This window comes from Amaranthus tricolor, chromosome 5 (genome assembly GCF_026212465.1).
Source record: "Amaranthus tricolor cultivar Red isolate AtriRed21 chromosome 5, ASM2621246v1, whole genome shotgun sequence".
In the NCBI taxonomy this organism is placed as follows: domain Eukaryota; kingdom Viridiplantae; phylum Streptophyta; class Magnoliopsida; order Caryophyllales; family Amaranthaceae; genus Amaranthus; species Amaranthus tricolor.
In genome coordinates, this window is record NC_080051.1 from 21,184,327 (window position 1) to 21,328,505 (window position 144,179).

General features: G+C 30.6%; 10 protein-coding genes and 1 long non-coding RNA gene across 14 annotated transcripts; 6 read left to right on the plus strand and 5 right to left on the minus strand.

Moving 5' to 3' along the window:
* The first annotated feature begins 4,992 nt into the window (after positions 1-4,992).
* On the plus strand, positions 4,993-12,942 carry LOC130813160 (protein HOTHEAD-like). Its single transcript, XM_057678918.1, has 5 exons — positions 4,993-5,182; positions 6,390-6,789; positions 8,843-9,153; positions 9,997-10,382; positions 12,168-12,942. Exons 1-5 carry the CDS (start codon positions 5,059-5,061, stop codon positions 12,789-12,791), a joined length of 1,845 nt encoding a protein of 614 aa, XP_057534901.1. The 5' UTR covers positions 4,993-5,058; the 3' UTR covers positions 12,792-12,942.
* Positions 12,943-15,869: 2,927 nt separating this feature from the next.
* Positions 15,870-19,878, plus strand: LOC130813870 (DNA repair protein RAD51 homolog). The gene is made up of 9 exons (XM_057679770.1): positions 15,870-16,180; positions 17,201-17,345; positions 17,462-17,572; positions 17,665-17,756; positions 17,838-17,932; positions 18,011-18,124; positions 18,774-18,903; positions 19,236-19,357; positions 19,448-19,878. Exons 1-9 carry the CDS (start codon positions 16,085-16,087, stop codon positions 19,569-19,571), a joined length of 1,029 nt encoding a protein of 342 aa, XP_057535753.1. The 5' UTR covers positions 15,870-16,084; the 3' UTR covers positions 19,572-19,878.
* A 1,864-nt stretch (positions 19,879-21,742) lies between these two features.
* On the plus strand, positions 21,743-27,609 carry LOC130813328 (mediator of RNA polymerase II transcription subunit 9). Of its 2 annotated transcripts, none has more exons than XM_057679139.1 (7): positions 21,743-21,919; positions 24,845-25,746; positions 25,825-25,887; positions 26,018-26,098; positions 26,249-26,307; positions 26,384-26,477; positions 27,201-27,609. In XM_057679139.1, exons 2-6 carry the CDS (start codon positions 24,859-24,861, stop codon positions 26,439-26,441), a joined length of 1,149 nt encoding a protein of 382 aa, XP_057535122.1. In that variant the 5' UTR covers positions 21,743-21,919; positions 24,845-24,858; the 3' UTR covers positions 26,442-26,477; positions 27,201-27,609. The 2 variants fall into 2 exon arrangements, with proteins under 2 accessions (XP_057535122.1, XP_057535124.1); XM_057679141.1 differs by having other exon boundaries at positions 27,207-27,609.
* Positions 27,610-28,906: 1,297 nt separating this feature from the next.
* LOC130813691 (vacuolar protein sorting-associated protein 24 homolog 1) lies at positions 28,907-32,888 on the minus strand. Its single transcript, XM_057679535.1, has 7 exons — positions 32,664-32,888; positions 32,258-32,395; positions 31,775-31,851; positions 30,870-30,972; positions 29,769-29,890; positions 29,411-29,599; positions 28,907-29,315 (listed from the first exon to the last, which is right to left on the minus strand). The coding sequence occupies exons 2-7, from the start codon at positions 32,367-32,369 to the stop codon at positions 29,232-29,234; spliced, it is 687 nt and encodes a 228-aa protein (XP_057535518.1). The 5' UTR covers positions 32,370-32,395; positions 32,664-32,888; the 3' UTR covers positions 28,907-29,231.
* An 11,801-nt stretch (positions 32,889-44,689) lies between these two features.
* On the minus strand, positions 44,690-47,741 carry LOC130813562 (protein MAIN-LIKE 1-like). Its single transcript, XM_057679396.1, has 5 exons — positions 47,324-47,741; positions 45,679-46,798; positions 45,425-45,561; positions 44,918-45,337; positions 44,690-44,841 (listed from the first exon to the last, which is right to left on the minus strand). The coding sequence occupies exons 2-5, from the start codon at positions 46,793-46,795 to the stop codon at positions 44,818-44,820; spliced, it is 1,698 nt and encodes a 565-aa protein (XP_057535379.1). The 5' UTR covers positions 46,796-46,798; positions 47,324-47,741; the 3' UTR covers positions 44,690-44,817.
* A 6,389-nt stretch (positions 47,742-54,130) lies between these two features.
* LOC130813563 (LOB domain-containing protein 22) lies at positions 54,131-55,339 on the plus strand. Its single transcript, XM_057679397.1, has 2 exons — positions 54,131-55,077; positions 55,216-55,339. Exons 1-2 carry the CDS (start codon positions 54,131-54,133, stop codon positions 55,337-55,339), a joined length of 1,071 nt encoding a protein of 356 aa, XP_057535380.1.
* A 1,485-nt stretch (positions 55,340-56,824) lies between these two features.
* On the minus strand, positions 56,825-62,675 carry LOC130813681 (chaperonin CPN60-like 2, mitochondrial). Its single transcript, XM_057679522.1, has 18 exons — positions 62,541-62,675; positions 62,420-62,441; positions 61,878-62,009; positions 61,291-61,450; positions 60,589-60,764; positions 60,295-60,390; positions 60,105-60,209; positions 59,895-59,981; positions 59,692-59,781; positions 59,009-59,089; positions 58,859-58,927; positions 58,714-58,791; positions 58,054-58,149; positions 57,866-57,965; positions 57,648-57,751; positions 57,460-57,565; positions 57,211-57,289; positions 56,825-57,119 (listed from the first exon to the last, which is right to left on the minus strand). The coding sequence occupies exons 1-18, from the start codon at positions 62,567-62,569 to the stop codon at positions 57,017-57,019; spliced, it is 1,713 nt and encodes a 570-aa protein (XP_057535505.1). The 5' UTR covers positions 62,570-62,675; the 3' UTR covers positions 56,825-57,016.
* A 1,471-nt stretch (positions 62,676-64,146) lies between these two features.
* LOC130813701 (uncharacterized) lies at positions 64,147-68,834 on the plus strand. The gene is made up of 2 exons (XM_057679547.1): positions 64,147-64,330; positions 68,235-68,834. The coding sequence occupies exon 2, from the start codon at positions 68,272-68,274 to the stop codon at positions 68,470-68,472; it is 201 nt and encodes a 66-aa protein (XP_057535530.1). The 5' UTR covers positions 64,147-64,330; positions 68,235-68,271; the 3' UTR covers positions 68,473-68,834.
* Positions 68,835-71,141: 2,307 nt separating this feature from the next.
* LOC130814345 (beta-galactosidase 17) lies at positions 71,142-86,444 on the minus strand. 3 transcript variants are annotated; one of them, XM_057680469.1, is made up of 19 exons: positions 86,102-86,444; positions 85,016-85,120; positions 84,465-84,660; positions 83,620-83,708; positions 81,408-81,488; positions 81,015-81,109; positions 80,009-80,079; positions 79,040-79,130; positions 78,838-78,955; positions 78,666-78,761; positions 78,543-78,591; positions 76,920-77,107; positions 76,279-76,350; positions 73,580-73,729; positions 73,290-73,340; positions 72,255-72,420; positions 71,929-72,074; positions 71,777-71,842; positions 71,142-71,621 (listed from the first exon to the last, which is right to left on the minus strand). In XM_057680469.1, exons 1-19 carry the CDS (start codon positions 86,294-86,296, stop codon positions 71,517-71,519), a joined length of 2,130 nt encoding a protein of 709 aa, XP_057536452.1. In that variant the 5' UTR covers positions 86,297-86,444; the 3' UTR covers positions 71,142-71,516. The 3 variants fall into 3 exon arrangements, with proteins under 3 accessions (XP_057536452.1, XP_057536453.1, XP_057536454.1); XM_057680470.1 differs by having other exon boundaries at positions 85,016-85,109; positions 86,102-86,429; XM_057680471.1 differs by lacking the exon at positions 86,102-86,444 and having other exon boundaries at positions 84,465-84,921.
* A 15,966-nt stretch (positions 86,445-102,410) lies between these two features.
* Positions 102,411-106,139, minus strand: LOC130812890 (protein indeterminate-domain 7). Its single transcript, XM_057678526.1, has 3 exons — positions 105,342-106,139; positions 104,483-104,879; positions 102,411-103,676 (listed from the first exon to the last, which is right to left on the minus strand). The coding sequence occupies exons 1-3, from the start codon at positions 105,547-105,549 to the stop codon at positions 102,656-102,658; spliced, it is 1,626 nt and encodes a 541-aa protein (XP_057534509.1). The 5' UTR covers positions 105,550-106,139; the 3' UTR covers positions 102,411-102,655.
* A 29,375-nt stretch (positions 106,140-135,514) lies between these two features.
* LOC130812961 (uncharacterized) lies at positions 135,515-136,432 on the plus strand. The gene is made up of 2 exons (XR_009042146.1): positions 135,515-135,870; positions 136,302-136,432. It is a non-coding gene; the product is annotated as an uncharacterized LOC130812961 (long non-coding RNA).
* Positions 136,433-144,179: the final 7,747 nt, after the last annotated feature.

The window sequence follows — 144,179 nt, forward strand, 5'->3', positions numbered from 1 at the left end:
TGTTGGACTAATATGGATAAAGTAGGATTATGTAAAGGTGTGAAAAAATTAACATTAGTAAGGGTAAATTAGTAATTTTAACATACCCAAAATAAAAATGAGATATTTAAAGTGACTTGACTAAATAAGAAAGTGAAACATCTAAAATTATTAAGAAAACTAGTTGACTAACAATTAGTATAAATTTTAGGGTAATTTACTTATAAAAAATTAAATACACTCCTTTTAGAAAAAAATTTCATTTTAATTATTTTAAAAAAATCCGACATTTACCCTTAATTTTCCCTTAATTTTTTTAGAGGACTCATGTCTCCTTTACCCACTAAAGCCGGGTTTTCCATTAAAAAAAATTGACTTTATGACGCCATTTAGAATTCGGTAAGAAATTAAGAACGTTCTTGACTTTTCTTCATTTGTAAATTTCTAAACATAACTAGTGTCTTTAGCAAAATATAAGAACTTAATAGCACCGATAATATAATTTATTTTTACTGGGGTATATTTAACTAACATTTAATTTAAATATCACTACTTTAAATTTCTAATAGTGTATATATTGGATTTAGAGACATTTATTAGATCTTTTAACAGTATAATAAAAAATCATACGAAAGCTTTTTGCGACATAAGATCTAGTGACATTTCTTATATATGTTACTATAAACTATAGTAATAATTATATATATCACTAAAAGCCAAATAAAGTGTCACTAAATCACTTAAATCACTTTATAGTGAAACTTAAAATAAAAACCAATAATTATTACACTAAAAATATAAATCAGTGACATTTTTTAATGCCAGTAAATTCAATGTCGTGAAAAGTTAAATTTGTTGTAATGCAAAGCTCAAGATCAGTTTGAGAATATTTATAAATAAAAGTTTAATCTTAAAATATTCTCAGAAACTAAGATGAGGATCTTCATATTAATCATGAATAGAGGTGTTTAATGGGTCGGGCACACATTTTGAGCCCTTATCCAGCCTAATTTTAAAAAGGGTTTGTAAGGGTCTAGCTAAAAATGGATCGGGCCGAAAAACGGGCTCTATTATAATTTAAATGAAATAGACTATAATTTTTTGAAGAAAATGAGATTGTTGAAGGAAAACAAAGATGGTCATTTTATTATCAAGAGATATTTCTATCAAAATTACTTTAACTTTCCATTAACATTTCCACCATCTTAAAATTAACTATCAAACGGACCATAAAAATATGAAAACCTAATATTATTTTAGTCCACACGTTCAATTTTCATGACTAAACGAAAAATATACCAATAATTGACCGAGAGAGTCAAGACTAGATAATATCCTTTGATAAAATTTAAGAAATATTAGAAAATATTTAATTAAATAGTATCATATAGTCCACATTTTATAGTTGATTAGTTAAGAATAATGGGAATAAAGCACAACATAACTAAGAAAACTTGAAACATGAGTAATATGGCTTTGACTTAACAATAATGCAAAGTATTCCAACCCAAAAAGACTGAAAATATTGCGGAGTATGATTGTGCCCGACTCTCACTCTTTCTAAGTGGGTTAGTTGATCCATAAGAATTAAATTAGTTGGTGTCTTCTATTCTTGCATTTATTCTCTTAGTCATAACGTTAGTTCATCATTCCTTTAAATGCCCATTTAATTATACATTAATTCTTAGATGAGACAAAATTATAGTAAAATCTAACTCATATATATTTAGTGTGTTAAACTAATATTTACAATTTAAAATGATCAATTAGAAAAATAAATAAATTATATGTTTGAGCTTATTTTATGATGAGACGATAGTCTCCGTTCGTTATATATGTTTTATAAGAGAATTTACATTTATCTTTTACTTATTGTTTAATACTAGTTGATTTGTCATTACCAAATTGGTTGATATATGCTTATTATTCTTACCACCCAAGTTAGTAGGTTATATATTAGATGATGTCTTTGTGATATCATGTGATATATGCCATTTATTCATATTTTTAGTGTAATAGTTATTGGTTTTATTTTAAATTATACTATAAAGTAATTTAGTAACACTTTATTTGGCCTTTAGTAGTATATGTAATTGTTACTATAATATATAGTGACATTTATGAGAAATGTCGCTACATCCTATGTCGCGGAAAGTTTTAGTATGATTTTTTATTATGCTGCTAAAGACTCTAATAAATGTCATTAAAATTACTATATATAATATTAAAAAATTGAATAATGATATTTAAATTAAACATTGCTAAATATATTCTATTAAAAGCAAACTAAATTATATTGTAGTAATTTGTTCTCCCTTATGTTTTGCTTTCTTTTGCAAGTTTGTTTATTATTTAGTAATGTGATTGGATTTTGAAAAGACATTCGAGTCTCCTCATCATTCAGATTTCGTGATGGCAACACATTTTAAACTGGCTTTTTTTTTTTTTTAATTCTTCCAAATTAGTTGCAACATTATGAAAAATAGCATTATTCATTTATCATTTTTAATTTGTGATTAATTTCTAATCTATAGATTAAAACATAGTAAAGTGAGATTTTGTTTGATTCGTCTAATTGCAAAGATTATTAATATCAAATTTTTATAATTTTTTATTATACATATTAAATTAGTGCATTAAACTGCGTGAAAAAACAAAGATTGTAAGTAAATTGGAACAGAGAAAGTATATCCTTCTATTTTTTTTCTTTCTGATTTCATCAATTGTTGTTTGAAAATTCACAAACATATCTAGATTATGGATCCAAACTCAGTTTCTTTTTTCCTTTCTTATCAAATATAATCACTCATTGTTAAAACATTACTCTTATTTCCTACACCATGTAATGTTCATATTAATGTTGTAATTTGAAATATAATGACTAGTGAATGACGATCTACTTGTTTCTAAGCTATCATTTGTTTGTTGCTTGACCTTACATCGAGGTCCATGTTAAAAACTCCAACGCAACAATTGAGAAATTTATGCTTTGAAACTAAATTGATATTATTATGATTAAATTAAAAATTAAATTTTAAATAATGAAAATATAATAAAGTTCGCTAAAGGAATTATATATAATTAGTAAAAAGGATAAAAAAAAAAAACTAAATTTAAATATATGAAGATAAATTGAAGAATGCCTCCTTTTTTTTTTTGGGAAAAACAACACATGTATTAATAAGTAGTTAAGGAATATCAAAAGTAGATTATTATATTAAAGGTAGAGATAAAAGTCTCATCAACCTTCAAACTAAGGGGAGGACGAGGAGGAGAAGAGTTAACAGAAGAAAAAAGTAATTTAAGTTTGAATTATTAGAAGCTGATATATTTCGAAAATTAAACATTACAAAATATGATAAAAGTTTGTGTTCGTGTGACAAAGGTTTTGTAAGTATGGGAATATGAAATTGTAAGAAATTGAAAATTCCTATAAAGAATAAAAATTTAATAATTATGTACCTTAGTAGTTATAATTTTCCGTATTAATAATAAAATAACATAGATGGTCTAATTAGAGGGGGATCTTTGAAGAGGCTCAAAGAGAAATGTAATAATGTTTTTAAGTAAAATATGAATATATTTGATAATAAATAAAGATACTAAAATTATGTTGATAAAATTAAAAGAATTAAATATGTGAATTACATTGACTGGTATGACCAGTTGATTTTATTGACTGCTTTGACCAACTGATTTTGAACTTGCTGTTATGAGCAACTTGGTCTAAAACAAAATAGTAACTAATCCATCCGTTTTTATAAATCTTCATGTTTAGAATATTTCACTTTGATCAATGAACAGTGAACAAGGATCAATGATCAATGAACAATGAACGATAAACAATGAGCAAGGATCAATGATCAATGAACAATGAACAATGAATAATGAACAATGAACAATGAACATGAAACAATGAACAATGAATGATGAACAATGAACAATGATTATGATCATTGAAGAATGAACGATGAAGAAAGAACGATGAAGAATGAACAAGGATCGATCATATATTTATGTGAGATCTCTTTAAGTTCGTTTTAATGTATATTTTTTATTATATATTTTTTTATAATTTTTATAATACGTATTAAAAATATTAAGGCTTACAATTGCTTTGAAAAATATCAAAAAATTAAACGAAAATACAAAAAAACAAAGAAAATAAAATGAAATATATTTTAAAAATGAAAAAAAATCCAACACTATCAATATTCTTATAGGATCACGTAGTAGTACGTGCCAATGACGTTAACAGATCCTCTTCAAAAGTCTAAACAGTAAAGTGCAAACTGTTGCACCAAATTAAGACATTACAAACAATGTTGTATACATATCCAATATTCTATTTTGTTCTTTTTTAATTAGAAATAAAAAAAAGTATTTTTAAAGAAAAACATGAAAATATGAAGTGCTTTCTTCGTTTTAATTACCTGTAATATTAAATATATTTGTGATTAGTTTTTAATCTATAATTAAGTTAAAATGTATTTAAGTAAGATTTTGTTTGATTGTTTTTAATCTATAATTAAGTTACAGTTTAGAAATATTAAGAATTAAGTTAGTATATTTCACTGCGTGAAAAAATAAATGTTGCAACTATTTTAAAACGGAAAAAATACAGATTAATGAATAAAGAAATAATAATTATGTGGATAAAATCAAAAAATATGTGATCAAAAATAATGGTGTCTCATTGTCCAGAAATAATTATGTAGAAAAATTAGAAAGATATAACAAAATAGCAAATGATGATAATTAAGTAGAACGTAAGGAGTATAATATTTAGTTTAGGGTTGGTAAGGGAACAAAAGAGAAAACTTTTCCAACAAGTTCCATTACTTTCAACAGATAACGGTGGTTGGTACTAATTGTAAGTAGTAATCTTGTTCACACTATAATAATTCTAAATATCGTAAGATTATTATCTTAATTCAAAATAATACATCAAAGATAAGAAGCATATAAATTGAGAATCTGACAAATAAGAAAGAGCCACATTTCCCAAGCTAACTAGCTCATTAATTCAGATATCATAATCATTGTTCAGGGTTTTGGCTCATCTTTTTGCTTTAAGTTATGGCTTTATTATTACTTCCTCATCATCTTGCTGCTGCTGCTGTCTTCAATATTTTCTTTCTTTCATGTCTTCTCTTATCATTCAACTTATCCTTTGCTTATGCTTCTTCTTCTTTCTATCAAGGTTTTCACTTCTTTCTCTCCCACTTTTACTATATTTGGATAACAACTTTTTAAAGGAAAGAAAGAAACGAAGAGAAGGGGAAGGCCGGAGGCCGAGGGGAAATTATAAGGAAATGGGAATGGAAGGGACTAGCTGTTGTTTGTTTAGAAGAGAAGGGAAATGAAATAAAAGGAGATGAAATTTTTTGTTAACCAAAAACTTAAGTTGATGGTTGAGGTAACAAGATATGTTATATACTCTAACATGCCCCTCACTCGAGAGCCCTTTGGGCTAGAAATATAGATGCAACACAAACCTTGCTCATAATACCTGACGCTTAGTATTCCACTTCAAATGAGGGGAGGTTGAGATTTGATCGAACCCGTAACCTCTTATCACACTAACTCCTGATATCATGTCAAGAAAACTAAGCTTTTGGTTGAGTTTTCAGGATATGATATACTATATACTCTAACAATTTTTCTCTACAAATTTTTTCAACTTTAAAAAGATTGAGATCTTTACAAAAAAATATCAGTGTAATCCCTCCTAGTCCCTCCCCTCCACGTCCCATCTCTCTCATTTTGTTATTCAAACAAGTTAGAGATCTTTTATCCCTACCAATCTGCCAATCTGGCCCCTTAATTACTTTCTCTCCATTTGTTTCCATTCAAACGCATCCTTATGCTACAAATACTACACATATAATTAGCTCCCTCCATATCTCAAAATTATAAAGATAATCATATATCATGTGGTTAGCAATTGCCTCGTTCAGCTAGCTAATACATAAATCGTCTTTTCCTTTTGATTAAAAAGATTCAACTAGTTAAAAAGTCTTTCATGAAACAATAATAATTTTGGTTATGTAATCGACCAACAAAATTAAAGTAAAAAAAAAGATTATTATTATGCAAAACTTGTCCGGGACGTATTTAACCTATAGCTTCTTTTTCTGTTTTGATATTTGGTTAATGTAAATTGTTTCTACATCTATTGGGCATTAGATTTTATTTATGTGTTTTTTTCAATATTGTTCACTAAGTTGATTTTTGAATTATAAAAGTATACATACATTATATGTATTTTCAAAAAAAAATACATTCTCGTTGCATTCCATATTGATAGAAGATAAATATAACATATCAAGAAGTATATAACATATATTATATCGCTAAGTGAAATACATATTAACATACTAATAATTATATTACGAAAATAATGACAGAAAACCCATACATATACCCCTTCATCAAAGAAGCTAGCGAGTTCGAATCATCAACAACAACAATATCAACACCGTTATTTGGAGAAGATTCATCATCATCATCAAACGGTGGAAAACAATCGTATGATTATATAATAGTAGGGGGTGGAACAGCAGGTTGTCCATTGGCAGCCACACTTTCGCAACACTTTAAAGTATTACTGTTAGAAAGAGGAGGAGTTCCCTTTGATAACTTTAATGTGAGCTTCATGGAGAATTTTCATATATCTTTGGCTGATGCATCTCCAAGCTCGGCTTCTCAACAATTTATTTCGACTGACCGTGTTATCAATGCACGGGCTAGAATCTTAGGTGGTGGCACTGCTATTAACGCTGGTTTCTACTCCAGGGCTAGTTCCAGGTATTTGTGTGCTAATTTTATAGTACTTGACTTTACACATTTACAACTTAGTCAAAACTCATGCTTCTCCGGTTTTATTGAGGTTCCAGAATATGTTATATACTCTAACACGCCCCCCTTTCATACATGGTGCTAAACATTTCACTTTAAATGAGGGGTGATTGAGATTTAAACCCGTGACTTCTTGTCACATTGGCTTTAATACCATGTCAAGGAACCAACTCAACCAAAAGCTTAAGCTGATGGTTGAGGCCCATGATATGTTATATATTCTAACAAGTTTTTATTCATGTTTCCATAAGAAATATTCGCGAGAGAATAATCAAGAAAAATTTAATATTTTGGATTGTTGATATACTATTTTATTTGACTAGTAAATGGGTCCCAGTCAAATGGGACTATTATGGTGAATAAAAGAGAGTACTAAAATTAGTTAGAACAAGGTTAATTATGTCCTAAATTTTAATATAAATATAATAATTCTTTAGTGAAATGAACAACAATATGAACCTAAATAACAGAATTAAAACATTATTAAAGAATAAAGGGTGTACAATCTTAAACGTTGTTTTAAGTTATGTTATTTTAGTAGTAACGCTTCATTATATTGTCAAATACCAATATATTCTTTGAAGACACTAAATATTTCAACATTTCATTTTAAGTTTTATTTATTTATTTATGTTCCCATTTATCACTCTATATAAATTGCATGAGAAAAATTAACTTGACCATAATGCAAATACTTCTATTATAATCAACAATACTCAAAAATTAGTGAATTACTTCCGCTAGCATAGATTTGGAGTGTATATATATCTAAGCTTGTTAGATGGGTGTTCAGTAGAATAGTGGATGGTCGGAAAACTATGCAATTCCAGCAAAATAACACAAAGAATTTCGAGTGGCATCAAAGGCGGTGCCTCCGAGTTCAAGTTAGTACCACATATCAGCTACTATGATGCAGTAGTAATATTTTAGAGATAGTCTAACTTGTCAAAAAGAATGCAAAAATGGCAAAAATCATATTCTCCCTATTAAATTATACCCCCAAGAGGGCATATTTATAGAGGTTATATACTTAACCTAGTAGGTCTTTTGTAGTGAATTTAGCCCTATAAAATATAGGCTCATATTTTATGTACAAACAGTACAACATTATCCTGATCAATACCAATAAACCTAGCTAATATATTAACACAAATTCTTATTTAAGACGGTCTTTATAAAAGACGCGTCTCAAATGGGCCGGTTCATTATTACTAAAAAAAACTACAGAAAAAACGTGCGTTGTGTAACCTATTTGGAATTGGTATTATAACCTATTGAAGTTGGTATTATAACCTAGGAGAGTTGATATTATAACTTATTAAAGTTGGCATTTGGAATTGACATTTTAACCTATTAAATTGTTGTTTTAACCTTAAGTTGTAACCTATTGGAGTTGGTGTTATAACCTATTGAAGTTGGTATTATAATCTATTTGAGTTGGTATTTTAACTTGTTAAAGTTGGTATTTGGAGTTGGCATTTTAACCTATTAAATTATTATTTTAACCTTAAGTTGTTAACCTATTGAAGTTGATATGATAACCTATTAAAGTTGGCATTTTAACCTAATAAATTTGGTGTTTTAACCTGTTGAAGTTAGTATGTTAACCTGTTGAAGTTGATTTTTAAAATTGGCATTTTCACCAACTACAACAGGTCAAAATGCCAACTTCAATAGATTAAAATACCAACTGTAATAGGTTATAATACCAACTTCAATAGGTTAAAAATTTAAGGTTAAAACAATTTAATAGGTAAAAACGCCAACTCCAAATACCAACTTCAACAGATTATAATACCAACTTTAATAGGTTATGACACCAACTTTAAATATGTTCTAATGCACATGACAGTTTTTAATTTTTTCTTTTTTTAATTGTTGGGTTGGGCATGAGAGAGTCATCTCTTATAAAGACGGTCTCTCAGGAGAATTGTTGATATATAAAATGTCGTCCGAATTAAAGGATACTGAATATATAATTTATGATGGTGAATATATGCAGCTCTGTGAAGAAGGCAGGCTGGGATCCAAATCTAGTTAAAGAGTCCTACATTTGGGTAGAAAACCAAATAGTGCATGCCCCAAAATATGCACCATGGCAAGCAGCCGTAAAGGATGCTCTCCTTGAAGTGGGAGTCTCACCTTTCAACGGTTTCACTTACGATCACAAATATGGAACCAAAATTAGTGGTTCCATTTTTGACCAATATGGCCGCCGTCATAGCGCTGCTGAGCTCCTGTCTTCCGCCGACCCTGACAACCTCGATATTGTCATCCATGCAACTGTTCACAAGATCAAATTTGACACTCAGGGTACGTATAACACTACAAAAGAATGATTAAATAGCGATAGGGCTTTTCCTTGCAAAAAATGTCGCGATGGATTTGCAACGAAAACAGTGCGTCACTAACGTGTCGTCGCAAAGGCCTATTTCGTCGCAAAACTTGTCACACTATTGGGCATGGAAAAGTTCGTCGCCAACATCAAAAAACCCTCACATTGTCTAAATTGATACTACTTATAATACATATTCTATTAGCCTCCTTATATGATGAGAGAATAATTTGTTGAAGTATATAGCATGTTTTTGGGCCTCAACCATTAGCTTAAACCTTAAGCTTTTTTTGAGTTGATTCATTGACATGGTACGAGAGGTCAACATGACAAAAAGGTCACGGTTCGAATCTCAACCACTCCTCAAATTCAAGTGGGGTATTTCGCATCAAGTATGAGGAAATTTATGTTGCATCAACACTTATAGCCCAACGATTTCATGTGAGGGGGCATGTTAATTAGAGTATATAACATATTCTGGAACTTCAACCATCAGCTTAAGCTTTTGGTTGAGTTGGTTCCTTTACATGGTATCAGAGCTCAACGTAACAAAAATATCACAAAATCAAATCTCAATCACTTCTCAAATTAAAATGGGATATTTTGCACCAGATATGAGGAGGACTGTGCTGCATCCAAATTCTAGCCCAAAAGATTCTCGTATATAATGTATTATGGGGCTTTATCCATCAGCTTAAACTTTTTGTTTTCAATTAGTTTTTTTTTTATGTATTTCTTTTATTTTGATAGATTTCTTTTTCTCCTATGAGTACTCATAGTTGTGATCATCTACTTTTGGTGTATTTAATTCTAAAATGCAGGACATAGAGCAAAGGCAGTAGGAGTAATGTTCAAGGATGAAAATGGGAAACAACATGAAGCAATCCTATCAAAAAGTGAAGGAAGTGAGATAATCTTATCAAGTGGGGCAATTGGGAGCCCACAATTGCTTCTTCTAAGTGGAATAGGACCAAAGGAAGATCTTATAAACAAGAATATTCCAGTAATTGTAGACAGCCAATATGTGGGAAAAGAAATGCAAGATAATCCTCTGAATACCATATTTGTTCCTTTCAAGAAACATCTCCCTCAATCTTTACTTCAAACCGTGGGAATTACTAAGTTTGATGTTTACATCGAAGCTAGCAATGGGTTTGGTCAGTCCACCAATAGCATCAAGCGACACCATTCTCTTCTCTCTGCCGAGGTTATTTGTCTAATACCCAATTTTATCATGTTTTTTTGCTCTTCAAGTGTAGCAATTAGCCAATTACAGGTGTTCAATGGCACGGATAAGAGTCAAGTCCAACTTAAGCAAATAAGGGTTAGATTGGATAAGGGCTTTTTATGGACTGGACTTTGAAAGTTCGGCCCGCTTTTATTACTTAAAATTATGAATCCCCATTGATTAATTTAGAATGATTAAATAATCATTTATAATAATCAAATGTTAATAATACAAAATTGCATATTATCATTTTCAATAATTAAATTATCCATTAATTATGCTATTTAAAAGGGTTTGATTACGACCCTTATTAAGCCCTTTTATAGCCCACTTCAATTTAATTATATTAGAGCCCGTTTTTAGGCCGACTTATTTTCAACCCGACACAGAACCCTTCTAAAACTTGCGGACAACATCCCTAGTCGCAACTAAGAAAATTCTAATAATAAATTATAATTGTCAAATACCCAATTTCATCATTTTTTTTTCACTCTTCAAGTATAGCAACTAAGAAAATAATAATAATAAATTATAGTTGTTTGATTAAACTGATTTTTACGTATTGAAACTGATTTTATTAATTGTAATATTATTTTTGTTGATTAAAACTGATTTTTACTTATTGCAATTGATTTTTACCAATTAAACTAATGTTTATTGAATTATTATTTACTTTTCTGATTAATTGTAACTTAATTTTATTAATTAAAATAATTTTTTATTGATTGTAATTAATTTTTACTAATTGTAATTGATTTGTATTGATTTTTACTAATTAAAATTGATTATTACAAATCAAAACTAATTTTTACTAATTAAAAATAATTGTAATTGATTTTTACCAATCAAAACTAATATTTATTGAATTATTATTTACTTTTCTGATTTTTGTTGACTATAACTTAATTTTATTAATTAAAAATAATTTTTACTGATTGTAATTGATTTTCACTAATTGTAATTGATTGTAATTGATTTTTACTAATTAAAATTGATTATTACAAATTAAAACCAATTTTACTAATTAAAACTGACTGTAATTGAATTTTTATTTATTTTTCTGATTTTCGTTAACTGTAACTTAATTTTATTAATTAAAACTAATTTTTACAGATTGTAATTGATTGTAATTGATTTTTACTAATTAAAATTGATTATAAAAAATCAAAATCGATTTTTACTAATTAAAACTGATTGTAATTGACTTTTACTAGTTAAAACTAATGTTTATTGTATTATTATTTACTGTTATGATTTTTGTTAACTGTAACTTAATTTTATTAATTAAAACTAATTTTTACTGATTATAATTGGTTTTTACTAATTGTAAATGATTGTAATTGATTTTTCCTAATTAAAATTAATTATTACAAATTAAAATCTATTTTTACTAATTAAAACTAATTTTAATTGATTTTTACTCATTAAAACTAATTTTTATTAAACTTCCTTTTACTTATCTGACTTTTATTAATTGTAACTTAATTTTATTAGTTAAAACTAATTATTACTTTGTAATAAGTTTTTTTTAACAAAATTGATTTTTTAATAATTAAAACTTAATTTTAGTGATTATTTATTTTTAAGACGAACTAAACAAAACATAAATGAGTAGCTTTTATATCAAATAAATTAGTGTTTTAATGTTTTTATTGAAAAAATATTAACATTAAATCTAGGTTTTTTTTTTCTCTTTTTCTCACTTCTCTCCTACATACTATCAACATATTAATACAAGTAGCAATTTTTTGTTTATCTCAACAGATTGGACAACTTTCAACAATCCCTCCAGGAGAAAGAACAGAAGAAGCAATCCAAGCATACAGAGAACTAAAACCAGATCTACCCTTTGAAGCTTTCAAAGGCGGATTCGTCCTAGGAAAGCTAGCAAAACCAATTTCCACAGGCCATCTAAAACTCAACACAACCAACATAAATGACAATCCAACAGTTACCTTCAATTACTTCCAACACCCACAAGATTTACAAAAATGTGTTCAATCCATACAACTCATAGAGAAGATAGTCAAGTCAAAACATCTTGCACAATACATTAATTCAGACAGTCTTACAATGGAGAAATTACTGAATATGAGTGTGCAAGCTAATGTTAATCTTATTCCTAAACACATTAATGATGTTACGTCCTTACAACAGTTTTGTAAAGACACTGTGATTACTATGTGGCATTACCATGGAGGTTGTCATGTTGGAAAGGTTGTGGGACCCGATTATCGAGTTCTTGGAGTTGATGGGGTTCGAGTTGTTGATGGGTCTACTTTTGATGAATCCCCTGGAACTAATCCTCAAGCTACTGTTATGATGATGGGAAGGTATATGGGAGTCAAGATTGTGATGGAAAGACTTGGTGAAGGGGCTAATGTATAATTATGGTTGGTTTAGAAAGACACTTCTATATAATTAGTGTTATACTGTAGAGTACATGTATTATTTTAGCTCTATATATACCTTGAGTGAAAGATCACTTTGTTGTTTTTTTTCAACATTTATCAAGTATAATAAAATCCTTTTACTTCTTTAGTCTGTTGATATTGCATCTCATAGAAGACATACGTACACTTGAAAATAGATAATGCTTATAGCAACAATCAAAACCTACAAAAGAAATAGATAATGTTATTAGGGCACAATTTCATCGGATGTATCTGTAGTAAAAGGCATGTTTGTAGGGCTGTAATTTCGGTTATTCGGTCGGGTTTTAAATCAAGTTTGTATCAGATTTGGGTTTTTTGAAGTAATATAACACTTTGAATTGGGTCGGTTCAGTCACGAGTCCAATTGACTACATGTCTGTATTGGTTTGATACCACACAAGGTCAGTTTTGGTTTCGGGTCAAGTCAATTTCAGTTCAGATTTATATCAAGTTAGGTTAAAATAGTTTGGATCCAAATTGGTTATATTGCAAGTCGAATCGAGTTCGATTAGACTATGGGTCGGGTCATTTTGCGTTTTAGGTTAAAGTCGACTCGGGTAATTTTGGGTTTAGGTTGACTTCGGATCGGTTATATCATTTTTAGAGTTGTGCATTCGGTAATTCTTTGGATTCTAGTCAATTAAAATCCAATTCATTTGAGTTTTATGTCAATTGAACTTATGTTTATTTTACAATTTATTCAAGTTGAAATCGTTTGTGATTGGATCATGGCGAGTTGTAGTCGATTACTAGTCAAATTTGGTTTGGTCAATGATAGAGTCGATAAGATTTGATTGCGGGTCTACATTTATAGCTTAATTTTACCTAAAATAAATTTGATTCAGTTGAATCAAACTTATTTTTAGCTAAAACTATACTTGATGCAGCTAATCAAGTTATTTTTTAGACGAACAAAACTTAGCTAAATCAAACTTAATTACAGCTGAACAAATATGATTCAACTGAATCAAACATTTATTTTTTTTAATCTTAACTTGATTCAGCTAAATAAATTCTTTTACTAAACTAAACATGACTTAGCTTAATCGAACATTTTTTGTTAAATTAAACTAGATTAATTTGTAGTTGTTGTTGGTTGTTTTTCATGTTGTTATACGGTTATCTCTATCTTGTATAACTAAGTAACTTTCCACTACTAGTAGTAACTACTAGTAACTACCTAATAATTTCTAGTAAAAACTTTTGGTAACTACCTATGTTGGAGTTTTGGTGTGACTTTGAGTCCACAAATGGTGTATGATGAGTTTGGTGTTGTGTGGATGTGTGTATGTGTGTGTATGATGATGTGGGAATCATTATGGGCCTTCTGATGAGCCGCTCGAGCCACATGTAGCATGCTCGACCGAGCCATTTGGCTCGACCAAGTCAGTAGGTATTCTGATTTGTTGCTCGACTGAAAAAGCAAGTCGCTCGGCCAAGGCCATTTCGCTCGACCGGTCGAGCGGGAGTTCAGAATGCACTCTGTTTTCTTGCGCGATAAGTTTTATGAGAATGTTTTAATGTGGCCTTTTCCTAATCATTGGTACACGACTACTAGTATAGAAAGGAGCCTCATACACTCACTTCAATGTAGATTCTTAACCCTAGCCAAACAAAAAACCTATCTTCTTTATCTTCTCCAAGTGTAATACTCCATTGTAAGAGTTCTTGAGAACTCCATTGTTTTTCACATAATTAAGCAAGCTAACCACCATCGAGGATGTAGCCCACATTGGGATGAACCTCGTAAATCTCGTGTCTTTGATTTTGCTTTCTTTCTTATTGTTTCTCATTGCTTATTATTGAAGATTGTTGTTTACTTGCATTGAACACCCTTGCCATTGGTCTTGGGTGTATTCTAGGAATAAAGTTTGAAACTTTAGACCCTAATGTGTTTGTTTTATCAACCTAAAATGATTTTTGTTGGCTTGTTGACTGTCGGACTTTATTGCATGATTTCAATTGTAGTGTTGTGAACCATTTCTATAAGCTTATTGTCTTTTTACACTTGGGATGTTGATGCTGATGAGTTGAGTGACGTGTTAACACCAAGTCAATTGCGAATTGGGTCAATTACGAGTTTCGAATTATTTCAGGTGGGGGTTATGTCGAGTACCTATCAAATTAAAGACGGGTTCGAGCTGTGACAGGTCAGATGCAAATCGAATTCGATTAACCACGTCATTGTCTAGGTAATATCAGGTGTGGATTATGGGTCATTTCGGATGGGATTATGTCAAGTACCCATCAAGTTAAAGATGGGCCGAGTTGTAACAGGTTAGGTGTAAATCAAGTTCGGTTAACTACATTGTCGGGTTCATCTCTGGTGTGGGTTGTTCTCAAGTCGGGTGCAAGTCAATTATGAGTCTAAAGGTACATGTCGGGTTAAAGGTCAACACCAATTGAGTTTCGTTCAATTACAGGTCACTGCACCTCAGGTCAACTAATGGGTTGAATACAAGTTGGTTACAAACGATATTACAGGTCCAAAACTCGATCGAGAACCGAATTTACAGCCTTAGGAGGCATCGACTTGTCTCCCTCAACAGTCCTACGTCAGTTCTTTGTTTTATTTTGTTGCTAGCCTTGAACTCATTAGTGTCCCAAGAGGCCTTCAACTTGTTTCAACTCTTCTTGTTCGATCCATTTTGGCTTGTAGGATCCTTTTAATGATTTTATGTAGATTTACATTTAAAATAAAAGTTAGTGGCAAAATATGGGAATATCAACTAATAAAAAAAATATTTTTATAAAGTTAGTAGAAAACATGTGAAGACCATAAGAAATATAAAAATGTTAAAATGAAGTTAATAGAAGATATCTAGGGACTATAAGCATTATAAAATATCAAAATAACAATAAATAAAGTTATTTTTGTCTAAAACTTATTATAAGAAAGAATTTTTTAATATTTATGATCCTCATTTTTACTCTATTAAATTTATTATTTAATAAAATAATATATATATTATATTTTTCTTAATTTCTATAAATATTATTTGTGGAAATTTTATTAAGCAACGTAGCGAATATCATTTAGCACCAACAATTGGGCATGCTTACCAGTTACCACAAAGCTTACCAAGCACGAATCAATCAACGAGAGTCGTTTAAAAGCACAACAAAAACGTAACATCCCACTTCAATTTGGCGCCTTGGTTTAACCTTTTGAATACAGTACCTTCTTTGTGTAAAATCTTCATCTTTCGGCATCTGGGTTTTTTGGGTTGAACTTAGATCGCCAGAATGGAGCAACAGCAACGAAACTCTAAAGTGATTGCTCAAGAATCAGAAGATGTCGAAGATATACAACATGGCCCTTTTCCTGTCGAACAACTTCAGGTACCATTTTCCCCCTTTTTTGAAATTTTTACATATGACTTCACCTCAAATTCTCCTCAATTTCAGCACTGCTTCCAATTTAGTTTGGGTTTTTGTCAACCATTGTTTTTTTCATATAGGTTTAATTAATTTCTTTATTGTTTGAATTGGGTTTTGTAAATTTCCATTCATCAAAATTAGGGATTTGTTGGTGGGTCTGAGAAATTTCTTTATTTTGTGAATTGGGACTTCTCCCCTTTTTCGAATCATCAAATTTTTCATCTGGGTTTTCTCTATTCCCCTCATATTTAGGGTTTTTAGCTAATTTTCTTATGGGTTTGAGAAAATTTTCACGTTGAGTTCTAGTTAAGATTGCATCCCTTTTGGCTAGTTAAAGCTGGACTTTGTTTGGCAATTTTTATCCCAATTATTTGGGTTTATGGCTTTGATATTAACTTTGGTTCTCGAGATCAGTTTTAACCAATTAAAATGTCTATCTTGTGACATTGCTTTCTATTGAGAGCTTAATTTAGGTTTGTTTTCTTTTTTTTTTTTTTTCTATTCGTGGACGACAAAACTTAGTTATGGTGTCATTTGTTAGGATCTTAATATATGTTAAGTAACTTTCCATCAGCTTGTATCCTCCAAAAAAATTAGGTCATCGTGAAGTGAGGAAAACACATGGCTGTTTTGATTATTATCTCTAGATTAGGCTTTGCTCATATATTTCTGTTGAATTGAGGATTAAAAAAGATGAGTTATTTGATAATTTGTTGTGAAATTCTATATATAGGAAATTTCTGCAACCACAGTAATGCTATTTCAGTGTTCCAATTCTAGTTGGAATTAGTATTATGCTCAATTTAAATGCTTTTGTTCGTAATTTATTGCCCCTTTAGTTAAGTACGTCTTAGTTTGGATGGTTTATATACCCTGATAGGGGTGTGTAATTCTTTTGTTTCTTGGTAAATGGTTCAAGGAGTAGTAGTCGATGTTTATGAGGCATAGCCTTGATTATTTACTGTGCTTTCTCATATTTAGGCATCTGGAATTGCAGCCATGGATGTTAAAAAGCTTAAAGATGCTGGTCTATGTACGGTGGAAGCTGTTGCCTATTCTCCACGCAAGGAGCTTCTTCAGATAAAAGGGATTAGTGATGCAAAAGTCGACAAAATCATTGAAGCTGGTGAGATGTAAATGCATTATATCATTATTGAATTGATTTTGTATTTGTGTACGCTTCAGCTATATCTATGATAAGTAATAATAATGTTTTCCCTGTGTCTGCCTATAATTTCGTAGCTTCCAAACTGGTTCCTTTGGGATTTACCAGTGCTACTCAGCTCCATGCACAGAGACTTGAGATCATTCAAATAACATCTGGCTCCAGGGAGCTTGATAAAGTCCTGGAAGGTTTGTAGTCAGCTACATTCCAACTAATGCATGTCAATAATATGTAATTATTGAGTTGCTAATGAAATTTTTGTTATTATATCATTTGGCAGGAGGAATTGAAACAGGATCAATCACCGAAATTTATGGCGAGTTTCGTTCTGGAAAGACTCAGCTATGTCATACACTTTGTGTCACATGCCAAGTATGATTTTTAGTTCTTTCACTTGATAAACTGTATCTACATACTATACATTGTAGCTAAACCCATCTGATGCTTTCCCAGCTTCCATTAGACCAAGGAGGGGGTGAAGGGAAAGCAATGTATATTGATGCTGAGGGCACATTCAGGCCACAGAGACTTCTACAGATTGCAGAGAGGTATGTCAGGCTTTTCTTATAGAAGACGTGGCTTACTATAAATTGGGATTTACTTGTAGTTATGGGCTTTACTTGCAGGTTTGGGTTGAATGGTGCTGATGTATTGGAAAATGTTGCTTACGCAAGAGCATATAATACTGATCATCAATCTAGACTTTTGCTTGAAGCAGCATCAATGATGGTGGAAACAAGGTTTTTCTTGTCCTAGAATTGGTTGTGTTGCTTCTTATTCATTTCCAACTTTGCAGCTTGATATACATCTTTATGATTTGTGATGTAATGACCTGTATTCAGTGGTTGTGTTCGTCAATATTTACTTTTTTTTTTGTGCGTATTTCGTGCATCATGCCAACCTATGTGGCATTTAGGTGCTATTTTGTTATTCCTAAATCTTACCTGTCATTAACCTTGTCTTCAAAGTTTCAATAATCTTTTGATATGGAAAATTTTAAAACTAGTCCTTGATTCTGTTATAAGTGTTTTTAAATTTAGATGTTTGCTATGTTACTTGGGCTCTTTATTTTGCTTCACGTACCCGAGTCCTATCCTTGATGCTCGAACATTGGTATGGCACTTAGACACTTCATTGTAGGCGTAAAATTGAATATGTAGACGTATTCGACACTTGGACACGTACCAATATCCGATATCAATACTGAGTCCAAGTAACATAGGATGTTTGACATGAATGACCTGCACCACCCTTGACTATCTCATGGTCACACCTTTGCTTAATTGTTTGCAAATTTGAAGAACTGATGATGTCATTTTTGCTGATTAAACTCTGCTTGATTATGGATGCAAATTTTGATGCTTATACTTATATGAATTTTACTTGCAGGTTTGCTCTTATGATAGTAGACAGTGCCACAGCGCTCTACAGGACAGACTTCTCAGGAAGAGGAGAGTTATCAGCCAGGCAAATGCACCTTGCTAAGTTCCTTAGGAGCCTTCAGAAGTTGGCAGATGAGGTACCAATCATGCAAATTTTGACATTTATCTCCTCAACCAAAACTGATTTTAGCACTGAGATGTCGTGAACTAGCATATGAGATAGCCAAGTTCTTGCGGAAAGGGCTTGGCTTTCTGAGTTATGACATTGAAGTCACAAGATCAGGTCCCACTAATGGCACATCGGGACCCCCTCATAAATGGCTTACATTCGAGGGATTCATAGCTGTCAGAACCTTTCTACACACATACCCTTAGAGTATACTCCTATGCATTTTGAAAAATGAGGATACAATTGTGCGTTGAATCGTTATTTATCAACGGAAATTTGTCTGTATGACTTGGTTTGCAGTTTGGTGTTGCTGTCGTGATCACGAATCAAGTGGTTGCTCAAGTGGATGGTTCAGCAGTGTTCGCTGGTCCTCAAATTAAACCCATCGGTGGGAATATAATGGCTCATGCTTCCACAACTAGGTCAGTGAATCTCGACTTCAATTATTTTTTGGCCATGAATGAGATATATTAATCACTTCGTGCTGAGCTCCTTGCACTCCATCTCTACAGACTAGCTCTTAGAAAGGGAAGAGGGGAAGAGCGCGTATGTAAAGTTATAAGTTCCCCTTGTCTTGCTGAAGCGGAAGCCAGGTTTCAGATTTCGGCAGAAGGTGTTACTGATGTTAAAGACTAATTGCTGCGCCTGTTTCTTCAAATGCTGCATTGAAGAGTTTGTACTAAATTTCTCTTCCACACTATTGCTTGGATGAGAGTGTACATTTTTTTTACATAGTTTACTTTTAGTAGCAATTGTAGATCCTTAGCTCGGATGCTTTCTTCACTCTTCAGATACTTGTATTCTCTTCAACATTTTTTGATATCGAAGAGTTGTGCAACATGTACTCGACTGGAAATTCAATCTACAACCTGATAGCTTGTAATTCGAAAATAAATTGAAACATAACTCAAGTTAAGTTAATGAAACGGCATGATGTTCATCTGAATCCAATGGTAGCCCAAACACAAATTATGCCCAAAATTAATGTAATCAAACTCGTGTTTGACTGACACTTGATTGACTTGACTCTTAATTGACATGCGTAACCCTAACCCATTGAACAACCAACTTGAATGGAACTTGAAACTGATAAATAATAAAGTTATGCAAAGAATCTATGAATTGAAATTTATATAGAGCTACTAATTCTTTCAACCAACTTAATTTTGGCTTAGACCTATGAATTAGTACTTCATATGTTTTGAACTTAATGTATCAATGTTATTAACAATACATTCCATAGTTGATTTGAAACAAAAAGTATCTAATGAGGGTTAAATCGCATTTAACCTGTGTTTAACCCGTTATTGAGTATTGATCAATTGGTGTGTTTAGCTATGCTAATGTTTTGAATTTCATTAGATTAGTTTAATATTTATAGTATAATTATATAAGGCAATTTTGGTTTCATATCACTCCAAATTCATACATTATATTTTGAGGGAACATATCAATGTTAAATGTCATCTCAAATTCGAATAAATACAATTGCATACTAATAATAAAATCAGTTCATTTCAACCGAATTTGATAAAACGCGACGGTTAGCCCAACTCAAACAATAAGTACCAAATTCAACTTCATCAAAACCAAATTTAACTCATAAACTACAAATTTCGACCCCCAATGCCTAAAATCATGGGCGGGTGTACTATGTAGCCATTGAGGCCAATTAATGTCACTAAATTCAAAATAAAATGAGATAAAACATGTAAATACACCCTAGATAAATTGATTAGTTTATTGCAGTCCAAATGAGTGACCAGGATTCGAAGCGCGTTTTATATAAAAAGAAAATAACCCTATCAATTCTCTGTTTAAGTCGATTATTCCAAATATTAATCTTACTCTAGGATTGTTAACAATTGGGCCAATTATATTTCGGTTTGGGGAACTTACATGCTAATTTAACTTTAATTTTTTTAAAATTTAATTTAGATTCAGAATTAATATTGGTTATCATCTCATAATATGACTTAAGTACCTTTTCAAGTAAAATTTTGGCTTTCAAACTAATGGAGCTTTGACATAAAATACATATTGCATACCTCTAATTTTACCTATAAAATTTTAATTTTGTTGGCTTTTAACACAAAAAAATAGTACATCACACGTGGACAATGTACATAAAAAATAAAAGAGTATTTAATCATATTTTGAGATTTAGAATAAAATAATTTTTTTTAATTCAAAAGTTATTTATTCAAACTAATTTATTTTTTATTATTAATCTATGATAAAAACATAATCAGAACATAATTAAAGGGGATTAATTCGCGTCGATATTGATTCTATTAATATTAATTTTTTCATAATTTTGATTTTAATTTTAATTTTAAGAAAAATTTACCCAGAATAATTCAACCTATTCACGATTTTCCTACAATAATCCCAACTATCGATTAACCATGAATAATCCCAACTATTGACTCACTTAACATGTGCTGTTGTTGCTCTTGTTTTTACCGGTGTAACAGGTAATTTTCTGGCATTTAGTCAATAGTTGGAATTATTGTAGGAAAATCGTAAATAGGTTGGATTATTCTGGGTAAATTTTCTATTTTTTAAAATATTTATCTTTTTTTTATATTCAAAATGACTTGCTACAATAGGTAGCAGGTCACCCGGGTGTACCCAAGGCAAAGACCCTCCTAAATTCGGATTATTCATGGTTAATCGATAGTTTGGGTTATTGTAGGAAAATCGTGAATAAGTTAGATTATTCTGGATAAATTTTCCTAATTTTAATTATACATAATTCGGATATTTAAAATTAAAAAGAAAACAAGTAGGGGCTAACCTAAGACAGTTTAATTTTTTCTAAGTACTTACTCTGTCATTCAGCGAACTGAAGAAAGGAAAATCGAAGTTAACGGCCGTGAAATTCTTCTGTTCCTGTCACTCTCTACCCTCAGTTTCTTCATCTCAAGCGCAATTTGAAGCTGTTATTTCTCATAATTTTGCACAAAATTTATACTTTGGAGGTATGAATTACATCTTTCCCTCTCTGAATTTGTACTTCTGATTAGTTCTTAACAAATTCATATGGGATTGGATTATGTATCCTTTTTTGGCGTTCATTAGTTCTTGTTGAAAGATCTAGATTGTATTTAATTTATGTCGATTTAATTGCAAGTATTGAAAGTATGTCGTGCCGAGAAAATATTAATAACTGAAGGTTACAAATTTTGATTTGATGATTGTAGTTCTGTCAATGCTGACCCCGCTACTTATACTTCTGCAAATAATTAGGTTTGAATTATTGCACTTGGACTATTAGATATCATTATATTGGAGCTTGAAGAATTAGATTAACTTAAAGTGGAATTAGTTGATCTTTTGAAATTAATCCATGTAGATTATATTTGTACAATTTTTACTTTTTTTCCGCTGTAACTTTGGAGTGGCGGTTGAAGAGGGTACACTATCATTGCTGTGAAACTTGAAGTATTTAGGAGAATATATGTCAAAATATTGCAATGTGTTGAATGGTAGGTTGTTATTTAGGGTTTTTCTGGCCTTGTTGATAATTGTATTATGTTTTTTGTTTAATCCAAATACTACTTCTGCCAAGATGATGAATTTCATTGTAAAATTCATTTTGTTGGCTATGATTTTCCACGGGCGATTCTTTCTTTTTCTTCTCTCAACTATTGAATTACTCCTATTCCCACTTTGTCCTTCATTGACTCAACACCACAACCTGCATTTCACCTTCATATACTCTCTGCCAACTGGAATTGAACTCATGGTTGATAAGGGTAGTCTCTAGTCTAGTGAAGCAGGCACTAGAACCAATAACCAATTGACAACAAGTTTGGCTCAATAAGACATTAAGGGATTAGAGTAAGCTTGGATGCAAAGCTACCTACGGATGGAAAATAGCAGTTGGTGCCACCATAGTACAAAATATATGATGCAAATATCAATTGCGGTGACGTATGCGGGTCGCAAAATCCCTTTCACATTTAATGAAGATGGTTTCATGGTTATCACGACGTAACTATAACTTGAAAAGTCTTTACAATACGGTAAAGCAACCGATGTTTGCACTATGATTGGCAGGTAGATTGGATGCCTTCTCAATGACAGATCATCGCATAGATTGGGCACAATGAGCACGCTGTGTAACAGTATAGGAAAGCTAGGAAGAAATGAGAATCAACCAACAACTCGACGCCAATGTCTGCCAACTCAATGCCAATGTCTGGAAAGCTAAACAAACAGCAGCTAGTGAAAGATCACAGCAACAAATCGTCATTATCTAAATGACGACTTGACTCCAGTGTGAAGAAGTAGTTTAATGCATATAAATTGCTTATCTGCACGCTTGTTAGTTTAGTGAAGATTTTATTTTCAAGCAATCTTAATCTAGGCAGGCTTGGTGACCAAGGGGAGGTATATGTTCTTCCAACGTTGTTTAGGATAATTACTTAAGTTATAGAGTTGTATTAGTACAGCTAAATAAGTTTAAGAATGAATTTTCTTCATCGAATAGAGTGTTCGTGAGTTAGGTTGTTTTGCTAGAGAGCAACATCTTTTCTTCGGTTCTATATTTATTGAAAAGGTGGTGAGCGAGAAGAGCTACCCAAACACCAGTAATCAGTTCATATTCAACCGAATCAATGGTTCTTAAACAATAATTTAGACTTTGATTTGCACAAACTTCTGTTCAAAGAACTCAATTTTACAACTCATTTCATAAAAATTAAGTATTTCAAATGCATAAATCGTTTCAAAATTGAATAGCAAAAGTTGTAATTTTTTCTCTGGAAAAAACTCTGCACCCAAATTTTGAACATTCATCCGACACCGTGGGGTTTCGATTGCTTAAAGAGTTAAGTGGGGTATTGACTAGTTATCTACTTTGCCCCTTTCAAGTAATTCAAAACATGGGATGGAAGGAATCAAGATTATATAACGAAGTAAGCCCATTCTTTTCAACCGTTGACAGAATGTATAAACGAGACAGTGGCGATTTGATGAAAGTTTAGACTTTTAAGGTGGTAATTTAATAGAAAGTGAGAAACTTTTTAAATGATAGCAGTTTAAGAGAAACTTTTGCAAATGTAACAATCTGAAAAATGTGCTTTTGTAAGGTAGTATTTGGGAAAACAATCTGTAGGTTATCTCGTAAATGGAGAAGAAGTGACAATATTTCTTACGCGTAAATGCAAACATTATCAATAGCTTTATCTTACTTGAGCTGATAAACAAATTGAGGCAAACTTGTGACATCAAAAGTGATAGGCATTGCTGATTAGAAATAAATTGAGCCAAACTTGTTAGAACTGAACCTTAAATAAGCTTGAGAGAACTTACCTTCACTCTTTTGTCTACCACTTTATGATGACCTGGACTATTTATTCTCTATATGTGATTTTGGTCTTGGATTTGCACCAATATTTGAAGTTTTGAACCCTTTATGGTTCTGATGAGTGATGACTTCATTGATTTCTAGCTGTATCAGAATTCATCACCAGTTTTATTAAAATAATGGTTTCACAGCAAAATGCTACTGAAAGCTAGAACTGCAAGTTTATAAAACTGGTGATGAATTCTGATACAGCTACTAATCATGATAATAATTTCAATTTTTTATACTGGACTGTGATTCAAAGGCATGATCAATGAAGGGTTAAAAGTGTGTTTACTGCAATTCGACACGCATACTACAATCAAAGAGTGGGGAAATTACTTGTAGCAAATTCTGAAGGGAGTGAGTGACGGTGTAGTTCTTCAAATATGTCGAGGGTACATTGAGTAGTGGTGCTATACTTTGTTTGATTTATACTTTGCCGTATTTCTTTGTTATACTTTGAATTTATGAATTACAACTCCCATCTTCCTATTAGTAGTTTTTTAATGTCAAAAGCTTACTGTCTCTCATATTGTGGTCTGATTTGTAGGAACTGGCAAAACCATGGATCCTCATCATCATCATCATCAATATGGAGGAGGAAGTTGGACTATGATCCCCAACATTTCCACCCATACTAATAACTTATCTACTCCCTCGACACAAGATTCTCTCTTTCTTTCGTCTCAAACCCAGCACCAGCAACAGTTTCATCTCCAGCAGCAACCACAACAGCAACAATATAGCCTTCTGCATCATCAACAACAGCAACAGCAGTTTCAGTCACCACAAAATCAACAATTCGTCCAACAATCTCCCCAGCAGCAGCAAACACAATTTGTTCAGCCTTCTCCCCAACAATTACAACAGCAATATGTTCATCCCTCACCGCAACAGCAGCAACAGCAATTTGTTCATCCCTCACCGCAACAGCAGCAACAGCAATTTGTTCATCCCTCACCACAACAGCAGCAACAATTTGTTCATCCCTCACCACAACAGCAGCAACAACAGTTTGTTCATCCTTCACCGCAACAACAGCAGCAAACTTTTGTTCACCCTTCGCCTCAACAACAGCAACAGCAGTTTGTGCAACAATCACCTCAGCAACAAACGCAGCAACAGTTTCAACCTCAAGCACAGAAGTTTCAGCAGCAATTTGTGCAGCAATCACCTCAACAACATCAACAATTTCAGCAACCTACTCAGTTTCAGCAGCAACCACAACAGCAACAATATGTGCAGCAGTCACCACAACAGTCACAACAACTGCAACTTCAATCACCACCTCAGCAGAAGCAGCTGCAATCACCACCACAGCAGCAGCTGCTGCAATCACCACCCCAGCAGCAGCAGCAATTGCAGTCACCACAACAACAGCAATTGCAGTCACCGCCACAACAACAGCAGCAGCAGCATCAGTCTCTTGCTTCTCACTTCGATCTCTCAAATGTAATTATTTTTCTCTCTTTAAATCCTAAACCTAATATTTTTGTTTCAGATTTGTGATTGTGTTAATTGATGATGCAGTTCGTGGAAAATCTAGCTGATGCAGTTGAGAATGGCTCTCGGGATCAGCATGCCGATTCTTTGGTTTTTCTCTCCCCTGCTTTGTTATTTTGTATTTTTGAACTTCTTATTGCACTATTAGTTGAATTTATTATTACTTTGGCAATTAGGGAGATTTGGCATAATGACGCAATATATTTTGTGTTGAGTGCAGATCAGTGAGCTGAACAGTCGATTTGATAAATGTCAACAGCTTTTGAATTCTATATCTGGGATAATCGGTACAAAATCTATGGTAATACTATTCATGTTTTGCAAATTTTCCTTCCGTTTTGTTGTTCTCTGTTCTATTATTGATTTAGTTTAATATTGGGCAAGGTCTTCTTGTTTTCTATCTAACTGAAATATGTTGGTGTTTTCTTGGTTACTATTGACTGACGTGCAGACTGTGGAAGGACAAAAGCATAAATTGGAAGAGAGCGAACGCTTGCTCAAACAGAGGAGGTATCAGCTAATCATTACCCTGCAACTAAATTTTTTGTATTTTTCTGCTCCTTAACACATCCTATATTAATGGCAGGGATTTGGTTTCCAATTATAAAAGTTCTGTTGAAGAGCTGATCAAGTCAGAGCCTTGATAAATTCTCCAATTCCAATTTTAATTAAATATGCAGGTCAGCAAATGTTACTATGAAAATACCTGAAGCCGAATCAAATGAAAAATAGATCCTGACATGAAATGTTTGATTGTATTGATTTGGTACAAAATTAGTAATTATAGTAGTAAGAAAAATTTTGGTAATTTCTATAAAGAGTAAGCCAGCAGAAACAATATGTTGTGTTCCCTTTTCTGGAGGTCATATGGTCCATTTCCTTTTTGTTGAACTGATACAGTAGGCATTAGTTGAAGCAGAATGAATTATTTTCACGCCAAGCTTTTAGTCGGAGATTATTACAGTTATGAAATTCTTGGAGTTTTTGTACTTTGTCTGTGAAACTTTTACGGCCTGTTTGGTTAATGGTATTAATTGGTGGTAATGGGAATGACTTTTAGTGTAAATTTTTATGATATGTATCATATCATTACCATGGTAATGAAAGTTTAATCATAAAAAAAATTTTTTGTTCACAAGTTTCCATTACCACCTAATACCACATGTTCAAGTGGTAATGCATTAGAATGAATTTTATGAAGAAAATGAGTTTGTTGAAGGAGAACAAGTATGATCATTAAATGTGTTTATGTAAGAATATACATTTGTCCAACTAATAATCTGCAGAATGTTTGATGGAATCAACAATGTAGCACTATATGCTTAGCTTTTACCATTTATTTGTAAGAATATTGTTTGCTTACTCCCAGTTTCTGCTTTCTAATAATGTTTGCTTACTCCCAGTTTCAGGCAATGAATTTCGGGAGTGCTTCACTTTGCAATAATCCTAGGCTTGTCACTAGGGTTTGGAACTGAAGATCAAATAAATCAAAGTCATACAATTTCTTATAAATCCAAGCCCCTCTTTTCTGTTCTGGTTATATGATTTATGCTGCATTAATAATTAATAATCTCAGTGAAGAGTCTATGTTAAAGTTTCAGCATTATTTTTAAGTGTATCAGAAAATTTTCTGCAGCCTGTTACTAAGTTATCTATGAAGAGGTCTCTGTGTATTGTATCATTTTCACAAACAATAAATGTCAATAAGTATTTGGTGATAGTTTGCATTTAAGTGCCAAGAAATGCAGTCAAAACTTTCATCGAGATGAAGTGAATTGGTTATTAGCACATGATGCAATTTCATGGCCTAAATGTTTATAACTTCTTTTTCATTTCCTTTGTTTTCTTTGAATCACCCAATTACAATTTCAAAAAAATTAAGGTTTTAGAGAACATGATTGAAAGTTTTAATATTGGCCTTGCTTATGACCAGGGGTGTTCTATAGGATTTAAATATGTTAATCCCTATTTATCAATATAATAATTAAATTGTCACTTATAATAATTAAATTGAAAATATATTAATAACTCCCATTGATATTGTCATTTATAATATTTAAATTATATATTAATTATGTTATTTATAAAGGCTCGTTTCTAATTCTTATTAACCTCTTTTATAGTCTGCTTTATTTTAATCATAGTAGAGTTTGTTTTTAACTCGGCCCTTACAAAGCCCATCAATAGGGGCTGAGCCCAATAAACACCCCTACTTAAAAGGGAAAATTTTGTGGCATTAAAACAGGTAGTGAAAGTTTACATGTGTAGAATAGCATTGGTTTACATGCGTAAAATAATACTCCGTCCTATTCAACTCATCTGTTCCTTCTGACTTTTCACACTTGTCGAGACAACATTTTAATCCTTAATATCTCATATTATTCTTAATTAAAAATTATAAAAAATTGATATTAATAATCCTTGTATTGAGACGAATCAAACAAGATGCCACATGACTATGTTTTAACTTATAGATTAAGAGTAAAATGCAATTAAGAGTGATAAGTAAATAGTGCCAAAAAAATTGGAACATAAAAATTACAAATGAAAGAAGAAATATGTGGATGGAGAGAAGTGAAAAAATACTGTTAAAGGTTGGTTTGAATTGGGTGTAAATATTTAAGGGATAAAAAAGTTAAATTAATTGAACAAAAGTAACTAGAGATGCAAAATAAGTAATTGAAATAATTGTGAAAGAGGTTGAATGATGAGGTTGAATGATAGTAAATTATAAAATGATTAATAAAAATGAAGATGTTTTTTTTCCCTCATTTGGAAGAAAATAATTTTCCCACTCTCTCCTAGGGTAAATTTAAATCCCAACATGAGGAAATTAATTGTTATTTTATCCATTTTTCATTACTTTCTAACCGATGCTCCCACCTCTCGAACAATCAAATTCCTTTAACTTGGAATATCTTCGTTCCCATTAACTTGGAATATCTTCCCATCCCATTTTAAGTGTTTTAAGGCAAGTAGCATTTGATACTTGGATTATTAGATAGATGGCATGTGAATTGAAAATCATTTTGGTTGAATAACTTGGGAGTGGTGGTAGTAAAGTGAATACGCCTTGCGAAAGCTGAAGGATGCAGTCGAAAGATCCGAGTTCATAATAGCTGAATAGACTGAGCTTTAGCACGAGAATGAATCAATTCAGCAAAAAATTGATTTTGTACTATTTATAACACATGATTACACAGGCGCTGTATAGTTCCGATATGGAGAGCCTATTAGCTTATATATTTCATAACGTTAGCACACACAAGAAAAAATCGAGTTACAGATCAAGTATCTGAAATAAGATTACACGTTTTGAAGCTCATAGGAGTACACTATACTTGCCCATCCTTGCAATCGTATCTTTACGTATTTTATACTGGACTACAAGCTGATCTGGAGACGAGTACAAGTTGATGACATGAATTGGCATCTTATGATCTAACTTTGGCTAACCGTGCTCGTATCTCCTCCATTTCTTCCTCATCATCTACACCTTCAGCTATTGATTCCTCATCCTACAAAGCCCAGCAACCAAATATTCAAAATGTGCGTATAAAAAAGTTTGAAAAGCTAAAATGAAGGGGGGGGGGGGGGGGGATTTCAGACTCACTTGTACACTCGTGCTTTGTGCGGGTACCTTGGCCTTTTCCTTCCTTGCTGCAATAGGAAGCTGTGCAGCAGTCTCGCTAGCCAACTCTGTTAAGACCTTGTCAACCTCTTCCTCCGTTTCCTCTTCTACGTCTTCGGAATCAAGTGCGTCATCAAGAGCCTCGTTAACAAACTCTTCAATTATCCCAGCCTTAAATCATGACAGACAAAGTCAATTACCAACCCATGAGCAGGTTATTACAAGTGGAAAGTAAGAATATGTCGAACAGAAAACGGAATAATAATGTTAAAAGCTGTAAAACAAAGAATTGTGGTTTTGAGCATGAATATTAGTTAATGGAAACTATAAGAAAAAATACCTTGGTCATCTCTTTGCTGAATTCCTGCATTGTAACAGCAATTTGTGGAGCTTTCATGAGGTTGTTTACAAGTTTCATCACCTCTGCACTCTTTTGCAAATGACCCACTGTGCGAGCAATAGCTGCAAAAGGTGGTAGAACTTACTACAAGCGCAAAGAGATGGATAAAACAAGTTGAGGGATAAGGTGACGCGGTATAACACATGGAGAAGTAAGTACGCATATAAGCAACACTGCAGTGAGGGAATACAGAAGCCAAACTGGCCAATGTAAATGACGTTCTATGTATCAAAGATGATATAACTTGAGTCGCTGCAGGAAGGAAGGGAACATTATTTAAAATTACTAGCCATATATGCTACAATGCATATGAGCAGCTAAATGAGTTTCCTTTTCCAGGTCAGTACATCGTGGAGTCAAACATAATGCCGAAAAAATAGCGAGAGAATGACATAAACATGTGGCAATAGCATTAACATTTGTGAATACTTCCTTGGATATCTAGTTCTTATCACCTACGTTACTTGGACCCGGTGTCTGATGCCGGATACTGATACGTGTTCAAGTGTTGAATACGTCTAAATATTCAATTTTACACCTAAAATAAAGTGTATAAGTCACATACTAATGTTCAAGTATCAAGGATCGGACACGGGTACGTGAAGCAAAATGAAGAGTCCGAGTAACATAGTTCATCACTTATACAAATTTAAGGAGATACAATAAGATGATATGAAAGAATGATACAACTTATATTCCATTTTACCAAGAAAGGATAGGCGGGGGAGAAGAAATCAGCATCGGTACTAGACAGCAGATTCAAGCACATGACAAATAACGAAGCATATTGAAATACAATTATCAGACTAGTACCCTCATCTTCGGAAAAAAGCAATGAAAATGAAACCAAGTTACAGGCGATTGAGAGGGAGCAATAAATCAAAGACAAAATCAATCTACTTCTCAGCTATTGATTGCCATGTCAAACATTTCAGACTACTATCTTTTAGAACATGAAAAGTGGGGGAAAAAAAGGAAATTGTCAAAGTTTAAGAAAATAAAACTAGTAATGAACATAAGCAGCATGGAGTATTATCATACCAACACTTTCTCCAAGGTGCATTGATATTGAATTTAGTTGAGCTTTATTCTCATAAAGACGATTGACAGTTTTCCTTGACATCACAATTTCCTTAGCAAGGGCCTGATAAATTCCACAGAAGATGTTAAAATTGAGTTACAATAAAGCATCCAAGAGAAAGAAAATCTAAAAACATGCAAACACATGAACAATAAACACTAATGACTTATTTGGTTGATGGTATTAAATGGCGAGAATCATGATGAAATACAACGTAATTTTACTGGAAAATTTACTTGACAAAAATCATGGTCATGTTTGTCCTACTCTAACCTATTTTTCTTCCCAATATTCATCATCTTCATCCTCTCGTGAGAAATTATTGTCTTCTCTCTATCTAAAATCATCATCTTCATCCTGTCTGAGCTTAATTTCTCGTCTCTTTCATCACGATCATCATGATCGCCATTAATTAGTGCCACCCACATCACCCCTATGACTCAAAATCTCATAAAAACCTTGTAAAATTAACTTTTCTTACCTTGTAAAGTTGCTAAACCTAACACGATTTTGCCTCACCGTAAAATTTTCTCCTTATATAATGTACTCCAGTATCCCCACCCCCCAAGAAAAAATTACCCCACAAGTATAAGATGACTGGTGAGCCCTAAAACTAAAAATCATTACTATTAGTATTACCATTGACCACCAATCAATATCATTAATCAAATAGGGTGTAACAAATTTAGCATTTTTCCCATCCATGTTCAATGTTATTGATTTGCAAATCAACATCTAAAATCATCGATTGGCATCTTACACCCAAATACAAAACTTAAGTTCCAAAAGAAAATAACAATTAAAGTGCAAATGAGCTCATAAATTTGATCGTTCAAAAACAAATACATAATGAGATTAATAATACCTTAGCTGAACCCATATCATTTCGTTTCGCAGCTTCTCTAATTGCCTTCTGTACATTCTTCTCTTCCCTTTGAATATCTAAACTTTTTCAACATGAAAAAACATATTTCTATAATTCTATTTTAGCTAATCCAAATACAAAAGATCAAAGCTAATCATAATATTGATTTGAAAATTAATAACACATGGATAGTCAAAAGGCAATAGTTGTTAGCAAGTTGGCAATATGATCGATTATTCTATTGGAAAATAACCCACATATGATCCCACGTCGAAAAATTAGAAAAATTAGACAGAAGTTGACTAGCACATATCCTTGATGGGCTACTCCTCCAAACACCGATTTGTCTGTAGTCAACTATCCTATGTACAAGCCCAAATTAATCATATTTGTGTATTTTGTTATCGATTTGCAAATCAATATACGATTATCAACCCTAAACTTCATGGAATGTAAATAATCAAGTCATAGAGATGAACATGCCTCGGATTTGGCGCTCGATATTACGACCTTCTTGACGAAGACGCCTTTGCCAATCCCTCAATAATTGTTGAGGGTTCGGCTTTTGCCCCAAGAAGCTCTTCACTTTATCCATTAATTCCACTCTTACTTCCTCTTGAACTATAAATTTCATCAAATACAATACCAATTATACCATGATCAAACCAAATAGCTACGAGTAATCATTAACTATACAGAAATCTTTAACAACTCAACTAAACCTAATTATGTCAATAAAAATATAATCAAGATTAAAAGTTCGATTTGTTTTGGGTTCCATTTCAATTCAATTGAGTCCAATTATGAAGATATAATGTGAATCAAAGAAAAATCCTAGAAATTTAAATGAAAAATCTAAAAATTACAGAAAACATAAACAAGAAATTACCAGATCAAAGATGAACAGCAGATATTCGACAATGGAAGAGAAAAAATGGTGATGAGGCGAGAAATTGATAGACTCAGAAAGGAAATTCCACTCCTTTGTCCTATTTGTTTAAAACTGGGAAAAAAGTAAACCTAAAACGAATCAGACACCAACTAATTCTTCCAATCTTGTTAATGTTTGAGTAGTTTTGCTGAGTTGATGAGAGGACAACGTCATGAATTGGGTTGCCTATGTTCTAAAATATTTAAAATATTTAAATTTTTACACGTTCTAATATATTAATTTAATTTTTAATATTTTTAATTATATATAATAAAAATTAAAAAATTTATAATTGATAATTTTATATTGAGATAAATCAAACAAAATCTCATATTATATTTTAATTTATAAATTAAAAAGTAATCATAAATTTATAAAATAAATAGTTTAATAATTCTAATGTTACAAGTAATTTAAAAGAAAAGAATTAAGCACAATTTTCTAGAGAAGAATGTGTTAGGACTTAGGAGATCATTATCTTTAGTTGTAAAAATTAATTGAGTTGATTACTCTGATTGACACATTTGTAGCAAATTATTCCTTTTTATTTTCAATATCGATATGTTAATTTTACTAATTTTATATTTATTTAAACCTTAACATTTTTAAAATACTTTACTTTTTTTAATTATGATTTAATTTGACCATCTAAATAATTATAAAAACTTAAATGAAACACATTTGATCAATAGAAGTGAGTAATAAATACAGAAGATGAATGTCTTAATAAATGTTTTGTTAATTAATAAAAGTGAGCAATATATACCAAGATAGAGTGCTAGTGGTCACTACATAAGTATAACCAATAAAGAATTGAATCTGGCCATTAGTCATTTTTTTTAAAAAGATTTTGTAAGGCTCGGGTTCAAAATGAGTTGGATCGAAAATAGGTTCTAGTACTACAATTAAAATGAAGAGGGTAATAAAAGGGCTTAATAAGAGTCAAAAACGAATCTTTGTAAATAGCGTAACTAATGGATACTTTAATTATTATAAATGAGAATGACATTGAGTATTATTAACATTTCTACAATTTAATTTATTTATTATTATTCATCAATAGGGATTATAATATTCTTTAGTAATTAAAACGGGTCGGGTTGTGCCGATCCGGGCTTTCAAAATCCGATGCATCTAAAGCTCATATTAAGTTGGCTTTATCCAATTTAACCCATATTTACTTAAGCCCAGTCAAACCCATTCAGCCCATATTTACTTAAGCCTAGTCAAACCCGTATTCAACCCATTGAACACTCCTGGACACAACCCTTATTATTATCACAAATTCTTACTTGAGACTGTCTTTATAAAAGATGCGTCTCAAATGGGTCGGTCCATTATTAATAAAAAAAAAACTACCAGAAAAACGCGTGATGAGTAATCCTATTTGAAGTTGGTGTTATAACCTATTGAAGTTGGTATTATAACCTATCAAGGTTGGTATTATAACCTATTAAATTTAAAGTTGGTATCTCCAAATAGGTTATAATACCAACTTTAATATAGGTTATAACATCAATTTCAAATACCAATTTTAATAGGTTATAATACCAACTTCAATAGGTTATAACATTAACTTTAATAGATTATAACACCAACTTTAAATAGGGTTAGATTTTTCTTTTTTGATTGTTGGGCATAGGCCTGGAGAGCCATCTCTTATAAAAAAGATCTCTCAGTAGAGTTGCTGTAATGTAATATTATTATTATGTTGAATTAAAGCAAAATCAAGACAAATAAATTCTAATTATGATAGTAACTTTTATCTTTAATGCTTTGTCGTTTTTAATAAAATTTTCTTTTATCTTAAAGTTATGAACGCAAAATTTTTAAAACAAGTTTGCTATTTCAATTTTTCATTTTCTTTCATATATAAATAAAAATTTATGACACATTTTTAGATATATGAATTGCATCTCACCATTAAATTATATATCTCTATGCAAAATAATCATATAACTAGATTAATTTAAATGTGTGGATTTATATTGGATATAAAAAGAGAAATCAAGTTTAAAAGTAGATATAAGTCATATCTTGTATTTAATAATTGTTAATTATTAATAATTACAAATTACAATAGAATTATACAAAGACTGTTTTTCAAAGTATATTTTTCATTTTGATATGCATGCCAAATTTCGTTCGGCCTCTTTCTTGAGAGACCGTCTTTTCTAAAGACGGTTCTCAAAAGCTCAACCCATTATGTTCATTTAAAAAAAACTGATGCGCGCGCGTAAATGTAATGTGAAAAATCACATAATATATTTGGAATTATAACAACATTTATTTAGGTTATAACATAATATATTTGGTGTTATACCAGCATATATTTAAGGATTATAACATAATTTATTTGGGGTTATAACATGATATATTTGAAACTATAACAATATATATATATATATATATATATATATATATATATATATATATATATATATATATATATATATATATATATATATATATATATATATATATATATATATATATATATATATATATATATATATATATATATGTTATAATCCAAAATAAATTATGTTATAAACCTCAAATATATGCTGGTATAACACCAAATATATTATCATATAACCTCAAAAAAAATTGTTATAACCCAAAATATTATATGACTTATCACATTACACTTATACGCGCGCGTTAATTTTTTTTTTAAATTAATATAATGAACTGGGCTTTTTAGAACCGTCTTTAGAAAAGACGATCTCAAGTAAGAATGGTTCATTTCGTTGAGAAATGCTACAATATATATGCTCGCTAAAAATTAGAATGTAAAAATCGCATATTTTATATTTTAAGTTGAGTTGTAACTTGTTCTTCTACAACTTAATAAAATTCAAGTTTATCGATAGTAATAACATGCAGTTCAATTGTACTAAATGACCGCACTTGCTCTTCAAATGGAGACTAGGCCACAGGCCCACAAGTTAAGTTTGAAATCAATACTAATACATCCACTAAATATCAAAACAATAGTTATTATCAAAACGATAATATATTAGTATCTCGTCGATTATTATTTATATCATTGTATACTCCTAAATGATAGTAGTTGTTAATAATTACGTGCTTATTTTAAAGATTTATGCTATTTTATCTATTTTAATTATTCATGTTGATTTTGAGCAGCTTTGATTGTTTAAAGCATAATTTTTATGGTTTTAATGATGATGGAGTTTACCGAGAAGATTTAGCTCGGTTGAAGATGGTTATAAAGAAGATGAGTAAAAGTGTTTATAAAGCAAAAGTTTTGAGGTGAAATTTGAGCATGTTCACTTTTTTGGTCATTACTTTTGATAGGAAGATCATACTAATGCAAGTATTACGGCATTGGAAAGTACACTTCAAGGGATTTCCAATTGTATATTATATGTCCAGTTCCGACTATCGAGCAAGAAATAACGGTTGTTTAAAGTTCATCAGTCAGTAGCAAAGCGACGAGTCGTCGCCTAAAAGCTACGACTTGTCATCATGTCACTGCAGCCAAAAGACGGGTTTTTCTCCATTACTTTAATATTATATTAATTTATTTATCTTTATTTAATTAAGTTTATTAGGTTACTTTAGTTATTTTTGGGAAATTGTTCCCCAATTAACCTAAGAATATAAATAGGCATTAATCATTTTAAGTTTATTTTGTGCTTTGAGTGCCCTAGATGCCCTAATGCTCTAGTTTTCTAGTTTTGATCAGTTCTTAATTTATTACACTTGATTTTTATTGTTTTTCTTTGCAACTTTTATTTTTTATGCAATTCATGGTTTTTTCGCAATTCAATTCGTAAGTATCTTGTGTGTTGTCCCTCTCGCAATTCAATTCATGGTTTATTCGCAATTTAATTCGTAAGGTCTGGGAAAGGGGACAATACTAGGGGTGTTCATAACCGGGTACCCGGCATATCGGGTACCCGTAAAGTCGAGTACCCGATTAATCGGGTATTTGTTTGGATGGCCCATGTCTCAACTCAATTTATCCGGGTACTCGGTTATCGGGTACCCGAATCGATGGGGTAGTAACACCGGATAACCGATTTCATGAAGGGTTTGTATTGCAGAATTCAATGGTGTACAAATCAGAATATCAAAATGCATATGCCATCAAATATTGAAAAAAACTTTGGTTGACTATATATATACCATTACTGCATTAGCAATTTCAACATAACCTTAACATATAATAATCCTATTTTAAGTTAATTAAAATTCAATTCTTATTTTTCGCCACCCGTTTCATTTTATCGCCACCCCTATTTTAAATTAATTTAATAAAATGACGAAATTATCCTTAGACTTAAAAAATTTAAAACTTCTATAAAACACTTCAAACTCACTCAATAATACTTTTATCACTTCAAAAAACTCAATATCTACACATAAAATTAATCGGAGCTAAAGTGCGATTGAACCTAGGAGAAGTCGTTAACAAAAACTCGAGGTAATTTCTATTTTAATGTAATTCAAATTTAAAAAAAAATTTTAAAAATTACGAGTCGCACAAAAAGTGCGACTGAACCTGGGAACAGTCGCTCCTTTTGTTTATTTAATATATTATTTAAGTTATTATTATTTAATAAATGTTGTAATAAATTATTTTATTTTAATATATTATTATATTATGATAATATTATTATAACAATTAGTTTTGAATTTAAATAATTTATTTAAATGTTCAATTATTTTTAATATAATAATAATATATAAATTAAAATTTAGTTGTTAATTATTTATTAATATAATAATTTTTAATAAAACTTTATTTTAATTGTTAATTAAATTTTAGTTGTTTAATTATTTATTAATATAATAATTGTTTATTTGTTTATATGTGTGAATTATTTCAGTTGTTAATAATTTATATGATTAAGTGTTTATTAAATTTAATTAAATATTTATTAAATTAATATTGTAAGTGTAATTAAAATGAATATAACTTAATGTATTTTTTTATGCTTTTAATTTTTTATTAATAGTTTATTAAAATATGAAAATTGTAGTAAATGGCTGGAAATCAGGGAAAACGAAAAGGCTTTTTTAGAGGGTTATTGAGTGGTAATAGTTCTAGGCCGAGTTTACTGAGAGGGGATCCCCATGAGAGGGGGGTTACGGGTTCTACAAGGCGAGCCAGGCAGGAACAGGCGGCCAGACATAGTCAGGCTCAACGTTCGAGTACCCTAGACCATGTGCGTAGTCGCTTTGAGCGCCAGACTAGCCTGCGTAGTAATACGGTCGGCTCAGGTGATGATGATACTTGGGGTGCAGTGACGCTGGCTAACATGTATCGCCAACTGGGTATGGCGACAAGGACTGAGTGCAAGCCTATTGCTGGTTGTCTGACACTGTTGCAGACATGGATTTACGAGTACTTCCCATCCTTTCGCCCCCATCCTCGTCAAGCTGATATGCCTAACAAGACTAGGGCGGAGATGTGGTCCCCGCAGAAGCTAATTTGTGAGCTGAGTAGACTGAGAGACTGTAGGAGTATACTGGACTCCATGACGAGACACAGGTTTTGTACATGACCTCACACATCGTTATACTAATTATTTTAATTTTATATTATGTTGTTTATGTTAAATTTCTTTGTAAGCAGGTGGAATGGACTCGGTACATGACTTCTCCTAGGGCTTTATTGAACGAGCACTCACGCACCGCCTATATCGGGGGTATCACCTGTTTTGATATCGTGGAGGTGTATTTGCCTGAGAGGACAGTCAGACAGCTTGGTTTTGTACAGGTTATTTTCCCCCCTCCGTTGAGACCTACCCATGCTCTGCGACCAGCACAGGGTTCCTATTCAGTGACATTCGCTTCTCCGTCTATGTACACAGAGATGTGGAGTAGGTTCCCCTATTGTGCCCGTGTTGGTGATCAGGCACTGCGTCGAGCATCTGTTCCAGCAGAGGCTGTCCCTGAGTATATCGACTGGTTTAGAGTGTCTTCCCACACTTTTCTCATCCCCGGTGAAGGACCTACTGCTGCGTTTGGTGCAGCGGATAACAGAGTTGAATATCTATTTCATTTTTATGTGTCATTACCGAAATTGTTGTCTAATTTTTTGGTAACACCATTGTTTTGTTTGTACAGTTTGTAGCTGAATTTTCAACTCGACTCGCGCCATTGCTCAGGATGCCAGCTATTGTTAATATGACGCCCCGGGAAAGACAGGCTGCTGATTTGTATTTGGATGAACTTAAAGATTTGTTTGCCGAATGACAAAAGTTTAGAGGGCACAGCCCTTCATAGACATTTATGTTTGTATTAATGAAGAATTTTTATTATTACGCGTTGTGTTTGATTCACTAACATATTTATTCACGAACTTAATTATGGAATGAATACTATAAATACAATTACTACAATGAATACAATTAATAAAATGAAAACACTAAGTACAATCAGTACAATAAATACAATCAACACAATAACTACACAACATTGTACTATGGAGTATCTAATTGACTGCATCTTCGGCGGTGCTGTTATGTTGTGGTCGTTGTACGCCACAAAATCTATTCCAAAGTGATATCTTGTTGATATCCTCTTCTTGATCCGTTACGATTACGTTAGGCGTCTGAACTCTGCCATAAATATCCTTTAACCTCTCTAACACCCAAGAATAAGACACAGCCGTCTGATCTCGCATCAAACAGAACGCAACCAAGAAGTTGTGATTGGTTGGCGTCATTCCAATTATTTCGCAAAGGGGCACTTTTGCTTATTAGTTTTGTAAGTTGTGTCTATCAACACAACATGGGGCCACGAACTTATCATCTGCATAGATGTAGGATTTGCAATCAATAATCTACTCAACTGCCCCTCACTATCCAAGTCTGTCCAAACTACATAATTATGCTTTGTGGCCATATAAAGACAATGTGGAAGAGGAGTCCTACCATCCATCTCTTCTCTCTTTATTGACTATCTTACATTATAAATTTGATTCATACTAGCAAAAAAACCAGGAAAATTCCTTCTAATTGAAGTCATTATAAACGCTGGTTGCATACCAGTTGTATTAAGATCTCGTATGTGCTGCCTAATATCGACAGTCATCCTATTTACTCTATTTGACCATCTCTGTACACCAAGAACGGGTGGTTATGTCTTCCTTTTTCACCAGGAAACACTCTTACCGTCCAAGGTCGTTCCCCTGGTTTACGACTACTTCCTAAAATCATAAATTTACACCCACAAGCCCTACTTTTAGAGCCATGTTGGGCAGCATTGTTTAAGTTATGCAAATCACCCCTTATATTACCATAGCGGTGGCATCTTAAGTACAAATTCACTCTAGAACGTCTTTCCTTTTGTTTATATGAAGCACGTGTAAATTGAAAATCAATTCTTAATGCTATCTCATCAGCCCAAGCATGTAAATCATCTACAAAATTAAATTCCCTATCGATAACAAATCTATTAGAGTAATGTACATTAGGCCCTAAGTTTTCAAAGTCCTGCAAATATAAATTTATTCATAATAATTAAAAGATTAAACTATTTAATACATTAACAATATCAATTAGTTTAATAATTCAAATTTCAATATATTAACAATATCAATACAAAAATATGAAATAAAAAATTTTACTAAATAAAATTCATATATAAAATAAAATAAATTAAAATAACGTAAATAAATAATTTAAGTAAACACAAAAATATATATAAATATATAATAAAATAAAATAATTTACTATAATATTTAATAAATAATAATAACTTAAAAATAATTATAATAAATAAAAAGAATTAATTTTTCAAAAAAAAATTAAAAAAAAATTTCCAAAACCCCCAGTCGCACAAAAAGTGCGACTTGACCTAGGAGGAGTCGCACTTTTTGTGCGACTCTCCGTAGGTCTGGTCGCACATTTTGTGCGACTGGGGGGTTCTGAAATTTTTTTTTTTGAAAAATTTCGAATCGATTAATTACTTATCGAATCGCTATCATGCTCGTTTTGGTTCACCATTGTTATTCGATGTACACTTTTAGCTTGTTTAAGTTAACATAGTGTTTTTAGAGAGTTTTAAACAGGTGTTACGGTTTTTGAGTTCGAAAATTATGCAGGGGCAATCTTAAAAATTCATTATATATAGAATAACGATAAAATAAAAAAGATGGCGATAAAATTCATTTTTTTTAGAAAGTCTGCTAAAAGTACGATAGGATAAACACAAAAATTATTAAAAAATTAAGCAAGTCCACTCAGTCTTCCACCTTACCTTACCAAATTAAAATTAAGAAAAAAAAATAATAAAAAATAAAATTAGCACCATCAAACAGAAATCTGAATGCTTGGCTACAAAAGAAAAGGATTTTTTTAGGGAATTATTATTTGTCGCCACCTTTTTCATTTTATCGCCACCCCCCTTCTAACAAAATTACTATATTACCCTTAGATTAAAAAAATTACAAAAATGCCACTTAACTTAGAAAATGTTTAAGAAATGTAAATGGCACTTAATAACATTGTTATCGCTTAATAACATTATTATCGGAATTATATATATATTGAATTTTCAGAGGCTTTATGGTAGTATATTCGAATTCAAACACGATATCTTCTCTCTAAAAACTCTCTAAAAACAATATGTAAGGTTAAACAAGCTAGAACTCTAGATCGAACATTAATGGCATACCAAGACGAGCATGATAACGATCCGGTAAGTAATTAATCGGTTAGATTTTTGCAAAAAAAAAAAAAAAAAAGGAACGAAGTCGCACAAACCAGTCGCACAAAACGTGCGACTGCAAGTCGCACGTTTTGTGCGATTGACTTGTGCGACTGCTTCAAATTTTTTTTTTTTTTAATTTTTTTTTTGTATTTGAATATAATAAAAAAAATTAATAGAAGTCGCACAAAACGTGCGACTGTGCGTCGCACGTTTTGTGCGACTTCTATTAATTTTTTTTTTTTAACTTCGAATTATAAAATTTATTTTGTTTAATTAAATTATTTTATTTTAATCTATTGTTGTGCTATAATAATGGTATTTTATTATAATTATTTTGTAGAAATAATTATTTTTTAAGTTATTATTATTTTGATATATTATGATAATGTTATTATAATTATTATTTGCAGGACTTTGAAAATTTAGGAGATAATATAGATTATTCTGATAGATTTGTTACCGATAGAGAATTTGATTCTGTAGATGATTTACATACTTGGGCTAATGAGATAGCACTAACAATTGGATTTCAATTTACACGTGCTTCATATAAAAAAAAAGAAGGGCGTTCTTGAGTGAGTCTGTACTTAAGATGTCACCGTTACGATAAAAGAAGTGTTGATTTGCATAACTTAGACAATGCTCCCCGACCAGGTTCCAAAAGTAGGGGTTGTGGGTGTAAATTTATGATTTTAGGAACTAGTCGTAACCCAGAGGAAAGACCTTGGACGGTTAGAGTGTTTCCTGGTGAAAAAGGAATACATAACCACCCGTTCTTCATGTACATAGATGGTCAAATAAGAGTAAATAGGATGACTGTGGATATCAGGCAGCACATACGAGATCTAAGTGCGACTGGCATGCAACCAGCATTTATAATGTCTTCAATTAGAAGAAATTTTCCTCGTTTTTATGCTAGTATGAATCAAATTTACAATGAGAGACAGTCAATCAGGAGAGAAGAGATGGATGGTAGGACTCCTCTTCAACACTGTCTGTATATGGCCACGGAGCATAATTATGTAGTTTGGAGGGACTTGGATAATGAGGATTAGTTGACTAGATTATTGATTGCGAATCCAACTTCTATCCAGATGCTACGTTCGTGGCCCCATGTTGTGTTGATAGACACAACGTACAAAACGAATAAGCAAAAGTGGCCCCTTTGCGAAATCATTGGAATGACGCCAACGAATCATAATTTCTTGGTTGCATTATGTTTGATGCGAGATGAGGCGGCTGTGTCTTATTCTTGGGTGTTGGAGAGGTTGAGGGATATTTACGGGACAGTCCAGACGCCGGATGTAATCGTAACGGATCGGGATGAGGGTTTGTCTGCAGCTATTCATGCTGTCTTTCCAGGTAAACATGTTTTAATTATTAATTATCGTCGATCTATGTATTATATATTTCTGAATTAATTTTAAATTTATGTTTAATGCAGATGTACGACATCTATTATGCGTATGGCATATTGGCAATGACGTGGAGAACATGGTCGATAAATTGTGTGGCGGCAAGAAACCGGAGATGGGAAGGGATTGTGTCCACTTGGTCGACTAGGAACCGGAGAGTCGTGCGATATTTGGCAGGAACATGGATTCCTCACAAAGAGAAATTTGTGCGTGCGTGGACGAATGATTGTTTGCACTTGGGTAACCAGACTACCAGTAGAGTTGAAAGTCAACACTCTTCCTTCAAGTACTACTTGGGTAGCGGTAATAGCTCATTCGATACGCTGTTTAAAACGGCGCACGCACAAATTACAAATCAACAATCAAAAATAAGACAAGCTCTTGAGGAATCTAAGAATTCCATTTCAAGGACGTCGCGACTAAATTTTCTACGACCGTTGTATCGTCATGTTTCTATATATGCCTTGGAACTATTGATGATGGAGCACAACCGGATATTAACCCTGGGCAGTTGTCTTTTAGAAAAATGCGGTTGTGTCATTCAAAAAACCCACGGATTACCATGCGCGTGTTACTGTTACTTGTCTATCAGGTCTAATGGTGCTTTGTACTTGGACGATATACATCCGTTTTGGAAAACGTTAAAGTATTTAGATGCAGAAGAAGACGCCAATGAAGAAGTACGGCACGCAAACGCCGATGATAAAGAGTACTTTCAATCGTTGGTGGATGAAGTTTTAAAATCCGACCCCTCAGTACTATGACGCGTCTCTCAGGTACTTGAACATGAGCTACACCCCGATGGTGACGACATACCTGAGCCCGAAGCAAGTCCACCGAGGAAAGGAAGACCAATGACAAGCAGAACCTTGAGGAGAAACAAAAGTGCGTTTGAGTACAATAGATCGTCCTCAAGGGGTCGCGGATCAAGATCATCATCACGCGGGAGATCCAGTGGTAGATCAAGCAGCCGGTCGCATCAATCGTCAGTTGGAATTAACTTCAGTTTCAACTTATCAGGTACCCTTATTTCTTTTCATTTAATCTTATATGTTTTATATCAATATTGGCGTAATGATATATTGTTATTTTTTCAGATGGTGCAGCAGGTCGTGATTTTTCACTTTTTCGTGGCCAGATTACATTCCATTTATTCTTCCGCCATATCTGTTTGATTGGATTGATGTTATAGGTGACGGTAATTGTGGATTTAGAGCTATTGCCGCCACAGAGTTAGGGGGTGAGGAAGCATGGCCTCTGTTACGACGTGCAATGAGTTTGGAAATGGAAACGCATAGAGAACAATATGCACGCTTATATTTATCAGCTGATTCGGTGGAGGAAGCTATATTCAGAGTTGGTGCCCACAATAAAGGACCTGCTCCGTACGCTCACTGGTTGGAAGTGACAACACTGTATTCTGCAGCAACATTTTTAAACATAGCAATTGCGTATTATGGCTCTGCGGATGGTCATCCAATGTACAATTGTTTAGTGCTTCCTTTAAGAAGAACAGGGGGAACGCATGGCGTAAATAAACTTATACATATTCTTTGGGTAAACGGGAATCATTATGTTCAGCTTTTAATGAACGATGATTCATCTCCACTGCCGCCAGTCCAACAAAATTGGAGAGCAGCTAACAATTCATGTGCAGATTTAGAAAGACAATATCGTAATAGGATATCACTTTGGAGTAGAATGTGCAACGTACAACGACAACAGCATAATAACACCGCCGGAGACGCGGTGAATTTAGATTCTCCATAGTGTTTATATATAATTCAATTGTTCAAACGATTAAAAAGTTGTTCATACATAAAGAGTAAATACAACAATTGTTCATGCATTACAAAACAGGTAAATGTCTATTAGGGGCTACGCCCTCTACACTCTTGCCATTCGGAAAACAACTCTCTAAGATCCTCTAAATACATATCAGCAGCATCTCTTTCCCGAGGCGTCATTTGAGCAATAGCTGGCATCCTGAGCAATAGTGCAAGTCAAGTTGGAAATTCAGCAGCAAACTGTAAAACCAGACAATTGCAAAGTCAATACATGTTATGAAACATAAAAATAAAATACATAATTAGGAACACTAACATATTCGACTCTGTTATCCGCAGCACCAAACGCAGCAGCAGGTCCTTCACCTGGGATGAGAAAACAGTGGGAAGACACTCTAAACCAGTCCACGTAATCCGGGGCAGCCTCTGATGGAACCGATGCGCGATGCAGTGCCTGCTCCACTACGCGGGCACAGTAAGGGAACCTACTCCACATCTCCGTAAACATACAAGAAGAAGCGAATGTAACTGAGTAGGAGCCCTGTGCTGGTCGCAAAGCTTGGGTAGGTCTCAGCGGAGCCGGGGGAATCTCCTGTGCAAAACCGAGCTGCCTCACTGTCCTCTCAGGCAAATAGACCTCCACGATATCGAAACAGGTGATACCACCGATATAGGAGGTACGTGGGTGCTCGTTCAATAAAGACCTATCATAAGTCAAGTACGGAGTCCACTCCACCTGCTCACAATGAATATAATACATAATCAACATAACATCTCTGCCCTTGACAAGTTAAACAATTAAGTTTGAAGTCATGTACAAAACCTGTGCCTCTGTCATGGCATCCAGTATGCTCCTACAGTCTATCAGTCTGCTCAGCTCGCGGATTGGCTTCGGCGGGGACCACATCTCTGCCATTGTCTTGTTCGGCATGTCAGCTTGACGCGGATGGGGGCGGAAGGCTGGGAAGTACTCGTAAATCCATGTCTGCAACAGTGTCAGGCAACCAGCAATAGTCTTGCACCCAGTCCTTGTCGCCATACCCAGTTGGCGATACATGTGAGCAAGCGTCACTGCACCCCAAGCAATGTCAGCCTGATCAGCGGTAACAGTAACAACAGGGTGAGGACGCATCCCGACTCTAGTCTTATCCACGAGCAACGTGGAACCTACTATAGCCATGTAGTAGGCGGTACGTTGAGTATCCATAGACTGAGAACGGTGGCATAGCTGCAACAGTGCACCAACATTAATGCTACCGCTTGTGAAGTGTCCCTTCGCACGCAGCTCCGACAATGGCATACCAAAAAGGCCGGCCAGGCCAAGCTGCCATTCATTATCAAACGGTTGCACGGGAAGTGAACCGTCAATGCCAATTCCCAAGATGCGTTGCACGTCGTGCAACATTATGGTCATCTCCCCCCACGGCATGTGGAAGGTGTTGGTGTCAGGCTGCCACCTTTCCACAAATGTCGTAATGAGAGCACTGTCGATGTGCTGGTGCATTATATACGGCAAACGACCAAGGGGAGTACCAGGTAACACCCTGTACAATTCATCAGACATGTCCTGAAGTCTAATGATTAAATCCAACGTTTTCTTCCGAGCACGACATTCCAAAATCGGAGGGGTGCGCTCCGATCCCTCAAATATAGCCTTTGCTACGTGCCCACCGTAGCTGGGTATTAAAGTAGTATCAACAGGGCCCCCGGGCTGGGCTGATGTGATTAACCAGTCCGTGTCCGCGGACTGCGATCGCCTCCTCCCCCGTGGAGCCGCATCCTCAGCCTGGCTTACTCCTGCCTGATCAGAAGTGCCACTCGAGCCCTGCCCTCTAATCTTGAACTTAACAGCATGGCCTCTTACGATCGTCCAATCAATAGGATGACATGCAGACTCATCCTGACCAAGAGACTCTTCCCGACTAAGAGACTCGTCGTAATCAGTATCATCGTCACCTGAGCCGACCGTATGACTATGTAGGCTACTTTGGCGCTCAAAGCGACTACGCACTTGCTCTAGGGTACTTGAACGTTGGGCCTGACTATGTATGGCCGCTTGTTCTTGCCTTGCTCGCCTTGCAGATCCCGTAACCCCCCTCTCATGGGGATCACCTCTCAGTAAAGTAGGCCTAGATCTATTGCCGCTTAATAAACCTCTAAAAAACCCTTTTCCTTTACCTTGATTTCCAGCCATTTACTAGAATTTTCATAATTTAAATTAAGACAACATTTTAAATTACTTAAAATCAAATAAATTAAAAACAAGCAACACGTAAAATATTTCACATTTACAAACAATTAAACAATTATTATATTCATAAATATTTAAACAACTCAAATTTAATAAATTAATTACACTAAACAAATTCATTACAATAAAAAAAAAAATTGAAAAACCGGTCGCACGAACCAGTCGCACATTTGTTGCACATTTTGTGCGACTGGTTCGTGCGACCGGTTTGTATTTTTTTTTTTTTCTTTTTCGAATACGTAAATCAATAACTACTTCTTATAATAACATTATCATAATACATATTATTACAACATTTACTAAATAACATTAACTAACAACAAACTCTTTCAAAAATTTAAAAAAAAAAAAAAAATGGATTCGGCACAGTCGCACAAAACGTGCGACTGTATAGTCGCACGTTTTGTGCGACTGTGCCGAATCCATTTCTTTATTTTTTTTTTCCTTCGATTGATTTAAAAAAAAACTTACCTCGAATTTTTGTTGACGATTTCGATTCCAAAGTTTTAGCTCCGCTTAATTTTATGTGAAGAATTTGATTTTATGGAAGTGATGAAAGTGTTATTGAGTGGATTTGAAGTGTTTTTATAGAAGTTATAAGCTTAGTGGCATTTTCGTAATTTTTTAAATTTCAGGGGTAAAGTCGTAATTTCATTCGAGGGGGGGGGGTGGCGATAAAATGAAAATGGTGGCGACAAATAAGAAATAGGTTTTTTTTATACATTTTATTTTCCTTGATATTAAGGGGTCAACGGGTATCCGTTTAATTTCATTAAGCGGCTCATGACCCGACCCGTAACATATAATTTTTTCAATAAAATAACCCGCCATTTAAATTGCGAGTCATCAAGTTACCGGGTCAGATATTTTTGAACACCCTTAGACAATACACAAATATCACGTAAATCAATAAACTAAATAATAAAAGGTTCCAAATAAAAACAATAATAAAAAGTTGAATTGCAAATAAACCATAAATTGCATAAATAATAAAAAGTTGCAAATAAAAACAATAATAAAAAGTTGAATTGCGAATAAACCATAAATTGCATAAATAATAAAAAGTTGCAAAGAAAAACAATAAAAATCGAGTGTAATAAATTAAGAACTGATCAAAACTAGAAAACTAGAGCATTAAGGCATCTAGGACACTCAAAGCACAAAATAAATGTAAAATAACTAATGCCTATTTATATTCTTAGGTTAATTGGAAACAATTTCTCCAAAAATAACTAAAGTAACCTAATAAACTTAATTAAATAAAGATAACTAAATTAATATAATATTAAAGTAATGGGGAAAAACCCGTCTTTTGGCTCCAGTGACTCGATGACAAGTCGTAGCTTTTAGGCGACGACTCGTTGCTTTGCTGCTGACTGATGAACTTTAAACAACCGTCATTTCTTGCTCGATTGTCGGAATTGGACATATAATATACCATTGGAAATCCCTTGAAGTGTACTTTCCAATGCCGCAAAACTTGCATTAGTATGATCTTCCTATCAAAAGTAATGACCAAAAAAGTAAACATGCTCAAATTTCACCTCAAAACTTTTACTTTATAAACACTTTTTTACTTTTTTGCTCATCTTCTTTATAACCATCTTCAGCTGAGCTAAAATCTTCTTAGTAAACTCTATCATCATAAAAATCATAAAAATTATACTTCAAACAATGAAAACCCGCTCAAAATCAACATGAATAACCAAAATAGGTAAAGTAGTATAAATCTTCAAAATAAACACGAAATTACCAATAACAACCATCATTTAGGAATATAAAATGACATAAATAAGTGCAAATAATTGCACTTATCAATAACTTCTAACAAATGCAAGATTAAATGTCTGAAGGCTAGATTAATAGTATTGATCACACTAGAGATTTGGTATTAGACTTTAATACGAAGTTGTCCATGGTTATTTAATGAATCACTACTTTCACTTAAATGGTAACTAGTTGACTTGCTTATTAACTATATAATATAAGTTAGATCATTACAAGGTTTACTTAATCTGTACTTAATCTGAAGGGATCATATATTGATCCATGACTAGGGTTGAAAGTTCGGTCACCGGTTTAGACTTTCATCAAAATCAAATCGAAATCGTATTTTATTCGGTTTTTATATTTTTAGACCAACACCAAACTAAATTAATTTCTAGAACGAACCGCACCGAACAGTATTTTATATTCACAGACCGAATCCAAACCGCAGACCGAATAATGTAGGCCGAATTTTTTTGTTTAGACCGAAGAACAAAATTTGATGTATCAGACACAAAGCATCAGATTTAGAAGCAAAAATATTTGCAGGAGAAAGATAACAAAAATAAACATATATTATACCATTAACATTGATACAAAAACAGTAAATATTGATAAAAAAAACAGTAACCATTGATTAAAAAACAAAAAGTAAACTTATAAACATACACAAAAGAAAAACTTATAAAAGCAGGGAAAAAAAAATTGAAAATCAACATTGATAAAAACGAAAATCAAACATTGAAGAAGAAAGATTGATAAAAACAAACGAAAATGGAATTGGATTAGGGAAGAAGAGAGAATGAAAAGAGAATAAGGGATTTGGGTTTTCCAGAAAGATAGAATATTAGAATGGAGATAAGGTCATAAGGGTTAGGGGAAGATGCTAGAAATTAAGTTTTGGGAAATAATTAGGGAATATAGGGTTAGAAATTAAGTTTTGGGTCTCGGCTAGTGGTAGTGGGGCTGTATTAGATTGTTAAATATTTCGGTGTTCGGTCTATTAATTTGTTTTTTGGTTTTTAAAAATTCCAAACCTAATCTAAATCTAATTATTTCGGTTTTTGAATTTTCAAACCTAATCCAAATCAAATTTAAAAAATCACCAAGTTATATTTGTTATTCGGTTTGGTTTGGTTCGATTTGCAGTTTTTATCCGAATAAGTTTCACCTCTACCCATGACTTCTGATATGTAGGGTCGGCCCTAAGCAAGGGCAAGAAGGGCTTGCGCCTAGGGCCCACGAAAAAAGTAGAAAAATTTTGCCTTCATATGCATCAAACTTGAGACCTTATATGATTAAATTATGCATTTAACCACCAAGTCAAAGTGTTATTAATAACAACTATTACCTTATTTATTAATTATTGAATTATAAATGCATGATTATCAAATAAAAAGCGGATAATATCAAACTCTATTATTGACGTGTAATATTTTTTTATATTATAAATTTGTAATTATAAATATATATTTTACAATTAGGGTCCATAATTTGTTTTTCGACCCGGGCCCCTAAAATCTCAGGGTAGGCCCCGTTGATAAAGAATCATAAGCTTTAAATTTAGGTATAATAACTAATTTCAATTCCAAACAGTTAAACTAAAGTTCAAAATAATCATACAAGTAACTATAAAAGTTCAAAGTAGTCAACTTAACCAAATCTACTACATACTTACTAAACCCCAATATCGACACTACAATTTCTATACATACTCAAATCCAAAATATCTTCTAGGTATACTCTAATCACCTTTGCTATTCCTTTGTTTTTGGCTGATACCGATCTATAAACAATCTAACAGACAGTCTTAACAGAGAGTCAGATTTAGCTAAATAAGAAGAAGCAATCCAAAACAAAATATAACATGATAAATCAAAAATAGAATACTTAAAAGCACCATTAGTTCTAGATATTTGTGGAGTCTAGTTAAGAGAAACACCCATAACTTTAAGACTATGTCACTCTCTGGTAAATCTAGTCAATATCTTAATGACAATTTACCTCAAAATAGGGAGTAGGGGACAATGTGCCTCTCCTAAATCAATGACCAGCTTGTGATCTCGATCCATTGACTCATATCACAATATCAACATAAGTAGTCACAACATATCTATCTCAATAATTTTCAATTTCAAAAGAGTTTTAATAAAATTATTTAAGAAATACAGTCTGATCAGACCCTTTTAAGGGACTGAAACTACACATCAAAATTAACACAACGCTTTAGGTAGCCAAAACCGGTTCACTGTAATCAACTAGAAAAATTCTTCGACGAAGTCATCTTCTGAAGCATAACAATAAACATAGCATGACTAACATACATTCAATGCTACTATAATAACATTTTATTACACCTCTTGAAACTGTAGCTTAACAAACACTTTCATTCTATAATCAATGATTTCCAAAAGAATCTCCTATATCATCTATTACTCACCGATAATCAACATATCCACCAATTACTTAATCTTCGTAACTTTCATACTAATCATTAAAATCCAACAAACTTACTCCAACATCCATCAATTTACGATTGAATCATTTATATAATTTACATTTAATTAATACAAATACTTCATAATTGTTCTAATTTAGAATTCACAAGTCCACAAGAAATCTAATACTTCATCTAGTAAAATATTAAATTATCCAACATTTAATTTTTCTTTTTACAAATACTCCCCAATAAAATTCATAATCCCAACGGCCAACATTCCTTTAATTCAATACCAATCATCATAAGCTTATCTAATCTAATTAAATAGAGACAAATAGATTCAACTAATCTTTAATTAATTAATAAATATTTGAGTATAAAAAATTCTTTGATAAGAAACTTGGTAGGATAATAATAATAAAATCATTAACAGATAAGGAGAATTATATATATATATATATATATATATATATATATATATATATATATATATATATATATATATATATATATATGGTCGCGTTCAGGTGCAAACCACGGTTCTATGCGAACCGTGAGAACCAAAAAATGTGTTACATTTTTACAGAAAACGTGCTACTTTTGCATAAAAGCTGTGTTACTTTTGTTTTTAAAAAATCTGGTACTTTTTACCAAAAAACAGTAACTGTCAGAAAAAAAAATACAAATCCAAAGTAATACGTTTTTTTGAAAAAAGTTAACACCTTTTTATATAAAAAGTAACACCTTTTTTTGGTTCTCACGGTTCTCATATAAGGATGGTTTTCGCTTAAACTTCTCCCTATATATATATATATATATATATATATATATATATATATATATATATATATATATATATATATATATATATATAGGGTCGCGTTCAGGTGCAAACCACGGTTCTATGCGAATTGTGAGAACCAAAAAATGTGTTACCTTTTTACAGAAAAGGTGCTACTTTTGCTCAAAAACTGGCTATTTTTGTTTTTAAAAAAATCTGGTACTTTTTACCAAAAAAAAACAGTAACTGTCAGAAAAAAATACAAATCCAAAGTAACACGTTTTTCTGGAATAAGTAACACTTTTTTATATAAAAAGTAACGCCTTTTTATGGTTCTCACGGTTCTCATATAAGGATGGTTTTTACTTGAACTTCTCCATATATATATATATACCGATAAAAAGAAAAAGAAAATAAAAAATTAAAAAATAAAACAATATCTTTCATGAGTTTTTCGGCAAACAAGAACCAAGAAAAGATATTGTTTGCTGTATTGAAAAACAAAGGGAGGAGGGAAGAGCTGGTTGCTGGCTTTGAAAAAAAATAAAGAAGATCTGCAGGAACAAGGCTCGGGTATTCACCAGAACATCAGGGGACGAAGAAAAAGTTAATTGACTGGTATTTATACCCAGAATCAAATGGCTAAAAGCATTGCAGGACTGAATCTTCCGTTTTTTCGAAGGACAATTTATCATTTGTATCTGACATTTACGGCCCGTTTGGTTGATAGTAATGAAGTAATGGGAATGAAATGTTGTAATGGCAATAGTAATGAAGGAATGGATATGAGAATTGGTAATGAAGATTCTTTTGTTTGGTGTGCATGACTAAAGAATGGTAATGGAAGATAATATTCCATTGATTGCATTTGGTTGTTAGTAATAAAAAATGGTAATGACTCTTAGTTTCATTATTGTATATTTGTATTTAAAAGCATTATTGTATCTAAATTATTCTATCTAATGATTCCTTTTTTAATAATAATATTTTTTTTGGATAATTACATACATTACCTTTTTTTTCTTCATTATTTTTTTTCTTCAGCTCGAAACAACATTATCTTATTTTATTACCACAGTAATACTTCATTACCATTACCGCCTAATACCATGTTGTTTGATGGTAATGAAAATGACCCTTTTTGGTAATTTCATTACCTTATTTTATTACCATCCATTACCATTGAAGGTATCCAAACAACCAAAATTTTCATTACTTAATTTTATTACCATTACCGCCCTCTAATACCATGTACCAAACGGGCCGTTAGAGGAATGAAAAGAGGAGGGAGTATGCGGGTAGATAGAATATAGGAAAAAAAGGAAGCAAAAACCTGATTTTCGGTTTTGATTAGGATTAAAATAAAAAAAAAACAAAAACCTAATTCTTTATTTTGGCCGTTATGAGACGACTTTAGTTGGGTCAACCCATATTATTTTTTTAAAAAAAATATTTTCTAATATTTTTTTCATTGTATAGGCTTCGTCTCATATTTTCTCGAACTTAATCTCTTATCTACATTTAAGTTAAAGTTAAGATTTTTTATAATTTAAATTTAAAGGTTGAAAATTGATCCAAAAGTCAAAGATTTAAAACCTTCAAACCATTTCTTACAAGTATAATTTTTTAATTTTTCATAAGCTTTATTCAGCATAATATTGAAAAATTAAAAATATTCAAATTATTTTGTTAGATTGTATTCCCTATTTTGTCTCTTGATTCCCTATTTTATCTCTTAATCTCCTATTTTTTTTCTCCCCAATCAAATAATTCCAAATAGTAAAAAGTGTAAGAACATCATTCATGATTTCATCTTAAAATTAGTAATTTTTATAAATCTATTATTGTTAAACAATTATATTAAACTATTTTCACTATTAATAGGAAAATGATTTGGAAAAAGTAAACAACTATAATTACAATTATAGTTTATTATACTAAAATTAATATAACTGTACAAATATATCGTAACAAATCATGTAGACTTGGTATTTGCTTTGCCATAAAATTGACAACTCATAACTCATAAATACAAATATAGAAAAATCAAAAAAACCTATAACAACTAACAAATTGTCAAAAATTCTAAATAAATTATAACCCTTCTTGTTTTATATCTATATAAAGTTATATTACGCATCCTTATTTCTCTCCCAATCATTCATTTTGTTCATCAATGAGAAATTGTGGGAGTTTAAAACAAAAAATGACAAGCAACCCAAAAAACTGAGGCTCGCACAAAAAACTCCAAAAGTCTTGGCAAAGAAATCTCAACACCAACACAAGACAAATGAGCAATAGTTTAATTCACCCTCATTCTTCTTCTTCTTCTTCCCAATTATCCCATCATAGCAGAGTTAGCAATGGCAGCCAAGCATGCGCTGCGTGTAAGTACCAACGAAGGAAATGTGCATCCGATTGTCCATTAGCTCCTTATTTTCCTCATGATCGGCAAAGAGAATTCCTCAATGCGCACAAATTGTTTGGTGTTAGCAATATTACTAAAATCATACGTGGTCTTACCACTGTCCAAAAAAATCACGCAATGGCAACTATTATTTTTCAGTCTAATATGCGTGCTAAAGATCCTGTAAACGGATGTTTAGGGCTGATTAGGCATTTAGAATATCAAATCGCATATTACAAATCTGAATTGCATGCCATTTGTCAACAGATTGAGTATTATAAGGTTCAATTTTATAATCAGCAACAGCAACAGCAACAACAACAACATGCAGTTCCATTGTATCAAATTGCATCCCTTGGTTCTGTACCTAATCCGCGGATTGAGATTGAATGCGAGCAGAATAATACTTCTGCCGAAGATCATAACAATAGTTATCATCAAATCAATAATGAATTCGTTTCTTATCAAAATAATATTGATAATTTCCAGCAATATCAAAATTTGATGCGGTTTTATCATAACGATGAAGCCAATCAAGGAAACAATCAACAAAATTTTATTCCGTATGTTTCTCCCGGAATCGCTAATCAAAACGAGCAGTATTCGTGGATTGCTAATCAACAGGAGGCTATGTTAGCCTCATCGAGTAGCAGTACGAATCATGGCCGCCAGGGTTTTGTAATGAAAAATGAATTTGGTGAGGAATCGGAGATGAAGCCGAAAATCCATATGATTGGAAATGGTAGCGGAGAATATGAAAGTAAATTTAATAATTGTTCTAACGTTGATATGTCGTATTCAGATCATAATCTTCAAAGTGACAGATTTAAGTATGATCCTCATCTTCATCCAATGAACAATTATTTACATTACAATTAACATACTACAATATTTTTAGGTTTCGATTTTAGATATAATTAAGTATACAAATAAGTGTTGTTTGTTTCTGGAATTTTGCAATTTTACAGTGAAGAGGTGGTTACATTGAAAGAAGAAAATGATATACTGGAAAACCAAGAAGATGAATCCTTACACCATATTTATGGACTTGATTTAAGGAATCCAGCGTCATTGTTTACGGTCACAAATTGAGAAGCAAATATAATGTCCCTTCATTGTTTAGGTATTATGGATCTAGTTTGATAGAGTGCAATTTAATTTTATATACTCTCTTAGTCTTAAATTTGTTTTAACTACTATACACCATTTTTCGGCGAGACGATCTTAAAATAAAGAGTCCATATATGAATAATTATATTAGTTAGGTTATTCTGTCCATATAAAACGTCTCACGATGAGACCATCTCACACAAGAGTGTGTGTTGTCATTTTGGGTTGTTCTATTTATTGGTCCCATACTGAATTTTTCAATTTATATCACAAATTTTGAACAAAATTAACTTTGCTTATTTTTATTTTTATATTTTAATTATACTTATAATTCTCACATGTCTTCCACTAACTTCATTTTAACATTCTGGCTTCCACTAACTTACTTTATAAAAACATATTTTAAAAAGATGCGGTCTCATATAAAATTTTTCGATTTATATCCCAAATTTTGATCATAATTAACTTTGTTCTTTTATGACCCCACATTTCTTCCACTAAATTTTATTTTTATATTTTTATATTAGTTCTGACTCCACCAACTTACTTTATAAATACATGTTTTTAAAAGATGTGGTACCATACGGAATTTTTCAAATTTTTTTTTATCACAAATTTTGGTTAAAATTAAAATTATTCATTTTTATTTTTATATTTTAATTATGCTTATGATCCACATATATTTTTTACTAATTTCATTTTAGTATTTTTATATTAGTTATGGTTCCCACTTCCCTCTAACTTTATTAAAACATATTTTTAAAAGATGTGGTCCTCATATTTTTTTACTAACTTTCTTTTAATATATATTTTTTAATGTTTACGGTCTTCACTTTTCTACTATCAAATTTATTATTTAATAAAATAATACATTTATTATTTAAAAGATTTTATTTTTCTTAATTCTCGTAAACATTTATGAGAACCACGGAGGGATTATTAGATAGAACTAGAAATATATAGGGCTTGTTGAATCTTTTCTTTCTTTAGATAGAAATTTTATCAATAATATTCGTCCATTTATCATGTAACTTTATTTTTCTTAAATTTTCAAAAAATTGAGAAAAATTTTCAACAATAAAAATTGAAAATAATTAATATTAATAATTTAATATTTTACACGTCCCCTATAAATAATCTCACTTTTAAATTATTTTTCAATATTCTAACATTTAACCTTAATTCGTTGTGAAGAATTCAACCTTTATCTTAATTTGCTGGCAGTATATCCTAGTATTACTATTATTAATAATATGGTATACTGTAGCAAATATATGACAAAGATTAGATTATTATAAAATAATACATAGATTAAATTTTTCACAACAGATAGGTGAAAAATTAAATTATTAATATCAATTTTACCAAAAAAATTAACAAGTATATCATTGTATACCTGGTAGTTGGCAGAATAAAATTCAAATCACCCAATTCTACTTGCTGCAAGCTGCAACAAAATGCAAGATGTTGGGTTTGATTTCATCTCATTCCACCGTTATAAAGAAGCTCTTGGTGCAGTGTTTTACACTTTCAATTTAACTCAAATAAATGGATGAGAAATTCCCGGAAAAAATGTTTCAGTGCTCGAAGTCTGAAGATCGAAATACAAAGAAGAGCAACGTTTCGACTAAATTACAAGAAAGTTTCTGAAGCAAATTATCACAAGTCCATTTGATCCATGTCGGGCACGCGTTGTGGGACTCTGCTCTGTTCGGGATGGTCGATGATAGTAGCTTCCGTTGTGGTCAGAAGAGAGGAAACACTGTAAACCAGAAAATAAAACGATTGTAATGCAACGCAAACGCCATAGAATAGTCGAGATTAAGATATTTATTGCTTGAATGAGCCTTTACCTTGCAGCATCGACCAATGCTGTTCTAATAACTTTAACAGGATCGATGATTCCTGCTTTTACCATGTTCACGTATTCGCCTGTTTACATAAAGTAAAAGTAATTTATAAGAAGTTTTCAAAATGATGCACTTGAGTCTAAAACAGTATTCTTTTAGATTCCCGATTGCAACTCATTTACGCTTCATTTAGTTAAACGGTTTCATTCGAACGTTTTGGAAAAAAAGAAGAAATGATCACGAGAAGCAAACCTTTAGAGGCATCAAAACCGACAGTTTCATCATTCTTTTCCAACAAATTGCCAATTATCAACGGAGCATCATGACCAGCATTCGACAAAATGGTAAATGTAGGTGCCTAAAGAATGATCAGATACCGTTACAAATAGCAAACATACCATCACTATGATATACATATTTATAGCATATCAAAAGTAAACCTTGAGAGCATTCTGAACTATTTGAACTCCTCTTTTCTGGTCATCATTTTTAGTCGGGATGTTCTCCAGAACTTTTGTAGCATAGAGGAGAGCAGCGCCGCCACCTAACATTAAGATTCAAACACCACAAGTGTAAAAAGAAGATAACGTAATAACTAAAACATCATTTAGCACTAGTTTTTGAAAATACCGGTCAATAAGTAAAGAAATATACTCACCGGGCACAATACCCTCCTCGACAGCAGCTTTTGTAGCATTCACAGCATCTATGACCCTATCCTTTCGCTCACCAACTTCAGCCTCGCTAACACCTCCAACCTGTTCCATACGTATACAAAATATTGGTTGAATTCTCGTTTAGTGGAATATATATAGATTAAAATATTATTTGTGAGATAAGGAGAACCTTGAAGACAGCAACACCACCAGAAAGCTTTGATAATCTTTCTTGTGCCTTCTCTTTGTCAAATGTTGAAGTACTATTCTCCATGGAAGTTCTAAGCTGCAGGTAACAATAAAAGTTGCACGTTCAAGTGACATCAATTATGGGTTCACTTCTTAATTAAAACCCCGAAGTGATAGCACAAGTACGATGTTAAATGAGCTAGGGCGTATGTTTTTACATGAAAACCAAGGGTGATAAATTAAGATTGGATCTTGGAACATTGATCGCTTGACTGGTAGATATTTAGAATTAGTGGACATCATGGAAATACAACAACAATAATGCCGGGGCTTTAATCCCAAAAGATTAGTGTTGGCTACATGAACCAATATATCAGTTCCACTAGTCGTTCACGTGGATGTTTCACTCAAGTGAGACACATAAGGAAACAAGTTTTTGTGAAGGTTTTTGGCATCAATAGCTCCTGTAATCCGCTTATTCCCATGTTACGAACCCCAAGTAGGTAAACTGAAACGGATTCTAAACTTCGGAAACTGCTGGTGAAAGTCACCTTCAATCATAATCTTCAAAGTTACTAGTATAATTCACTCAAAAAGTCAAAACTTAGAAATTCAACACGAGGGCCGAGTGAGACAAGACTTTTAGAAATCATCATTATACCTCTTCGCAGCGCTCTTCTATCAGCTTCTTGTCTCCCCCTCCATTTAAAACAATAGTGTCATCCATAGAAATGGTAACCTGTCCCAATCCAAAATCAGTCTTCAATTGAGTTTTCAAGTAGAATGTAACAGAAGGCAATACATACCTTCTTCGCACAACCAAGCATTTCCGGTCGAATCTTGTCGAGAGTCAAACCACACTCTTCTGAGATCACCTAACAAGAAAATTAATGGATGATATGACTGAAGACATACAAATCGAAGTACCACTAAAACAATTATGTAAAATGCCTTACCTCTCCTCCTGTAAATACAGCTAGATCATCAAGGCTAGCTTTCCGGCTTTCTCCAAATCCTGGAGCTTTAATGGCACAAACCTAGAAGGCAAGGAAAGGACATAAAAAAGCACCAGACCTTCAGTGACAAAAAAATTACAAAGGATAAATGATGCCAAGGATAGATATTATTCTTTTGGGACCTAACTTGTGCAAAATTAGGAGACTTTCACAACTTGGAAAAGGAAGACAAAAAGATACATTTAGCACTTAGATAATAGGAAGCACAATGCTTGTAAAGAGCGGGTGATAATGATAGTGCAATCATAAAGGCACGCTTGTGCAACTAGTATAAGTGGGTGAGCATTTTGGAGGTGATTGAGACGAGGAAATCTAGAGGAGAGAGGAAAGGGGGATGATTAATAGAGATTTGGCTTCCATAGATGAGTTCCTTAACGTAAGGAAAGGAGAGAAAAGGTGATATTATAAGGGGAGGGTACAAAAGTATTGCAATTGTATTTTCATAAACTTAACAAAATATTCTAAGTTTTGCCTCATTAATGCTATAGAATCATTTACTGTACAATTTCAATGATACCATGTGGAAAAAATAAAAAAAGCGCTACATCTCGTGCATAAGAATAGTCAGTGCTATCATATGAAATATCCCCAGAATAATTATTAGGTGTTTGACATATGCTCACCTTAAGTCCAGCTTGATGCTTGTTGAGAATTAACATGGTTAGGGCATCACCCTCAATATCCTCGGCAACTATTAGTAGAGGTCTATTCATCTTTCAAAAGCCCATATCAACAAAGAAAAATTATTCAAATCAACCAAATATTCAATGCCACTTAATAATAAATAACTCAAATTTGAAGGAGTTTTATCAAAACACTATTGAACCTGAAGAGCCAACTCCAATACTCTAACAAGGGACGCCATATCTGATATTTTCTTCTCATGGATTAGAACCAACGGATTCTCAAGTTCCTGATTAGAGAGACATTCAGCACATAAGAAAAATCAGACTCTTTCAAAACTTAAGCATACCTTAGAAAGATAGCATAATAGGAGTAGTTTTTAATCAAATGCATATCGTAGCATTATACTTACACATTTTTGGGTCTTCTGATGGGTAATAAAATAAGGAGAAATATAACCCCTGGCTAATTTCATGCCCTCCACCACCTCTAGTTCATTATCCAATGTGTTTCCATCCTAAAAATAAAATTTAACAACCAATATGATCTCTTTTCCCAAGTAAAAATTGACAATAGTATGGTTGAACATACTAGTTACTTACGGAAACAGTGATAACGCCTTCCTTTCCAACTTTCTCCATTGCCCTAGCAACGATTTCACCAATTTCACGCTCACCATTAGCAGATATAGTAGCCACCTGTCACGAGAAATATTACTTGTTTATGGAACAACACCAAATAGTTTCTCTACTTACCACACATTCTTCACAAAGAAATAATTTCTCAGGACTCCACATTTCCACCTAAGACTAATGGATCCCGATTTCATTTTTTCTTATAAAACCGATCAGTCATTCCTGCCTATTGAACATGCATATCAAACTGAAAAAAATTACCTGTGTGATTTCCTCTGGGGTACTTATCATCACCGCTTTACTTTTCAAGTTGGACACCACAGCATCAACTGCCATATTGATCCCAGTACGCAGATCCATTGCATTTACACCAGCAGCTATGGATTTGCATCCTTCCACTAAAATTGCCTGAGTCAAGACAGTAGCACACGTTGTTCCTAAACCAAAAAAACAAGGCATTAGGTTTTAAGTGCAGACATGTATTCTTAACTTGGGTAAAAACAATCAAACTTGGCAAGCAATTCATACATGAAGAGCCACCCGATTAATTACAGGTACGTGCAGAATCAACAAAAGTTGATTATGGAATGAACATTATGAGAGAAAGAGATGTAAATTTTTTAGTACATTACTAGTGTCAAACAACTTCTTGACCCCATTCACAAAGGAGAAAAACCAGAACAGTAAGAGTCGGATAATGCAGACAAACGGCACTATGAGCTACATTATCAAGATAAGTGGAAGAAAAAGTAACTAGAATTTCATTAAGATGATTAAATAATGAAGATTTCCTTTATCGAATTCAACACTTGAATAGATTGGTCAGATTACCAACTAATCTAAGCCAGTCAAGAAATAATTACAAATGAAAGAAGCCAAGTAAAGCTTTCTATATAATTACACTATGGAAATTTCAAATTCAGCCAGAGCACAACACAAAAGGGGATGAAGGCAGATAATTACCATCTCCAGCAGCAGTATTTGTAGCCTTCGCGACCTGTTTTACGAGTTCTGCACCAAGATTCTTAGCTCTATCGTGAAACTTAATGCTCTTGGCAACCGTAACACCATCTTTTGTGACTTTAGGGTCTTTATGGTTCCTTTCAATGATTACATTGCAACCCTATTTCAACATAATAGCAAATAATTCGTAAGACTTTCAACTACCTCATAATCTCATATTCTCCAGCACAAAGCAACATCAAATGTCTACTATCAAGACTCACTTATTCAATATAAACACATCATCAACATTTTTTTAACTCGATCAAACTACCGGTTTCAACGACTCTTGAAGAATCCTTATCAAATTGTGGACATAAAGTATTTACTAATACTCTTATTAGCCATTTACACCATAGTGCAAAAACAAGGCCGCATCACCATATCGAGACCATATTGTAAAGGTTTTTGAGTTTACCGTGACCGAAATATAGACCACATTGACCGCAAAATCATTTGTATTAACCGCAATATCTGTTTTGCAAACGTGACTGAAAACGTATTTTTGCAGTGTGATTTACACTAAAAAATGGAATCAAAGTTCATACCTTAGGTCCCATAGTGACTTTGACAGCTTCAGCAATCTCATTAACTCCTTGCAGCATTGCTGCTCGAGCTCCAACACCAAAATTAACATCTTTGGCAACATAATTCCTACTCGCAATTACCCTACTGTTTACCTACAAATTCAATTACCAAAAAAGCGATCTAAAAAACTCACCCATTTAAAATTAATAAATAAAAAATCCAATCTGCTCCATTTTTTATGCTTATAGTAAGACCCATTGTTCAAAAGCCTAAACAATCAAATGCAATAAAACTTTTAAACTTTTCAGTTTCACCCACGTCAATCCATCCGAAATAACAAGGCCCAGAAATCAAATTGAATTTTCTACTCTAATTCACAGTCTGTCACAATCAAATGCAATAAAAATATTAACTTTTTCTGTATGTAATATCCAAGTTAATCATTCTGGAACAACAACAAATTAAATTTAACAAAACCCATAAATCAAAACTCTACTTTCTACATTAATTCAGACTTAAAAAGGCTATTAAATAAAAGAACAAATAAATGAAAATAACATACCAGTCGTTTAGCAGCAGAAGACCTGCATACAAAAGAAAGCAGAAAAACAAGTATAAAGAAGTGTTGATAAACTTGTCAATTGGTATACTGTATGAGCAAATTGTATGATACAATTACAAACCTGATCAGTGAAGATGCTACACGATACATTGTGCTGGTCTGCTGGAGAAGAACAAAAAAAAGATAAAGTTGTAGGGTTTAAGTGCAAAGACACGCAAATGTTGGTAGAGGTTTAAGGGGTTTACAAGCTTCGAACCAGGAATCATAGGAGACTTCGTAGGGTTTTTTGTTTTTAAGACCATTTAATGATTTACACTAATAAAGTTTAATTTTATATTATTAAATTCATTTTTATTTATCGGTATTTTTTCGTGTTTCTACCCTTTTTTTTCTTTAAATTTCTCATTTTTCCCTCCTCATTGATGATTTTTTAAAATTCTTTAAATTCAACATTTATTCAACATAATGCAACACATGGATTTTTATAAGTATTCTAGACACAAATTTACCTTATCGATAACTTAATTTTTTATTAAACTTAAAAATAATTCATATTACATTTTCTTACATTATTAATTATTTTTAGGTACAAGAGATGAATTATAGAAATCGTAAAGAAATTTGTGATTGTGGTGTTTCTTTTATATTGACTACATTGAAAGACACACCCAAAAATATATCAAGGAAATGTAGATTTAATAATCTATGTATTGAATACAAAGGATAAGATGTGTTCACTTAGGTCATTGGGTTGATTTTGAGTCAAGTCTTTCGAGTCGATTCAAAATCAGCTCTTGTGTCCACATTACTTTTTACATAGTTTTAATGTTATTTTAAAATCAGATTAAAGTCGGATTTGGTTACAAGGTTGGTTAAATGTTAAGTTGTTGGCTCTTATACTTGTATTAAATTGCGTACAATAATCTACTTCCTCACGACCAAAGTCCACCAAGATATCCCGAATAAATTTATAAAATTTAATTAATTATTAAAAAGAAAAGTTGCTGAGCTGCACAAAATGCACAACTTGGTCTATTTTAACATCAAAATTTATGAATTTCATGTAATTTTTGAAAATATTTAGTCACCTCGAGATTTGTCGAAGTTGAATTCACCTTTTATATTGGTTTGACATTAAGATTAAGTTGAGAGAGTTTATTTTAGAGACAAGTTAAAAACATTATCATCAAGGATAAAAAAGCGACGACACAATAAAAAAATGACTACAATAGCATCCCTTAATAAGTTAAATATGCCCATAATGGGTATACTTGGTCACATTTAACAGATATTTTTCCTACATAGATAATAGGTAGATAGTGGGTATGAAAATTATAAACGGCCGACCTGATTTAAATTTCACAAACTCTAGAATTGGCTCAATTGCCTTAAGCCCTTATGAGTGCATTTATAACAAGTCTTATATGTGTTTGTCTCACCCTAAAATGGTTAATTATAATTAATTAATTTCTTAATGGTTTCTATTGATTAGTGTGTTAAAATAATTAATTACAATTTTAAAACGATCAATTATAAAATTAAATTAATTATACGAGTTCAATTCATAGTGAGATGGTCTTCTACAATATGAATTGTCTCCCTAATTTATCATCCAAAAATTATATTATAAATAAGATAAGTCATCACAATAAAAATCTACTTTATAAAGTAATACTATTATCATTTGACAATGTTTTTTTTTACCAACTATCCCATTTTAGAATTTGTGTTAAACGAAAAAAAAATTACTGAACCCAGTCGAATATCCCCAAATTTCATTTCCAATTCCTGGGAAAATAAGAAGTATTAATTGAATGTCCTCCGACTTCCTTCTTCTTGCTTTAATTCCTAATAGTATCAAAACATCAGGGTAAATTTAAATTGGGTTTTGGTCATCCGTTGGAGATTCAGGTTATATTTCTCTCTTTCCCGTTTTTCCTTCATCATTATGTTCTTGTTTGCTGTAAATCATGTGGGTACATAGAGCTAGTTGGATATTGATGATTTTAACAAATTTAATTTTGGTAAAAAAATGCTTGTAAAACGTCCAAATAAACAAAAGAAGAATCATAGATATGGTCTTTGTTATTGATTTTCTAATTTCTACTCGGTTTATATTTTTTTCGAGTTATAGAGTTTTTGCTCTGTGCAATTTTGTGGGGTTCTCTTTCTTGATATTTTTTTCTCAAACTAAGTGTGAGGTTGTTCTTGGCATTGCATTGATTCTTCAATGATTCAAACAAACATCTCAAGTTGTGGTATTGTGCCAATGGGAATGAGTTTTATATTGATTTTCATGAAATTTGCTATGTATTTCCATGGTAATGAAGTCCCCAAACAAGTATAAGACAGAAAATTATGGATGTGAAATAAGTATGATTATAAATCTTGTCAAAGTAATTTTCATTGCTAAATTGCATTATTTTCTTAACATTCTTACCGTTTAATACCAATGATCAAACGACTTATTTGTGGTTTTTGACCATAAATTGTTGATGAGCGGCGTTCATTTAGGTTATGTACTTATACTCTATTGGGAGTTTTATACCTACTTGAAATTAAAGACTAAGGACCTCTCTTTAGTGAAGAACCAAAAGAAATAAAACAAAGAAAAACATAGTATACACTAAACTCTAAAGAGCACACAAAACACACAAACAAGATCATTAATGAAGTATCTTAGATAACTCTCTCTCAAACAAGATTGTATTTCATTAAATCAACATTACATTAATGAAACAACCCTCCTAAGCCTTGAGAACAACCTCTCAAGTAGAAAGTTCCCTCCTTTTATAGAAACACACTAATAAAAAGAAGGAACTTGTTGTCAACCTTAGTTGCTTTCTATGTATTAGCCTTCTACACTCATTCTCATCAAATTTAGGGTCCGTATATAACCCCTAAACAAGATAATAACCCCAGCTTAAAGGCCCAAGACTTGCCCACCAAGTAAGCTTAAAACAGAAACCCGTATTTTGGCTAGCATTAGGGTGCTTGGATGGGCACCATATGTGCTCGAACGAGCACCATCTCGGACTTCTTTGTGTGCTTCGTTCAAGGCACCTTTCTTCCTTCCTCTTTCCTCATTCAAGGCATGAACCAAGACCCTTCTTGTGCACCTTCTTACCTTGTTCAAGACATCTCTTGCTTTGTTTTAGGCACCCTACATGCACCTCTCTAATCACCTCACGAAGTTATCCAAACGTCAACCCCTTATACTTTCTTACACACCCAACTTTATCTTCCAATTTTCAAGCAATAGAGTGGGCTATCAGATGATCAAAATCATCTCCCAATCTAGGAGAATTGGCACTTAACAATCTTCCCCTCAAGTCTAGCTATCCCACCATCATCAAATGTCAAATTCTTGGGTGACCCACCAACACTCTCATCAATCTTATGGCCTAGGCAACCACCACTAACTTGTAGCATGTACAAGTTCCCTCACTGCTTCTTCCTCTCATGAGCACCATGCCCTCTCTATGATTTTCAAGATCCCACCACTAACCTTGAAAGAGTACCCCTTAGTTTCTAATCTACCCAATGAGATGAGATACCTTTCAAACATAGGTTCATACCTTACCTCACTAAGTACTGTCTAACACCATCACGTGTCACAACAACAATTTCACCAATACCTTCCACCTTCACTCTCTCATTATTTGACAAAGTGATAAGGTTTCCTTCACAAACACTAAGCTCCGTAAATTTTTCTTTTTTACAAAAAATATGAAATGACCAACCGAAGTTAATCACCTATTCCTTCCCATAAGACACTCCCCATCAATAAGAACTGCTCCATAATCTTCTTTATCATCAACAAAACCTAGAGAGGAATCTCTGCTATTCTCAACATCCTTCTTACCACCATCCCTCAACCTCCTCATTCTCTTGAGGTCTTCCTTCATATCTTTACTTATCATTTGAATGTGCATCTTCTTCTTACAATAGTAACAATCCTAGTCTTTGTTACTATAGTCACTCCTCCCTTGAGACTTATCCCTTCCTTGGTAACCATTTTCCTTAGTTCTCCCTCTATTAGAACCCTCACAAAAAAGCCTTCTTCCCCACTCTTCTTCCCTTCCCCCTCACATCTCTCCAAGAACCTATTATTTTCTTGCAACGCGGCCAATGCTTGATCAAGTGTAATAGATTCCCCCTCTCTTCTCATCCACATTGAACACATAAGTTGCTTGAATGTGTTAATGTGATCTTGCATGGTTGTATCCTCCTCCTTCATGAGTTGATATACTCTCACCTCAAACAAAGTTTTTTGGTAAGAGACTTTGAAGCATACACTGCTTGAAGCTTCTCCAAAAAGGCAACAAGCCAACAACACACCGTAATTCGTCTCTTTTAAGTAGTTGTACTTGATTTCGGGTGCAATGACAAGCCTAATGGTGCTTACCGCTTTCTTCTTCATGGATACGTGATTTATTAGATAATTGAAAACACAATTTCAGGTACTATTCGAAATATAGAAGAACTAACGAAAATCCCATTGAACAACTTGAAAAAGCCGCTCGCTTAAAGAAGTTGAAATGAAGAAACGAGTCTCGAGGGAATGGATATTCTAAAATAGTTTGCGTGAAATTGTGTTATTGGAAGAATCCAGAGATGAGGTAAAAAAAACTAGAGATGTGGAAGCAGAAGTTAGATTCATAAGGATTTAGACAAAGTCAAAATAAGATAAAGTATATGGAGTGTCATTTTAGCACAAACGATCATAATAGATATGTAATACAATTAGATGTAAAGGAGCTATCCAAATGAGTGTTTCAAGTATCTTAGCTAATTTTTTCACGAGAGCGAAGATACGTATCTTCATGTTAAGACTTCGATTTTGTGCAAGTGGCTCAAATGGAGAGACATGATAAAAATTTTAGCAACAGAGGTGTGCCATTAAAGTTAAAAGAAAATACTATGAGCACTACTATATGAGTCAAAATGTTTAGCTATTGGAAGTGACCATTGTAGGAAGATGGAAGCATCTGAGATACACATGTTAAAATCATAGTGCAATTGTGCAAAAATACGGTTTTCGATCACGGTACAAAAGTGAATGTGAATGGTTTTGCAGTTGTCACGATTTATATTTTGGTCTCGATCTTAAAATCCTTTATTAATACAGTCACTATACAGTGATGTGGGCATTAAGTGCCCGCTTTATTCATATTCCCGGCACTTTTTTTACACACTAGGTACTCACTTTATACACCTTCACATGTACTTGTGTATGTACTTGGTCACGCACTTTGCTGAATACGATTGTGGATCATTCACCTTCACTTTGTTGTCCACAACCCTTCAAGAAATAGGTTTTTTTTTCTATTGCTAATAGAGTTGCCATGCGTGTAAGTAATTGCTTCGCCGTTTCTAGTTTAAATGACTGCATATTGATAGATATCCTATGTTACTCAGACTCGTTAGGAGAGTGTCGTTACTGGTGTTATTTTGTATACTGTTGACACCCAATATGGCAATATCTCGACATGTTGGGTGAGTGAAAAGTGTCAGAGTAGCAGTGGTGGGTAATTTTTCGCGTTCTAGTAGAGTATGAAGTACTCTGATTTAACTAAAAACGTATTAATAAATTTGTTTAGATGGAGAAAAGAAGATAAAGCATCTAATGACTTGTATACAGGTACCGAATAACTTATTAATGGGACTTTTGTTGGACCCCTTGAATAAAATTTTACTTTTATCATCTTAAGTAATTCCAATGGCTTCATTACAATGTCCTTTTCATTCCTTCTGAGGTACTTGATTGTTTAGCTTGTTCTGGTTTTGATATTTTTATATTACTTTAACGTAGATTGGGCTGTTGAGTGCACACTTTGAAATACAAGAATATGGAGGTAAAACCAACAGTTGCTTTGAGGGCAATGCTTGTGGGAGGAATTGCTGCTTTTGCGAAAATAGCCGGTGCAATGAAAGCTGCAGGAGGTGTAAAGTTAGGAGCAGCAGCAGCTGCTGTGTCGGCTGCTGCAGCAGCTGCTGTTACGGGCTCAAAAAAGGATCAACCAGATGCATCCAAGCCACCCGCCAAGTGACTTCTTTTACCACCTTTTTCCTATATGAGCTACTAGTGTATGGTGTCCTTTCAATAATACCGATGAGTGCAATTGTTACCGTTCCTAGATTTTATGATGGGAATGGTCAGATTATATAGCTCATGGTCCTAGTTTGCTAGAAATTGAACTCAACTTGTTCAGAACGAAACAAGTTCTGTTTTCGACTCTATTTGCAACTCTACGAGGATGTGTAAACCCAATGAAAATGGAGGTAATCTAAATCTGCAACTTGTCTCATAATGAACGAGATTTTAGTTGCGGTTGTAAGCTTAGTGTGTCGGGTTCTTGTGATAGCTACCTTCATTTCGAATGCGACTTATACTACAACTAGTTTATCTCTATTTATCCCCGTTTTGCTTCATCATTTCTCAACTTGTCAATAATCAATTTGCTGCTGTCTGCTGTAAATCATATTGGTATATAGAGACAGTTTGATATTAATGATAATCAAGTTGAATTTGACTTGTTGGGGATGCTAATAACGTTGATTTTGGTTGAAAATCATATCAATGCCCAACGAGCAAATGGAGGATCAAGATGTGATCTTTGTTATTGATTCTTTACTGAAATATGGCTTTTATTGGAGTAGTAGATCAATAGTTTAACTTGTATTATGATTGTGTGCTTTTTTTTGTTGAGATCTTGTCTCAATTGTGCCTCTTTTAGCCCCAAACAAGTGTAAGGTCATTGACGATATAAATTGATTCTTCAATGGCTTGAGCAAACGCATATGTTCATAGTAATAACCACAAAGATAGCTACTAAAGCTATCCAATGTCAAACGTGTCGTAAGGCAAGATGTACGACATAAACGATATTTTCAGCTTTACATCTATGAATCTAACCAACACTACTACATAGATTGTTTTGGAATGAGTCCAGCTGAAGCTTATATCGACTAGAAAAATAATCTTACGACTTTGTGAAGAAAATGGTTTGTCGATATTTACATTATATAAAAAAAGACATCATCTTCGCTGCCGACTTCTTTGGATTCAAGGTTAGTAACTTTCTTTTTTGTTTTCCCGCTTTTGGGAAATAATGGAGATTGAAGATCAGTGATATTAATGAAGATCGGAAAAGAGTAATGGTTAGGAATGGAGAATTTGGACATTAATAAGGATTGGAGATGTGAAGAAAATTAGATAGTAATTGAGATGAAGAAGTTGTTTGTGAAGGTGGGAGAGGTGGCAGTTTAGGGAAGTAATTCTTCGCTAAAGCTTTTTAGCAACTAAATAGAGATAGATTTTAACGTTGCTCTTTGGGAAAATTTGAAATAAGTAAGTAAAAATATATAAAAAATTTAAATCATAGCAAACTTTGTAAAATTATTTTCAAGACAAGTATTTTTTTCTCAAATATGTGGTTTGGGGCTGTTAGCTGTTAATAACAGCGAACAAAGACTAGAGGTCAAAAAAAGTCAAAGAGTTTGTTCTCTATTACTAACATCGAATAAAGACTTTGACTATTTTCAACTTTCAGTCTTTGTTTGCTGTTAGTAACAGCGAATAGATGCGAGCTAAAAATAGCAGATCCCCCTGTTTGACCAAGTTTAGCTTTGTTCGCTGTTAGTAATAGCGAATAGATCCTTTGCTTTTTTTGAACATTCTGCCTTTGTTCGCTGTTAGCCTGTTACTAAGTGCGAACAGTCCAAACCTCAGGTCTGAGAAAAAACTGTTTATTTTGAGAAATAGTTTTAAAACTTGGCTATAATGTGATTTTTTTTTATATATTTTTGCTTATTTGTTTCAAACTTTTTGTTTTTAGAACGTGGAAAACTTTGCTAATAAGAAAAAAAATTGAATCTTGACCAATTGGATCCACTTGAATCTCTTGAAACTGAAAAAGCCCCACTCATAAACATGATTAATCTGATAAAAAATAATTTGACCTAATATTAACTTGATCAATTATTTTGTCTTTTGACAAATTTAATTCTTCAAAGACTTTTACAATTCCTCCTTCATCAATTCTTATTACAAGACACTTCTCTCATAATTTCCTTTTTTTTTTCTTAAAACCCTACGTTTTTTTTTCAATTCTCTTAAAATACCCCTTTACTTTAAAAAATTAAATAAAAATTTTAATCTTTGTCTAAGAACCAGGAAAATTTTATCCATCTTATGTGAATTTGGCATTAAGAAATGAAATTTTTTATCTTCTTAAAGAGATAGGTTGTTTAATAAAATAAGATGTTTTCATTTTAAAAAATACGGTAAATTATAAATTATAATGGTAAATTGCCTATTAGCTGTTGATGAGTTTTGTTAAGAGTGCACCATAACAATATCCACTCAAAACTATATAGCTAATTTAAATTCTATTAATCATTTTAAAAATTAAAAAATATACTTCCTTTGGTTCTAAAAGTTTAAAGTTTGTCCACGTTACTATATAGGTAACTGAATACATTTAGATAATCTAGACTTCTCTAGGGAAGATCTCTTGCTAGCAATACCATACATATATACTTCTATATGCTAGGAAATGGTTTTACAGTCTTTTCTTTGATATCTTAACAGTAACAAACACTAGATTCCGGCTATCTAAATTTGGCTCCAATTACAAAGGAGTAAGACGAGGTACTACTAATTATTACTAAGCCAATTAGGAACAGACGAGCACCTCAGATGATAAAATAGCTCCAGTTAGTAATTCAAATCATATGTTTGGCAGATAACTATGAATATGGAAGTCCACATAAAATTTGAGCCATCTGACGGAACGTTATCAGGCACTGTAAGTCTAGAAGTTTAAAGTTTCTACAAGAAATTCTAGAACTACGGGGTACATTTTGGTCACATCTTAGTACCTTGCAAATTTGAGTTTTACTTCATTGCAAGATTTTCCTGATAATATTGATATATGTAGAGTTTTAGCAACTTGAACACACAGTAAATATTCAACACAGAGATGCCATGATGACATTCCACATAGAAAAGCAGTACCAATTTGCAAGATATCTTCTATTCAGGGAGTGAAACACCTGCCCTAATTAATAATTATCACTGGTGCAGGCAATTTTAAAGTTCACGAACGTTTGAGTTGGTTTGACTGCATGAGAAGTTCTCATGCTGAACAAATCTGACTGCAAGCTCTGCATTTGGTGATTCGAGTTCAAAGAGTACCTAGAAATCAGAAGCCGATATTTAGTACCCTTCAATATTAAAACCACCTACTTCAGGTACTTGCAATTGATGCATTAGTGGGGATGGGGTGTGACTGGAGAGCAAGAGATGGCAAACATGCTAAAAATTGATATCGTAGCATTGAATGAACTGACCACTGTGTTTTTCCCATGGCGTAAAAGTGGAGCAGGGACATAGAGGTTACACTGTGGCCCAAATGTCTGTAAGAGACCAATTGTTAATTTTCCTTAATAGACATAGAATGGAATTAAAACTAAACTTCAAAACATGACAAGGAAGTATTCACCGGCCAATATCGTCCTAGATTGAAATCGTTGATGAATGCAATCCCTTTTCCCCAGCCAGCTACTGATAAAAATGTGTCTTTAACTTGATCAGCATCATCGATTATAAAGTAACCAGTGTAAAAAGCAGGTTCATTTGAGAGGTTCTCTGCACAAAGGTAGAAATAATACGTATATAGCAAGCCTCTTCCGATTTGTTGGAAATAAGACAAGAAAGAAAAGGAATGGTATGGATATTTAAAAATATCCAATTGGAAACAAGTTAGCAAAAGTGTAATTTACACTCCTTGAACGGCTCATACGATAAGCAAACAGAAAGAGAACATACTGCTCTTATGCTGCATAATTTTGCTTGCATGTAATGTAGTGAGGTCACTACCCGCAACCTGATGAAAGGAACTACGATTCTGATCATTCAGATTGGAAAGTGGAATTGAGAACATTTTCCAATTTTGAAGAATATGCCCATCCACATAAACAGGAGACAAAATTCCCTGAAATAAAACCAATAAAAAACAGTTCAGAAAAACTTCTATTGTTGAAGTACTAGTACTTTTAATACTGACTATACTGCCAAATAGTAGATAGGAAAAAGGCCCTCTGTGCTTCAATGCGATCACAGTTTTTGTATAATATAAACGTATATCTTAGAGACTAAGATGGTGAATTATATTAATGCTGTATTGAGAATTGAGATTAAATATTAGTAATTCGGACAAAAGATTTCCAGTTAGTCTTCGTTATTGTACTGAAGAAATTCCCAACGAGTTGCAAAACTCTCAAAGATCAGCACTCAAGAGCTGGGTAAAAGATGCAGGAATGTGTTTAAAGATCACGGAAAAAACAAAACATGTTTTACTCATACATAAAATGGACAATTCCATACAATAAAAAACAGCTCATTAGGAGTCTATATAATTTGTCAAAACCTTAAAACAAAAGACGATATGTAAGTTTAAGGTTAGAAGCCAAAAAGGACACATCCCACATCCACAAAGTTGAGTATTTCATATCAAAGTAAAGAGTACTTTGGGTATCATAATATTAGTTGGGAGGTACAATCTAGCAAAAGATATTCACAGAGAAGGGGAAACTAGTATAAATGGTAAAAGGTTGGAAATGAGAAATATTATACACATTTAGGCATTTATGTTGAGTTTATAGTACTCATTTTGGAAGAGAGCAAGCCTCTCAAATACTTGTTCATTATTGTGCTTTTTATTGCAGTAATACAATATTATTTACATCTTAAACCAGTTTAACGCCATTACTTCATTATCATGCTTCTTCACTATTGTCCTGGATTCAGTTAATATCCCCTAGAATGGAAGATCCGTTCTATTACAAAGAGAGAGATAACTACCTTGCTGTCAGCAATGTAGGGCCCATAATTAATTCTGCCCATGTTTTCAACCTAAGAACACAAGTTAAAACTACTGTAAGGAAATGCTGGTGAAAAGAAAAGCACAGCAAAGTCATAGCAGATGTCAGAGACGCGAAAAGCAACTATAGTAAACTCGTGCTTTTGAAGAAAGCACTGCTTATAGTTCAATAAACAATTAGCAAGGTATGAGCACAGACAAAGGATAAGCGGCAGATACCTTTGGGAAAGTACATGGAAGAATATTGAAGAAAAAAAGATAATGCATTTACCAAAACATATAAACTAGTTTTTGAAACACATTTGAGATCAGGAAGCTGAAGCGCTGTGTTGGACCATCTCTCTACTTTTCCAGCATAAACAGGTCTTCCTCCATGGTCATTGAAAGGGCATGAAATAAAAACTTGGGCTCTGTCATGCACCTGCATAAAGTAAATGAAATTATACATCAATAACTCCTTGATAATATTTGCACTTATAATACACATTTTATGCTCCATTTGGAAGAATAATGGCAATTTATGGGTGAATTTGGCTTTGTTTGTTACATTCTATGTTATTACTATGGGTTTTGAGCAACTAAGCTATTTTTATGATTTTTAAGGTGTTTTAGTCCAAGTTTTAGTTGATATATGTAGGGATGACATTAAGTAGAATGCAAAAAGAAGCACAAAACATCTCCAAATGAAGAAGTTAGAAATTTCCGCCAAACATTTTTCCAAAAAAATAGCCGATTCCACTTTGGGGGTGATTGCTAAAAAGCCGAGTCAGTGCTTGAAGCATACTTCAACCAAAACTTCGGCCAAAATCACTAAAAAACATGGTCTCCAAAGGTCTTAAAGTACTTCTTATGACTCTCTTCCTACTCTGTTCTATTTCCCGGTGTAGCCAAGGAATCCAAGTAATCAACCCACTTTTCCCCATATTTGGTTAACACTAAAACTCAACAAGCAAATAGGTACAAAAATCAGAAAACCATTTTAAAACCCTTTGCTTCAACATCCTCATAGCTCCTAGATATATCATCGGAAATTAAATACTCCCTTCGTTTCTTAAGGAAGTTCCCATTTTCCATTTTGGGTGTTTTATTTGTTGTTTCCATTTTAAAATCTTTCTTTTTATATCACAAATTTCAGACAAAAATACCCTTGTTCATCCTTATTTTAATATTTTAATAATGCTTATGATCCCCACATATCACTCCGAGTCTCTTAATGACTCCCAAAAGAAAGAAACTTCCTATTTAACCTTTTTTTTCACTTATAAAATAATCCTACCATGAAAATTCTCAAAAAAACAAGATGAATTTAGGGCTAAAGGGTTAAATTTTTTTTAAGCTTAAGTGGTGTCATAGGGTTATCAAACATGTCATACGCGAGAATTTAAATTGAGGGAGACTAAGTGGGTAAAGGTCAAGACAATTTATGTGGAGGTAGAATGAATTAAAAACGAAGAGATAAGGATATAAATCATACCTTAGGAAAGTTGACAACAAAAGTTGAAAATGTAGCAGAAATGACACTCAACTCTCTTTTTCCTAGAAAACCTTTTCGTGTTTTTGGCTAGCCTTTCATATCTTTTTTTGCCGACAAGCTTAACCTTACCAACATCAATGAATTTCCCAACAATGGCTAAACGTCTTCTAAGAATAATTGAAGTCTTAATCTCCTCACTTCCTCAGTCAAGTCCATAATCAAAGTCACATGGAAGAACAAGTTTTCCCACCCTCAGAGGCACATCCATCAAAATTCCCTTAGGATATCTAATATTGTGATCGGCAAGTTGCAATGTCATCCTAGTAGACTTTTGCTAATATATCGTGGGATGAGGTTGTTTTATGATGTAAATTAAGCCTTCCCAATTATTTTTCTCATCTTTTCACATCCTACTCTTTCTCTTTCTCTAACTTAAGAATCTTAACCCCAAATTTTGTCTACTCAAATAATATTATCATCATTGAAAAGGTTTATTATTTTGATATTTTAATATTTTAAGTCAGTTACTGGAAAAAAATAGATATTTGAGTCATAATAGTACTCTATTTCAATTTTGAGGATAAATATTACCCAACTTAATTTTTACATTTTTATACAACCGCGTTTTGGGCCGTATCAAGGGATATTTTATGATTCCACCGATATTTAGGCGTTACGACAACCACATAATTCCCGTTACCACATCGTCGTTCCATTACCACGATTGCGACTATTATCCCATTTTTACACTTAAAAAGTATTTGGGGTTTTAGTTTAAAAATAGCAAAACCTGATGTGTAAACAGTGGGGGCTGGGTACAGCTTTTATTTAAGCAAGAGGAAAAAAAAGCACATGCGTGTGAAAGTTGGGAGTCCATCCCTTGACCTCCGAGGCATGAGTCTAGCTTTACCAACTCATCCAACACCAATGTTGCTTCTCTATTCCTGTGTTTGGGACTTATGTTCTGTCCATTGACAGCATGGATACCCCTTTGGTTCTGCCAATGGCTTGCGGTAAAAACAAACTTGTCATTACTCCTATGCACATACAGTGCTAACAGCATACTAGGCAAGTTATACATACAAAACATTCAACGAGACTTCATTATTGCAAGCATAGAGGAAGACTTCATAGTTCATAGCATTCAAATAGCTTGCATCCAGCTTGTCAAGCCACTGGGAGAAATCGCCTCATTGTAATGGATATCAAAGGTGTCGAAACTCAATAGGGACAAGAATGAGTAAAATCAATGTGTTGCTAGGTATTACTAGGATGACTATCGCCTTTCACATGTCCATAGTAAAATTTTACCATTACTTTTTAAAAATGTAGAACGCAGATGCATGACAATTTCCAAGGGAAAAAACACTCGGAAAGAGAAGCAAACTTTTAGTGGAAAGTGAAGATTATACAAGTAGAAAAGAAATCTAAATTATTGCCTAAAAACATAATTTAAAGACGGCAACGAGTGCATGTATAAGGGATCAAAAGCTTACCTTCGATATCATTAAGGAACTAGCATTATCATGCGTATTAAATTCTGACATGTATAGTAGAAATCCATGCATCTGCACACAAGAGTAAAAGTCAGGAAGGCTTATTTTTCAAATAGAAATCATCTAAAACATTACACAAAAAACTACCTCTCCATCAATTCTGTACGATTAGTAAGATTCAATCTTAGCAGTCCAATCCTTGTCAAGGTGGATTATAATGAAATTTTGAAGTACGTGGCACAATAAATGGACTGTTTGGTAATATTCCTACAATTAGAAGGCATAAAATGATTGTTTGGTTCATATTGAAGCCACCATCATACAAGTTATAAGAAGATACATTGTTATGGTAATCAATTTTAATTTTAAACGCTTAACTGGACAAAAACCCATGTTCCCTTTTCTTCCAGTAAGCAGCATCTATCTTTTGTTTGATAGACAAGGTAAAAGTTTGATTTCCCTTTCACTCTCTTTGGGTTAAAGAAACACTATTACACGGAGTATCTGATGGAGATACATTTCGAATCCAAGCTTCGTCAAAAAGCAATTGTGAAACTAAGCTAATTGAATTTAGACCACCATACACAGAAAATATAAGAAAACAGATATATGAACACAACCATACTCAGTTCATGAAATACCTGGCCTACAAACTCCATAGGAATTGGGCTAGCAGATTCAACTACATTTGAATTATTGGGAATGCCAAGGATATCAAATAAATTTGAAGTTTTCTTGAGTTGGACATATCCATAACCTGCCTTTTCATTATTGGCAGGTACTGGAGGAAGAGTGACCGAAGCATATTGCTGTATAACCCTCCTTATAGCTGGAAAACAAAAAGAAAGAGCAAATCGTTCTTATTGTGAATGATGCTTAGTGCAGTTAAAACAACTGCGCTATACAAAATTGAAGCTTGGATTTCCAGATTAAAGCTACGATGTAAATAAATGACCTTTAATTCTTACGTTGTTGTGGAGAACCAAAGTAAGTAGGAAACTCAATCTTTCCATAAACAATGATTTAGCGTACTATGGATGAGATTCCTTATCTATACTACTACATTTCCAATTTTACATCCCACAGGATGTTTCATACAGAGGGTTTGAGTGGGAAAGTGTTTCTGACTGCTCAGAAGAGCAGAGTGTTCTCTGCTATGTCTTAGAATATAATTGAACCTGAGAGCCAACTTTCCAAACATTATTCATCAGAAAAATAAAAATAAAAAAGATTCATGAAGAGAGTATCCAGTATTCCAGTTCGATCAATTTTGTCCTTAAAAAGGATCCACCTTATTAAAATATATAGTCTCTCCGCTCCTATTTGATGTTCCCATAAGATGTTCACGGGAATTAAGAAAAGTTAATCTAGTAAATGGTGGAAATATTTACTAAAATATAGTCCCTTTGTTCCTATTTGATGTCCCATAAGAAATGTTAAGGGAAATTAAGAAAAGTTAATCTTGTAAATGGTAAGATATATTATTTTATTGAATAATAAGGTTAATGGAGAAAAAGCAAGAGCCATAAGCATTAAAAAAAATATATAATAAAGGTAGTGGGATAAACATATGGAGACCACAAACATTAAAAAATGTTAAAATGAAGTTAGTGGGAAAAATGTGAGGATCACAAACATTAATAATAATGTTATAATAAAGTGAGTATAAAGAATGTGAGGACTATAAGCATTAATAAATAAAAATTAGGGTGACTAAGTTTAATTATGTCCAAAAAATGTGATATAATAGAAATAATCTTTAGGGGAACAATAAATGAAACTGCCTAAACGAGAAAATGGGAATACCAAATAAGAATGGAGGGAGTAGGTGTGCTACTTACTGAAAATTCAGTCATAGCCACTTGGAGAAGGAAGAAGTTTAACAGAAAAAAAGGCTAGGATTAATTAATTAGTATCTAAGAAGATAAAAAAGACATAGGATAAGTTTCTACTGGTACGTGTAACCAAGTAAAATCAAGATAGCACAGTAGAAATTACTTTTGAGGGGCAAAGAATGAAGAAATTTCCACACTTGGAAACTACAAATTAGTCGGTCCAATTTCATAGTAGTTCTCACAGGTTGCTGCTCATAGCTCTTAGCATGGCTTTAAACAAAGGTCTAAGTGAAAACTAGAAAGAAAACTAGGAGGAAAACATAATAGCAATATGTTTCAGATTAAGTTACGCATTAATTTCATACAAAATTTAAATAATTTTAAGTGGAAGTACAAACAAAAAAATTGAATCAGTTATTGAAGATGTACCTCTAAATTTGGCATTGTCCACATCACCTGTTTCACGAATTGGTGCATCCTGGGAGAAAAGACACATTTCATCAAGTACATATATAAAACGTGATGTAAAAAGCGGTTGGCACGGTGACTCACATAATCATAAGATGTAAGGTCAGGCTTATAATCTGACTCATCTGAACCGGTATTTGCTCCATTAAAGAATCCAAAATTTGTGCCGCCATGTGCCATCTGAAATATTTCAATAGCTATATCATATGTTTGGACAAACAGTTGTAGATAGTGTGTAAAAAGTCCTTTAACATACATAAAGAACCACAGAGCCATTCCTCGACAAAATCTTTCCCAGCTCGTTTGCTGTAAAATCAGCATCAGTTTTTGCAATCCGTTCTCCCCAGTGTGTAAGCCATCCAGTGTAGAACTCCCTGGAACAAGAAACACTATAAGGGTCATATGGAATATCATTCAGTCAATGTGCCAAGAAATTGGAACCACAACATAACACTCACGATGATAGAGGAGGAGATTTTCCAGGTGCATTGAATTGCATTTGCAATTTAAAAATTGGCCATGGCTGATCACCTGTTGCAAAGTCAACAGCTGCCACAGGTATAAAGAAATATATCGGTATCATATATAGTTAAACTGCAATTTGCTACAAGGTAAGATTGGACTAGTAACATAAACAAACTAAATCAATGAACTCTTGATCTCCTACCAGTTAGTCTTGTGTCTTGTACCTATAGGCTACAGCATTACGATATCAACTTACTTGCCAAGCAATATTAAATAAAAGACAAGGAACTTTTGTTTTTGTTCTTCTTGATATCCTGAATATTATTTTTTGTTAGTAATTAGTAACAATCACATTAAAAATAACATTACCTTTCATTGAGGACAAAACATCACCTCAAATTCAACAAGAAAAAGCTTCCCATCCCTTTAGACAAAATTGAATGCCAGTTGTAGGTAATAGGAACCAAAAAGAAATCAAAAGGTCAAGACTATCACTCTTATGGCTCTAATGACACATATATTCTGTTAAAAAAGCCCAGAGATATAAAAGTTTCCCCCAGCAAATGATGGAACAAATTTGGTCATAATAAGCATTGCAGTACTAGAAGTAGCAATGTACAGACATTACAACCAGTAATTGTGACAATGGAATGAATATACGAAGTTGAAGCCTTGGAGCTCAACATCAATATCCAGAAATCTCAAATATGACTTCTAAACTAAAGCTGAATCTGAACCTTTATAGCATCTCTCATGCTATTGTATCAACTATCAAGAAATACGACGACCTAAAGAACTTTAATAGGTCACAATGTGCTGTGAGCCTGCATAATGGAAACTTGTAATTTATGTAATTTCGAAGCTAATTAGATTTTATGGTGGAAAATTTGAGGTTCCAAGCAAAGAATTCATCCTATTTCTTTCTAAACAGGTGTACTTCAATGAACATTTCTTGGTCCCACCTGAATAAACACTGCCCCCAGAAATAGTTCCTTTCTCAAGAGTTGTTCTTGTACCTCCATCTGTGGTATACCTGAATGAATAAATTAAATAAGCATGTCATGGTAACTGAGAGTTTAGATTCTAAGTATTGTTTATAAAAAAGATTGAGCTAAACAGAGATTGCAAATGACCCAGAAATAGTTAGATAACAGCTTTTAATTACATTCAAATCAGGTACCCAGCCGATAGCCGTCCTAGACTTTTTCTAATTGCTGCTTATTAACATCAACAAAATAGACATCGTCGTAAGCATCTTTTATTCGAGCAATCCCTAACTATTATTTGTAACAGACCTAATAGCAGAAGCAGCTTCAACGTCAACATCATACAAAAATCAAGATATAAGATATTTATTCCACAATGTTGTAACACTGTAACGAGTGTGTGAATGAAAAAGAAGCAAAGACAATAGTGCAAAAACAAGGGCACATCACCGTATTGTGACCATAGTTAAGGTTTTTGAGCTTACCATGGCGTGACAAGGCTAAGACGACAACAAAACCATCCATATTGACCGCAAAATCATACCATGAAGTTCTATTACAGAAAATATAGCAAGCCACTACCTATATGTCCTTGATCTTATGTGTGCTACATGAAAAGTGGCGAGTGGCGACATAAGGAAGAGCTTGACCTTCAAAATTCAAATACAAAAATAAAAATATTTGGTAATTAAAACTATCCCTTGGATTTTTTTTTTTCCATATAGAGGCAATGTGTTTAAGAACATTTCTTTTAAGGTCTAGTCTACAATGGAACACCTGAATACCTAACGTAACTATTTCAACTAGTGACTTACATAAGAGATATTAGATAAGAAGAACTCAAACTAGTTAGAGTAGGGTATCAAACGGAATTATCTAGTGAGTGTTTAGTAGGAAGATTTTAACATAAAAATGCACAAACATCTCTAGCACTAACCTATAATAAAGAACAATCAACAGAACATCAAAGTCATTGCCTTACAAGATTACGTCATCTCCAAGGTGTTTCCTTGCCAGTTTGACCAGGTGATGCAGGTAAGCTTTATCATCTGCATATGAACCATATTCATTTTCTATCTGCCATAAAATACCCCTTCTTAGACATGAAAAAAAAAGGGTTAGTGCAAAAGGTGTTAAACTATGAAGATTATAAATTTAGAAGATTAATCAAATCATCTTCTCTTTGAGAAGGAAATCCTGATTTAGGTTGTGGCATCACATAATCAATGTTCAGGGAACATAGACAAGAAACCGCTCACAACATTGACTTATCCTCTAACCAATAGCATTGATCCATCAATTCTTCAAAAATTTATTTCCAATAATGAATGATCGCAACCCTAGTTGAAAAAAGTATAAAAAAATAGTTGCACACCTGAACCATGATAATAGGACCACCATTTCCATAAAGAAAAGGAGACACCTTCGGGAGTAATATGCTCCACCACTTATCCACCTACACAAAATGAAAACAATAAGCATCAAGCGATAGTGAAACAAACTCTTGACAGACAAGTGCATGTAAACAACTCACTCAAGCAAAAAAGTTCATTCTCCTCATTTTATCATCCTGGTTCTTCTACTAGTCATTGAACCACGAACTTTCCATTACTATATGCTTGTTGAATTATCATTTATAATCCTCTGTGCCGATCTGTTATGCATTAAGTACACTGCTTTTTTCTAAGAATTATCATTTATAATCCTCTGTGCCGATCTGTTATGCATTAAGTACACTGCTTTTTTCTAAGCATGGGGAAGGAGTTTGCACTTGTATTATTTACTTTTCACTTGTATATTTGTATACCCTTCTTAGGATAGTTTTATTCTGTTTCTTTCTTTCAACGTAATTCAATAAAAAAAAATAAAAATCAAAGGCTAGCCGAAAACCTGAAAAGGCGGTTTAGGCAAAAGTAAAATTGAGTGAATGTTGCTACATTTTCATCCTTTGCCATTGACATCCCCAAGGTATGAGTTCTATCTTTATCTCTAATTTCATATTCTAACACTACTATAATTGTCTATACCTTTACCTACCTAACTATCCTTACTTCAAAGTCCCGTACATCAAATGTCTTATAACATTAATTGAGCTACAAATTTCAACCCTTTAGCTCAATCCTCTTCATTGCCAAATATAGTTCTTATACTGCAAGATCCGAGAGCTCCATTACTTTAAGCTTTTACATTATTGGAGTTGTGATTGATTGGTTATTTTTCATATTGATGTTGGTTGGTTGTGATGTAGTACATTAGTTGGGTTTGATATAAGGTCAACAAAGATTTACTTTTATGGGATTTTCATGGTGAGATTTTTAATGAGTGAAAAAAAAAAGATTAAGATGGAAGTCTCTTTCCTTTGGCGAGTCTTGAGAAGATCTAGTGTTTTCATTTATAAAAAAGTAATGTTGTAACTGAAGGTGATATCCCAGATTCCAAGTTCAATATTGTTGTTCATAGTTAGTTAAGGACTAGGCTTTCTCTCATTTTATTCTATTGATATATCTAGGTTATGGAAGACCTGAATTGCTTCATCCACTGATTTTGAGTTTTATAAGAGCTTAGTTTATATTTATCAATTTTCTTTTTAATCTTTTGATATATAGGCTTGCACACACACACACACACACACACACATATATATATATATATATATATGTATATATAAAGAGAACAATTCAGCCAGATTAAAAACTTAAAAGAGCAACCTAGGCAAAAGACGACATTGAGTGGGTGATCAAGCAAGAATTGAAAAAGTTAGATTATATAATTTCATCTTATTTGTTATTTATAATGACTAGAGATTAGATTTTCATATCTAGGTTAGAGGGATTGATCCCAATTTAAATATGGGTTAATGTGATTATGAAATTATTGATAGAATTATGGATCTATAACTAAATTTGCATTTATAATTTTAAATTAAAAATATTGTTGACCTAATCAATAAAACAGGAGTGTGATATTAGGAGTAAATTAATTTACATGTAAGACAAATTCTGGTTTAAATTTTTTTACATCAATCAATAAAACGGGAGTATGAGAATTGAATTAAAAGGATCCTAACCTAATAGTTAAATTGTGTGATTAACAAGATCACATTTAATTATGTTTTATGATCCATAATGGTTCTAATTGTTCAAGATCACATTTAACAACATCAGAATAATCCGATAATCAACTATTGCTTTTATATTAAAGTTCGGTATTGATTTCGCCCTAGGCCACCAAAATCTCATAAACAGACGTGTTAATGGAGCACAGAATTTTCTACACAATCTAACATTCTATATTTTTCGTAATATTGTAAAGTGGTTGAAATATATTTAAAAGATCCATATAGAATATATCCATATAACTATATTGATAAGGGGACATTTCAAAGAGAATAATGATGTTTTTGTTATTCCATTGTTTTGGCTCCTACATTAATCGGGTAAAAACTACTTAATAGATTATATTGAACAAGCAATTTTGTTGAAATTGTGTGATATCATAAACATGAGAAAGTTTACACAGAAACATAACCAGGAGCAATAAATTTGATTCATAGTTCAAGTACCAATTTAAGGTACACCCAAACATACCATTTTAAGGTACTCAGGATCCGAAGACCTCAGTTTAAGAGCTGGCTGTTTAGCTAGTAGCCAAGCTGGAAAACCACCCAAATCCCACTCTGTAACATATTCGTATATCTTAAGTTCCTCATCTTGTTTAACAAACAATATGTTATAAAAATGCAATACAGGGAGGGATGAGCTGCCAAGGGAAAATAAAATTATGATAATTAAGCAGATTAATAGTAAAAATATTAGAAACACTAGAAGTCCCTCTTGTAATTCTCACTATTCGAAGATATAATAAGTTTTAGCAGCTACCAGAGAGGAAGGAAGGTGAGCAATAGCAGCAGGAAGTCCGATCGAATTTTCCACAAAAAGTGAAATGTTTTAGAAAAATATTGTCGGAGGGTGATAAATTATTGTTATAGTAAAGCTGGCAATTACATTCTCTACGGTGCAAACCGATGAAAGGGTCACGAAAAGTACTATACAACAACAATACACAACAATTCCAAAGCCTTAATCCGAACAATATGGGGTCAGATATGATTTTGTAAAGAATCGATACCTCCATTGCTTTATTTTATTTGTTTCATTGCCAGACATTTACAAGCAGCTCTTACATGATGAGATACTAGTGTAAGTGGTAATATATAGTGCTAGACAAAATAATCAATAAAATGGATGTTACTGTGATAATATGGTTAAATCCCATAACAAAAGACCCTAGAAATCAACCTTAATAATGCACAATGTTCAGTTATTCAGATTTTAATCAAATGATTTGGATGATCCTGTAAGTTTCAGCTAGCTATATATTTTATATTCATCAAAATTGCAAACAAGATTCCAAGGGGAGAAGATATTAATACCTGCACATATGTAAGGCCCAGCTCGAAGCATGACAAGAAAATCTAGCTTCTGGCATAGTCTAAGAAATGACACTATGTTAGCAATACCGTCAAAAAACAGATCTCCAGGCCTTAGTTCATGCAGATTCCATGGAACATAAGTCTGAATTGTATTTAATCCCAAGGCTTTTGCTCTCAACAGCCTATCTTCCCAGTACTGCATTGCCAGCTCAATAATATAAATTGAGAATCCATCAAAAGGAACATCATATATAAGATTTAACACCAAGAAGTCTCAAATTTTTGAATGAAATTGAATCCCAGCAAATAAGCACTGGATGTTTTCCTGTTTTCCCCTTTAGTTTCCCCAAATTCTATGCTGAAGTACTGAATGGATCAGACAATATAGACTTATACCAACAAGAACCGTCCAAATGAAGATAAAAATGGCACCCACATTCATTATGCAGGTATTGTCCTGTTTTAATTGAAATGACTCAATATATTACTCACAACTTCTCTTTCCAAAGTAATATGTAAGTCCACAGACAATCTAATTTCTAATACAATACCTCAGGAAGAACTCGAAAGTAATGCAGATCACCACCAATTATGCGGAAAGGCTCACCATCTTTCCAGAACATGTCATCGGCAATCTCAAAGCTCCTGACATGCAGCTGATAAAAACAGAATAAGAAATTCCACATTTAAACCAGAATACTCAAACTACCACAAAATTGCTTTTTTTTTCAAGAGCAAGAAATTGCCACACCCACACTATGAAAACTAAAATGATCCCCAGGGTAGATCCATTACGCATACACTCTTAACATTTAAAACATCACACCGACTCACACCGCATTACTAACACTGGTGACTAATCATATCTTAGTTTCAACTTGACTTTTCAAGACTATACAATAGCTAATTGAGGAACTTTGTCCAAAACAATATATTTGGAGAGATGAAAATATTATAACAAGGCAACAGAGATATTTTAGAGGTAGACAGCCATTACAAGCAAACCAAAGCTCAAGCTCAGCTCGTTTACACAATTACACCCCTACATTGTCAGGAATCTGAACTTCCCTATTTGAACATCACAAATTGCACGATCTAAATCTATGATTTTTCCGTGAGTTCACTAGTACGGAAAGCTTAAAAAGCACGAAGGTGTAATTACTCAAGTATCTCATGATCTACCAAACTAAAAAAAATCCTTAACATGTGCTCCTTCACTTGAACTCTAAATCAAATGCTACTATCTACCAATTCAGTATTCTACCTCATAATTAGTGATAGATCAAACTAACTAGAGTATTCATTTCCACCAATTAGTAGCAAATGAAATAATTATGTGCCTACACAATTCGTAAAACAAAATTCGACACCATTTCAATTGCTTTTCACATTACCATACCTACAATTGGAAAATTTTGCATTAAAATTCTGATAATTCACTTACTTTTCACATAATCGCGATTATAATTGCAATATCTTTTTGTCTTCACTTCCCACTAATTATCTAGCAATATAATTAATACAACAGCATTTTCCAAAAATTGAATACAGAAAAGGAGCATGATCACAAACAAAAAACGAATGCGAGAATCAGAGGAAACAGAAATTAGAAATGAAAGAAAAACCGAAGCAAAAACCTTTTTACGATGGCGGGATCGAGGAGTAGAGAAAGAAGGGAGAGGAGCAACGAAGGCGAAAATCGCAACAAAAACGAGAAGAGAAAAAAGGATGGTAAAATTATTGATGGCGAAACATCGAGCATTCTTCTTCTTCATTGTTGTCGTCGGAAGATGATCTCTGGCTCCTTCTTCTGGTTTTGCTACTAATATCATAGCCTTTAGACTCGAGTCAACAACACTGGGGAGCGGGTTTTGTCGTTAAACTAGCTCAGTTACAACGCCTGAATGAACGATTCGGATAAACTCCCACTCTCAAATAACAAGTCACAAATTTGTCCGGGGAGACTATCTATTTTGGATAGGTTCAATGTAAACCAACGATTTTAGCATCATTACTTATAAGTTATAACTCGAAAATAATTACTTAGCGGTGTTATGTGAAAATGGAAATATAACACTTAGAATGAGATTTTAGGATACAACTTAAATTGAGACATTAAATATACATAAATTTTTGTGGTAGATTATTTTTAATTGAATTAGTTCATTATATATTTTTTAAAATATTATAAGTATGTATTAAAAATAATATATGTAGACATTTAAGATATTGAAAGTAGGCATTAAAGATACGGTAAGTAAGCCTTAAGAATAATATAAGTAGGCATTAAGAATACGGTAAGTAGTCATTAATCTTTAATGGACTAGGCTTGAGATATATCTATCAAAGAGACGGTCTCTCAAGAGACTAGCTGTTAAATATGTATGCCTCATGTCCTTAATTGGCAAATGATAAAAATAGATAAAAATTTAGATGAAAATTAATTATATTTACAAATTTTGTGCTTATAACTTTTTATTTTATTTTATTTTATTTTTTACTTTAATTAATGATAAAAATGTTTCTTATAAATTAAGTAAGTCTCAACTCAAATTAATTACCATCATTTTTCAAGAGTTTTTTTGAGACTTTCTTCTTTTCAAGTCTCAACTCATGTCCATAATCTAATCTTTACCAATTTTTATTCCCTTTAAACAAATAAAGAACATTCTAAAGTCCTACTCCTAAAATTTCAATCCCCAACCTCAGTTTCTTATTGCCAAGCACACCCTAATTGTATACCCATATAGTATCAAGTTTTGCAACCGGAAAAAAAGTCTCCAAATAATCAATGACGTACATAGGTTTAAGTGTACTCTTTCACTGACTAATATGGCTTTGTATCTTTTCTTAGTTGTATTCGCTTTGTATTTGATGGTAAAGAGCCATCTGCATCCCACTAGACGCTTTTCAATTGGTAAATGGTATATTACAATTCTTCCATGTATGATTCTGTTTAAGTGCTTTTATTTCATCCTGCATAGCCTTTTTCCACTTCCCATCTTTTTGAGCTTTTGGGAATATTCTTTTAAGTAAATTGTTGTATTGAAAGTTTGTTCCTCTTGAGAAAGGCTCCCCCTTACTAGATTTGCTACTGGATATTTTGACAGGCGAGGTTTATATTTTGTGGCTTATACCGAGCTAATTTATATTGTGACTATGGAGGGTCTTTCGTAGCCATTTTTTTTTGTACTTCAGAGTTAATTTCATCAATATCAATAACAAGAAGTCTTTTGAGAGGCCGTCTTTTTTAGGGACGTATCTTAAGCCCAGCCCATTACAGATTAATACCAACTTATCATATTCTTAATGCCTACTTACATTATCCTAAATGTTTATTTATCCTTAATGTCTACTTTGAATATCTTCAATGTCTACTTACATCATTTTTAATGTCTACTTACAATATTTTAAAAATATATAATAAACCGACCTAACTAGAAATGGTCTCTCACAAAAATTTGGGTATCAATAATAGATGCTTGTTCTAAAGATGAGCTTATCTCGCGAGTAATTGTAGGAGTCACTAGAGTGTCGCATTTTAAGTTGGGACAACTATGTAGCAAAGCATATTCAGTTGGCTTGCCTGTTGGTTCTTTTGGGATAATAATTTCAATTTCAATCAAATTTGGACTAATTAACCAGCTTAATGAGTCAGCTTAGTAAGTTTATTGTATTGTTCCCCTGACCACTAGGATGTAGGAATGGTCATGGGTCGGGTCTGGAGCAGGTCTGGTCAGATTCGGACTCGGACCCAGACCTTTTTATTTTTTATGGATCCGGACCCTAAGGGTTCAAAATTTTCAGACCCAGACCCTATGGATCTGACGGGTCTAGGGTCCTTAATGGGTCTTATACAAAGCCTCTTTGATTTGTCAAAATTGAATCTTTTGCGAGTCTTTTTGTATTTTTGTAAGCAACTTATTATCGTATTACAAACACTTGTTCGAGTCCATAAAATTCAAATACAAAATAATTACTAAAACGTAAAAACACTTTTCTAAATACATAATTAAAAATCAAATATAAAAGACTAAATGAGATACATAGTTTATATTAGAGGAGAAAGAAAAAGTTAGGGTTACTGGACACTAGTACTGCGGTAGAACCTTACTAGTTACTGGATTGAGATTAATGAAAAGGCAAATTAGGCAATCAATATTCAAGGCATTATATATTAATAATAAAAAAAATAATTTTAGAATTTAGAAATCAGAAATTCTTAATATAAAATTTAAAAGTTTAGGGTCCAGGTCCGGATCTTCACCTTAGGACCCGGACCCGTCAAATATTTTTTGGATTCAGATTCGACCCGGATTTGATGGGTCTCAAAAATTAAGACCCAAACTCTTAAAAAAGGGGCGGGTCCGGAGCGGGTCCAATAGGGTCCTGGACCCATGACCATCCCTACTTGGATGTTTTTATAATAGAACTCAATTTCTTAAATGTCACAGTCCACGGTAGTATAAATGTGTTAGGTTATGCGGTCAAAGCAGGAATCCAAGTTTTACAAGTAAAAAAACTATTATTAGTTTTAGAACAACTGGACGAAATAACATTGCACAAGTAAAGTCCTTATTATTGGATTTAGAGAAAGCTGGAAAATATGATCTAAATATCTAGGAGATGGGTGACCTAAATGATGATGTCACAACCAAATTTGACGTCATGTCTTTGCAAGAGCTAGCATTACACTGTCTTATTGGATCACCTCATCGACATAGTATAGCCCTCCTCATTCAGTGTCAAGCTTAACTATCCGTCCCATATGAATATATTGAATAACACAAAAGGTTGGATACATTAGAACAACACAATTTAACTCTTTTTTTATTTGATTTATTGACAATTTTGTGGGAAAGATCAGAGACATAAAGACAGTCATTCACTTGAAGAGAAAATTTCATACAACCAACCCATTTACTAAAGGTAGCTCATCGTTGGCAGTTTAAATATGATCAAGTTTTAGTTTTATTTTAGTTTTAAAATCACTTAGATGATAGGACATTGTGTCAATGGCCCTACAGTAAAATATCCATGGGAATTTTACTAAGATAACATGACCTAATTGAGTTGGAATGGATTGATTTTTTTAGGTTTAAATTAGTTTATTCGATTGGAGGGAATTGTTTGGGCTAGAATAAATATTTGGGCTAGATAAGATTTTGGGGCTAGTTAAATATGTTGGGCATGGGAAATAAGTGGGTGATTTGGAATTTTGTGGCTTAATAGGGTTTACGGGTAGAAAAAAATTTACACATTTTTATAAGAGATAAGAGATCGTCTTTTGATAAAAATGATTTAAATAAAAAACTTGGATTCTCATAAAATATATTAAATTGGCTATTATCCATATTTGGAGTTAGTCTCATTGTGAATATTTAGGTGAAATAGGTGAGACTAAACAGGTAGGATTACTATTTTTGGAAAGTGGTTAGGTGTTCATTCGGATTATCGGGTTGATTTTGGATGGGTGTCATTCGGTTAAGTTATATTTCAAATCAAGTACTTTTTGAATACTGCCACAGTCAGGTCAGGGCAGATAGTTACGGTTTAGTTGATGATTAGTTATTCGAGTTATCAAGTTTGCACTCGTTCGATGTCGGTTGAAGTTTGAGTCGCATGTCAATGGATCTTGGCTTGTCATTGGTTAATAATTGGTTCAATTTTACCATGTACAAATCGACTACGGATAACTATCAATCGAGTAAATATTTGATTAAATTTCTAGTCGTTTTTTAATTAATAAACATATTCACTTTACTTAAGAGAAAATAATTACAGTGTAATCGATTAATGATAATTACTTTGTTACTTTTACTTGTTTTACTGTAAATCAAAAGTTAAGTTCTATCATTTTCATCTAATTTTATTAAAAATAATTTATAAACATTAACCATTGATTAATAACTCTAAATATATTAAAGTATTTATAAAGTTTAATTTATAAAAATATCTATTACTCTATTAGAATAACTAATAAGATAATGGAATTTGAGTTAATTATACTTCTATGTTCAATAATCGAAACTCAGTCTATTAGCTAGAGTGAATAAAATTAATATAAACAATCCATTAGACTATTGTGCCTTATATTTAGCTTATTAAAGTGAATAATTCTAGTGAATAGTCTAAATTAGTAAACTGCATAATTCAAGTTGAATACTCCTTGATTCAATTTAGTCACTGTTAGGTTTGGGTAATCTTGATCAACAGTAATATGTTGGTTATAAAAATCGGTTGTAGTTCAAGTTCGTTTTTTCCATTCTTTATTATCAACTACTTCAGATAAAATATGCTCAATACACCTAAAAAATAACATTTTCAAATCGAATAACTTTTAATTTTAGTTTGAATTTTTGGCTTAGGCCATGTATGAAATATGAATAGCTCTATTTTTTGCTAAGGTATCCATTAAAAAGTCAAATACCCCTCAAAAGCAAACACCAACAGAGAAAAAAGGCAGCATCATTACAACTTACAAGAACGAGTATACGCAATTCAAAAGAGCTACTTGTACTCCTTATAGAAAGAAAAAGATAGGCATCATGAGGCACAATTCCAAACAAACTAAAGTAATAGGATAAGTCAACTTATTTTTACCTAAAAAGAACACAAATGTACTAGATAAAATCATCCGGTAACTAACTATGATGTCGGAAGTCGTGATATGAGCTTGTTCAACACAATTTTAGCATGGATTAATTTAAAAGATATTAAAATAGTAAATATTTCACTAGACAAGTACGATCATGGGAAAATATTTATGATTATTAAATTGATCTATACTAAATAGTATGGATGAAGTCTATATAAGAACTTTTCTAAACCCATTAAAGTGAGATTTCTTATGAATCATGACTTCTAGCCACCCTTAAATGTTGATGTATATTTCTTTATTCTATTATAATTATTATTATTTTTTTCTTGTTTAACCATTTTAAATTATTTATTATGAAAATCCCCTCTTTTTATTCTTGTACAAACTTTAATATAATAAGATTTTGAAACAGAAAAAAATATATCTTTTATCTTAAACAAAGAAAAGTATCATACAATGTGCCTATGAAAGACACAAAACAAAAGGTAGAGAGTAATACTAATTCCCATAAAGAACATCAAAAAGAAGGCAGAAGGTAGAAATGTTGGTTAGGGCAGTGTGCTCTTTTCTCCTTTTACCCACAAAATGGTTTTAACAATTATACTGAATATTCAACGGCTAGCTTTTAAAACTTTATTTAAAGGATTACATTTAGTTTAATGCATGTTTGATTTTTACGAGTAAGTACGTGCTAATTTAAAAGCATGACCTTGAACTACGCATATAAAAGGAAAGTATTCCCATTGTTTTGTTCTAAATAATTAGCCCAATTTTTTTAGTTCATCATCATCTCACGTGTTATATCCCACTCATAGAAAACTATAATCGAAATTTAAAGAGGAAAGGAAGACGATAACCATACCCATAATCCTATTTTTCTAGTATATCTCATAAAATTTTTCCAGTTCTTATTTTTGGCAATAATTCATATTCTTTCGTTTTTTCTTATTCACACAATTAATTTGCATTTTCATTTCATCCACATATTTCACTTATTTTTCCATAAATATATAATTTTTTATCATTTTATTCATTTTTGTAAATTTACTAAATTACTAATTAATCGTTGAAAATAAGACAGATTTTACATATTTCATTTGACTTTTCTTAAATAAAGAATTTTATTTGCAAATTAATATTGCTAATGAACAAAATTTAATTAACATCTAAAATAATACCAAGAAATTGTAGTAAACATATTATTTACAATTTACATAACCATTATCTTCTATTAATGCTTATTGTATATATAAACCTTCGAGCATTCAAGTAATACATAGATAAACCTATAAAAACTTAGTTCAATGGAATCTAAAAATTTAAAATTATTTACTTCATTTTCTAATATTCTTCCCCTTTAAAATATTCTAATTTAGAGAGAGAAATTTAATTAAGATTTTTATGACATATATAGATGACAAAATATATCCATGTGAAATCTCGTTAGAATTGTCTTAATGTATACTTTTTTATTATATATTTTTTATAATTTTTTATGATGCGTATTTAAAGATATTAATGCTCAAAATTTACTTTGAAAACCGTACAAAAAGTAAATGGAAAGAACATTAGAAAATGAAGAAAGTATTAATTTCTAAAATATATATATTTATGATTATTCTAATATTGCTTACCATCCCTAAACCATTAAATTTAATTTAATTTAGGCCAATAAGTGGAGAGATGCCAACACCACTTCCAAAGAAAAAAGCTGAATTCTTAAATCTAGATTGACCTAACATAATATTAGCAATCTGTCAAACTTAAGCATCTTCTCATCATCTCTCAGCTAATTTCTGTCTGTAAAGCTAGTGTTTTATGGGATTGATTTTACTTTTACTTTTCTAATCATGGCCTAATCATACATGTTTATTACATGGTTACATCTTTGTTTATTCATCATTAGGTAATTAACTACACTTTATTTCTCTCTAGGTGGATTTATCATTTCTTTTCTATTTTCACCCAATGAAATGAATTAAAGTTGGTTGAATTGGGAGAGTGTGACACATCAATTTTACTTTTACTGTTCACTCTTGCGTTAAAATTGACCACATTCTTATAACTTTCTCTGATCCGGAGGAATACGACTATAATTGTCTGTTACTTTTTCTCTTGTAGTACCTATTTTTGAGCGTGACTTTGGGTTGTTGTCTATAATGTGTTAGAGTATATAGTATATCATGGGGCCTCAACCATAAGGTTAAGCTGATGGTTGAGGCCCCAGGATATAATATATACTCTAACATAATGATGTTGACAGTAGATGTAATATTTTATTCTTTATTGTAAAAATGTGATAAAAGAAGGTGGTGTGGAGTCCAATTACGAATAAGAAAATTATAATAAAAAAGACAATCTTAGTATCCCGACAAGGCAAGGTCTAGGGTGGGGGGTTTTCTTTTTCTGAAAGAGGCGGACATAACATATCCGTACCCATCAAGGAAGGAGTAAAGAGGGATGCAAGCAGTCAAAAACACCCAGTTGATACCTACACCCGATGATGGTTGAACCCCAAACCTTCTACTTTATATGTAGATGCTCTATCCATTGAGCCGTAAGTGCTTTATAATATAAATTAAAATAAGAACGGTGACCAAAATAAAAGTTGATATACGAATTAAGAATGAGAGTACTCATTTAACTGCATTTGGTTTCTTATGCACGCATTGTTTAATAGATCAAAAAGTTCATGGCTAAAAATTGTTTGATAATTTTTTTATATAAGAATTTTAATTATGTGGTTTTGATCATAATCGCATGATATACTGATAGTGAAAATAAGATGGAAATGATTTCTTACAAAAGCAACAAAATAAAAAATAAACTTCAAAATTAATTAGAAATAATAAAGCTATATTCTGATACAATCATATCATAAAACGGTAAGATTATCATTTTACTATATGATATTATGATTCATATTAAAAAAAATTTAGTGTTAATTAAGTAAATAATATTCTATAAAACTTTAACTTTCTTGTCATGATATTAGGAATTACTTAACCAAAAAAATTAAAAAATTATCCTGTATTATGTAAAAGTATTCAGCAATATATTAAGCATCTTCTTATGAATTCATGATAAATAATTATACGTTTGATCAAATATGCGTGGGTTTGGACATCAGGAATGAGTTACTTTGGAACCTAACTGATATGGGGAAACTTTGTTTGGCATCTGGCGCTAACAAATAAGCTCTTTGGCTAAGGTGGTACATTAATCCTATATTTGATTAGCAAATTAGAAGAGAAAAGAAAAGAAGAGACAGAAGAAACGGAAGGGAACGGATAAAGAGGGAGAGTAAACATTGTTTATTTAGAAGAAAAGTAAAGGAAAAATAAAGGAAAATAACTGTTTTTCCTTTGAATCTTTCCACTTTAGAAATATTACATTTTTAACAAAATTTGTCCATATTTTCCCTTCAAAATATGCTCCTTCAAAACTTCCTCTCTTTTTGTTATCTAAACAAAAAATTTTCAATCTTTTCAAATCTCACGCATTCCTTTCGGATCTTTCCCTCCATTCGATCAATTCAAACAAAGTATCAATCCTACCACTTCTATTAGTTGGGTCTTAAGAAGTGTCTTAAGTTGCTTTAGTTGTTATTTTGATTCTGCCAAATATACGCGATGTTTAGGAATAATGATTTTATTTGAAAAATTAAATTGTCTTAAATCTAGTCATCATCATACTCAGTATATCTCGTCCATAGAAAACTATGGCTAGGATCTGGGGAGGGAAGAACGGCAGCATCTCATACCCATAAAGAAGAGCGCGACCAAAGAGTTCCCATACTCGAGAAAGAATAAGAAGTTTCTGCAACTTAAATCTAGTGTTTGTCAAATTAAAAAAATTTTAAATTTGAATGAGTCAATTACATTACACTATCATTTTAAAAATAGTTGAAGTTAAGAATTTACAAATGACTTTCCAAACTTTAGATTCTGAAAATCTTTCATTAATGATTTTATAATTAAAACCTACAATTTAAAAGGAAATTCTTATTTCGAAACACAACCTTAAAAATATTTACACAAATTCTTGTGAGAGACGGTCTCTTTGTGAGAACATCTCTAAATGGGCCAGCCTATTATATATCTTTTAAAATATTGTAAGTAGGCATTAAAAATAACGTAAGTAGACATTCAAAATATTGTAAGTAGACATTAAGGATATAATCAGTAGCCATTAAAGATAATGTAAGTAGACATTAAAAATATGGTAAGTCGGCATTAAGTTTTAATGGATTGGGCTTAAGAGACGTCTCTGAAAAAGATAGTCTCTCAAGAGACTAGCCGAAAGATTTATCGTACTCTCTAGTCCTTCCAATTAGGCGAAATCCTACTTGGTGTAGAGGTGTTTGGAGTCGTTTTGCTCTACCCAATCATGCATCAACGGATTCATTATTAGTTGACTCAACTTCCTAGATCGATCATCGATGGAAAGTTAGATCGATTGAATCAAACCACATTGGTGTCGCACGACTAGGTCTGTATTGATTATCCAATATGTTATCAACGACAAAGAAAAAACACTCATAAATTACTATATATTACTACTGACACTTTTAGGAAACTTACACAATTAAGAAAAAAATATTTTCCCAATTACATTTGACCTCTGATTTCCTAATAACTATCAACTAATCATACTCCTTTCTATTCACCTTAGGTCTACTATATACTTTTGGGATGCTATTCATCTATTACTCTTAAATTGTATTTTATTATTAATCAATAATTAGTTAAAACATAGCCATGTGGAATTTTATTTGATTCGTTTTAATGTAAAGTTTATTAATATGTACTTTTTATTATTTTTAATTATACATAATTAGATATATTAAGGATTAAATAAGTATATTAAAACGAGACACTTTAGATAAATAGGAGTAAATAATAGAAAATCTATCAAATAATAATAATATTCATGTTTGGGTTTATTTTTTAACAGAATTGGTGGAATATTTGTTCTTTAACTGTCCACTTAGTAAGTGTACGTTGTTATGATTATGGTTATGACATGGTTACGTACGTATTAATTAAGCTTATTCCAGATTTCCAGGTGATGTTCATGCTTTGTTCCCAGTAGTGTTTAGCTACGCAAACGACTAAGCTTATGTTAAGATGATCTAGTTTAGCTATGGAAACTAACCAACAATGGCAACAATGGAGTAAGAGAAGTTTTATCTACCCTTCGCCAGGGCGTCACCTAGTTGTTGCCAAGGGCGATAACCTCGTTCCTGTCGCCTTTTTGACAACGTCATTTTCGCCCTTTTTTGTAGTGCGCTACTTTAAATTCCAACACCAATTCTCTTCTAAAAAATCATAAATTTATATTTTAATATTAAAAACTTCTTACATCGCACGAGTTTTTATATTATTAACCATATTATAAAGTAAATAGAGTATATAACATATCTTGGGGCTTCAACCATAAGCTTAAGCTTTTGGTTGAGTTGGTTCCTTAACATGGTATCAGAAGCCAACGTGAGAGGTCACGGGTTCGAATCTCAACCACCCCTCATTTCAAGTGGAATATTCAGCGCCTATGCGCATCCACACTTCTAGCTCAATGGGGTCTCGTGTGAGGGGGCGTGTTAGAGTATATAACATATCTTGGGGCTTCAACCATAAGCTTAAGCTTTTGGTTGAGTTGGTTCCTTGACATTAAAACTAATTAAGTATATATGTACTCCAAATTTTTTTACTATAAATAAAATTTCTAAAACCTTTTTAATCATGGCACATTGTTTCAGTCATCATAAATCACTAGATTATTACTCGTGTAATACACGATGATAATGATTTTTTTAAAATATTTGTGAAAAATAAGAAAATAATATTTTAGTTATTAATTAATAATTATTAATATTGATTCAATATTGTAGATAAAATTTTAAAATATCGAGGTTAAAAAAAATCAATATAATTTTTTGGTGAAATAAAATTATTATAGTTTAAAAAACAAAGTATAAATACAAAAGGCATTTTAATTCCTTGAAATACACAATGAGCTATTGCTAAAATTTAGGTGATGAATAAACATTTCAAATATTGTAATTAGCAATACACAATTTGTGCATTAACTGTTAAATTGTTTTCGGTTCCAAAGAATAATTACTATAGATAAAATTAAACTCATTTATAATAGTTATTAAAGGATATTTAATAAAGATAAATACAAAATATGATAATGACTATGACATCATCTTAACATTTGAAAAGGAAAATTTTTAAATAAGAGATTGACATAAAAACAATTTTAAAAAAGATAATATCAATAGTATTTTACTTTAGTAATACTTATTATAGATTGATTCCATATACATGTCTTTACTAATGGAACTATAATGTGTGCAGGGCCATTTCTGACCATAGGCAAAGTAGCTAAAATATTTACCTAAGGTTCAGAGCTAGTAAGGGGCTCAATACCTAAAATCAACCGTGTTTTCACGTAAAATGTAAAACACTGCTTGTAAATTTTAACTTTACTTTAGTATAATACCTCAACTTAGCATGTAATTTTATATTAGAATAATTCTTTTATCAATTAAAAAGTAATGAAAAATCTACACTTAAAATAATAATAATAATAATAATAATAATAATAATAATAATAATATATCGGTCTGCCTTTGTTATTTTCTAAGCAACCATTAAAATCAAAATTAACTCTCTATAATTAACAAAAATATTTTTCGTTTATATTAACTAGGGTGCATAAAATATAGAAAGGAGACAATATGTGTGTGATGGAAAGAGATGCAACTTAAAAATCCTCATTATTTAGAGTTATGGTCTTACGGAATTGTAAACACTTGATGCCTTGATCAGAATATACGTAGTTGATTTCTTGTCTGTTTTTACTTTAAAACACTTTACTTAAATGCTCTAAGCATAGGACCAACTTTAAAAAAAAAAAAAAAATGTTAACTTTTAAAACTTGGACGGCTGACCACAGTCAACTATTGTGGGACCAAAGATGTTTACATCAATTTTTATAAAATAAAGAAGAAGAAAAAAATTATGAGAAAAAAAATTCCACAGAGTTGAATGCTGATTTAGTGGACAAGCTAGTTGTTAACATCACGAGACAAATAGTCGTGCAAATTGGTACAATTATGTTTGAACTTGTTATGATTATGAAGTACTTTTACTCCTATCTAAATTTTTGGTAATAATTGAATTAAAAAAATAAATTATGTGAATGAAAAAAAATTAATATATATAAATGAGATTTAAAAAGTGATAAATTTATTTTTAAATAAAAAAGTAATATAAAATAAATGTGATGGATCTAAAATAGGAAATAATTCAAATTTATTTTAATTGAAGAGATATTGCATGATTGTAAACTTTCATACTGTATCTAAGCTAGTCGTTAGTCAATTAGTACCAATGCCGTGATAAATAATACTAATTGTAAAGATTATTTGGAGGGACAATTATTAATTTGTTATTCACCCTATGATTTATCCCATTATTAGTTATTGTTTTACATGTACATAATTACTTTTACTCTCTTAGCATATACCCTTTTGTTTTTTTTGTTCTTTTCGAATATTTTTTTACAGAATTTTTAAAGCAATTTTTTAAATTTAATAATTTTAAATACGCATCATAAAAAATTATAAAAGATATCACAACACATTGATATATATTATTTTCTATATATCTTACAAAAATCTTAGTTAAACTTCTCCCCTTTTGAGTGAAATATTCTAAATGGGAAGAATATTAGCTAAAGAATAAAGGGAGTATAATTTGTAATGGCAAATAATTATGAGAAGTCCTTATATACTAGCTTTGTGGGTAAAGTTTTTATAAGTAGCCTTGTGGGTAAAATTTTTATATGGACTTAGTCAGCACTAAAAAAATATGCAAATTTTTTTTTTTTATTTTAGAAATACATGCAAGTGACTCAAGTAGAAATAAGGAAATATTAATAATTTTGTATGTATACTAGCTATTTTAATGTGAACTAAGTGCACTCAAAACTTAATTCAATACATATAGTATTAAGTTATGTTTAGTTTTGATGAATACTTAATTAACTCGCAATCAATTAATTTACTGCTTTTATATTAAATTGCAACAAAAAAAGGTGTATAGTAAGCATTATAAGAAAAAAAAGATTTAAACCCATGATGTCGTCTGATTTAAACAATATGGAAAATATAAAATTAGTTAGTGGCGATAGATAGAGTTTCAATTTGAAATATAAATAAATGTATAAATTCTGTAGTGTGCTGGAATACTACATACTTTGTACAATTTTTATTTTATCACATTGCTCAATACGATTCTTTACCTAAATTTTTAGGTAATTAGCATGTATTAATTAATGCATTATTGTGTTTGCATCAAAGTTAATTAATTAAGTTAGTATAATCTTGCTTAAGATTATAGATAAACAAATCGTGATTAGCTTAGCTTATTCTATACGTTATGGTTCTTTATGCCAAAAAATACTTAATTAATTGATAAAAGCTCATAAATATAACTTATTTATTTTGGATTTATTGGTTAGTTAAATCCACTTTGAAATGCTTTAACTGTAAAAAAAAGAAAAATTAAATAGGAAATTTAAGGAAATTAAAAAAAGGAAAATTGCTAGCTAAAAGTAAATATCAACCACATTATATAATGCAAATACTCCATGAATGATGAAATACTAGAAAAAATGTACTCATTTATCTATATTCTTTTTTAAAAAAAAAAATTGCACACGTTACTTACTATAAATATAGCTGAAAAAATATCTTTCATGTTCTTTTTATTTACACTGTAAGTGTGAAGGGTAGGGCGATCTGCTATTTTAATAAATAAATAATATTACTAACTACAAGGATTTCGTTCATGTACATTTTTAAGTAAATAAATAATATTACTTTCCCATATCAAAAAATAATAAATTTTATTTTCATTAATGTAAAAGTAAAAAATTACTACAACTATATATCTCTAAATAACCTAATTTAGCTTTACTAAGTCGTTCATTATATGTGAAGTAAAAGAAGTGCGCAGTGTGCACATAAGACAATTGTAAAAAGATAAAAAATATGTAGCAAAAAATAAATCTATTTTTTTTTGTATTATAAGATAGACCGGAGAATAAAAGAGTTAAATAAAAATTAAATCCAAGACCTCACCTTAAAAAAAATACTTATTCCAACCGTCAAAGATCCGATTCTTAAAAACATATATTGATCAACTTTAAACATGGAAAATGATATTAAAAAAAAATTTAAAAAAAAAGAAAAAACCAAAATATTGTGTTTATTATTTTGTTAATCAATCTCTGACATCACATAATCCTTTCAATTTCAAACCAAAAGATCTACTCCAATTATTTTTAAAAAGCAAAAAAATATGGCTTTTTAAAAGAAAGAGATAATGACTATTTCTTTAAATAATAATTAAAAAGTAGGACTTATTTAGATATGACTTTATATACTAGTTACTATTTTCCCAAATTACTCCTTTATTCTACATTTATCTCATTGAAAGTGAATCCTTAGTAAAAAAAAAAAAATCACACATGAATATGAAATGATCTCATACAAGTAAATTATAGTTAGTTAGTTATTAATATACTCCTAGCATACATTCTTCTATTTAGATCAATAACTAGTTTGTGGGATGTCTCCGAAAAGACGATCAATAACTAGTTTAATTCCCGTGCTAATTACGAATATATTTTTCAATAAGTTAATATTCTGAAATATAATTATTGTTAAGTCTAAGATTTTTTATAAATATCCTAACTTATTTACCTACTTGATTTAGTTCATCTAATCTTTTTAGTCAATACTGTTCCTACAATTTAGAAGAGAAATTAGTCATCGTGATTGCGATATATAACATGTAAAGGTTTCGATTTTAGTATGTATCTAACACATAAAGGTTTCTCTTTAGCATATTAGTATTGATAATAGATAGATGATTAAGATTTTCATAAGAAATATTGATTGATCGCTTTGCTAAGTTTAGCTTAGTTCCATCAATAAAAACAAGTCAAAAAACCTAGCTAGCAATGTCTAATAAGCACCAAACCAACTTCAATCAATTTATGACATTATCATGTTGTATAATATATTATAAAAAATCACATTATTTATTATTTTTATTTAATTAAAATATAATACAATTAATGGATCAAAACTACTCATTAATTATTATATTAAAACAATTTAAATCTTGTTGATTATAATCAAATACTTATATATACTTTTAGTAGGGACAAATACAATGCAACCACTTATAAATAAATGCATAAAATACAATATGAATTTGTTAACAAGAATATTAATTAAGGAATGTCACAATCTGATGATTAGCAAACAAACATACTTTTAGTTCTTAGACCATAATAAATGTGTAGACGGATAATCATGAATTAATTAAACAAAATCATGGATAGGCTACCTAGCCAATTATTAAAAAATTAAACTCCATAAATTAAGAAATCACAAAATCTCTGATGGGGCGGTTCTTTAATGTGATCATCTCAATTAGACTGACCCATATATTTTTAGTGTGCACTTATAAATTTAAAGTAATTAAATAGCGAAATAGACTAATCATATATGGGAAACGGTTTATAAAATAAGGTTTTCATGTGAATAAGACTAGAGAGGGTGATCAAAAGGTCGGACCACGTGCGGTGCATGGCCAAGGCTAAAGTGGTCCTTCGCATAAGGAATTGACACAAAGATAAAAGAATCACTTCTCTAAATATACACCACATCACATGCACTAACCCAAATATATTATCCTTTCAATTAAAAAATAACAAATAAATAAATAAAGGAAATAAAGCATCAAAAAATTCCAAAATTTTAATCTGCATTGCATATGTATGATTTCCTATAGAGGGTAATATTCCTAGGCTTTTGCTTTGACACAAAAAGGAGACTTAGAAAGCTAGGGTTAACTTATAATTTTTTTTAATTCAGGGTAAGGTCGGAAAATCTCCTATCAATAAAGAGAGAGCGAAGAACTAACACTTTAGTAGGTGATGTAAATCAAATATTTGTTATATACGGATGAAAAAAAAACTTCTAACAATGTTCCTACATCAACTCATGATGTTCTTAGAGAGCATGCAGTGATAAATTCAGGAAAAAAGGTGATGTCAAAATTTTTTTAAGTAAAACGTATTTTATGGGTTTCCAACTAACCCTTGTCATTCACGTGAAAGACAATATGCTAACCAACTCATCTAAGGTATAATTACATATGCTACTTGATTTTATTTTGAATTTAAATAATTAATGTCAACTGACTTTAATAACTACACACTAAATTCGTCCATCCGTATTATTAGAGAGTATAGTATTATTATATGAAACTATATGTATTGGAGTGGAAAATGTACCAAGAAGGGTTACAAATATATATAAGAATGGATGATTAACATTATACTAAAACAAAAGGGGAAAAAAGGGCATAGTAAGAGTGTGTATAATCAAATGAGCCCTTTCCCTTGTGAGTAATAATTAACAACAAGAGAGATGAGAGAAAGAGAAATGATGTAGTTGTAAACTTACTTACTTACTAGCTAGCTAGCTAAGCTAAGCTAACTAACCTTGCCAAGATTTATGACCATTGTCTTGTTGATGATGAGAAGTTGTACTATTTGAGTTCATACAATTTCCAAGTCCTGCAATGGTGAGTATCTCACTATGAGAAAGTGGTCTTAGTCCCAAAAAATCCCTTGTCATTCCATCATTCCCTCCTCCTCCTCCTTGATTTCCATTGTTTAAGGTAGAAGAATCCTTCTTACCCATCATTGCTCCCATACTCCCTATCCCAAATGCATCCTCAGGATGATGATGATGATCATAAGAAGAGGACATTGAATTGATCATTATGTCATGAATAAAAGAGGAAGATGGTTGTGGGCCTGGGTTTGGGCCTGGAAGGTGGTGATCAGGCCCAGAAACATGGTTGATACTAGTTGGCATGATCTGATCCTGTTGTTGTTGATGATGGTCACGTGAGGATAAGTTAAGTCCAAATAAACCAGCTGTAGTTGTTGTATTTGAATTTGTGTCAGACACGTGACTTTGGTGCTGTTGCTGGTGTTGGTGGTGGGGTTGAGGAGTTGCAGTATTATTGCTCATGGTAGCTCCCATTTGAGCTGCCTTTTGCAACAATGCAGTTGCTGACATGTGAGCTGCAGATGCTACTGATTGTGTGTGGTAAGGTCCACCTAGTCCCCCTATTCCTCCTGATGAAAATGTGGGGCCCATGTTATTATTACTAGGGTTTTGAATTTGATTTTGTTGTTGCATCATCTGATCTTGAGGGTGGAAGATAGATGATGATGATGAAGGAGAAGGAAGCTGAGGATTATCCATTGGTGAACAAGCTAACCATGGAGGGAGATTCATCATGTTTTGCTGCGGGTGTTGCTCTCTTTTCAGTGGGAATGCATGTAGAGGATCATTTTGCTGTTGTTGAAGATTGATGAAGTGGGAAGTTGAAGGCCCAGCAGCTACTGCTATTGGGTTTGATAGAAGTGCATTTGTAGTTATTGCTCTTGCAGTTTCCTCTGCTAATGCATCACAAAATGCTCTGTGTGTTATGAAACTATCTCTTCTGCAGAAACAAAAACCCAAAAATTAAAAAAAAAAAAAACACCCCACATTATTATATCATCTATCCCAAGAAAAACAATTAAAATATTTGATAAAAAATAAAAAAAAATAAAAATTTTGACATACACTGTCTCACATCAAAACAAAAATCATGCATCTTTTAATTATCTTGTTTTCTGATCTACTTTTTGCTTCCCTCTCTCTTGTTTTCTGTCTCTTACTTATTTTTTTTTGTTGTAGGACTAGCTACTATATTGGTGAAAGAATCTCTCATATTAGCTACCTATATAAGTATATAATTACATGAATGATTGAATGTATTATAATGTAACAATTTGTTTTAGTAATCATCTATGAATTATTGAATTAATATCATCATTATATAGATATAATGAGATTAGTTAATCCAATAAACAGATTTAATCTAGTCTAATCATTCATGTAGTAGTAGTAATTAACTGATGGTTAATGCCCCAAGATATATCATACTTCACATTTTATCACACCGCTCATCCGCGAATTATTTTTGCTAGAAGTTTGAATGCAACACATTAAGAGTGTACAAAGTTTGAATCTTTATGTGTTAGAGTACATTATTAACTTAAGCTATTGATTGAGTTGGGTCAATAACATGGTATCATAAGTCAGCATGATAAGAAATTACGGATTTGAATTTCAACTACCAGTCATTTAAATTAAAATATTTATCATTATATAATATATTTTGGGGCCTCAATAATCAAATTAAGTTTTTTATTGAGTTGTACTTTGATAATATGTAATACAATTAATGAGTAAGAATTATACCTGGAGAAAAGGGTGCCACAATCACATCTATATTCTCTAGTTCCACAGACCTTAGAATGAGCCTTCCAATCAGATTGAACAGCATATCTCTTGGAACATTTATCACATTTCCATTTCTTTTCACCATGTTTTCTGCAAAAATGCTTCTTAATTCCTGTTAAGTCACCCAATGCCCTTGAAGGATCATGGTGCACACAGCTTGGTTCTGGACACACATACACTTTCTTTTTCACCTCTTTGTTTGTTCTCTGCTTTAACTTCCATGGAAGATTATGCCCTCTTCTATGAAGCTGCAAATTCTGGTCTCTTTGAAATCCTTTGTTGCAGATCTCACATACAAATCTGTTTGTAGCTAACAGTGATTTTGGTGATAATGCTATCACTTCTGCATCTGGGTCTAAAAATTTAATCCCAATCAAAATAAAATAAATAAATAAATACCCATTATAAATAATCACAAACCCATATCAAATTTATTTAAAAGATTGTTTTTTTTTTTTTTATAAAAAATTCAATCTTTATCATAAACCCATCTATTTCTCATCCATACAAAATGCATCCAACTATCAAGCTCAATATAAACTCAAGTATTAGGGTTGTATCTTAAATGAATGAGCAATCATGAGTTTATTTGTTGATGGACAAATTGAAAATGATGTGCACACTTTATAAGTTATTGGAGCCCTTCTTCCCGTTACCATATGGTTTTGGGATGATATATATCTTTTTAGCTTGTAAAGTGTGCGCACTTTATGTTTCTCCGATAATATGCTGATATTCACAATAAGTGCAGCTAAATTTAACGATTAATATATTATTTATTAAAAAACAATAAAAAAAAGTATGAAAAATAAGAAACCTGGATTTCCTGGTAGGTTTCTTTTCTTCTTAGCAGGAGGCTGATCATCAGATTGAGAAGGAAAATTAAACTGGTCATGATGATGATTGTAAAGAGAAGTATTAGGTTCAGCTCTAGTATTACCAGAAGAAACACTTGCTTCTCCAGAAACAGCTGAAGTCAAATTTGACATATTCTCTTCTATAAACACTTGTTGCTGCTTTATCATTCTTTTTTTTTGTACCTTAATTCTAAAATTTAACTAAAAAAACAATAAATATTAAACCCTCTTTGGATCTTAGTTTTGTCATCTATAAGAAGAAATAATTTTTTTTTTTTAGGGGGGCGGTTTACAAAGATCTATGTATTGATCTAAAAAGACAAAGAAATCCCAAATCTGGAAAAGAAAAGCTAGATAGCTAGCAAGAAAATAAAAGAGAGGTTATGTGTGTATTTTGAGACCCACTTTCATGGCATTAGCACTAAACAGAAGCTGTAAGAGAGTCTTAGTTGATGGGTTCTTCCTCCTTTGGCTTCAACCCAACAGACAACTTTCATTTTTTGGAGTGAAAAGAGAGAGAAGTAAAGAAAGTGGAGTTAGTGAGAGAAATAGTGGAGAGAGAAAGAGAGAGGGAAAGAGAGATCAATAAGGCTAAAACCAGCCCTCTAGGTGATATATTGCTTCATTTTTCTGATTATTGTTTTTGTTAAATTCAAGAAATAATGACATACTACAAAAATAAGTCCAAATTTTAGAGAGTGGAAGTTTTTAGTGAGATGTAAGTATGAGGGTGAGAGGGTAACGATGAGATAAAGCCCTCTCACACGATTATAAAACATAATAAAAAAATCGGGACTTATTTTAATTAAATAGAATATGTACTATTTTTACAAAATAATGAACTTGCATTTGTTTTTTGTTGTTCTTTTTCTAGCTCTTGATAAATATGTTATAAAACTTGTATATAATAAAGAAAAGTTGATTGTGTACAAATCCGATGATGTTAAGACTCGTACAAATTTAATATTGTTTCATTTAAAAACCAATTGATAACAGGAGGAGTAGTTCATCAAGCTTATATATTAGTCAACATCTCTTTAAATTTTCAATATGGAATTACATATAGATTATTTTTCCAACTCTCTCTTTTTAGCTTATTCTGTACTAAAAAAAACACAGTTCAATCTCCTTAAGAAAAATGGTGAAGAAAAGGTTTAGCGGAAAAGGTAAAATAAACATATTAATACTAGAAAAAAATAATATAAATTTTAAACGATAATCAAAAATCAAAAACACTATCAAATCGATGTGTTGCCCATTTTGTCTTTATCTTTCTTTTGGGGCCTACGTACATCTTTCCTCTATTCCCATAATTATTTTTATATGAAAGAATTTTAATTACAGTAATCTATTTTTAAGTTGAGTAGATAATATAAATTTCGGCTAAAGAAAATTACTCACTAATCAAAAGAAAAATACCACTAATCACAAGAAGTAAATAAAATATGGACATCAGTCTCTTATCCTGAGAAACATCTCTTAGGCTCAACCTATTAAATCTTAATGTTCACATACTGTATTCTTAATGCATATTTATTACATTATTCGTAATGCCTACTTACAATATACTTAGTGCCCACCGAAAAAGTACTTAAAATGCCTACTTACAATATTTTTAATATCTATCGAAAAGCTTAGCCAACTAGCTTATTTACCATATAGTTAATGCCTACTTACAATATCTTTAATGCCAACTTATAATATACTGAGTAAGTACTTAAGTGCTTACAATTTCAAAATGCCTACTTATAATATTTTTAATGTTTACCGAAAAACTTATTCTATATTTTTCTTTTTAGGCGAATCCAATTAGAGATCTCACAAGAATTTGTGTAGAATTTATGGAAAACAATAACAAAGGAAAATGAGGTAAAAGAACTCAGTCCACTCCGTATAAACTACTTCATAGAGTATATAGCTTACATATTCAAATACTTTAACTACAAAATTAAGTTTTTGATTAAAATGATTGTTTAACATATGAAAGCCAACTTAAATTTATAATTAAGTTGATTTCGTAACATAAACTGCTTTAAATTTTCTTTCTAACCAGATATTTATGTCATTACGAATTAGTTGGGGTCTAATTAAGTTGTATGTCATCTATCCACGGACCCTAACTTTTTAAGCGGGATTTACTTAGTATGATATATGGTATGATATGGTATTATAAAACAATGGAAAATATGAAAAAAAAAATAGTTTTCTTTTTATTTTCCTTCTTGTGAATATTCAATTTCAATACTTTCTCTTATCTAATCAAAGTTCACATTTGTTTGGCATATTCACATTAAATATATAATTATTTTTATATTTGATAATTTTGTTTGAATTATGAGATTTAACTATTATATATTTTTCTTGAAATTAGCTTTTTAAAAAGGTAATTTAATAATCTCCCAAGTCCCAAGTGGGAAACTTTTGTTTAATCTTAGCATCTTTCCTATCTGTGCAAAAAAGTAAGATGGAAAAGCAAGGATGTAAAAAGGGACAATGATTTGTAAATGAAGAGAAACAGAGAAAGTGTGGAAGTATCTTTTTGTATATTCTACATTTCATGATGGACAATGGAGGCAAATTTGTAGTAGAGAAGTAGAAATATCCTCTTAACAAGCTTTCCTTCTGTACTTAAATCTGTTTTCCCTCATTTTTCTTTTTTTTTTTCCTACTTTTTTTGTGTATATTCATTTTCAGCCTTTTCTTTTACCTACTTACTCTCACATGCTGCTCCATCCATGATTCTCATCTTTATATCATCAATTTTTATGTACTCACTGTATAAGTTTTATTTACCTTTTTTATATTCATCGAGACAATATATTAATTTTTAATATTTTTAATTATGTATAATTAAAAATTCTAGAAAGTTAATATTAAAAATCTTTTTATTAAGATAAATTAAATAGGATTCCATTATAGATTAAGATAAAATACACATTAAAAGTAATAAGTGAACAGTATTTAAAAAGTAAATGAGATTAATAGACAGAATAAGAGAAAGTATATTTTTAATTACTTTTGGGCAGCTATGGTTTGTCAATTGTAAAAGTAAAATTTGTGTATAGAGGGCCAAAAAAAATTTTGACATTTGTAGTAGTTATAGTTTCCGTGCCTTTTAATTTGCAATATATATTATTTAAAAAATTTTCACTATGATATGTTGTAAACTCAAAAGAATTGAAAAGTTGTTAGCTAAGAAAGTACTTAATTTAGTGCACTTAATTATGTTTAGGTTATTCTGAAGTCGAGTAAGGGAATGGCACCCAATACAATTGTGTGATAAAAGGGATAATACAAGCTTCATAAGATGGTGTAAGAAAGTGTATTTGTCCCTGATTGGGATGTTATATTCAAAATACTTCCACAACAACTGATCTTAAGTCAGGCAGAATAGTAAACTCAATTCAAGAGAGAAAATGGGCAACCTTAAACCAGTAACAATTGCCAAGATTTCAGCCATGTTAAATTAATATCAAGACTCAAGAGCCAACACCCAATGGATGGAGGAGGAGTGCCATGTATGAGAGAGGGAGAAACGAGCAACATAAAGAAGCAAATCATGAAAAAATTAGGCCTAAATTTGGATGTTGCTTTGCTAAAGCTTATTTATGCACCTTCTTCTTCCCATAAAAAAGAATGATGTAAGTTGGCATCAAGAAACCAATATATTGAATATATATTCTCAGAAAAAATTATTTAGAATAATCTAACTTTTTATGATTTTCCTATAATAATTTCACCTATTAATTAACTATGAATAATTCTAACTTTTTGGGGTTTTGCCTAGAGAAATTTGGATAATCCGATGACCTGCTATAGTAGGTAATTCATTAAAAACGTAAATTGAAAAATTAAATTAAAGAAAAATTTTGAAAATTTATATAAAATATTCTAAATAATAAAAGAAATCATAAATTTTTTTGAACATTTTTAAACATCTTTTTCAACATTTTATTTTAATTTTTTTAAAAAAAAACTTACTTGAGCAAGTCTTTCGCTTACCGGGTTTACTCTAAAAAAATGTCCCTCAAAGTTGGGATTATTCATGGTTAATTAATAGGTGGCATTAGTGTAGGAAAATCATAAATAAATTGGATTGTTCTAGGTAATTTTCCCATAGTCTTTATATATACTTCTATGTTGCATATATATCACTAAAAAAAAAAACACGAGATGGCTACGAGTCCATTCGGTAGCCATCAACCATATGGCGACATCATGGAGACGGAATGGACCCGTAGCCATATTTCGGGTCGACAAATGCAAATTCCGTAGCCATTTATTGCGTCAAATTTCGATTTCGTCGCCATATCCTGACCTTCCTTTTACATTCTAATATTATTTTTTATTATTAATATTTTAATATTATTAATTAATTAATTATTAGTATTTTAATATTAATTAATAAGTATTAAGAGTTTAATTCAAATTTTAGGTTTTATTTTAACTAAAATAACAATAAATATATAAAAACACATAAAAACTAAAATAACAAATAAAATATGTATGACAAAAAAAATATATAAACAACAAAACTAACTATATTAATATAAAGAATAGTAACAAATATAATAAAAAAGGTTTAAAATACTAAATTTACATATAAATTATTTTTAAATAAAATTTACAACAATCTAAATCATCTATCATTACTATCATTTTCACCACCCCGCCGCATACAAGACCCGCATGAGCCGCCTGGAGCACGTGTGTTATGAGATCCATGGGAACCACCAAATGCACTGGGACTTTCACCATGAAATAAAAAAACTAAAATTAACAAAAAAAAAAGTCATTATTTAACATATAATTAAAAAAACTAACAGCTAATTACCAACAAACAAATACAAAAAAAATTCAAAAACTAAAAAAAATTTTTAAATAAACATTTGGATAGAAAATCAAAAAAGTCTGAAAATTTAAAAAATCAAAAAAAGTAACTATCAATAATTAACAAAAAAAAACTACCAACAACAACATACAACAATGTGAACTAAAAGAAAAATCAACTATAAACACAATGAAAAAAATTGTATCTAAGGTAAGAAGGATAGAGAGCCTCCGCCTGCGTTTTCAGATATGAGTGAGTGAGCGGCTTTTTTTGCTATGAATGAATGACCTCTTTATTTCTTTTCAAGCTTGCTCTTCAAACCGGCCTATCGCTTTCTTCTATGAAAAGGTTCTGTTACTAACATGTTTACTTCCATTGTGGGTAACGTATTTGGGTTCAAAGCTCTGCGTGCTCTACGTCAGGTGAAATCAAAGGGCATTATTTGAATGCTACCGCAGGTAATTGCGAAGAAATGATAAAAAGAGTAGTATTTGCTAGATAGTTGAGAGTTCCAATCGTAATGCATGACTACTTAACAAGTGGATTCACTGCAAATACTAGCTTGGCTCAGTAAAATTAACAAAAACTATCATATAAAATGAAAAATTAACAAAAATCTACATATAAACAGAAAAATTAACAAATCTAACAACAACAAAAATTACCAACACGTACAGCAGCATACAAATCAAAAATTATCAAAAATAAAAATAACTAAAAAAAGGAAAAGAAAACTTAAAGCACAAACTAAAATTTACCAACAACAGCATACAAATCGAAAAATAAATCTGCATATAAACTATCGTCAAATAGCAACAATATATGAACTACAAAAAAAACTAAAAACTGTTAGAAAACGAATCGAAAATGGATGATGCTGGTTGAATAAGTATTAAAGGTTGAAGGTTGAAGGTTGATGGTTGAAGATTGAAGGTTGAAAAAGATTGAAGAAGGTCGAAAGTTAAGATTAATAAGTGTAAGAGATTGAAGATTATTGAAGGTGAAAGGAAAAAATCAAAATAAAGTGAAAAATTTATAAACTCAAGCTCTCTCCTTCCGTGAATTTGAATTCTCACATAATATTAACAGCGACGAGATGGAAACGGAAAATGCTCGTAGCCAACTTTGGACACAGAATGACTACGAGATGGAGACGGAAAATGCGTGTAGCCAACATTGGTGACGGGACTTTCCTGTCTCCATCCCGTAGTCAAGCTCGACGACAGATTATCTCAATATGAATTTATTTTTGTAGTGTATAAATATCATAATAGTCTATTTGATTATAGATGGGAAATGTTAATGAGAATTTATTGTAACTAGTTTAAAAAGCTTGTTTACAATATTTAATCATATGTATTTAAACTTTTCTACTCATATTTATTTTTCTTCGCAAAATTCAACCACACTAATAACAACATACTCCCTCCGATCTTTTAATTTAGTCCCATTTCCTTATTTGGCAAAACCTTTGAATTAGTCCCATTTCTATTTTTGGCAATCCTTTTTTACTTAAATACCCTTAGTTCACACAAGTAATTACGAATATACCCCCATATACCTTACTTACCCAACTACCCTTCACTACTTATCCTTCACTACTTACCCTTTACTATTTACCCTTTTTAATGGACCCCACACAACCCTTAATATCCGTGCCCAACCTATATGGGACTATATTGAAAGATCGGAGGGAGTATTACTTTTTAATTACCAAAATTAAAACAAAAAGTCATTTTTTTTTATCACAATTTTAACATTATTATTAAATACAAAGTAAAAGTTTCCTAATTCTTATTAAAAGTTTGTACTCCATTATGCAAATAGTGGATTCAATATCCAAAAGGTGGTCAATTTTGTCTAATTAAACTATTCTTTCTTATCAAACATAGCATGAGAATTGTGGAATTTGGTAGGTTATGAAATGATAAATAAATAATCGAATAAACAATAGTATGTTACAATTCTACTTGTAAAGTTTCAAGAATTTGTACGTACGAAGCACTATAAACTGATTCTTGTCAACTTTTTATCAGTAGATAAATACAGCAAAATTAATCAATTCAAACATCATCTTTAGTTGTTTACTTTTTATAGCAAGGTAAGACATGCTAGGAAATAGTGGATGATAAAGTCTTGAGAGAAAAATATGATAATGAGAAGAAAAAGACACGAGTGGTAAATATATATTCCTTCTTCAAATTAATAAAAACAAAATTATGTTAATATTAATTACTTTCTCTCAATATTTTTTTTCTCATTATATAAGATATTTTGAATGTATTTATACTACATTTATTGAAAAAAAAATCATATACTCGTCTTAATTCAAATATATTTAAAAATAATTTCTCTGATACTTCTATTATCACCATCGTATAGAGATAAAAGACCTAGGAATTGACTCCGACATATTATTATCTCATCTTTCTTTTGCTGACTAAACTTATATATCTAATAAATTGAAGGAAAAATTATCTAAAATAATTCAATTTATTTATGATTTTCCTACAATAATTTCAACTATTGATTAACCATGAATAATTTCAACTTTGAGAGGTATTTTTCTAGAGTAAATCTGGTAACCAGATGACTTGTTATAGCAAGTTTTATTATTTTAAAAAAAGATAAATTATAATGAAATGTCGAAAAAAATGTTAAAAAACTTTTCAAAACTAGTTTATGATTTTTTTGTTATTTAGAATTTTTTATGTAAATTTTCAAAAACTTTCTCTAATTTTAAATTAATTTTCAATTTACTTTTTTTGGTGAATTGCCTACTATAGCAGGTCATCGGATTACCCAAGTTTACTATAGGCAAATACCCTTAAAGTTGGGATTATTTATGGTTAATCAATAAGTGAAATTATTGTAGGAAAATCATGAAAATATTAGATTATTTTAGGTAATTTTTCCTAAATTGAATCAATTTGTAAAAAATACATTCATCAAATTTTACTAAGTTTATATCATTTGATAACTGTACTTTTAAATTACTACTTTTTTTAAGAAAAAAAGTTTTTAGTTAAGCAAACATGGTATCTTTAATTTAAAATTTAATAGATAAAGGTTTGATTTAACAAAAATAATTTTAGAGCTTTCAAAAAAAATACTTTATATTAAATAAAAGTGAAGCAAAAAGAATATGTTTATAATTAACTTTATGGTGGCTAACAGAAGTATAGCATTTTGCATGGTTCACCTCACAAGAAAAAGACAGTTGAAGAAAGACATTGACACACCAAGAAGATTGCAGCAAGAGGCAGGAAGATGCCCAGTTGGTCATGTTTTATTATCATTTGTCAAATAATTATACCAAAAAAAAAATAAAGTTTCTCTTGATAGTTACTTCTTTCATTCCTACACTTCTATAATTAATGTAAAAATAAATACTTAAAAGGGAAAAATAAGGTTGAAATGTCAATATGTGAATGCAATTGATTTACACCATAGTTCCCAAAAAAAACTTATTATATAGTTTGATAAGAATAATTTCAATTTTGACTCATCTAGCTAGGCCAAAACTTTTAATATTGATAACTCAAAATAATTCATATTATTGAAGTAATATTTTCATAATAATTTAAAGTTTCATTCCTGTTCTTAAAATACTCCCATCTCTTATTTTAAATTGTCTTTCTTTCCGTTCTTTTTTATTTATCCATTTTAAATTTTTACAAATTTAGAAGAGAAATTTAAATAAGGTTTTTTGAAGTAGATGCTGTACATAAATATATTTATATGAGATCTTGTTTGATTTGTCTTGATATAAAGTTTTTTAATATAAATTTAACAATCTTTTATAATACATACATAGAGTTATTGAAGTTCAATTTGCTTTTAAAATGCGTGCAAAAAATATAGTGAACAAACAGAAAGAGTATTAAGAATAAAATTAATTTTAAAAGAATGAGCAATAGTTAAAAAAACATTAGTGTACTATTATTAAACTAAAAGCAATTAGGTATAGATCACGTACAGAAATGAAGTTTGTTTTTAGGCCACAAAAAATAAAAAGTTTAGGTACAAAAGTTTAATTACATTATTATTTTTGCTTTTAGCCTTTTCAATTAGTTAGATTTTATATTTTGAATACTCTCTCTATCTATGTGTTTGTCTAACATTTTTATATATTTGTCTTTTTTTTGTAATATTTCTTTTTGGGTAATATTTACACTTTACACTACTTTTTTAATTCTTATTTATATTTTTTTTCCTTCATTAAATTATATCCACATAATTTTTAATGTTCCTATCATTACTAATTTTTTTGTGCCAATTGCTATTGCCTTTTGTACGAAAATAAGAAACAAAATAAATTTTAATATTATATTATCTTTTTATTTTAGGAAATATTATATTAGAATATTATCTCTTCATTTAAGGAATTTAAGATATTGTGTTATTTTAATTTTAATATTTAAGCTCTTGTTCTTTAAATAAATAGAGGTGTTTTTTCTCTAATTATGAATAATAAAAACAAAATATTCAGCTCTTAAACTCGATTTCTACACTTCTATCCCTAACATTTTGTTTGATAAATTAAACATAGTCAAATGGATTTGTTTGATCGTATTAATACAATTAAAAAGTTTTACAATTTTTGCTAAGTATAATTTTTGTTAAGTTTGATTGTGATTATGTTTAATTTGCATCACATTATTTTATTGTTAACTAGTTTTGTAGGAATCACATATATAATTTAGTTTAGTTACTTTTATTAAAAGTTAGTTGAGTTTTTAAAATTAGTTCAGCCAACATATTTTCATTATTCTTTAATTTATTTCAACATTTTTGGGGTACATATTTCATTTTGATATTTTTTAAGTTTTATATATAAAAAATTTTAGTTGGTGTAGTCATACTTAGATAATATAAGAGATTTGAGATCAAATACTCCTTCAACGACTTTTAATACATCAAAAAATGAAAAATAATTAATTTGTTTATTTGATCATAACTTAAAGTGTTGTAAAAATTTGAGATAGTACATTAATTTAAATGATGATAATTTTCAATTATTATATGCATGGTATACTTATATTATCCTAATAATTAATATACATGTAGAAGTGACCAGCGTGGTGTCTAATCTAATAAAGGCTTGTTTGATAATTATAAAAATAGTTGAATTATTATCAACTACAATTAATTTGATATGAAAAAATCAAATTTTAAGATTTATGGGCCACTCAAATTCAAATATTTCACTTTCTTTACAAAATTTATTTTGATGTAATCTCTTTTTTTCCACTTAGAGAAATTTAACTTCAATTCAACATTTCCTATATTTTGAAAATTCATAATCATTTTAAAATTAATTGATAAATTTCTGATGAATAAAGCATTACATTAATTAACTTATTATCGAATAAATACATTGTTCATCATTTGCTTTAACTTGTTTGTTTTTTCCCTATAAGTAAACGATTTATATTAAATCTTGAAATATACTACATACTCTAAAAATTAAGAGCAATTAAGAGTTTTTTTTTTATATGAAAACGTAAATAAGAAGTCATATTTTTAAAGCACAATGATATTTCTAACTCTAGTAATTATAGTAAATTATACGTACAATATAATGTAAGAGTTGGAAATTTGTCCAATAAATTAATTTAATAGGGTAGGAATGGCTTACATGGCACTTTATTTTCTAAAATTAATTTGAAGCTAAATAAGATTAAGTATTTATATGATTTTATTATATTAATATATCTAAAGAAAAATCTAAAAAGATGAGGGAAAATATATATACTTTCCTTACAAACAAATATATTATTTTTCATGATTATATGAATGATTATTAAATTCATACTTTTTGTAAATTACTATTATAAAAGTTCGTGCAACAAAATTTTTAGTATTAATATATATAAAAATATATCAATATAATAATAATATCGTAGTAATTTGATAATAGATAATTGGTTCAAAATCATGTCCATTCATATAATTTGACTCCAATTGTTTGTTATTTAACTTTTAGGTTAGGAATAATAGAATTAAAAAATATAATTTGCACTAATTTTATTTTAAACAGCTGTCTAACTATATAGTTATATAAAAGAAATATTACTGTATTTTTTTCATTAAAAGAGAGTTTTTATAAACAAATATATAGAGTAGTTTATGCGTACTATAATCACCACAAATTTGATTTAAACATTCCAATGAATAAAACTACTAATTGACATTCCCAAAATCCTACTTGAGTTAGCTTAAATGTCTTTGCCAAAAGCAATAATGATCAATCTGCATAATTATTTTAGATTTTTTTATTTATTTCAATACTCATTAATCTATCTTTACATAAATAATAGAGTAGTAAACTATATTAAATTAATAAATTAAATGAAATATAAAAAAAGATTATCTTAATTAAATAAAGTTAAAATCTATATCAAAAAACCAATATTATTAAAAATGGAGTGCATTAGCACAGGACTAACACTAATAATGTTAAAATAGTTAAAATGTGGAAACATTCTCTTTAAATATAAAGGAGGTTTAGTTAAGAATATGATATGGCCTTAGAAGACGTCCAATACCAAGCAACATAATAGTTGAGGCAACTTCCATCACAAAGTTTAGGAAGCCAATAAATGTATGTGGCTTTGTTGCTGGCCGAACTCTATTTCAAGTGGGACCTAAATTCTTGGTTTTTTCTGTTTTACGTTTCTGGCATCTTTCTCATTACACTATTTATGTTTTCATTAATTCTATGGCTTAGTTTCTTATATGGCTACTACCACATGGGAATTCGTTTGATTGTTGGTGTAACACCCGGGTCGAAAATTCTGGGGTGTTACAGTTGGTACTAGCTAATAAATGTTGGTAAAAGAAATAATTTGTATTATAAAATTTTTATGAAATTCCATGAGGATTAGTACAAATTTTCATAAAATACCATAGAAATATGTCTGTCTCATGGTAAAGTAATTTCAATCGTTAAAAAGCTTTTTATTCAGAATTTTGTATTCCTATCATTTTTTTAATGGTAATGTATTGGAATGAATTTTACGAAGAAATTAAGATTATTGAAGGAGAACGAGTATGGTCATTAAAATTAAGATTATCCTATCAAAATTATACTAACTTTACATTTCAATCTCACCATTCAATACTGATTATTAAAAGAGACATTGCTTAAAGCAATTTACCGCTTCTTATTTTTGGAGCTAACAATGATTTATGGTTGGTTAAGAATGACTTTGTTTTGGAAATATATTAGTATTGCTTCATACAATTATTTATATACTAAAATGTATGCATTTTGTAGTTTAATTGATAGTAGAAATCAAATTAATTTCAACATTTTCGTGTAATCATATTAAGCAACTATATTAATTCCTTCTTTATGAAATTATTGAGCTTTCTAATCAATATTATTGTGAATCAATTATAATTAATGATACATATGCGTTTGAGTTCTAATCATTTAAGCATTATATGATCAAATCCTCAATGATTTTAGAAAAACAATCATAAAAATCTAGAAAGAATAGCATAATCTAGAATTTGCTAATGTAAGTTTTGGTATTATGAATGTAACTTACTTGTTTAGCTTTACTCCTCTATTCTAATTTTTATCTCCTACACATGAATTTTTTATTATTGAAATTCAAAACTTAATTTGTATGCCCAAAATTCAAGACATTCAAAAATACTACTTTGTATCAAAGAAATAGTCTTACGTAAAAATTGGGTGAAAGTGGGAATACCGAGTAAAAGTAATAAATAAAACTTTATATATATATATATATATATATATATATTTTCTGGCCTATTAAATGAAAAGAGGCAAGGCCAGTGTTTCTTATATGGTATCAGATATATTATATGGTAAAGTAGAAGAAATTTGTAGATGAAATGAAAATATAAGTTAAATATGTAAATGAAAAAAAAGAAAGTTATGATCATAAGTAAAAATGAGACAAATTCAATTAGAAAAAGTTTTAAAAAGAACCAAGGCTCATTCTTTTAGACAAAGATAGTAAACCTCTAGAACCAAAAATTTTAAGATGATTGTCTAGTCTTACTAAGAAAGTCATATATTTTGTACATATATTAATTCTTATCAACCAAAATTTTGATTCTTTTTCAGGATTGGCATACTTATAAGAATGAACATTTAATATTTTGTTTCCTAATGTTACAAAGTAACAATAAAAGAACATGCATGATTATTTAGTATATAGGAAAAGCACATACCAATTTTTATTTGGTAGCGGATATTAAATATTGTGAATGATAATAAAAAGTTTGTGTAATTTTGATAGGAATGAAATCTTTTGATCAGTTTAATAGTTGTATTTGTTCTCTTTCAACAATTCCATTTCCTTCACAAAATTTATTTCAATACATTACCATTTAAATATGTGGTATTAGGTATGTGGTATATTAAAAAATTGTGAACAAAAATTTTATTATGATCAAAATTTCATTATAATGGAAATAACATGATACATATCATAAAAGTTAATATTATAAATTATTCTCATTATCACTGATTAGTACCAGACCAATAAGCAAACGAATCATCAGAATATTACTTTAATGTATGATAAAAGCATTACTATAAAGTAGCACTGTATCAGTAATTAAATCCCCAACTGCATCATTACAAGTTTAACTAAATATGAATCACTAATTCAAACCCCTCAACTACTTAGATCTTGAAGGTAGGAGAAACCTGATTGATCGATTATCTTTCATTAGACAATATCCGAATTTCCGAATTCATATCAATCCGATTTTGAACATAGCTGATGTTGTTAGCTAAAACTTTACTTTTCTCATTTATAATTCCACGATTAGAAAATTTGTTTCACTTATAAAAAGAATTTTATCATGATGCCAAATATATACAAGACTTAGAATACATGTGATTGACCAAATGGTCCACTAAGCTATTTAAAAATAGATTATTTTACAATAATATCTATAATAAAGTTTGATCATAAAAAAATTTGAGAAATTTTATGTAGTAATACTGAATTTTTGACTTTTTCATGTGCAAGACAAATATTTTAACTAATTCATGTGGTGAACTTTACCTTTCAATTTTTTCCACGTGGTTAATGAAAAGAAGTTTTTTGTTAACATAATGCTATTTTAGCCAGCATAATGATATTTTTTCAAAAAGTAAACGTTGTAACTTGTAATTATCCTAAATGATCACATATTTCGACATTCAGTCAAAATAAGTACTTAATTTAATCAAAAATTAAAATTTCATCTACCATATAGAAAAGTTGGAAACTCAAAGTCACCATGCGAATTTAAAACGTTTGTTGGAAAAACCAAAAATTAAGTGTCACCACATGGAATTTCCCAAAAGTTTTTTTCTCCATAATTTTCTATTACTTTCTAATAACACATTTCAAATAACATTGCATTGTAATAAAATTTTGTAAAGAAAATGAGTTGATTCAAGGAGAAAAAGCATGACAAGTAAACTTGTTTAGAAATTTGTCTATCAAAATTACACTAACTATTTATTGTCTTTGTTTACCATTTAATACTATTGCCAAACGGACCATTAAAAAATTAATAAAACCAAAATCTTAAATTAAGGATTTATCTCTTAAAACACTTTATATATTCTATCACACCCATTATGAAGAGAATCTGTCAGTGAGACATTTGTATATTCTTGATTTTTTTAAGCAACAATATATGTTCTTGATTTTGAATTACTTAGTTGTGAATATTACTCCCACTTATAATTCACTGGAAATGAGATATTTATTTTTTAGCAATATTTATTTTTTTACTTTTAATTTGTATTTTATTTTTAAATTATAAATTAAAATATAGTCTTGTGAGATTTTATTCGATTCATCTCAATGCAAAGATTATTAATATTCACTTTTTATAAGGTTTCATTATGTATAATAAGGAATAAAAAGCATTGAATAAGTGTATTTAATAGCATGAAAAAGTAAATGTTTTATTTGCACCGAATAAAAGAGAGTATTGAGAGTATTGAGTGTTGTTGATTCATTGTTGATTGAACTCATAAGTTTAATGGGCAAATTAGTGGTGTGTCATTTAAGAACATTAGTATTAATTTGTTTTTCAAGAATATATGTTTTATATTTTAGTCGAGCCTATAAAATATCCAAAATGATCATACAGACTATAAATATGTAATAATTTTTTTATTAATAAAATATACCATATGTGTAATTTTATAAAAAATGTAAAAAGTAGTTTCATATCCGAAACATATACAACTATATATATAAGCACACAAATACGACGACGATAACATTGAATATTATTCATATCTTCTTAAGATCAATTCCCAAATGAAAATAATGGTGACAGTCTCCAACGACCTTTCTACATTTGAAATCTATATGTACTATCATTACTAAATATACTTCATATTTCCTCTCATCTTATATTATTGCTACATTTTCATGGGCACTATCATTTATCATTATAAGTACGTATGAATAGTCTAGTCTATTGCACGTTCAATTATACTATGATTCAACCGACCTAATAATCCTTGATGGTGATATAGGCCAAATTATTGGAAAAAAAGTAGCTATAGGTATTTGATTTTTTTTTAATTGTTAAACTAGTTATTAGCTAGTGTCGTTGTTATCTAAGGTGTTTAAAACAGATTCGACGATTTGATATTTATCCGATTTTGTAACCAGATTCAATTAGACCAGACTTTGTAAATTGATTTATAATAATGATATAAAAATCAACATGAACACAAAATTTAATTTTAAACGATCAAAACACCTAACCTAAAAACCCAAATCAACACCTCTAGCTGTTATATAGTTCATGATACATCACCTATACTTGTTGCTTAATGGACGTAAATCGATCTTTTAAGGATTTACTAATAATTCCATATTTATAGCACTACTTGCCTCACTTTTAAATTTTGTTGATATTGGTGTTTATATGTGAATTATTTCATATCAGAGAAAAAGACAAGTATATCACTTAATCAATTTAAGGAGTATTTCTATTAGTAATATCATTTGGTTTTAGTTGTAAAACTCTTTGAAACTTATAAATAGATTATCTCTTTTCCTATTTCTTAAATTCTATCAACTTTTTCACCATTGCAAATACATTTTGACTTCAAATAGTTGCTAATCGATGCATAAGAACATGACCAAGTGATATCTTTTTAGCTTTCTTTGGACACTTAGTTTTATATTAATATTATTTTTATGATTTTCACTAATAAATAATTGAAGGTGTTTATACTAAAAACTAACTTTTGCAATGCATATCAAAATGAGGCAACAAATAAAAACATATAGAAAAAGTACGTAATTCTATATTGTTAATGGAGAAGCTCGTAATTAGCTTATTGATGTCTATTATTAGCATTAGATGAAGATAATGATAAATATGATTATTATTTTGAAGCTAGCCATTTTCTATTAGTTATAAATCAATATATTGTGCTTCTCTATTATATTATTGGACAATTCATCCAACAAAATGAGGGAAAATTATAATTTATCATGAATGAATAATTATTTGGATTAACTAATAAAAAATATATAGACTTGGATAGAAACCCGTGCAATCATTAGTGGAAAAAATTTCATTTGCTACGGTTTTTTGGCCATAATATGCTGCGATTTTGGCCCCAAGCATTAGTAATAGCAGCAGATGGCCTATTGTAAATGCACGAATTTTTAAATACGTTATTATTTTAGTATTAAAATAATTTTTAAAGGGGCTTAATTACATAACTGAAAATGCAGACAATATTTTAATTGATTAATTTTAATTGCAATATATATATGGTAGCTCGCATTGTGTATTTGACTGATTTTGATATTAGTTTATATGTTACCATATTTGATACCCGATTTATTATTCTTGCTATTTTTCCTAAAATTCAAAATTATATTATGGTCAATGACTTATTTTAATGATCAGTTTAGTGTATTTTATGCCCATTTAAGTTTAAAAAGGTACAAATTCAATCATTTCTAAAAATTCTATAATTCATATAATTTCCTAAATTGCTGAATTGACTATCTCAAACTGATTGTAATTGCAATACATATGGTCGGTGTATTTGCTATATTTATTAGTTATTTTTCTTTTTTTTAAAATAATCACCATATAATTAAAATATATGTAATTTATTATCTCTATTGAAAACTGTAATTCATTTTTGAAAATTCTGTAATTCTTTTAATTTCCTAAATTGCATAATCGATTGTAATTACTGATTTTTATTGCAATACATATGGCACATTTGCTATATTTATCAGTTAATTTTCTTATTTTCTTATTTTAAAATGATCACAATATAATTGGAATAACTGTAATTTATTATCTCTATTAATATATTTTTTTCCTAAAATACAAAATTGTAATTTTGTTATGTTTAAAAATTCAATTGATAATATTTTTAAACTAATCAGAAAAGAAAATATGACAATCGTCATAATGCTGTTACAATTAAAAAAAGACATATATATATATATGTATATATATATATATATATATATATATATAATATAAACTATGTATAGGGTAAGATTATTTTGTATACATATATACTTTTCTCGATTATTTTAACCCCCACCATAAAGTTATTTTTATATAAAATATACATTTATAAATCATGGATAGAGGATGTGATGCACTTGAAAGTTGAAACTAATATGGTATTGATTATTTGAATTGGATTATTATTTCACCTACCAAGGGAACTAAAAAAAAAAAGAAAGATCATTCTAAAAGACTAAGACCACTAATATGTAGCTCAAACTTCTATGGAGTGTATTTTGTTTGACCTAACTTTCAAGTAGAAACAAACTCTTTTTGTTTACATAACTTTTGGTTGGCAAAGGTAAGTAAATCTTGGTTTTTGTTTTTTCACAATGGGTAGGCAAAGTACTTACATATCTCCTTTGTCTCTATTCTTCTAAAATTATAATAACTTAAGGTTCTTATTTCCTATGTGAGTGTAATACATGACAAACATATACACTTAGTTTTTTTTAATGATATCCATATTAATTATGATGCAAATACCAATCAATCATTTACATGCCAACCAACTATATTTTTTTACTTATTAGTCACCAAGTGAAACAACTCTTCCAACTTCCATTAAAATTATATACATTTATTAATGACTTTTTTGGATTCATTAAATTTTTTATCAGGTCTGTTTTCCCGATTCTAATAGATGAAAATAAATTAACTATATTTTATAATCTTTAGATTAGTGAAAATGTAAAAGTGATGTGAAAATAACGTTAGAGAAAATAAACTGAACTTATTATTAGAAAATAATATAAAATTAAAATGAAATGAATGTATCATATATATATATATATATATATATATATATATATATATATATATATATATATATATATATATATATATAAATATAAATATATATATATATATATATATATATATATATATATATATATATATAAAGAAAAGAGGCATATGAGATATGACAAAGGTAAAATTATTAGGGACACCTAAGTCAAGAATATACCCTCAAGAGAGAGGTCTCAAAGTAGAGATAAATAGATCATGATCATCACGATTGTATAAGATCCAGATTTTGATTATATAAGTTTAGCACAGAAAGATACTCTAATTATTCTCCAATGTTGGAAATGTTGATGGTGTTTGTGGACTTAATTAGAGGTGTACTGTTCTAATGTCACATTTATGATATGTTCCCTAAATTTTCAGTGATATTACTGTTTCTCTCACTCTCTAAGGAGCTTAATATTATATTCTTTTGTGGACTAATTGAAAAGCTATGTCTTACAATATATAGCGTATTCATCTTCAATCATCAACTTAAGATTTTGGTTGAATTGATTTCTTAATATGGTATTATAAGCCTATCTGACAGAAGGTTATAAGTTTAAATTTCAACCACCACTCATATAGAGTAAAATATTTATCACAAAGTATGATGAAGACTTGTGTTGCATCCATACTTCTAGTTCAAAGGACTCTTTTGTGAAGGGTGTGTTAGAGATATAACATATCTTAGTGTTTCAACCATCAACTTAAACTTTCAGTTGCGTTGGTTACTTGAGATTTCATAAAATTATAAGTAGATTAGATGTATTATTACTATTAAGATATTCTTTTTCATTTTACTATGTCTTGTCTTTTTCTTCATATTTTTATATTTCATATAGGATTTTTGCTGGCTCCCTGCTCTTTCTCCCACCTCCCATTAGGCTAATTGTGCAAGCTCAACTCATTACCACTTGAAATTTTTATTAGATAATCAAATATTTAATGATTGCTAATATAATCAAATGTAATTAATTATTGTGATTAAAAATAATATTTGTGTATGAGCCCAATTATATATATATATATATATATATATATATATATATATATATATATATATATATAATTAAATAAGAAGAATTTTAAAATGAGAAGGATGAGAAGAATTTTCTATTAGTCATTATATATTCAAAAAAGGATACTATGTTATCAATTGAGAACATTCTTCAAACATATGCCATAGTTTCTTTTCTGTGTAACATAGTGACTCTTACAATTAAGTGTTTTTGGTTCGATTGCGACCATAGATTTTTTTATCTTATCGAAATCAATGGTGTAGGATGCTTCTTATCCTTCTCATTTTCAACACCCTTCTTATTGGATCCGTCCCCTATATATATATATATATATATATATATATATATATATATATATATATATATATATATATATATATATATATATATATATATTAATCAGTGGTATATGATGCTTCTTATCCTTCTCCTTTTCAACACCCTTCTTATTGGATCCGTCGCCTATATATATATATATATATATATATATATATATATATATATATATATATATATATATATATATATATATATATATATATATATATGTATATATATGCGCTTAGCTCTTGAGTTGGCTTTTGTACCTAAATTTACCAAATATCTCTATAAACAGCTGGGTTTTTCAGATAGCTTAAAGCCAACAAAAATAACCAATATTTCCAGCTGGTTAAACAATCTAATTAAAAAGCTAACAACCAACGACCAATAGCCAATTGCCAAACACCTCATAATTAAAACTAAATTTTGCTTTTTAAGTCTCTTTTAATTGATTTGAATTTTTTTTATAGATCAAAGTTCTCTATTGTATTCATGCTAACACAATATACTTCCTCATATTCAACCTAATAGTCTCATTTATTTAGCTTTTTAATTCATGATTGCTGAGGCAACAATTTAACTCTTAATATCTCTAATTGTACTTAAGTAAAAAATTATGAAAAGTTAGTATTAATAATCTTTGCATTAAGACAATCTAATAAGATCTCACTTGACTATGTTTTAACTTATAAATTAAGAATAAAATACAAATTAAGAGTGATTTTAGTGAATAGTAACCTAAAAGAAAATGGGACTATTAGGAAGAATAGAAGGGAGTATTATTGTGTGGTGAAAAGAATAAGGGACACTAAGCCCTATTGTTAGAGACTTAGAGTGTATAACATATTATGGGGTCTCAACCATGAGCATAAGCTTTTAGTTGATTTGGTTTCTTGACATGGTATCAGAAGCCAATGTGATAAGAAGTTACGGGTTCTAATCTCAACCACCCCCCATTTAAGGTGGAATTTTTAGCCTAGGGTATGAGAAGAGCCTGTGTTGCATCCACACTTCTAATCCAAAGGGTTCTAATGTGAAGGGACATATTAAAGTATATAACATATCCTGGGGTGTCAACCACCAACTTAAATTTTTAATTAAATTGGTTACTTTTAACACTTGTACCCATCCATATTTTGTACTTAAAAAACTATCTATAGATTGGTGTCAAAATAATATTGCAAATAAGAGAATTCATAGATTTAATAAATTGCAAAAACAATGAATTAAAATCACCTTCTAATATGTACTCCTTTGTCTTAGTCATTTTCTCTCATTTGCAAATGACACGATCACACATATATAGATAAAGAGGTCATGTATAATGAATTAAATTAGTGTGGTTATTTAGAAATAAAAGAAAGAATCTAAATAGTAAAAATAATAAAATTATATCCTAAAATATAAAAAGACAAAATTAAAAAAAAAAACAGACTAAAATGGCGAATTGCGAGGCATAAAAGGAAGTATATATTTTAAGTGACATTTTCTGCTTTTTGCATCCCTATTTCCTTGTGATGAATCAATTAATTTTTAAAAGTGCAAACCAAATAAATTAAGTGGGCGAATCTTATTGTCCAAAATAATATCTCTTAATAAAACATTTTGGAGACAATGTACAATTGTGTGGTGTTGTAAATACGTCAAAATACATTTCATTGGGCACTACAAACTAATTTTATACTCAATAAGTTTATTATTTTTTAAGTGGTGGCCTTACTCTTTGTTTTTTTTATAAGATCGACAAGGTAAGTCCTCTACGTACTAATAAACTACAAGTAATTCAGTTCCAGTTTTAGCACCTTTCAATAAATAATATATAATAATTAACTAAAATTTTTGTCATGAATTTTATTTATTAATATTTAAATGAACTTTAATTTTCTAATTATCCTAACTTCTATAGAAATAAACTTAGCTTAACTAATTTTCTAATAAGTTTTCATCTTTGCACTATTTTTTACTCAATAAACCTTATTTTTTTCACTTAAATTAACTCCTTTTGTTGAATTTAATTTAAGCTCAAACTAAAAATAATTTAATAAATATCATTAATTATTGGTGCACAAAGCTAGGAGTATACATCTAAAATGAACAATATAATTGTAATACAGGTTAGTAAAGGTTAGTAACGGACGCTTAAAATTTGCCTACAAAAGAGTATTAAGTTTCCAATTTAATGTATTATGCATTGTAATTTCCTTAACTCACTCATGCATATATCAAAGTAAATGATTTAAAAAGAAATGGAAGGAGCATAATTAATGGCGTGATCATCATGTTCCTCATTTTGATCATCAAGCGAAAAACTACGTACGTTTTTAGCATGAAACGATTCGTATCATCGTATGTATATATCTGATTTATATATGAATGGTTCGAAATTTACACATACACTTGCTTTATCTCGGTATGGTATTCTAATTAACATATATATATTATCTTTATTAAACACTTTGTATGTTTATGTCTTATTATATCAAAAGAAAAAGACAATAAATCATAAGTAAAAACACTACATTATAATTTGGTTTTAGTGGGATATATTTAACGACATTTAATTTAAATGTCACTACTTCAAATTTCTTATACTTCTAATGTATATAAAGGATTAGTGATATTTATTAGATCCTTTAGCAACATAATAAAAAATCACAATAAAGCTTTTTACGACATAAGATTTAGTGACATTTCTCACAAATACCACTATAGATTATAGTAACAATTACATATGCCACTAAAAACCAAATAATGTGCCGCTAAATCACTAAAACCAATAATTATTACACTAAAAATATAAATCAGTGGCATTTTTTTAATACCACTAAATCCAATATCGCAAAAAGTTAAATTTATTGTAGTGAAATAGGTATTTTGAAAATTATATATTGCAAACATTTTAGGTAGTAAATAAATATTAATGGTTTTTTACATTGAAAATAACTAAACAATAAAAAAAATGAGTGTATAACTTTTTTTAATGCAAATTTTTAGGACCGTGTAATCTTTCTGTTCGATTCCGATCGAAAGCTCTTTTCAATCAAAAAGTTAAATCCTAGTCACGACAAGCTACTACATTTATTTAGCAATTTGATTTGAACACCAATTTGAATTGTATAGGAGAGTAAAGGGGCACGAATATAATTTATTTGCTACTTTCCTCCTTTAGAAATTCTAACTTATCTGTAATACTATATTGATGATTCTGACTCTAACTCTAACCGGACTTAAATAGAAGTTAGGATGCAATGAATTGAATCTTTAAGAGAATGAATAAAAATCTCTCATGTTGATTACATGTGAAGGGTACCCCACATAAAAATATTCCTTACCTTTCCTGTATCTGCATTCCATAACTTTAGGCAGTACATGGCTCCCATTATTCAATACGAATAATACAATATGAGGAAATTAAAGCTAGGGAGTAATGAGCAAAAGCCCTCATCAAAATATTTTTGAATCAAAATTTTCATCATTTTTTAGGTTGATTGCTTAAATATGTTAGGGTATGTTGGTGGGGATGCTTTGTACAGCTAGCGAATATTTGCAGCCATGCACAGCATTATCATATTCAGGAACAAGACAATTTTGCTATTAAATCTATCTTTATTTCATTCATTTTTATAATCAATTTCTGAATTCCAATTTATGTATCATTAAAGAAACATTATTCAAAAAAGAAAGTACATTAGTAGGGAATCTTATACTAATTTAATTACTACTAAAATAAAGTTGATCAACACATCTACCATATATCGATGAAATACTTCTATACTTCGTTCTGAAATATTTTTATATTACGGTTATTAAAATTATTTATCTTTTAAACTTATTTTTATATATCGTGGCTAATGTGTAAGAATTAACATAATTAAGTGGAATAATGAGATACTATACATGCTTTTAGAGTTTTTAGTTATATGTAACTTCAAATATAAATAACTAAAAATAGCATATTGGATTGCGTAAAAGATCAAATATACGATGTATAATGTATTAACATAGAAAAAGTATATGTTTAATTATAAATTAAATGAATAATGAGATACTATACATAAATAAATTAAAAAGAAAATATATAGATTTTGAGAAAAAACTGAAAAGTATAGAAGAGACAAGAATGCTTTCTGGCATGTTGCTTGAAAGAGAGGCTAAAATTCATCAAAATCTCATCTTATGTAACTTGGGTGACCAAAAGAAACATTTCCAGCCTAGCTGCCAAGTTCCAACATACCTCTTGCCATAGGACAACCCCACAACCTTTCTTTTCAACACCCCCTAAATAATAATTATCAAATTTTAATTACTAATAAGTTGAAAGAAGAAATCTAATTTGGTTAATTTTTCATAGATACCATGTGAAGCAAGAATGTTATTTCTATATAGCTAGCAATTTAACATAGTTCTAGTTAGTGATGGTCACGGAGCGGGTTATCCGGAACCGAATCGCAGAACCGTGAAGCCGCCGGAATAAACCGCTTGAACCAGACCAAAGAACCGCGGGCCGACTCACTCGGACCACCGGTTTCAAGGAACTGCCCTGGAACCGAACCGGACCGGTTCACCCGGGCCAGCAGTTCTTTGGAACTGGTCAAAAACTAGCCGTTGGGGATTTTTTTTATAAATGCTCCACACTTTCAATCATTTTCATTCACAATTCATCTCTTCTCCGACCCTCTCTACTTACTCTCTCTACTTAATTACTTAATTACGCAATTATTCTCTTAATTACATAATTAGTCTTTTAATTAATTATTTATTTATTAATTCCATGATTATTTCAATATTATCATGTCTCCTTTTCGAAAAAAGCCTATAAAAAAGTTACTAAAGTGGCAAAATCATTGGGAGGTTCTAGCTCCAAAAGAAAGGCCACTTCAACTCCATCGGTATCAACAACACCTTCGGCTAGTAAAGAATGGAACTTGTTAGATAAGATATTTTGTTGTTTTACCGATAATGCAACTGCCAACATTAAATGCATTGAACTTTTGTATAACGAACCTGCTTTTTTAGTTTTATCCTTGGTGGTAGATTGTTACACGTATGTTGTTGTGCTCATATAGTTAACTTATCTTGCCAAGAAGGTATTAGACAACTAAGTGATTTATTAGATTCCATTAGAGACATAGTGAAGTGGCTTAGAGCTGGACAGATAAAGAGAACATATAAGCAATTATGTGACCATTATCAACTAAAAAAAGTGTATTGGTCACTAGATACTCCTAGACGTTAGGGCTCAACCCATGATTTATTAAAAAAGGTTATTGCTTATCGTCTGGTTATAACACAACAGATAACCGTATAAGTGATGAAACATGGGAACTAGCTATAGGCGTATAGAAAATATTAGAAGCGTATGTCCACGCAACTAAGATTTTTCATATGTTTACGAACCAAACGCCCACTTAGTAATAAGTGAATGTATTACTATTTTTTATCATTTTCTTAAACATTCGCATAATGATACTAATATATTTTTAAAGCCGATTCTTGCAGATATGATGGACAAGTGAAAGACGTATTTTACTGATTTTCCTTTTATTTATGGAATTGCGACAATTTAAACCCATGTTTTAAGACGAAAATCCTTACTAAGTAATTTGATTTTACTACCAATCATTAGATCGCTCGCCTAGTAATATACATAATTATGTTGGAAATTGTAAAAAACTTTTATTAGAACTTTATGATTACTATTCTAGTGTATATAACCCAAGTCGTGATACGTTTAGGCGTGCTAGCGTCTCGGCACGTTCCACTTATTATAATCCCGTAATAGCTAACATAATAAGCCAAGATGATAGTTTTGTAGGACCATCTTTTTCCTCACCCTCCACTTCATATTTAGAACTAGATAATTATCTTAAACATCACTTTGAAATTGACCAAGGTAGCTATAATATTTTAGAATGGTGGAAAGAAAAATCCATAAAATTTCCCATATTATCCTTGAAATTGACCAAGGATATCCTTGCAATTCCTGCTTCTACGATTGCGTCGGAGTCTGCTTTTAGTGCAGGTAGAAGAGTTCTAGACGAAAAGAGATCTCGTCTTGCTCCACATAATATTCAAATATGTGTTTGCAAGAAAGACTGGGATCAAGCGAAGCTCCGAACACAAGGACTCAAGAATGATGATGATCAAGACGATGATGATCCATGGATGATGATGGATACATCTGCATCATCGTCAGGAGGAGAGTCAGCGGAAGCATCTAACCAACAAGATGATGATGACGAAGACGAATAGGATCATGAATATCGGACAACGATCAACCAACATTCAACAACTACAAATAAAAGGTATGATAAAGACCTACATGGGCTTTGATTACTTCGGGATACGTAGGCAGCTTAGTATTCCTTCGGGTACTAGGTTCAAGTCCATTTTCTCCCTCTTTTTTTATTAATCATCTTTATCGTTTCTTATTAATTTATTTTTTTCCTTCTTTTTAGTAAATATTTTAATAACGATGACAAGCAATGAATTTTGCTAATAATCAAGTAATCATCAAACGTACGTCTGCATTATATTATAGTTTTTTTATATTATATTTAAAGAAAAAATAAGAATGGAATCGATAGTTCGACCCACCCGACTCGGGAGTTGGAACCGCCGAAACTGCCTCATGAACCGACAAGGAACTGTTTGGAACTGCCCGGAATCGAAACCGGAACCGAAAACGTTCGAATTAGGTTCTACATGGAACTGGAACCGGAACGGAACCGGCCCAACCCGGACCGTGTCCATCACTAGTTCTAGTATTTGAATAATTTGATTGTGATTTGTGTGCATCTTGAGTACATCCATATTGGCTAAAAAATTTAAAATATATTATTGTGTTGATAATTTAATTTGAGCAAAGAATATAACAACACGTTAGTTGAAAAATAGCAAAAGAATACGTTAAAATTCTTAACAAAAAGTTTAAACTAGTAATTAGAATTTTAGAAATATGTATATTGTATTATAGAATATTTTAAATTAAAAGTTTGTATGCAACAAAAATATTCCATTTCATTTCAAAAAAATAAAAATCTTCCTTTTATTAGGCGCTAATATTTCATTTGAAAAGACTAGTAAATAAAATTTAAATATTAATCTTTTGTCATATTAGTTTCTTAAATCATATCAAATACCATTTAAATCAAATATTTTTTGTTGAAATAATTGTTGACAGGATACATGGAATAGCATTAGGTTTTATTTGTTAAAAATAAAGCTTACTTTATTTGATTATAGTAATCCTATTTAGTTTACTCTTTATTAATAATTCATTAACAATAGTATTATTAAAAGAACAATAAAGAGTTACTATTATTTTCAAAGCTAGCTACCAATAATTGAATGAAAAGAGTAATAATTATGGTAAAACATCGATCTAAACAAAAAGATTGCAACATAATTTAAAGGAAAGATAAATAAATAAATAAAAGGTAATTATTATGAAAATATTAAAACATGCATGGATGCTTATCATGTGTTTGCATATTGAAGAGAACTTATTATGCAAATAGGATTATCAATGTAGAAAATCTAGTCATTTTAACTATTTGCTTTGGTTTGGCTTTTTCTTTTTTGACTTCTTCACACGTTTACAGTTTTCTAGAAAACTTGACTAGAGATCAACAAAGGTTGAGGAGAGTAATAACATTATCATTACTTTCTTTTTTATTCTATATAATAAATAATAATGTCTTATTTAAAAATGCTAGAGTAAAGTTAATATGATGAGTATAAACTTTAGGAGATGAGTTTTTTTTTTTTTTTTTTTTTTTTATATTTTTTTTAGCAAGTAAGATAGATTCCATTTAGTTGATCTTAAAAATCAATATTAAGTAAATATTAAGTTTATTATGAAAATTTGTTTTTATCAATAAAATAATTTACAATCCATAAAATTAATTTTATCAACTTGATAGAATTTATTTTACTAAGTAAGAATTAGTTTCAATAAGTAAAAAGTAAATAAGAATTAGTTTCAATAAGTAAAATAAGTAAGAATTAGTTTCAATAAGTAAAAAAAAAAAATATAGTCAGTACTACTAGTTTTTTTATTTAAAAATATTTTAATAATTAATTTAAGATAAAATTTATAAATCAATAGCATAAGCATTGTAGCTAAGTCATCGAATTCCTGTGGCTTTGAACGAAGATGAGTAGATGACTTGTTTGACTTCTATTTTACCTTTGAGTTAACATTAGGAACTTTTGAAATTTTTTTATATTTTCAATCTTGTTTTTAATATTTTAAAATGATAAATTTTTATAATTCATTTGGTTTATAAATTCACTCTACATTTATATCGTCACTATTATCCATTAACGATTCTACTAGAGGAATTTTTTATTTTTTACTAATTATTTTGAAAAAGCCTTAACTTTTTTATTTTTACTAATTATTTTGAAATAAAATTATGATACATGTTCAAGATTTATTGTCCAATTATAAAAGACCTAATATCATGATAGAATTTAAAAACTAAGCTTGAGCAATTCATCCAAGGAGAAGATGTAACTCATGCACTTACAGACCTAAAGGAGACTCACTACTAAACCTAGTTGAAAGTAGTATGAGTTACTCAAGTTTAGAAAATGACATATTCTCTTTTCTTCTTTTGATGTGTAACAAATCATATGTGAGTAATATTGAACACTCCAACACAATATTTTGTGAATTTTTGTGAGTTTTGTGAATTTTTGTGAGTTGTGTATTATGGGTCACGTATTGTCCTTTTGGAAATATTTCTATGTTGATTTTTTGGCTAAATAAGGATCAAATGAGGTATTAGGGTTGTGTGGTCAATGGTGGCTATTACAAATAAGAAATAGGGTTTGGTGAGCCTTTAAGAGTCTTCTTTATATTAGTGAGTAAGAAAGAAACTTTGAGCTTAGAGAGTGAGTTTTTTGTCATGTGAGTGATATTTTATCAATATATTATTGAATACTTCTTCTGTTCTGAAATACTTGTATCCGATTGTGAGATATTGTGTGGAAAAATATCACTAATCAGTAGCAAGTATAATACAGTAGAGAAAGTAATTAATAAAATGTAATCCCATTTAAGGGGGTCTCCAAAACTGAAGGCACCAATAAAACTTATATTCTCTTGGTCTTTTTGGTTCCTCTATTGTTGTGTTTCTTTTCACTACTTACTTATTTATCATTCTGAGGTCCAAACCCTTTCATTTTGATATCATGTTAAATAATGTTCTCTATATTCCTTTGTATTTAAATCATAAGACTCAAAAAACGCTCACATATTTAACTCTTTTAATAAGCGCTTGTGACTCAATAGATAGGATAGAACATCTGCATGTAGAGTAGAAAGTTTGGGGTTCGACCCCTACTGGGCGCAGGTATCAATTGGGGTATTTCTTGACTGCGCGCATCTCTCTTTACTTCCTTCTTGGGTGAACGGGTATGATTTGTCCGCATCTTTCAGGAAAATAAAAAACTCCCCACCCGAACCCCGCTTTGTGCGGGATATTGAAAGTGTCCTTTGCGTTTACCTTTAATATAAATTTAAAGGGACAGAGAGAGCGTTATTTAGACATAGTTTTGTTAGTATAATAATGCTCACATTTTTTTTGGATGCCAATCATAGTTGGTAGATATATTATTTATTTAATAATGTTTTAGGGTCGATCAACTTCTTTTTGATTTAAAAATAAATAATACAATTAAATTTAAATTTTGTTTTTGCTCATTCTTATAAAAAGCATTATAATTAGTACTTTAGTGCACGTACTACAATGAGAAAAAGCAATCTGTCTTTACCTCAAAATACCTATTCGATCAAGACTAATAGCTACAAATGAAAAACAACTTAATTATAACATTTTGTTTACTAGTTTTTGAAATAATTACCTAATTATTAGGACTTAGGTCAACACTAAACTTTAACTTTTGACTTTGAAAATTTTAAAAGTCAACTATAATAAAGTTTTTGTATTTTATTAATAGATTAGCAAGCATAAGTTGACTAACAATCAAAAATTAATTTGTTTAGGGAAAATAAACAACTATTGTCAATTCTTGAAGTTTGGATATTGGTCTATTATTTGTCGTGGCAAGTAATAAAGTCCAAGCGTTGATATCACAAATACTTTCCAAAATAATCATAATTTATTACATAAACATAAACTGTCGATTAATAAGGATAAAGCAGATTACTGCTTATGATTTCAAATTTTGTTCTAAAAAAATTTATTTTGTTATAAAGTTTATAATAACTTGAATAGTATGTAGATATAATTTACATTATTTGCTAAGTAATATGTGTTATTAGTACTACTTTTATAAAGTCCATATATCAAAGATAAAAAACAAAAAGAGTATTATATTATTCATTACATCTTAAGTTTTTAGAGGATTGTTTTTATCTTTTGCTTTGAGATTTAAAAAGATTATATGTCATTAAAGATCAACTGTACAATAATAAAATACCACTCACAAGTAATGAACCTACTCAACTTGAGCTTAAAGTTCACTCCTTCGATGGTGATTTCATATTAATAAAAATAAGACAATTAAGAGCCTCGAACCCTATTTCACTTTATGTATTGGGCACCACACATCCTATCTAAAACTAGATTTAGGCCCTTTATATAGTCCACAATATCATTAAAACGCATTAGGGCCTCTAACTACTTGTGCTCTTCCTAGCACCTCATGATGTGTTAGTTCGAGCATGTTAGAGTATATAACATATTCTGAAACCTTAATTATCATCTTAAATTTTTGGTTGAGTTGATTTCTTGACTTGGTATCAGAGCATATGTGACAAAAAGGTCACGAATTCTAATCTCAACCACCCCTTAATTTTCCTCCATGTTTTTATGAAAAGCAATTAAAATATTTTTCTCTAGATTTTTACCCTAGACAAATATGATTTATGAGTACTTACATGTAAAATAATAGAGCAATTAATGGGCCTAAATCGATGAAATGATTCTACATGTAAAGGTATGTAAAAGTTTGTAGCTTTAAGTTTTGAATATGCTCAATTCATTATTCACATAATACACATGAATCTAGCTAGTTTAAGGGACAATATAAAGCATATTTCCCATAAAATTGAATCTCAATGGTATCAACTTTCTAATTTATTTTATCGTCAGAAAAAATGTACATCTTTTCTTGTCCACTATCAACTTACTTTAGGTGATCAGTTTGAAATAGATTTAATTAATAATTTATTATAAATTAATACCAAATTAAGGGATCCCAAGTATATTTATAAGATCTTTAATTCATAATGCATGTGAATTTTTTTAAAGTTTTGGAGGTATTATAAATTTAATCACCATTGTTATTAGTTATTTTTTTGTCTAAACTTTTTTATGTGGATCTTAATATATTGCACTTATTGTGTTTATTCATATGCTTCTTTTCAGTTGTTTAGTGATGATCTAGGTTCCGTTTTTAGTTTAATGAATTAATTATGACACACTTGAGTTAGTTTAAAATACCAAGCCATAAAGAGAAAGTTAAGCAAGAAGCCACAAATCAAATGTCCGAAGTGATACTCTCAACATCAAAAGCAAAGTCGGTTGAGGTGCAACTTTGAGCTTCGACGACTTGGCGGTAATTAAAAGAAAAAATTGGATTTTCTAGAGCCTAAAGCCGACTTGGCGATGGTGGAAGAGAAGCAGCAACCAAGTGGGTGATTACCATTGACAAAATAAATTTTTCCAAAACATAAAGCCGAATTGATGGTTGATGTTCGCCGGCAAGATAATTAGTTTTTAGGTTTAAGTTTTTAAGAGCATAAATAGAAAATAAAAATTGATTATTAAGATTCCTTCTCTTGTTCTTCTTTTAGTTCATCTTTTGTTCTTCCTTAAGCATTTCATTTATTATCATTTAATAAATGTAAGCTTTTTCAAGTACCTAATTTCTTGTCATTTAATTTCTTGTTATTAATTGACATTTGTTGTATTGCTTTAACCTTTCATTATCAAACTTTTATTGTTCTCTTAGTAAGTGTCCTTTAATAAAATTAGTAGTGTTCTTCATATTTTGTTTCTTGGATTATTAATTGTGTTTTTCATAATTTTATTATTGCTTTTCTTGCAAATTTCATTATTATCATTCATTATTATGTTTAGTATCACTCTAAGTCTTTTATTTATTGTCTTTATCATGATTAGTGAGTAGATCTCCTTTTTTAGGTTAAGGTTTAAACCTATAATTTAAGTATGATTTGACCATTGAAAGTGTCTATAAAGTTAGGATTGATGTGATTAAATTGTGCTAATAACAGTAAATTAAATATGCCCTGTTGCACTAATCAATAGAACTAGTGTGCGAGATTGGAATTAACTTTGCTTTAGGGTAAAATTAGGTTAAATTCTTATTAATTTGTTCAATAGAACTAGCGTGTGAGAATTGAATTAATAGGGTCTAAATTTAATAGTTAATCAACAGAATGAGAGTTTTAGATTAACAAGATCATATTTGATCATATAATTAATCTGATATTTTATGAACACTAATAGAAGTCTGATCATATAATAATTTAGAGGATTCCGAACACCTTAGATTTCTTTATCATTTAGTTTTAAACCAAATTTTCATTGCATTCTTAGTTTGTTAGAACAAAACCAAACAATTATTTTCTCTTTAAGTAATATAGTTGATAGAGATTAGCAAGTTTCTTGTCGTACCTTCCTTGTATTCGATCTGTATCAACACGTATACTGTGCACTTGTGGTTCAATAAAATTTTACTATCTGATCTAAATATTTGTTTATAACTATTATGTATTATATTTGAACGAAAATATTTCTCTCCAAAATATAATAATGATCATTATTATGATATTACAAATTTGATTAACTTTACTATTTTCCACAACTACACAATTATCTATTATCTATATTGATTTTTTTTACTTCTTAGATACAATGTTGAAAGACATTAGATTAATTAATGGACAAATAAACTTACACATACTGCACGTCATGTATTATAAAAAAATAAATAGTTTAATTGAACTGAAAATAGTCAAAATATGCTAAAAATGTATTCTTAAATATATTTCACTTGAGAGTTATTAGTTACCGCAACATTACAGCTACATTACATATATGATCAATCAAAACTAATCAAATTCCTCTATTAATATGCAATTGTCTAAAATAATATTTGACTTGACGAAGTGAACTTTTTGAAACTATATATCAATTCCTATATAACTAAATAAAAAAAGATAGTTATGCTATTCAAGAAATCACATTACACCAGTACTGAACTTTTTTTCTAAAATGGTGAATCAGATTTTATTAAATTCTATTTTATTATTGTTATTGACTTACTGCATATGTCAACGTTAAGTTTATAGGTCAACAGTCAATATGTCAAAGATAAAACTCTCAATATGTCAAGATAAATCAACCAAAATTTCAAACATGATTTTAAGTCCATGCTTATTCCATTAATCTAACTGCTAACCCCCTAAGTTTTACCCAACCAGGCACTGCTACATAAGCCATGTCTTCCGAAAGTTATCATCTTCTGAATAATAATATAAATGCCCCTTTTATTCAACCAAGGAAGAGGGAACCTTCACATAACGAATTGGTTACAAACACACTATTTTCGTCTATAGAACAACTTTTTTACATCAACTACATAATTCTCTATTCGATAAGAATTGTTGAACAGATTTGAGTATTAGAGGAGTTTTTCAGGTGATTGTCTTATAAACAATTATATTTGACAAATTGTACATGGATGAAATGAGTATTGGAAATATAATGCAAATACAAATAAACAAACCGATTTGTATTTCCCTTGTATGGATGGCAATGGAACTCCTTGCTTTGTAAATCACCAAATGGACACCATGAAGATAAGGTTGCGACAATTAGAGAAGTCGCTCGAAAACTTGATATGAGTAGAAGGCGTTCATGCACTTTCCTATTGTGATATTTCTCCCACAAAGATGCTTGGGATGATAAATGAAATTCACAATGAGATACAATCTACACAACAAAATCCTAGAACAAGGAAATTGCAATAGTAAATACAAGTGTTGTAGTAAATTATGAACTTCGATGATATTAAGAGTTAATTACTCTCTTAATATTATCTCATGAAAAGAAGAACAAGAATAAGAGTATTCTTAAGAGAGAAATCATAAATCATATGAAATTGTGATGGAATGTCTCTTGGCATGCAACCTTTATTTATAGAGCTATGCATCAAACAATACCTCATTTTGAAACAAAAGTGTTTCACCAAGCAAAGCTTACGAATCAAAGTAATGTTTCACCAAGCAAAGCTTACGAACCAAAGTTATGTTTCACCAAGCAAAACTTATGAATTAAAGTAATGATTTATCAAACAAAACTTATGAATCAAAGTAATGATTCATCAAACAAAACTTATGAATCAAAGTAATGATTCATCAAATTTTTTGAGGCATTTAATTTGGACTTATAATATATTTATTTAATCCCACTACTATACTAAGTATGTAGTATATATAAATCTAGATCTATATACTCTAAATGTTCAACAATGAGTTGACTAAGTCTAGTATGATTGGAATTATGTTATAATACATGCTTAGTTTCGATAATAAAACTATGATTGGAATTTATGTTATTTCTATTGACTGAAGAAATTACATGCTTATAGCTTGAACAAAGAATTGACCGTAATCAGCTAAGCTATAATTTATAAAAAAAATGGTCAACCATTGTTTTTATATGAAAGTCAACTAGTGTTTTTAAATAATATAATAAGGTATTTTGTTTTTAACAATCATAATTATATGGCTATAATTTTAATTATATGGTGGATTTTTATTGCAAATATAAATGGCATTAAAATTATTATATTACTTAGCTTTTCACATGATCATAACGTATATATATAAATTAATTTACTTTTATATTTTACTTTTACGACTTAATACAAGTTATGCTTATAAGAAAGTTAATTTGCCTTTTTGAAAATTTTAAAATATAAAAATTAATAATATTGTGTAAGACACGGGTATCTAAATAAATATATAAACCGTCATATATAAGAAAATAAGTTAATCGAAATCCAATAGTGAAATAAAAAGGTGGGACGTAGAATAGTAACAAACTAGAAAAGAACAAGGAAAGGTCAATTTCAAGCAGCAATTGATGGGTAATACTTCACAAAATGGTGAAATAGAAGGCTATGAGAATAACCCATGAATGGGAATTGAGAGCACCAATGACTAATGACAGGTACTACTCATCTGAGTCTTCACGAGTGTGCCATTTTTTCGTTTCGTATAAGTTAGGGTGTTTCTCAGTCCCACTTACACTTCTATTATTGAGGTTACAATTATAGACCCACATTTCAGCCTTTGGAATTAGTCAATCCTCTTCTAGCTAGCTTAGACGTATACCTTAAAAAATACGTACTCCCCTTTGTGTGTCATAGACTCATATATTTCTTGTGCAAATCAAAAAGGGGAAAAAATTGTCAAATTTTTTGAAAATTATGTAAAAGTTATGATATTTTTCTAATAACTTTTGTATCGTTAAATACCCTTAACACATATTACGTAATTCAATATATTATGTCCCCTAATTTCTTAGGTGCATTCGAATATGTTGAATATACTTATAACCTCCTATAAAATCGAGAAAAGGGATAAGGTATATTTTATGCTGAAAAATGCGTAAATGAGATGAAAGGTAACTTAAATGTAGGGATCATAGTTAAAAATAGCAAAATTCAGAAACTAACTAAAATGAGGTTGAGATTTACAATTATTTTACTTAAAATTTTCAATAGGTAGAGAAGACTTAGCTAGTAGTATAGCTATTTGCTTGAGTTTTAATTTTCAATTTTGGTTTCAAGATTTCAAAATTAAAGAGAATTTACAATCCATCTTCAAGTTTTAATGGTGAGTTGGGTCATATATGGTGTTTATTTTAAACATATGAAAGTATGAGTCTAGCTAACTTATCTCAAATAAATTTAATTGGTAATTTGTAAATATAATCTCCCCTAAATGGAAAATGGTAGAGTAAAAATAGTCAATACACTAAACTCAATTAGAAGTTAAAGTCGATAGTTGTATTTTATATATTCTCTTTGATCGCACTTTCGTTTATGAATATAAATTATCGTCGTTTTTTTTTCCTCATCAGACCTTACTTATAATTTTTCTATAGGCGGAATATATTGAATATGCTCGTAATAATGAAAGATTGCATGATGAAGAAAATATTTTCAAATGTTGTGGTCTGTGTAATCCAGTTTGGCTAATTTTGGAAACATTTGGTGAGTATCAAGTCTATCAATGTCTCGCACAATCTCAATGCATGATTTTTTTTAAGTGTCTATCAATGTCTCTACAAACACTAATCATACTTACTCGGTTTTCATTTTATTTCTCATTTGCTTTTTACAATGTTAGAAAATAACACACATATAATTATAGAAATTATAATCATAATTCTAAAACTATTTCATCAAACGCAAGTGAGTATATTAAAATCTAGAGCTATAATTACAAAACTACCTTTAATACAAAAACCCTAAATTTAAAGAATAATTTAAAAATATACTAGTAAGATATACTAAAACACCCCTGGCCTCAATGGAAGTGGGAGGGACGGACACATAGATCGATAGAAACGAAAATTATCAAACAACACTCGTGGTAGTCCATTTGTAAAAATATCATTAATATTAAATCTTGAAGGGACGTGAAACACCCTAATTTGATCACGAGTAACTTTCTTATAAATAAAATAAAAATCCAATTTAATGTGTTTAGTACGTAGATACTAAATACAATTACCTAAAAAGATAAATGAAACTAACAATAGGACAATACAGAGAGACGGCCTTAGGAATAGGATAGATAGAAAGGTAACATTGATTCGATTTTATTTACAAGTACCATGCATGCCTTTTCTATTTACGAAAAGATTATCATGTTTCCATTCAATATTATTTATTCAATTTAATACCATTTTTTCATTAAATATCATGAAAAAACAAAGTGATGGAAAAAAAATTGTGCGGTCCAATAATGCAATTTTAATGGTGCAAAAAAGCAAAAAGCTGGGAAATGACATTGACACTGAATGATTATGCATGTTGATCATATTGTCAAACCTCTTTCTATCAGACATAAATTATCTTGGCCAATACACTCAACAAATAATGTTTTACTATTTCTTTAAAATTTCTACATTAAAATTATACAATTATATTATTTGAAATTAGATTACAAATTCTAAGTCATGGAGAAATTACTTGTTCATGTAGAAAGACCTGACATTTTGTAGACTACTAACATCTTTGTGAATGTTTACAAACAATTAAGAGAGTATAACAAATAAATATTTAATAAAAATATCAAAAAAATATTTGTTTTCATTAAGTAAAACATTCTTAATGATAGTATATAAAAATCTTTTTATCATGAATATATACTTTTATTTAGATACAATATATAATGATATATTTACAATTGTAATAAGAATTAATTAATTAATGAGTGCAACAAGTGTGTGTGATAAAAGTATAAATTAAGACAAACCTAATAAGTGCTCACAAAAAACTATTTTATCTCCTATATATGTAAAAATTCTTAATCAAATTTCTCTTTCGTTGGAATGTAATATCTTAAACGAGAAGAACATTAGAGAACAAATTGAGTATATATATGTATAATTACACACATATATCATATTAATCAAATAAACTTAGTTTATTTATAAAAAGAAAATAGCAGTCATTAAATTAAGACATTTTATGTATTTTTACATGGAAAATTAAGTTAATAATTATTAGTAATAAAAATTATTTATGAAATTACTTATAATTAATTATTTAAGGTAATTTATTTTCTCTTGTTCGCTCTTAGTAACATCGAACAAATCCTGACCTTAGGCTCGCATACTTAAAAAATTAAATTTTCCATAGATTATTTTAATAATATTTTTAAAAATAGTTTATTTTAATCAACTTTTTCAAATAAGAAATCACAGAAACGAAGAACATCAAAGAATAAAGAATATACAAGCCCAAGATTATGATCCAAATCATTAAGATCCAATACTCAAAACTTGGCCGAGACCGTCTCAAATTGAGAGCAAGAATAGGCCAGTCTCATTCGCGCGTGTAACAACATCATACGTTTGCCCTTATTTTTTTCATTTTCTCAGCATTTATCAATTTTGACCTTAAAGGTATCAATTTCAACGTAAAATAATACTTAAATATATCAATTAAAGTTAAAAATTTCAATTTGAACCTATAAGTGATCAATTTTGACGTTAAACTGATCAATTTCTACCTAAATATGATTCTGTTTCACAATCTTAGAACGAAGTTATATAAAATGGTTTTATTCTATCATTCTATGGATGAATTTCAAACAACAAATGAATGGTCAATAAAACTTCAATAATAGTGTTAAAACTATTAAGATATTAAATTTGAACTAAATGCTATACAATATATCTATACAATTTGAATACTTATTTTTAAAACAATAATTGAAGATTAGAAGTTCAAAATTGAGTTAAATTATAAACATCATTGTCAAATTATATGTCATAATTTAACTATTAACATATTCAATTTAAACTAAAACCTATACAATATCTTTATAGACTTTGAAATACTTATTTTGAAAACGATAATTGAAGCTTATACGTTTAAAATTGAGTTAGATCATAAAACATGAATTGTCAATTTATGTGTCATAATTTAACTATGAACATATTCAATTTGAATTATTTACAAATATATATAAACGTGTTGAGGAAAGAGTAATATCACTACTATTGATCGATGATTAAAGAGTACAAGTACTTTTATGTTCCATTAGAACCATCATGTTGCATTGAATAAAAGTACTTGTACTGTACAATGCTTTAACACTATTATTAATAGTGTTATTGAATATTGACCATTCATTTGTTGTTTAAAATTCATTCATAGAATGATAAAATAATACCAAATTATTAACTTCGTTCTCAAATTATGAAACAAAACCATATTTAGGTAGAAGTTGATCAGTTTAACGTCAAAATTGATCACAAATAGGTCAAAATTAAAATTTTTTTATGTTAATTGATCTGTTTAAAGTTTACTTTAAGTTGAAATTGATATCTTTAAGGTCAAAATTGATACCTTTAAGATTAAAATTGAAAAATGCTCAGAAAATTAAAAACACAAGAAAAAGCATGTGAGGTTGATACAAGTGCGAATTGGGCCAAATTAACGGTCTCATAATGAGACCGTCTCCAAGACCGGTT

Bases quoted from the DNA above. Each gene is read 5' to 3' on its own strand.
- LOC130813328 (XM_057679139.1), top strand. From the start codon at position 24,859: ATGGATCCTCATCATCATCATCATCAATATGGAGGAGGAAGTTGGACT. The intron at 25,747-25,824 runs GTAATTATTTTT...TTGATGATGCAG, and splicing joins CTCACTTCGATCTCTCAAAT to TTCGTGGAAAATCTAGCTGA. The intron at 26,308-26,383 runs GTATCAGCTAAT...TATTAATGGCAG, and splicing joins CGCTTGCTCAAACAGAGGAG to GGATTTGGTTTCCAATTATA.
- LOC130814345 (XM_057680469.1), bottom strand. From the start codon at position 86,296: ATGATATTAGTAGCAAAACCAGAAGAAGGAGCCAGAGATCATCTTCCG. The intron at 81,110-81,407 runs GTGTGCAACTAT...ATTTTATGGCAG, and splicing joins GTCCTATTATCATGGTTCAG to ATAGAAAATGAATATGGTTC. The intron at 73,730-76,278 runs GTAAGCTTTTGA...TACTTTATGCAG, and splicing joins GTTCCTTAATGATATCGAAG to GTGCATGACAGAGCCCAAGT.
- LOC130813870 (XM_057679770.1), top strand. From the start codon at position 16,085: ATGGAGCAACAGCAACGAAACTCTAAAGTGATTGCTCAAGAATCAGAA. The intron at 17,346-17,461 runs GTGAGATGTAAA...ATAATTTCGTAG, and splicing joins CGACAAAATCATTGAAGCTG to CTTCCAAACTGGTTCCTTTG. The intron at 17,573-17,664 runs GTTTGTAGTCAG...ATCATTTGGCAG, and splicing joins GCTTGATAAAGTCCTGGAAG to GAGGAATTGAAACAGGATCA.
- LOC130813691 (XM_057679535.1), bottom strand. From the start codon at position 32,369: ATGGATAAAGTGAAGAGCTTCTTGGGGCAAAAGCCGAACCCTCAACAA. The intron at 31,852-32,257 runs GCATGTTCATCT...GAAAAAGTTTAG, and splicing joins TATCGAGCGCCAAATCCGAG to ATATTCAAAGGGAAGAGAAG. The intron at 29,891-30,869 runs GTATGATAATAC...CACCTTTTGCAG, and splicing joins GCACCTTGGAGAAAGTGTTG to CTATTGCTCGCACAGTGGGT.
- LOC130813701 (XM_057679547.1), top strand. From the start codon at position 68,272: ATGGAGGTAAAACCAACAGTTGCTTTGAGGGCAATGCTTGTGGGAGGA.
- LOC130813562 (XM_057679396.1), bottom strand. From the start codon at position 46,795: ATGGCTGGAAATCAAGGTAAAGGAAAAGGGTTTTTTAGAGGTTTATTA. The intron at 45,562-45,678 runs GTGCAGTGACGC...AGTACTTCCCAG, and splicing joins TCAGGCTGACATTGCTTGGG to CCTTCCGCCCCCATCCGCGT. The intron at 45,338-45,424 runs GTTTTGTACATG...CATTGTGAGCAG, and splicing joins ATGCCATGACAGAGGCACAG to GTGGAGTGGACTCCGTACTT.
- LOC130813681 (XM_057679522.1), bottom strand. From the start codon at position 62,569: ATGTATCGTGTAGCATCTTCACTGATCAG. The intron at 59,982-60,104 runs GTAAGTATAATG...CTCTCTAATCAG, and splicing joins ATCAGAAGACCCAAAAATGT to GAACTTGAGAATCCGTTGGT. The intron at 57,966-58,053 runs GTTCTCCTTATC...CGTATGGAACAG, and splicing joins GTGGTGTTGCTGTCTTCAAG to GTTGGAGGTGTTAGCGAGGC.
- LOC130813160 (XM_057678918.1), top strand. From the start codon at position 5,059: ATGGCTTTATTATTACTTCCTCATCATCTTGCTGCTGCTGCTGTCTTC. The intron at 5,183-6,389 runs GTTTTCACTTCT...AAATAATGACAG, and splicing joins TTCTTCTTCTTTCTATCAAG to AAAACCCATACATATACCCC. The intron at 9,154-9,996 runs GTACGTATAACA...TCTAAAATGCAG, and splicing joins GATCAAATTTGACACTCAGG to GACATAGAGCAAAGGCAGTA.
- LOC130812890 (XM_057678526.1), bottom strand. From the start codon at position 105,549: ATGATAAAGCAGCAACAAGTGTTTATAGAAGAGAATATGTCAAATTTG. The intron at 104,880-105,341 runs GTTTCTTATTTT...TTAAATTTTTAG, and splicing joins AAACCTACCAGGAAATCCAG to ACCCAGATGCAGAAGTGATA. The intron at 103,677-104,482 runs GTATAATTCTTA...TTGTTTCTGCAG, and splicing joins TGTGGCACCCTTTTCTCCAG to AAGAGATAGTTTCATAACAC.
- LOC130813563 (XM_057679397.1), top strand. From the start codon at position 54,131: ATGAGCAATAGTTTAATTCACCCTCATTCTTCTTCTTCTTCTTCCCAA. The intron at 55,078-55,215 runs GTATGATCCTCA...GCAATTTTACAG, and splicing joins CTTCAAAGTGACAGATTTAA to TGAAGAGGTGGTTACATTGA.